The 121,620-nt window shown below is 37.0% G+C and overlaps 1 protein-coding gene and 1 non-coding gene across 8 annotated transcripts; one reads left to right on the top strand and one right to left on the bottom strand.

Annotated features, from left to right (window-relative positions):
- The first annotated feature begins 19,041 nt into the window (after positions 1-19,041).
- On the top strand, positions 19,042-104,582 carry TTC21B (tetratricopeptide repeat domain 21B). 7 transcript variants are annotated; one of them, XM_059928009.1, is made up of 29 exons: positions 19,042-19,164; positions 24,068-24,197; positions 24,286-24,396; positions 27,144-27,310; positions 29,770-29,892; positions 32,655-32,812; positions 36,674-36,758; positions 37,851-37,949; positions 39,355-39,547; positions 39,999-40,096; positions 40,404-40,604; positions 44,067-44,196; positions 47,972-48,129; positions 49,996-50,220; positions 51,822-52,060; positions 53,858-53,930; positions 54,902-55,012; positions 55,753-55,891; positions 61,564-61,670; positions 65,870-66,058; positions 70,557-70,667; positions 71,632-71,713; positions 88,247-88,397; positions 88,600-88,761; positions 90,856-91,051; positions 94,946-95,170; positions 98,874-98,994; positions 102,727-102,794; positions 104,032-104,582. In XM_059928009.1, the coding sequence occupies exons 1-29, from the start codon at positions 19,144-19,146 to the stop codon at positions 104,107-104,109; spliced, it is 3,951 nt and encodes a 1,316-aa protein (XP_059783992.1). In that variant the 5' UTR covers positions 19,042-19,143; the 3' UTR covers positions 104,110-104,582. The 7 variants fall into 7 exon arrangements, with proteins under 7 accessions (XP_059783992.1, XP_059783994.1, XP_059783995.1 ...); XM_059928011.1 differs by lacking the exon at positions 24,286-24,396; XM_059928012.1 differs by lacking the exon at positions 29,770-29,892.
- LOC132369418 (U6 spliceosomal RNA) lies at positions 63,106-63,212 on the bottom strand. The gene has a single exon (XR_009504393.1). It is a non-coding gene; the product is annotated as a U6 spliceosomal RNA (small nuclear RNA).
- Positions 104,583-121,620: the final 17,038 nt, after the last annotated feature.

Raw genomic sequence — 121,620 nt, 5'->3', positions numbered from 1 at the left:
CAAGGTTGACAATGTATATGTTAATGAAATGCTATTTATTATGTAAATAGTCATTTTACCCGGTGGTGCACGTTTGAGCAAACAAATAATGACCTAAGCACGGTATTTATTGCATCAAATATGTACCACAAGAAATGTAGAGTGCAAGCTTTACACAGGTAACATAATGTATTCTGTACCATTATAGATAGTTTGGATACTATGAATGCATGTTTCTATTACCATGCTGCTGTATCTGGTTTCTCCCACTGCTCAGAATCTCATTTATGAGAAACCGTATGTCACTGGTAAAGTCAAAGAAATTGCTCAACAGATCTCATTTCTTTAAGTCATTAAGCAATAGTTTGCAGCACTTTAACAGCTTTTTGGTTATTTTAAAATTTTAAGTGGATAACATATGTTGTATAGCCTGACTGTACAGACATGTTTTAAAAAAAAGCACTGCTTAACCTGTTAAAATGTGTTTAGAGTTTTATAAGCAAATATAAGTACTGTAAAAAGTCATTTTTATTTTATTTTTCAGCATTATGTACATAAATATGAAGAGGAAATTATCTTAAGATTGATATCACAATCACTTTCTTACTTTCTGTCCACCGTACTTTTTCAGGGAAGAAATTTGCTAAATAAGAAATGAAAACAAAATGGGGTAGTTGTAGATTTCTGCCTTTTTATTACATTTGCTACTTTTAGATTATTTCATAATTTTAAGGGGCAAAAATAGGTTCACAACTCACATCCAAATTATGCTTTGCAATTGGAAAAAGGTATAAATTTTTATTTACATTTTTGGTAGTTCCTACATTAACTGATTGAAGATAGTGCTTATTTTTCATTTTTGTCCTCTTTTTCCTAACTTCTGTTTATGTTTTCATTTCTTTGGAGTCATGCCGCTCTAGATTGCTCTAAATATAATGTGGGTTTCACAACTTTTTTTTTTCTGGAAGAACAGAGAGTAATGAACTTACGTAGTCAGTTATATCAGGACATTTTGTGTTTCTTACAGAAGCAAACTATAGGCAACACTTTTTCTTAAAACTACTTAAACTGTATTCGTGAACTGCATGCTGGAAAATGCTACTATTACCCTAAATGATGCTAACCAACATTAAAAATGTGCAAAACTAATAAAGATTACATTTTTTATTTTATTGTTTGCCCAGTTACTTTTAGTTAACGGTGTTGTGTAACAAGATGAAGATGTTTTTATTGTACAAATTGGGGGAGAAGGGGAGCTAAACACACACACACACACACACACACACACACACACACTCACACAGAGGTATACCCGGGCTGACAGCAAGAAAATCTGTGGTAGGAATGGGACTGGGGGAAGTGACCTACCAGGGGCTACAGGCAGTAGGGTGTGGTCTCTGTTAGGAGAAAGGACTGATACTAGAGCATAAGCTGGTGGCTCCAGAAGGAAAAGAAGGATATGGGAACCGGAGCTATGGTGGATGGCCCCTTGAGGTACAAAGAGAATCCCTCAGAACTGTATTAAAATAGTAAAAGTTGCAATGTGTGAGTCCGGTATTTTGTTTGCTCCTCCAGAACCACTCTTCATGCTCCTCCATCCTGCTCTGTGTGAGGGTGGTCTTATAAATTGCATCAATGGGCTCTCTTACCCTCTAGATCACAATCGGTTTGGCCAGTGGGCAGCCCCAGAAGGAAAATACCATCAGGAAAACACCAGTGGGAGAACAGTGAAATTGGGTGTTTATTTCCCAGTGTCTTCTTTGCTAGGTTGCTCTGGGTTGGCAGTGCTCCATTCATCAACATAGTCATACTTGCAGTCAGATAGCCCCCTCCTACAATGAGAGCTACTTTGTTGAGGGTCCGGTCATCACTCTCCACCTTGCTCCTTAAGACCTGTGGCTGGACTTCCCTATTCCTTGTCATTTTCCCCTTACCTTGCTGACAACTTTTTAAATGGCCCCTTCATAAAAACATTCTCTGTTGCCTCATTTCAGCATGCCATCTGTCTCCTGCCTGGATGATACAGTGATTAAATATCTCGTGAAAGTGGGCACGAGGCAAAGATTTGCCTTGGGTTAGCTTGGAGGCTTAATCTAACCAGCTTTGGTAGATAAACAGGAACTGGCGAAAATACAGTGAAGTCAAGCACAGAATTCACAGAGACCATGGAGAGGTTACTGCAGTGGTCCAGACAGTGAAAGCGACAGCTAAAGAAACATCTAAATTTATGAGTAAAGAGAAGCCCTCACTTGTCATCAGAGTAGCACAACATCAGTTTTGAAGCCTGAAACAGGAACGTGAACTTGATGGAAAGAGGAGAGGTCACACACGGTGCTTCTCCCCATCCTTCAACTTCCTGACCTTGTCTCTTCATGACATCATCTCCCTAAAACACCACAACAACTAATTCTGATTTACTAGTGTGTGAAAAGAATTTCCTATCTCTAACCAACAAAAATAAGGGTTATAGGATAATCCCTACAGATTTTTTTTTGTATTCCACATCCATACCAGTACTCACTGGTACCTTTCCAAATACAAAACATAATCATATAAATCACCATATTCATTTTGGTATTTTTTGCATAGCAAATAATGATAGTTACAGCTTTAACCCATTGAATAAAATAAGAATTCACAAGTATATACTGACATAAATAAATGGAGAAAAGGAAAAAATCTCTTCCTTACAGTTGAATGTTAACGAACAAATGTAGAAGAAATAATGAAGTTAGAAAATTATCACTTGGCAACCATCATAATTACAACTGATTCATGCAAGAATAATCAACGAATACTAAAACTCATGGGTGAAAGTTTGATGAGGAATAGGACATTTACATTGTCTCAAAGTATTCTGTATTAATTAAAAATTTTTTTAAAATAAGAAAGCTTACAGTGGAGAAAACTAGCAGACACTACCTTCAAAGATAACATCATCAATTATGGGAACAACTTTACTGAAGAAGACACATCACTTCTTGGTATCCAGTCAAAATGGCATAACCAGAACTTAATCATAACGAAAATCAAATTGAGGACTTTCTATGAAATAACTGGACTGAACTCTTCAAAAATATCATGAAAAACAAAGAGGCTAAGGAATGGCTTGAAGTTGAAGAGCTATGAAAACTAAACACAATGTGTGATTCTGGATTGAATATTAGACTGGGAAAATAGTAATTATGGATATTACTGGGAAAACTGGCTAAATCTGAATATAGACTGTTGATTATTAGCATTATAAAAGTACTAATTTCCTTAATTTTAGAAAGTCTAAATGTGACTATTACATAATTAAAGGTAATACCCTTGTTCTCGGAAAATGCACATTAAAGTATTTAGGGATGAGTGCGATGATGTCTGCAACTGACTTTTGAATGGGATCAAAGGAAAATAAATTATATGTGTATATGTGTGTATATAAAGGTTGATATAGATATGTGTGTGTGTCTTTGGGGATGGGAAGGGTTTTTTTTGCCCTTGTGTTATTGAAGTGTGTGTGTGTGTGTGTGTATTCATTGTATCACCTGTTTTTTGTGTCCTGGAATTTATGATTCTACCCTTAAAATTAGGTGTACTAGCTCTAATTACTTCAAAGAACCCTGTATTTTAACTACTATTCTTGTTCCCTGGAAGTCATCTTTCTGAAGAGACAAATGATTACATTCCTTGCCCTTCATGATAATACTTATAGTACTAAAAATGAGAATATTTTAGGAGAGATCTGTGGCTTAGTGGTTAAGACCTCAGTATTTGAAGCTAGACAGATCTAAATCGGGGCCTTTTGATCTAAACTCTGGGGATTCTGCCCATATCATAACAGAAGGTGGCTTATTGGCTATATGAGTTGGGGTACGAACATTGTGTCAATCAATAACCCCAAACATATTTCCACAGACCAGCACCCACATGGCAAGGGTTTCATATGCCTGCAGTTAACCTAGGAATTTAAGAATAATGTCACAAATATTTATAAAGCTAAACATATTCAATTTAAAGAACTTTACTGTAAAAGTGTGACTTTATTTTTTTTTTAATTCCAAAAACTAAAAGCATTTTATGTTAACATCCTCTTTTTGAAATGATGGTGGGAATAAATGATAATAGGTTGTTTTAATACTTTATTTGGCCAAATTAAAAATTGGCGACCCTGGACTTCCCTGGTGGCACAGTGGTTAAGAATCCACCTGCCAGTTCAGGGGACACGGATTCGAGCCCTGGTCCGGGAAGATCCCACATGCTGAGGAGCAACTAAGCCCGTGTGCCACAACTACTGAAGCCCCTGCGTCCAGAGCCTGTGCTCCACAACAAGAGAAGTCACCGCAATGAGAAGTCCGCGCACCGCAAAGAAGAGTAGCCCCTGCTCACTGCAACTAGAGAAAGCCCACATGCAGCAATGATGACCCAACGTGGCCAAAAAAAAAAAAAAATTGGTGACCCTGTGTTGGTCCTCTCATTTTATTTAACTGGTACATGAAATCAAGAGTCCAGGAACCAGTGGGATAGACAATCACTACTTAACCTTATAGGTTAATATGTTTGTATGTGTGTACCAACAGGTTCAGACATTAGAACTGTATAACCTGTATTAAAGTCTACAAATTTGTCCTGTAATTGTGTACTCTATCATGTGTGCATTAGAATTTCATATTATTATGTAAGAAGATAAATGTTTCTGAGTCACTACAAATTTATCAAAATATTCATAGTCAAGAAATATTATTGCTTCTATCATGTACTATACTACTCATAGTACTGTCCTTCCTGGAACATGGGAATATTCTCCAAGGTTGTCAATTAACATTGATTCAACCAGTGTGGCAGCAAAGGCACTAGAGGAGAAAAATATTACAGGCAGTCAAGTATTGTTGGGGAAGATGCATCACCAAGAAATTCTTGACATCACTAGTAGATAATCTTCAGTGTCCACTGAGTACTCAGTGTTGCTCAAGTCCCTTACTACCTTCTCAGAACACTCATATTTGCAAATAACGCTGCCTCTTACCCCACCAAGAAACATGAGGACATTATCATGAACTTCCTCAGCTTCTTTCCTCTGCAATGAAAAATGTCTTCCTTCCCTTCCCTCTGCTTCCCTCCCCTTTCCTGCCTTGCCCCCTCTTTGCTTTTCTCCCTTTCCCTTTCCCCCTCTACCTCCCTCTATTCCCTACCTTCATATCTTTCCAGAGATCATTTTCCCGCATTCATTTCTACATACTCTGGTACCTTGCTCCATGAGTTATTCACCTTCTCTTGTGTCTTTATTCTCTCCTTCATGATTGATTCTTTCTGTCCAGCTTGGCACTTTCAAAATTGTTTCTTCTAATTTTGAAAATTAACTTTTCTCACTGTGATGCATCTTTGTTCACTGTCCCGTTAACTCTTTCCTTTTAAAAATTACCTTCTAGGGACTTCGCTGGCGGTCCAGTGGTTGAGACTTCACCTTCCAACGCAGGGGGTCGGGTTCAATCCCTGATTGGGGAGCTAAGATCCCACATACCTCGTGGACAAAAACCAGAAAACATAAAACAGAAGCAATATTGTAACAAATTCAATAAAGACTTTAAAAATGGTCCACATCAAAACAAAATCTTTAAAAAAATAAATAAAAATTACCTTCTAAAATCAGGGTTCTGTACTCAACACTTTCACTCTTGGTTAAAATTAAATGAAATATAGGTCTCAATGATATTGATGAGAAAACTTGGCTGTAAATAATCTTGTTGATATAAGCACATTGAGTTTTCAAAATACTGTGCTGGCTATTATTCTTCTCAATAACATTATGAGGAAAAGACTGGAAAATATTTTCAAACGGTGAATATAGGAACAAGGAACATTAACCATGTGGAGGAGAGCTGTATATACTCTGTATCTGGTTATCATGAATACCTCCTCTATTTAATGTTTACTTAGAAGGGTAAGATGTTCACAGAGCTATTCAATTGTTAACTGCAGCATTTTGTTTGTTTGTCTTCCAGGAATGTAGCTTTTATTTATGATGGTGTGGAGACCAGAAAGTTCTTAAAATAAATTTATAGGAAATTATATTTCAATTATATTTTGAAGTATAAATTCTTCATTAAAAATATGTTGTTATAGAAAATTCAATTTACTTACTAAACTTTCATGAATCACTACCCTTCATTAAACTGCCTACAGTGTGTCTGTGTGTGTTGTTGGAAAGCATTAAGGTGCAGGTTTTATGTTTCTTCTTCAAGCTGTTTGAAATAAATTGAGACTAACAGATTCAAATACCAAACCAATGTTGAATCTTATTCTTCCCAAGCACCTTCTCACTCTCTTTAATGCTCTCGGATCTGGCTCCTCTTCCCACCAGTCTACAATTAGCCAAATTCAATGATCTTTATTCAGTCTTTATCATATTTGGCAGATTTTTAGAATTGGATGAGGATGGTCATCACCACCTCCTTCACTGAATTGCGTCTTCCTTTGCCTTCCATAAAACTAAACTCTTCTAGGTCTCTTCTTACATTTTAGATTCTTTGCCTTTACCGTTTATTAATTTTTTCCCACTTCTTACAGATTTATTCAGCAGCATCAGCCTTTTTGTTGAGCTGGTGCTGCAATTCCAACTTTCTGTTGGTCTTTTATACTTGCATATTTGCCTATCATCTTCAACTTCATACATCCAAAAGTGATTTGACCATATTCTATTCCTCTCAACCACCAGCAAAACTGGCCAGAAGTCAACCTGCTTTCTCAATATCTGTTATTGTTTGGGTCCTTCTTCAGGCTCAGCAAAAGAAGTAAGTACAAATTACAGAATATATAGAGGAACGAATGAGTAACTCTACAGGCGGATTCAGGGACAATTATAACTGTAAACTCTGATCTGGGTTTGAAGAATGTGAGGGATAGGGCAGTCCAAACAGCAGAAATATTATAGAAAAGTGGTCAAAAGTATAGATTCTGTAGCCAGATTGCCTGGATTCAAACATCAACTATACTGTTTACTAGCTGAACAACTTTGAAAAGTTTCTTAGCCCCTCTTTGCCTCAATTTTGTCATCTGTAAAATGGTAATAATAATTTGTATGAGGATTAAATGAGTTAATACAAGTAGAGCTTTCGGATCAACAGTTCCAAGCCTATGGTAATTACTATATAAGTATTTGCCCTGATGATGATGAAGACCAAAGACACACATGAAAATCAGAAACAGGATGGCATGTTTAGAGCATTCACAATAGTTCAATATGGCTACAGTGAAAAATGGGTATTGATACTGACAGAGAGGCAAGTAGGGGCCAGATAATGAAGGGTCCTAAGTGCATGTTGGCTCTTTGGCTTTAACATATGACATAACATAACATAATGGTGATGAAGAACCATTAAGACATTTGTAAAAGAAATAAAGGTAAAAGTGAAGATGCTAGAGTAGATTCTGACTTTAAGGAAAAGGAAACAGAGAGCAGGGTCATAATTTGAGAAGTTACTGGAAGAATACAGGCAAACAATGATGAGACATAAGCCCTGACTACTTCCTCATCTATCTTTCTACCTCTGAAATCAAACCCATCCTTCAGGATTCAGTGACATTTTTCTTATGTCTTATTACTGGAAGAGAATTTTCTCTCCTGTGAACTTCTATGGGACTTTGATGTATATGTTCACACCCAGACAGTTTTGAGAGTGAAGGAGGAGACTATTAATAATTATAATAAAGCAACAGGCATAAATGAGGACTCTCCTAGGCAAAGCAGGACATAGGATCACCACTGTATTCCATTTATATGGCACTTAGCCATGAAGCAGTGGTTTAAAATACAGTTTTCTTCCTCTCATCACCCTCCTTCTCCAATTTTTGCCACAAGAACACATACACCAGAAAGTGTATGATTGGCAGAAACTGGCCTTAAATACTTCTGTATCTTCTGTACTTTGTACAGAGAAAGTGTTTTCTAGGTATTTAGTAAAAGGTCAAATTAGTTAATTTTTAGCATTTCTCTAAATAGTTCTATTTTTAAAAGAGTCATTTATCCCTCTAAGATATTTTGCCCTTTGCTTATATACTCTAACAGAAGGCTGTCATTATATGCAAGATATATAAAAGAATAAAACATCAGAAAAGTTACAAATGAAAATTGACCTTGGTATATTATAGTAATATTGGATATATGTAATAAATATTTAAATGGACATATATTACATCCATAAGAGCAAACATACTACCTCTCTGTTACCTATAAAGAGACATAGATATAAGAGTGGGTATATGTATAATTATGTATATACATAAATATTTCCAAGGTATAAGGTCCATAAATTGATTTTTGACTCTTTAGAACTTAAAGATTATATAATACTCACCTTGTTCTTTGCTGTGATGGAACTACTGAGTTTGCCATTTAAAATTTATTCCTCTAAAAGGAATTAGGGATTCTGGACCTTGTTTTCTCTTCAATATCACTTGGCCTGATTCTTATCTGCATTATTAATGTCCATCGTTCATCAGGGATGGTAAAGAAACGTCTTGTTCAGCAGTATTTCTTGCAGTCACAGAAAACACACATTTCTAAAGGCAAACAGATTGCGCCTTTGGTCAACCTTAGTCATAAGTGCAGCCATTCTCCCTACCTCAGGAAAAATGTCTATTGAGTTATGCTGACGGATATTGTCAGTAGGTGCAACGCTAGAGCAAAATATAGTATCTATAAGATTGTGATCTTATAAATATGCAAGGAGGTGGATAATAGGATTTATGGAGAATGGTTTAAGTATGTAGACATATTTCTTTCAGAGACAAGGATAGGAGGAAGGACTTCATTCAAATGCAGCAGAGGTTTCCAATTTGTAATGTTATGATTTGCTAAAATAAAACTCATTAGGCAGTTAACTGCATGAAATTTAGTCTAAAACTAGCCAGGTATGTCTTAGAATTTTATTCTACCATTCCTCTTTCCCCACCCCAAAATCTTGGCATTTCCATGGCATTCTCTCTGGACTATGCCTTAAATGTCCAACTCAATCCAAAGATAACTTCAATGTGGTGAGCTCCAAGTCTCTGGGCTTATTAGATAACCTCTCTTACCTTTCAATCTTAGAGCATTAAAAACAAAACAAAACAAAACAACAGCAACAACAAAAACTCATCTAATTCTAAAAGCCTACCAGGGCAATAGTTACAAATACAGTTCCAAGTCTCATCTCAAATTAAATCAGAATCACCATAAAAGGGTCTAAAATGTCTAATAAGTTGTACTGTTAGAATGAGGTAGAAGAAAGCTATAGCAAACTCCCTAGGAGGGTCTTATAATCAGCAAGTCTGGGAAAGCCTAGCTTAGTGGTTGGTAGCCTGGTAAGGTTCAAGGCCTTCAGGAACTCATCATTAGTTGATTATAATACTTAATTAATAAAATACTCAAACAGAATTGGCACATCACCAAGTATCATCCCTGAGTTACAGAGTTTGATTCAGTATGATACCGTTATGTAACCAAAGACTTCCCAGCAATATGGGCTGAATAAAGAGAATAAAACAGCTTATCCTTCAGCCTACATGATTTAGATATACTAAAAGAAAATGAATTCTAACATCAGGGACTTAATTAGCTCGTATAGACCTTTGTAAAAATTAGGGGAAAGTCTCCTTTTCTCCTCTGGGGAAAACAGCTCTGTGCTGGGACAAAGGATACAGTAAATGGATTTCAACTGGCACTTTTGTGCAGAACAACCTGAACAACTGGTTGTCATTATTGATCTAAACTACCAACACCAAGAGAAATCACAGAGGAAAAGATTAACTTCTAGGCCAATAACCATTCTAATATTTCAAGGCTGTGGAATGCTTTTATACACCCAAATGGCATATTATGATTCACATGAGGACTAAAAAGTTATGATAGGGAATGGGACAAGTACCCATAGGTCTTTGCAAACTTCACTGAAGTTTGCTGTTGCTTTTTGGTTAGACTGTAAAAATATTACCTATTATTTAAGGGAAAAAAACTAAAATAGTACAGAAAGGTATAAAATACTATTATCCCACTCTCCTCTCAGAGCAATTTCCTGAATAACTGTCCAGGCATTGTTTCTTTTGTTTCTGTTTTTTAAAATTTATTTATTTATTTGTTTATTTATTTGTTTGTTTATTTATTTATGGCTGCGTTGGGTCTTCACTGCTGCATGAGGGCTTTCTCTAGTTGCGGAGAGCAGGGGCTACTCTCCCTTGTGGTGTGCAGGCTTCTCATTGTGGTGGCTTCTCTTGTTGCGGAGTACGGGCTCTAGGTGTGCAGGCTTCAGTAGTTGTGGCACGCGGGCTCAGTAGTTGTGGCTCGCCGGCTCTAAAGCGCAGGCTCAGTAGTTGTGGCACGCGGGCTTAGTTGCTCTGCGGCATGTGGGATCTTTCCAGACCAGGGCTTGAACCCGTGTCCCTTGAATTGGCAGGTGGATTCTTAACTACTGCGCCACCAGGGAAGTCCCCAGGCATTGTTTTACACATATGCAAACATACTGTTTGTTATTATAAATAATGAAATGTTTTTACATCATTCTACACTTGACCTTACCATTAATATAGCTTAGATATATTTCCATTTGGCACATATAAATCTACCTCATTCTTTGTAAATAATGTGTAGCATTCCATTCTGTAGATTTAATTAAACACTTATTGATGGACACTTAGATTTTTCTAGTTTTGCTCTATAGCTAGCAAGGCTGTAATGAATATCTTTCTTTCTGTATTTTTGTGAAATCTATGAATATTTCTGTTGGATAAATTCTTGAAACTGGATTTTCTAGGTCTAAAGTATTTACATTTTCCATGTTTATTTTAGACAGCTGGATTAAGTGTAGGTGCTTCTCCTTGAAGCAGGGGCCATCATACGATCCTCTTTAATTTTTCATCTCCCAACATATCTTCTAGGCCAAATAATTCTACAACCATAACAACTGCAAGGGGAGGAACCACGCCCATCCTACATGGTATAGAAAAGTGCCTGCATTGCACTTTTTAAAAAGTTGAATAAATGAATAACCTACCAACTTGAAGAGTGATTGCAAACTGCATTGAAAACATCCTTCACAGTATCTTGAAATTTAGGACCAACCACATAAAGCCAATAATGCTTTTTTTTTTTTTTTTTTTGCAGTGAACCCAACACAATCAGCATGTACAGCAATGTCATATTTCAGATGGTGGGAGCTGCATGACATCATATTAGTATTCAAAAACAATGACTACTTGAGAATGAAAATGAGGAGGTATGGCAAATACTATCAGGACATCTGATGCTGTTAAATTTTTACGTATCCTATGAATGAGAAATAAAGAATGTAATTTAAATTATCTTTTAACAATTATACTTAAAAGAAACTGTCTCATTCAGCAATAAAGTTTTTATTTTAAAATACTGAAGAAGATTGGAATATTTATTTCTAAGATAGAAATTATCTACATTTTTTATTACAATAGCAAAACATGGTTATCATAATAAAGTCAAGACTACAAAATTTACACAGTAGAAAATAAGAAGCCCAAAGACAACTCTTGCTAAAACTTGGTTTATATTTTTTCATGAGTTATTACTACCTGTAACATTAGATCAAAAACACTTACTTAACCTTTCAAACTTCCTAAGCTGCTGTTTCTTAATTGATCTTCCAGAAGACCAGAAATACTATTGTTATAAAAACTATAATACCTGAAGCTCATCATTTAACTTTCCTGAACACTGGATTCTTACTGACATAATGAAGTGTTTGGAAGACATGAATTTTCAAGGTCCATTCTAGTATCAAAACACTATTTTTCTGAGAATAAAACCAATTTCTGGTGGCATAAAACAATAAACTATCATAATTAACATGGTGAATCTAGTAAACCTCACATTAGTTTTCTAGGCTTCTAAGACAATATACAGAGGATTTCTCATAAGGAGGGATAGCTGCTGTCTACACATTGATTTTGTTATAACAACTGCCTGGGGGAAAAGATGTCCACATTACAGAAGGTCACCTGGTTCTTAGGAATCTGTGGAAGATGATTTCCTTTCTGCTCTGTGAGGCTGTATTTCATCAGGCAGCCCATGTTCCAGCCTGTAACGCAACTCTAAAATAAAACCTAACTCTGAATTACCCTGACAAATCTAGTCTCCTTGGTATTACCTGAACTACAATTTGGAAATGAATTGCTGAATTTTAGGGCCTTTTATAGCCAGGTACAATTTTTGAGAGCATCTCCTAAACCAATAGTTTAGGGATCAAGTTCTGCCTAGACCTAAGTTAACTGTGTCTCAGAAGCCATTTAGTTTTTTGGTCTTAAACTTCATTGCTGATCCCCTTCCGCCATATATATAGAAGGATGAACGTCAACTAAATAGAAGCTATGACTTGCTGAAGTGCTGTTACTATTGACACCTTAAAATCACATATAACCTTTTTCTATGCTAGACTAAGGCCAACTATTAGTACAGCATGCAGATTTTTCTCTGTGTCCATTATAATATCCTAATGATGAAGGAAGTTTGGTCAATAAGCAGTTTTAATATCATATTTTTAAATTGTTATTAAAGCAGTGGTTTTCAAAGCATGGTCCCCAGACCAACAGCATCAGTATCACTTGGGAATGTGTTAGAAATTCATATTTTTGCCTCCCCGTCCTCATTGAACTAGAACCTCTGCAGGTGGCAGCCTAGGAATCTGTGCTTTAACAAGTCCCCCAGGTGATTCTGACATGTGCTCAAGTTCAAGAACCACTGCTCCAAAGCATTCTTATGCATAGGGCAACAATGTTACCCAGTGTCCAAACATATACACTATTTTTCAAAAATTATATATATTGTGTATATATATATATATATATATACTATATGTAATATGTATACTATATTTTTTCACAATTTTCGCTCTTTTTAAAGTGGGCTTGGAACTCAATCCCAAAATTCACATATGTGACAAATTTCTACCTCTTCTTCTTTTAAATCTAATAAAATCCAAAGTTGAGCACTAGTCTCACTGGATTGCCAGGAAATTAAATCTCACTCAGTATTACAACCTTCTCTCCCAGGACTCAGCCAGAATCCAAGAGGCTTATGTGGTGTTCAGAAGATAGGAAGGCCATCATAGCCTCTGATGGCATCCTTACTTTCCGTACTACTGTGGATCCCTGAGGCCAGTATTCCGGATCCAGCTCTGCTGGGCACACCATGCAACCATTATTCTGAAGTTTTGCCTCCTTCTGGGTGCACTGTCACAGATTAGGGGGTGGCGCCCTAGAAATCACAGGACCCTATTGCATTTGGTCCCTGTCCCAGTTTCTGAAAAGGGCTCCTCCCTCTCTTGCCTCAGAGGCACTTCTCTGGCTCCTTCTGCCCGCCAAGAAACCAACTCATTTCTTTAGTAAACTTAGTCCTTTACAAAAGACCCCAAAGCTTAAACTGCTTTAAAATAGAATTTCCTGAAATGATGCAAATGTCCTCTATCTGTCCTGTCCAATCCAGGAACCACTAGCCACAGTGGTTCCTGAGCATTTGAAATGTGGCTAGTGCAACTGATGTATCTAACTTTTAATTTTAATTAACTGTAATGTAAACAGCCTCATGTGGCTAGCGCCACCTTTCTAAAGGCTTTTGCTTTCACCCTGCTACAAAAATACTAATGGCCTAGCCATCCTCATGAATCTGGCGAATGGAAAATATGGAGAGCAATACGATACAGCATCTCAAGAAAGTTCTCTGGTGGTGAGTAGGGGGGGTGTTCGTTGCGCTGTTCAAATTTCCTGCATGTTTGAAAATTCTCAAAATAAAAATTTGTGGGAAAAAATATCCTGCCGTAAAAGCCCATTTGTAAAGCCCAGTTACAAATGGATTTATGAGCAGGGATCTTGAGGGATGAGCTCCAGCTGTTTTAATTCAGTCGATTCAGACAAGTGGTAGGACTGATGAGGAGGGCCCAGTGCCTGAGGAATCAGGAGATGGCTGTGAAGAGAGAGAAAACCCGGGTACTTGGACGTGAGAACAACAACAACAAAATCTCAGCCGTCAGGGGAAGCAGACGCTCCTCCTCCAGGCGCGCCTCCGAATGGGAGGGTTCTCTTCCCAAGGGAGACGGAGGCGGTGCCTTCGGGGTGGAGGGACCGTCAGCGAGTCAGTGGGAGGTGGTGCGCTGGTGAGCTTCTGGCCTAAGTTGTTACAGATAAAGAAGTCAGGCTGGCGGAGTGAGAGGTATTTAGGGCAAGCAAGTCGGAACCAGAAGCTAGGAAGAGGCAACCTGGTGGAGTAGAGGCATCACACAGCGGCTGTTAACACACAGATGCTGAAATGGATGCAGGAAGGGGAGAGACCAAGGGAAAAAGGAGAGAAAGGAAGATGAGTGAGAAGAATTGCATTTGAGGTACCCAAAGAAGACCCTGCTAGAGCATAACATCCTGCGTAACCGAGTCTGCCGGGCAGGCGCGAAGTCGCTCTTGGCTCCTTTATTTTTGCAGACTGAGCTCTTGACGTTAGCGTGTATTGACTCCAAGGAGCGTTATGACTGCTTGGAAACACTGCCATAAACAAAGTTTCCAGAATCAGACACCTAGAAAGCTAAGGCCTGATTCTTCTCAACCTTAAGATAAAAATTAGAACAGAGCTCTGGTTATCTGACATCCAGAAACAACAGTGTCTAGGAAGATGTGCAGTGTGAATTTGATGTCAGGGAAGATTTTTCAGATGTGACCTTGGACCTGAGTGAGTAGAATCTAAAGCAATGTACTGTCTACCTCAATGTCACACCAGGCGGAGGGGGAGTGATCACTATTCTTTGTTCTTATTCTATCGACCAGAAAAAGATTCTTTAAAGAAGTAGAAGGAAAGACAGATGGCATCTTGACAAGATATTCAGTATATCACAGTTGTAAACATTTAAATAATTCATTGTTTCTATTTCAAAATACCAGACTCTTTTTGAAATCTATTTTTCTGTGTTTTCTCTCTCCTACTTTTGCATAGATGAAATGTCAAGATATAGTCAAGAACATCAAGAAAAAAATAACTCCTGGTAAGTCTGTGTCATGGTATTTGAGTAGAAACATTCGTTACATCTGTTAGTTCAGGTAAGCAAGAAGCAAATTTCCTGTTATTAGAAGTTCTTAGCCATCAGATATCTGAGCTGCTCAGGTATTTTTAAAGAAAAACAAAGTATCATTCAGTGGTCTAAAAGAAGTTAATTGTAGGAATTGAGTGGAAGGATTCCCTGGACTGCAGCAAGTTAATGTGAGTTTCACTTCATTATTGATATATTAATCCTTAAAACTGGGCAAAGACCACACAGTTTAGTCTGTTTATTGCACTTACTAAAACAGCTATTAAAGCTGTCACTACTTGTCATTTATTCATTTCCTTTTGTGAATATCTCTTCAAGGTCTGTCTCCTTTTACTAGACTTTAAATTCTGAGAGGAGAAGACAAGAATTTTATTCTCTGCCATCAGCACTCATTAAACGTTTGGTGAATAAATGAATGATTAAGTAACACATGGTTAGAAATCTGATCACTTCCTCAACTTTCTCCATAGTATCATTTAGCAAAAAAAAAAAAAATGTGAAAGGTAAGCGACTGACGATTATCATCATCTCCCTAATTTACTTAAATGAATAAAACTGGAGAATTTTAAAGGGATGAGTTATGACAACCATCTTATTTTTTGCATCAGCAGACACCATGCTTCATGCACGATTCAAAAGAACGGTACGTTTGTTCTGTGTTATTTGGAGAAGAAAAGAGCACTAGATAGCATACGGAAGGCTGGATGATGTCAGGGAGGTAAGATGTCTTGCCCCATAGTCAGCTCATTAGGTAAGAGGCTTTCCTGTAGCTGTGGTATGAACTTTTACAAGGTGGTTTTCAATTTTTGAAATATTTTCACATAATCTCATTTAGTCTATACACTAACAAAACAAATATTACAATCCTAGTCCCAACTGCCCACTGCAAATGTATAAACTAAAGCAGAGAAAAGTTAACAACTTTGCCCAAAGTTGCAAAGTTATTAAGGGATAGAGCCTTAACTCAGATTCAGCAATTTTGACTTCAGTTAACTTCTAACTTTTCCATGGTATCACCTGTGAGACTAAACTCTGTGCCAATTTATTTGGATTTCATACATATTTACTCTCTATATTTTCTGCTTCAACTTTATGGTAAAATAGCCTTAAGAAGAAAAGACAAACACCTCATCTCTTTATCATTCATAACTGCTTTGAAGGCTAGATCGGGAGTAGAAAACTGTGAGACCTTGGGTAGATTATTTCATATCTTTGGGCTTCATTTGTAAAATAAAGAGATTGGACAATCGTTTCTAAAGTTCCTTCCAGCTCCCAAATTTAATGAGGTCATAGATTTATCTCTGTTTTATTTTTTGGGTACTTACTTTTACTTTTTTCTTCACCAGAACCACCTATTTTTCTTAAGGGTTTCCTTTAACTTCTCCAATAAATGATAAAATAATATATATACAAGTGAATCGGTGTAAGAATTGGGGGGAAGAAAGCCAAACAGAGGCACAATTGAAGGGCTTCAACAGTCCTATAAGATTTACTAAATGCTTATGGAATCAATACTATGCTCTGTGTTCAGAGTACAAATAATTATAGGTTAAAGTTATTCAATGCCTACCATGTATCTAACACTGCTGTGTTCATTAACTATTAACTCATTTAATCTTCTTAACAGCTTTCTGAGGTATTAGTCCCACTTTACAGCTGAAGCACAGAGAAGTTAAGTAGTTTTTCCAAGTAAACAGCTTGGGAATGGTGGTGTCAGGATTTGATTGCAGGTGGCCTAGCTCCAGGGACCAAGATGTTACCCATCTCACTATATTGTGTGGCTTTAAGGTACTCCCCATTTAGTAGAAAAGATTAAACAAACAAAAAATACACCATAACTATAATGCAAAAAATATAAAAGTGTGTTAAGTCTTACAGAGCACTATGTGTTTTACGGAAATTAATGGTTATGTCTATTATGTGTCAGGAACTTTTCGTATGTGGTTAGGTGTTTAGTTTCTTTAGTAAATACGGAAAGTTAAACTCAGGAAATTACTTTCCCGAGTCACAAAGATAATGGCATGCCAGGAGTTCCATCTCACGTCTGGGAGACCATATTCTTGCTACTGCACCAGGCAATCTCACACATCCAATCAGTTATGGCCATCCCTAAAGGCTTCACAGACAATGAGATTTGAGATGAACTATGAAAAAAAGAGTAGGTTTCTTTTTTCAGATGGAGAAAGAGCTCAGAGCAAAGTAAGGAAAGGCACCCAGAAGAAGGAATGGTTGTCCCATTTGCCTGGAATAAAGGCTCTATGAATGGAGAAGTAGGAGATAAGGCTTGAAAGACGATGAAAGGTCTTAGATGGCAGACTCAAACGTTGGTAGGTAAAAGTGAGCCAGTAGAAATGCTTGAGCTAAGGAACACTTCAGTTTTTCAGGGAAGACAGAGTTTTTCCTGGCCTGAGATCCAAAAGAAACTACTCACGTGAGGCCTTATGCAGGGAACAAGTTTACCAGGCGTGGCAAAGCAAATTCCCAAAGTAGTTTTAATCCAACAAACACTCATGGAGTGCCAGGCATGGTGTTTTGTGCTAAATACTTTAACCTTAGAACAAAATTGAACAAAGGAAATTTTATAAAGGGCTAAATTAATAGGGCCCAAGTGTGCAGCCTTCCAATAGTCCGACAGCCCAAGTTTAGGCTTTAAAGATCTCAGAAAGGTAGTTTGATCATCTGTTCCTTTAACTATGATCCTCAGAAATTTTCTTCTGGATGAACTCTTCACTTGAAGCCAAAAGCATACAGGTTAAGATTATACACTCGGATGAGCACCTTAGTTTCTGATATTCTCTGCTGCATACCAAGTGCAGATTAATCCACAGGCTTTGAAAATCAGACCAGCAGGTATTACCAGCTGTCCTTTATCACAAACATTTAGCTTGACTATGAATGATGGAAACAAACAAAAGCAATCTTCATGAAAATAATGTGTGCCTCTCTGGGTAGAATGCTCTTTTAAGGGAAACCAGTGAGAAATATTGCCTGGCACTGAAGTCTGTAATCATACTCACCCTTTCCCTCAAGATTGTCATTACCTAACCTACTGGCATGGAAAAAGGTTAATGTTCGTTGACTGCTTAACAAACTTAAAATCTGATTAAGGCAACTACGAATCACATCAACTCAAGTAAGATAATTAGAACTAGGATTGAAATTTGGGATCCATGTAAAAGATTCCACAAAGATTACTTAAACCTCAAATCTTATTTTAAAAATATCTTTAAGCAGAAATAGGAAATCTCTTTGTTCATTCTATTTCAATTCAATTCACTAAGTAACTGAAGAAATCTACGAGCAACAGACTGTTGCCTGATCGGTGCAAACATAAACGTTTGCGTAGGGATTAATTTTATTCTCAGTTTAAAATCAGCAGTGTTATTTTTTTTTTAACCGAAAAAATAGGTTTACTTCATTGGTTCCTCCCATTATCAGGGCTGGTAAAAAAAAAAAAAAAAAAAAAAAGACTAATTTAACGTGCTTTCTAACAAAAAACACGGGATTGCAGCACTGCCTGCAAAGATGGGCGCAAGAAGCTCATCCCTTTCTGTTAAGAACTTGTGATTTTTCTGCTCCACCTTGTGGCCGTAATGCAACTACTACATGTGAAAGTTAAAGGTTTTTCTCTGAGCTGGTCAGGCCTTCTAAATAGACGCATTGCGGGAACCCGCCTCTACACAAACGTGTAGAAAATGGTGTCTTGCTTTGTAGCCGGAGATGGGAAACAGACTTGCCCTTTTTCCTACGTCCTCCCCCATTTCCTTCATTCTTTAATTCCTAATCCTCAGGCCCGCCCACCCACGGTGCCCCTAGGGTCATTTCGCTGTTTGACCTCCGCCTCACCCAGCATCCGGTTGGTCGCGCCCCCTTCCCCACCCTCCGCCCTCCCTCCGGGTCCCCGCCCGTGCCTCGACCCCCGCAATCCCTGCCGCGAGGGTCCGCCCCCTCCGCCGGCAGCCAATGGCGGCGCGGCCCCGCCCCGCCCCGCCCCTCCCGCCGCGTCCCAAGCTGGTCTGGGCCTGGGCTGCGAGACCCTGAGACCCTTGGCTCTTCTGCTGGGTTTCGGCAGGCGCGCGCCCAGGAGGCACGCGGCTCGGCCTTGAAAGCCATGGACTCGCAGGGGCTGAAGGTGAGCAAGAGCTGGCCGTGTGTTGCCGTGGGGGGTGCCGGGCTGGCGAGGGGCCGGGGGGCGTGGGGAGCTCGCGGGCCGACCTGGCTAGGCCGTTGTAACCCTGCGGTACCTACCGCCCCGGCTGGCTAGGTGCCCCCGCCTGGGGTGCGGGCCTGTAACCTACATCACTTGCTCTCCCTCCGCGGGCCCTGCTTTGCAATCTTGAGGTCTGGGCAGCCTTACCCGCGCGCTGCTTTCCGAATTGCCGTTAGTGTGCTTTTTCCACCCTGTTGGTCGTGTTTACTTTTACTTTTGTACCCTGTTTACTCGGAAGGTTTGGTCAACATAGGACGCCTAGTGCGTCTCCCGGGTGCAATTTTTAAGGACTTACAGCAAACTAGTGCCAGTTCCCCCCGTGGGACGGTAAAACGAGCACGGAAAGATGATACGAAATCAGTTAAAGACATAGGCTTGAAAATGGAGGAGTATTTTAGGGTGATGGTCTTCTCTGTTTATCACTGATGCATCCGTTCAGCAAATATTTAATGACGGTCGACGTAAGAAATGATATGAAAACAAAGACATGAGACTTGAAAGTAAAAGAAGTTACTTTTTAGGATGATTATCTTCTCCATTCATTTGTTCACTGATTCCCTTATTCAACACATATTGATGGAGGGCTAACTGTGTGTCCACTGGAGCTGGAGATAGTGATGAACAGAAAGGAACAGTCCCCGCCTTCACAGGGACTGTGAATTTATAATCTAATGTTGGCGAAAACCTTAATTAAATTAATTCAACAAATGTTTATTGAATGCCTCCCATGTGTCTGGCACTATTCTAAGCCTGAAGATAATAAGCCCTGCAGTAATAAAGCTAAGAAAAACCCTCCCAAATCTTTCTACATTTGGCGAGGGGGAGTCAGTCAGTAAACAGGTAAATGCAATGCGTACCATGTTAGCTGGTGAGGAGTGGTTGGAGGACAGTTTGGCAGTGATGGGGGTGCTGGAGTGTCTTTTGCTTTTTTGCCTAAAGTTTTGCATTATCTTCCTGTGAAGCCTTCCCTCATCCCCTTAAGTATTTTCATCCCCTTAAATTTATCCTTTGTACTGCCACCCAAATGAATTTTTTAATAAAAACACTTTCATGCTAAAAACTGATTTAACTCCTCATCACTTAGACTAGAGGATCAACTCAATAGGAGGCCCTTCTTGACCCTAGCTTTCTTGTAACCTTGTTATCCATTAATCCCTGTTCTACTTAACGTTCTAGAACAGGAGCCTTAAGTAGAACAGCAAACTTTAAAGGGCCAGGTGGTACATATTCAGGCTTTATGGGCCATAGGGTCTCTGTGGCATCGAATCTGCCATCGTATCATGAAAGCAGCTATAGACAATACTTAAACATGGCTTTGTTCCAATAAAACTTTACTTACGGACACTGAAATTTGAATTATTTGAATATAGCTCCCTGTGCTATACAGTAGGAACTTGTTGTTTATCCATTATCTATATAATAGTTTGCATCTGCTAACCCCAAATTCCCAATCCATCCCTACCCCACCTCCCCTCCCCCTTGGCAACCATCAGTCTCTTCTCTGTGTCTTAGTCTGTTTTTGTGTCGTAGATAAATTCATTTGTGTCATACTTTCGATTCCACATATAAGTGATATCATACGGTATTTCTCTTTCTAACTTACTTCACTTAGTATGATAATCTCTAGTTGCATCCATGTTGATGCAAATGGCATTATTTCATTCTTTTTTATGGCCGAATAGTATTCCATTGTGTGTGTGTGTGTGTGTGTGTGTGTGTGTGTGTGTGTGTGTATATACACACACACACCACATCTTCTTTATCCATTCATCTGTCAATAGACATTTAGGTTGTTTCCATGTCTTGGCTATTGTAAATAGTGCTGCTGTGAACATTGGCATGCATGTATCTTTTTGAATTTTCTCCGGATATATGCCCAGGAGTGGGATTGCAGGATCATCCGGGATCATACAGTATCATCCAGATATATGCCCAGGAGTGGGATTGCGGGATCATACGGCAACTCTATTTTTAGTTTTTTGAGGAACCTCCATACGGTTTTCCATAATGGCTGCACCAATTTTATTCCCACCGACAGTGTAGTAGGGTTCCCTTTTCTCCACACCCTCTCCAGCATTTGTTATTTGTAGATTTTTTAATGATGGCCATTCTGACCGGTGTGAGGTGGTACCTCATTGTTGCTTTGACTTGCATTTCTCTAATAATTAACGATGTTGAGCATCTTTTCATGTGCCCGTTGGCCATCTGTATGTCTACTTTGGAGAAGTGTCTATTTAGGTCTTCTGCCCATTTTTTGATTGGGTTGTTGGGCTTTTTTTTTTTCTTTTCTTTTTCTTTTTATTTATTTATTTATTTATGGTTGCATTGGGTCCCCGTTTCCGTGCGAGGGCTTACCCCCGTTGCGGCAAGCGGGGGCCACTCCTCATCGCGGCGCACGGGCCTCTCACCATCGCGGCCTCTCCCGTTGCGGAGCACAGGCTCCAGACGCGCAGGCCCAACAATCGTGGCTCACGGGCCCAGCCGCTCCGTGGCATGTGGGATCCTCCCAGACCAGGGCTCGAACCCGCGTCCCCCGCATTGGCAGGCAGACTCCCAACCACTGCGCCACCAGGGAAGCCCTTTTTTTTCTTTTTTTTTCCTGAGTTGTTTGAGCTATTTGTATATTTTGAAAATTAAGCCCTTGTCAGTTACATCATTTGCAAATATTTTCTCCCACTCCGTAGGTTTTTTCATTTTGTTTGTGGTTTCCTTTGCTGTACATAAGCTTTTAAGTTTGATTAGGTCCCATTTGTTTATTTTTGCTTTTAATTCTATTACCTTGGGAAACTGACGTAATAAAACATTGGTGCGATTTATGTCAGAGAATGTTTTGCCTTATGCTCTCTCCTAGGAGTTTTATGGTGTCATGTCTTAATATTTAAGTCTTTAAGCCATTTTGAGTTTATTTTTGTGTATGGTTGAGGATGTGTTCTAACTTCATTGATTTACATGCGGCTGCCCAGCTTTCCCAGCACCACTTGCTGAAGAGACTGTCTTTTCTCTATTGTATATTCTTACCTCCTTTGTGGAAGATTGACCGTAGGTGTGTGGGTTCAAATAGTCTTTAGATTCTAGTCTCAGTTGAAAATTTTAAGCTTTTCTGGGACAGGAACCATATCTTATTCATCTTCATGTTCACCGTACCTAGCCCAGTGCTTGGCACTCGTAGCAGTCAGTAAATGTTTGCTGGATTGAACAACCTAACCTGAACCAAGGGAGTGGAAATAGGTGCGGGGAGTGGGAAGCAGACTAGAACAACAGAAGAAGAACCTACTGACTGGTTAGACTTATGGGGACTGTGCAAACAGGAAGAGAGGATTCCTGACGCCATGTCTGGCTTGGGTTTTGGGGAAATTGAAATAGGAATCTGGAGCTGCGATGAGAGGTCTTGGCTGGACACGTGTTTTTTTTTTTTTTTAATATCAACATTCGGGGTTTGGAGGAACTTTTTTTTTTTTTTTTGGAATAGGAGTTTTACAGTATGATATCTCAATTAATCCTTACAATGACCCATAAATGACTACCAGCATTTTACAAATGAGCAAACTGAGTGACTATAAGATGGACCGGAAATTTGAAAACAGGTCTTAAAATCCATGCCCTTTTTATGATACCATGCCACTGCCTTTTAGGAGAGTTATAGGTGCTTAGTGATACTAAACGCTGGACAGAAGTCAAGTAAGATGATATTAGAAGTGTCCTTAGTGTGGCAAGCTAAGAAGTCATTTGCAACCTTAGGGAAAGGGCTCTGGAGGAAAACTGCACTTTCCTGAGGTGTGCTGCGGGGATCTTGGAATTGGTGTCCGGATCACACTTCGAAGAAACAGTGGCTGAGAAGGGACTGGAGAACAGTAACCACAGGAGGGAAGCAGAGTAAAAGTTGGAGTATGTTTGCCAGACTGTTCTAGAGAAGCATGTGGACTGTAGCCCTCCAGAAACAATGGACTGTTAAAAAAAAAAAAAAAAAAAAAAAAGCTGTTCAGACACTCATTTTAATCCTGTCAATCAGTGCTTCGTCTGTATTTCTTGCTCCTGCTGAACCAGCTGAAGAGTCAGACCAGGGAGGTATGGGATGGCCCGAATTGGTTTGTGGGAGTGAATCAGGTATATCACGGTGATAGTGAATATGGTTTCCCTCTTTGATTAGGTTAGCAACTAAGCCTTAGATGTGATCCTGAGAAAAATGGTGTAAAGCATAGCTCCAATTAATCAGAACTTTGTATCTCCTGATACTAGTTTTCTGCCTCATGTATAAATAATATAATTTTGGAAAAAGCCTAATGATAGTGATTTCCATTAAAAAATAGATCCTTTGTTTTACTGACAGTTATTTGTTGTGGAACTCAGAAAACAAGATAACCTTTGACAATCAATTGCTGAGTTTAATTGGTCATTACTTTGTGATGCTATAAAAACAAAATAGAAGGGTTTTTGTTTTTAAAAGAAATCTGGTCTGGTAGTGGAAGCCTCTTGTCTTTTTTTTTTTTTTTAATTCCTGCTTTTTGTCTGTTTTCCCATTTTCTAAAACCTTAAGAAAATGCGGGGAAAGGAAAGAGGTGAAAATACCCTGACTTCAGTATTGTTAAGAAATAGTTTAGGGAAAAAAAGATGGAAATTATTAGAAAACATTGAGTTATTTCAATAATTTTGTGTTCACTGTATTCTACATTCCTTAAGTGCTAGCCTTTAACAGTATTTAAGGAACTTGGAAGAAAAAAACACGTTATCGAAGTTTTAGATTATTCAAGATCTTAGGTTAATATCTGCTTAGAGTATTTCAGAACATCAGAATCTCTTTTAACATTTAGTCTTTATTTCCTCTTAGACTTTGATTAATTACTATTGTCAAGAGAGATATTTCCATCATGTGTTACTTGCTGCCAGTGAGGGAACTAAGAGGTATGGCAGTGATCCCATCTTCAGGTTTTATTATGCCTATGGTACATTAATGGAAGGTATGTGCTAATTATTAAACATTTCCATAAGTTTTAAATTCTTGTTTTGCACGAAGAACAATTTTCACTTCGTAATTTTGATTTTCAGGTAAAACTCAAGAAGCTCTTCGAGAATTTGAGGCTCTTAAAAATAAACAAGATGTATCACTTTGTTCTCTAATTGCACTGATATACACTCATAAAATGAGTCCCAATCCAGGTATAGTATTTAAGTACAGTGCTTAGACAGTTTTTTCTACTCAATTCATTTTGATTTTTCTCAATTACCTTAACATTCAGTCTAATCATACTGTATTATGTATTATCTGTAGATACTATTTATGTCATAGTTGTTTTATCTTCCTGACAAGACGAAGTTTATCAAGCATGAGAAATATGGGTCTTCTATTGCTTTCATATTCCTTATCCTATGGCAGAAGTTTCATTAGTATGTAGGAATTGTTTGAATTAATGTAAAGGTGAATAAATATTAGCAATGGTTAAACCAAAAAAGGACAGCTCAAAACAGGTATATACATAAATTACTCTGTAGCAGCCAACTTTACAGCTTGTTTTGTGCATATATAGCTACATGCAGTTTCTCTCTTCTACTATATCTTGAGCTTCTTAAAAGCCTTTACATCCCCCAGGGGGGCTAGCTCTTTGGAAGATATTCAGTAAATTTTTATCCAGTAGTAGGTTGGGAAATATGATTAGATTATAGAAGGAACTTTATACATAAACCAGCAATTAAAATAGTGTGCACTGTCTTAATACATAGCATATCTTAATGGCTGAGGCAGAACAGTATTGGAATTATAGGTAATAAAAAAGAAATAGTATTGTATTCATCCATATATATCCAGTAACAGCTAATAGCATTGTAAAAATAGATCTTGTTTCAAATAGTTAAACAATTACCAAATGTCAAATTTTTTTAAATATTAGGAAACAGTTTTTTCTTAAGCAAAGTATCACTTACATCCTTCACCCACATATACTTGTACAAATAAAATAAAAAGTTATTTAAAATACTAATATATTTAGTTCATAAACAAATATAACGACTAGATGCTTTCTAAAACTTTTAAGAAAGTGTGGGGAAATGGCATGTACTGTTTATCCATAGGAGTAGGCTGGGAAGACTTTGTGGAAATGGGGACTTGATCTTCTCAGACAGGAGAACTCGATGGGCAAATATGTGGAAATGGTTCAGGATTAGGTTCATCTCTGGATCCCCTTCCTCTATGTTCCAGCAGGAGTGTGTGTAGCTGGAGCAGGGAATTGGTGTAGGAGAGCTGTAGTCAGTAAGCCTTAAAAAAAAGAGAGAGAAATTAACAAAATGTTTTCTTCTTAGAATCAAGTTTTTATTTAATTGGTTACTCCCAAGAGTACTGGTTGTGTTAGAAAATGTGATTTCCAGGATTGTTTAGAGACACCTGAGTACTCACTCGACTTTCCTCCATAATAATGCTGAGTGTGCTTGAGTTCAGGAGAGGCCCAGATGTCTGTCTGTCTCGCCTAGGAAGAGCCTACATTGTTCTCGTACATTCTTCCTGAATGCTAATGTAAGCCCTGTTTATTAAAGGGCTGTGATGCATTAAGAACTTGAGCTGATATGTGGAAAGAACTAGCTTTATGCACACTATCACAGCTAGCTGATGCCCCACTAGGGACCTGATGGAAATCTGGGCAGGAAGGTACAATGCCTGCTCCTGCCCCATAAGTTCTGTTTCTGTATCATGCCTATTTAGTGAGAACTTCTGAAGGTGTTGCAGTGGGTGTGCTGTAGGCAGGGCAGAAGGGGTCCCTTGCCAAGCAATCTCTAGCCCTCCAGAGTACAGTTTTGTTTCCTAAACTCGTAAAGTTGTACCTTAGTAATTCCACATTTAAATTTAAATTTGTATTGTTAGAGTTAAAAGGAAGAGTCACGTACCTTTCCTTGGTAGCCATTTCCAGAAGGTGGTCTGTTAGAATCTCAGTCCTCAACTTTGACATTTCTTCTTTCTGTTGCCTAGCTGATCCACATTTTGATCCGACCTGGGATTTGGATCTAACTGACATTTGTGTCCCAAGCATTTACATAACATTAAAGAGAAGTGATTAGAGTTCTAGGCATAGACCATCTTTTTAAGGGAGCACTCAGGCAGTCAGTATTAACTGTATAAGTAGCAGTTTATACCACCTTTCATTGACCTGTGACAGCAGCCTGGCTTGGTTATATGTTTTAGAATTGGATTAGGAAGTAGGGTAATTTGACTCCTAGTTCTGAATTTGCCCCTAATAGTTGTCTCATTTTAGAATCATTGCCAACTTTTTCATCTTATTATTAAAAAAAAATATTTGCATATATAGCCTTTATGTCTTGAGAATGACATGAACTGTAGAACTGTAGTGTGGTCACAGTGGTCATTAGCCACAGGTGGCTGTAGAGCACTTGAAATGTGTCTCGTTTGAGGACATGAATTTTAAATTTAATTCTAATTAATTTACTTTAAAATTTAAAACTGATACTTGATTCAGTTAGAAAAATTATGTTTAGAACAAGTATATGATTCTGCTTTTTCCAAAATAAATTTTATGAAATCTAAGTATAAAGATTTGCTGAAGAAAATTTCACATCTTAATTGAGATGTGCTTTGTGTAAAGTGCGTACCAGATTTTAAAGATTTAGTAAGACAAAAAAAAAGAATCTTCTTAATAATTTTCAAATCAATTATGTGTTGAAATGATAATTTGGATATATTGGGTTAAATAAAATATATTATTAAAGTGAATTTTACTTGTTTCTACTTCTTTGATGTGACTACTAGGAAATTTTAAATTACGTATGTGGCTTGCATTTTATTTTTATTAGTGCTGCTGTAGAGAGAAGAACTATATTCTCTGCTGTTAATTATCTGACCTATTATAAACTCTTAATCTAGAATTTAATTTTCACTTAATGTCTTTTTCTCCTTCTCCCAGATAGAGAAGCTATTCTGGAATCAGATGCCAGAGTGAAGGAGCAGCGTAAAGGAGCTGGACCAAAAGCTTTGTACCATGCAGGCTTATTTTTGTGGCACATTGGTCGTCACGATAAGGCGAGAGAATATGTTGACCGAATGATCAAAATGTCAAATGGTAGTAAAGAGGTAGCTGGTTTTCTTATTTTGAAATACTAACATTAAAGGAAGCTTATGTTATTTATACAAAAGCGTTGTTATTGCCCACTCTATTCTCATTTTATAAATAACAGCCTTATTTTAATGTTTTATAAAATTGTGGTTCTCTAAGGTTGTTTTTTTAATGTTATTTATTAACTCTTGACAAGAGCCCTCCCTGGTTCCTTCCCCCCCTTCCCTCCTTTTCTTTCTCCTTCCTTCCCTCCCACTCTCCTTATTGAACTGCTCTAGGTACAAGGCACCATTATTTGCACTGTTAATAATAGAAAGATAAAAAATACATAAACTTTACTTTCACGACTGGATCATCTAGCAGTGTTATAGAGCACACACCCAATTAACATTGTGAGAAGATTGACAAATGGAATGAGAGAAGTGTGATTAAAATGTGCAGGAAAATAATAGTTAACATTTATTGCTCATTTACTTTGTGCTAGGCACTATTTTATGTACTCAAGGGGAGATCACATCGATAACTGTTAGGCGAATGAAGAAGAATTTCTTGAAGGAAGTAGCATTTGAGCTAAAACCTGAAAGATGGATACAGTTTCCACAGGCAAAGATTATGGAAAAGGGAAGTAGATACTCCCAGGGTGGGAGATAATAGATAGAAAGGAGAAGAACAAGGAGACGTGTAGGTCTGGGTACAGTGAGAACCTCACACCTGATGGGAATACAGGGTACAGAGAAGAAGAGCGTGAAAGAAAAGGTTGGAAAAGTGGGTTGGGACAAATTGAAGGATCTTGATGGCTAGGTACAAATACTTGTATCTAATTTGATATGCACTGAGGGTCATTGAAGATTTTTAATCATGTCAGTGATGTTATTAAAGTGCAAATTCAGAAGATTAATTTAGCAAATGTTTACAGGATGAACTGACCTGGGAAGAAACCAGAATGCAGGCCCCCAAAGATAGTACTTTCTGGCAGAAGGCTTTAAGGGCCTACACTAAAATACTATTCAGTGGGTAGGAATTTGAGAATTATCAAATACCCACAGGACTTTTCAACTTATTATAAATATTGGGGGAAAGATATTGAGGTGTCAGATATCAAGGATGTCTCTCTGAGGTTTTAAGCCTGGACAATTCAGAGACCAGTTAACGTGACTAGAAAATACTTTGGGATGAGAAGGTAATCTTGGAGGGAGGTGATGTGTTTGGTTTTAGACATTCTATATTTCAGGCTCTGACAGAACAGTGAGATGGAGACAGTAGATGAGCTTTTAGAAAAAGAAGAGAAAAAATTAGAAAAGGTATTGGACTAGAAATAAAGGTTGGGAATCATCCACACAGTTGAAATGATTCAAGAAAGTACAGTGATCTAATGAGTAGAAGTAACATTGTTTAAGTATTCTTACCTGTCTTTTCAGGTGAAATATAGGGAAGTAAATATGATCTTAGTTAAAGATTTATAAGGTTTATTAATTAACCTAGAAATTTTTTGACAGACGAGCAGTTTTCATAATTTTTTATTTGGCATTAAAAAGAAAAATAATCAACGTGTATTCATCTTCTTTCTAATCCTATAAACCTTACAGTCCATTGGCTCACTAACATTTCTGAAGGTAAACGTTCATGGCTTCTTCATTTTTTAATTTCTGAGGCCATTTTATCCTTTCACTTGAAGCTCACTGGACTAGTCAAAGAGGTTGAGATAGTTGCCATATTATCTTAATTTTTAATAAATGTGAAGCAAGGCACTTCTTTTTTCCCATCTTAGTTCATTTGGTCTGTTTCCCCAAAAAGAGGTAACAAATTCTTATTTATGTATTGAATTACATGTTTAGCAGTTATTAGTAATTTATTAGCAAAGCCCCATGTAAGAATATTGGTTATTTAGTATTAAGGGAATATTTTACAAGCTCCTTAATATTAATATCGACCACGGTAGTAATCTTTTTTTTTTTTCTTTTTTTTTAAAAATTAATTAATTAATTTATGGCTGTGTTGGGTCTTCGTTTCTGTGCGAGGGCTTTCTCTACTTGTGGCAAGTGGGGGCCACTCTTCATCGCGGTGCGCGGGCCTCTCACTGTCGCGGCCTCTCTTGTTGCGGAGCACAGGCTCCAGACGCGCAGGCTCAGTAGTTGTGGCTCACGGGCCCAGTTGCTCCGCGGCATGTGGGATCTTCCCAGACCAGGGCTCGAACCCGTGTCCCCTGCATTGGCAGGCAGATTCTCAACCACTGCGCCACCAGGGAAGCCCCACAGTAGTAATCTTAAAGGCTGAAATTCATAATAGTTCCCAAGACTGTAGACTAGCAAGGGTTTGAAAGTGATTTTATTGCAGTTTTATTTTTCATAACATTATTTGATAGAGTGATTTTTGTTACTAATTACAAATAAGAATGATGCTTAGTTTAACTTCTTCATCAACATTTATTTCTTTCATTTCCAAAAAAATGAAAATATTAGAATTATTCATTTTACAGGGACAGGTTTTGAAAGCATGGCTTGATATTACAAGAGGAAAAGAACCTTATACTAAAAAAGCACTGAGGTATTTTGAAGAGGGATTACAAGATGGAAATGATATTTTTGCTCTGCTGGGTAAGGTGAGTTGGCGTTAGGTTAATAAAATGAAGTTTTAAAATTTATTTGTAATATATATGAAACCCAACAAAACCAAGTAGCTCAAAAAGATAGTTTTTATGTTACTTTTATCAACTGTCAACTGCAGGGAGGGACTTGCATTTGTCTGGGACGATGAACAGTAAGCTAGAGAAAAGTACTCCCTGCCAAATTCCTGAATCCTGGATCAGTTTTAATTGTTTTTGTTGTTGCTGTTGGTAGTTGTGGTGGTTCCTATATTATTTACTCACCAAACATCTATGATGTATCTAATATGTGTGAGGCATCACTCTACATACTAGGGATGCCCTAAGCAAAATAAAACCTCTTGCTTTTATGGAGCTTATGTTCTACTGGTGGAGACAGACAATAAAGAAAGTAAGTGAATTATATGCTATATTAGAAGGTGGTAAGTACAATGGAAAAATAAAGCAAGGAAAGAGGGAGAAGTACAACTGGGGTATGAACTTGCAGTTTTAAATGATGTGGTCAGAGAAAGTGACATTTGAGCAAAGACATGTAGGAGGTGAGGGTTAAAGCCCTGTGGGCACCTGGGGAGAGCATTACAAATAGGGGAGTAGAGAGTTCAAATACCTTAAGGCATGTTGAAGGCATTGCTAGGAGGCCTGGAGACTAAAGCAGAATGAGTGAAGGGGAGAAAAGTGAAGGCTAGAGGGAGAGAAGGTGAGTGTCAGGGCAGGTGGGCATGGGGGAGAATGAGGAGAGGCTGGCTGATTCTGTAAAGCCTTTGGCTTTTGCTTTGAACCAGATAGATGGGCAGCCAATGAAAAGAGAAATAACATGATCTAACTTACATTGAGAGGGATGACCAAGTGGCAGTGTCATTAGAAATCATTGGTGGGTGGAAATGTTTAGTTTGGGCTTTTTCTTCAATTCCATGGATGCCGTCTGAATGCCTTAAATTTTTTAAAAAAACATTTTTTATTTCAGCAAAAAATTAAATTTATATTAGGAAAACTATTAAATTAGCAGTAATCTGGTGTGGGGGGATAAAAAAGAAAGCAAGGATTATTGGTGTCTTGGCTCTTGCCAATGTCCCTACATTGCTTTTTCAATTTCCCTGGCTAGTGAGCTTGTTCAGATGTTTGCCACCGGTACAACTAGTATTCGTGCTGCTTGGACTCAGGTTTTGCCTAATGGCACTGCTAGAGGTTATGGGCATTTAAGCAAGTTCTTAAAAAAGTTTTTCTTGATCATTTCTGCTCCCCTCTATTCCTTAAAGAAAAGCTAGTAGGTAATCTAAGGTAGGGCTATTTCAAGTGTCAATATAAGCAGCTTAGGAAGGATTTACCTTTTTCCTCTAATACTTTAGACTGGTTTAAATTCTTTTTCTGATATGACCCATTCTAATTATGTATTTATTTTTCAGTTCATTCAGCAAGAGGCTTGCATTAGTTGAATTCCAACTAGGAATGATATGAACCAATTATACAGCAAATTTAGTTTCATTTAATATAGTATGTTGCATTCATATGGGAGGTGATGGTCTAAGGAAGTATTAGATGTGGTCTATTTGCATGATTTTGTTATTTTATGTTACCAGCTATTTAGGCAGATTGCAAAGGCATATATATTTTAAAAAATTATCTGCATTAATCTTTTTTGCTATTATTGTCCACTATTGAGAAATTTAAATAATAATTTATTTTGACATAGTGGCATCTTTGGATGGTTCTCATACTTTCCTTTAATTATATGGGAACATAATCTCAAACTGATTTCGGGAATATATTGCAGTTTTACTGTACATCTGTTGAGGCTGGATGCTCATTTTGAACTGAGATATTCTAGGACTAAATTTATTCCTAAAGGAGATTCAGAAACACATTTTTAAAAATCTGACATAATAAATATGCCTCATCATCTGTTCTTAAAGCACTTAACTATATTTATAGATTTATATTTTCTGACTATGAAAGTAATACATGTACATTGTAGAAAAATTTTAGAATACAATAATATCTGAATTAATAAATATCACCATTGGCGATAACCAGCTAAACTATTATATGGTAAATGACATCTCTTCGTGTCAGTAAATATTGATCTACAAATTAACAGAATGAGTTTTAATGGCCACCTAAAATTTTATTAAGTAAATATGCTATCATTTTCTCCTAGGTGGCCATTTCAGGTTATTTTAATTTTTTCTATTATAAATAGTTCTGCCATAAATATGCTTCTTTTTGGTCTTATCCATTTATGTCCTTAAGATAATTCATAGAAGTGAAAATATTGAGGTAGTTTTGCACTTTATTTTGCTGATTCTTTAAAGTCTTATCTTCTTTAGCCTGAAAGTAATTTTTTAAAAAAGATACAATATCTATTAGTTTTAAATGCTACTTGCAAATATCCTGGAAATATTTTATTCTAAAAGGTAATTTTTCTGTTATAAATAGAAACATTCCTTATGATGTTTCTAAAAATATTTCAAAATTTTCATCCTGTAGTTATATTTCTCAGTTATTTAAAAGTGGATTTTAAAACAGTCACTTATAATGGAAAATATTTTTATTCTGTGATGTTTTAAAATTTTGTTTGATTAAAACTTATTTTGTTTTTCTGATTATAAAAGTGAAAACTATTTCTTACAGAAAGGTCAGAAAATAAAAATATAAAAAATGTTAAACACTAGAATTCTACCCCTTCCAGGGTAAGTGCTGTGAGAACCTTAGTATATATGATCACAGTTTTGATGTCAGTTTTTTCTTTTTTCTCCCATTAGGCACAGTGCCTTGAGATGCGCCAGAATTATTCAGGTGCTCTGGAGACTGTGAACCAGATAATCATGAACTTTCCAAGTTTCCTTCCTGCTTTTGTAAAGAAAATGAAACTACAACTAGCCTTGCAGGATTGGGACCAGACGGTTGAGACAGCACAGAGGTTAAGTAAAAAAAGATGTCACAAGTATCTTTGGATCTGGTTATAATTTTGAGAAAAAAGAAAATCTATGTGTATTTTTTTCTTATAAGGTTCTTTTAATTTGAATTTTTCAAACAATATAGAATTGAGGAAAACCTTAACGTTGCATTGTTTTTAAAGGCTGAATTTATTGATTTACATAAATATCTGGGTAGCTATTCTAAAACACTCTTATATGCAGAAAGACAAATATCCCTGACCTCATGAAGCTTATATAATAAGCAGAACAAGTAAGAAATTACATAGTTATTACATAAGTGCTACGTAATTACGTAGTAATTACGTAGAATTACGTAGTTAAAAAGTTATAAGTGCAATGGAGAAAAAATAAAGCCGGAAAGTGAAATAGGGACCAGGGGGAGGGGCTTCAATTTTATGGGTTGGCAGGGAAGGCCTGTTAGAAGATGGCGTTTGACAGAGGGAGCAAGCTTGCAGACGTCCCGGAGAAGCCTGCAGTAAGAAGCAAATACAAGTGCAGAGACCTTGAGGCAAGAGTACGTGTCATATGGTTAAGGATGGGAAGGAGCAAGATGACTAGGCGGTGACGTCAGAGCACGGGGTCTTGTTGGTCATGGTAAAGATTTTGGTTTTTCTTCTGAAGTGTGAAGGCATTGGAGGATTCCCTCTCTCCTTTCCTCCCTTCCTGCTTTGTTCGTCTTTCTCCCCAACAACCCCCTCCTCTTTTTGTTCTTGCTAAATAAGTTAAAGAAACCAGTATTTTTATCCTACAGGTTTTGAATGATATGAATTGTATTGATTGTATGCCATATAACTGTGTAGCTTATTGCTTATCCTCAGTATTTCTAATAAATTGGTGATGGATCTAGAGACTAGGTTAGATTCACATTCAATATTTGTTTCTTTGTTTGGCAGTTAATTCGTAAGTGCTGATGTGTTCTTCCATCAAAGAGACACAATCTATGCTTGTCTCTCTTTTTTTGTGGTATTAGCAGCAATTCGAGCTCAGTACCTGGGTACTTGGTTTAGGATTACAGTATGGTTATGTCATTCTTTCTGCGTTTCTTAGCTAGAATCCTCCTATAAAGAAAAACTTCCAACCTGCTGATTGGTTATCTAGTGTTACAGTTCGTGTAAGAAAAGTTGGATAAATGCGTGAGTCTTTTCCCTTATTTCCAGGTTTCAGAAACAAACAAGAAAGGCCCCTAGCATCCCCAGCATTCCCCATTGGTGATTGATAGTGGTTTGGGTTTGTTTATATCACATGGATTAAACTTGGGTGTTTCTAACCATTTTGGTTATTATAATTGCTCAGATTGAGTTATCTTTGGCCATTAGTAGCTTCTTCAAGTTAGTTCTTGAGTCTTTTTTGACGTGACCCTAGTAGTCTTTGATAGTTTCCTTACTATTTGGTATGGCAAGATATACCAGGGTTATTTTGTGTATTTACTGCCCTGTATAGGTATCAGCCGTGGTCCAGGGCAATCTAATTCCTTTCACTGAGAAATGGTATTTGGAGACCACAATTTGGGTATAAGTAGCTTTCTGATGTTTATATATTTCCAGATTTCCTCTCTAGGCACTGTGGGGGGGTGGGTGGGAGTGGGAGGTATCCACATAATGTATAAATATATGCATATATCTTGGGGGGCATTTAAAAAGTGAAAAATAGACTTGTTATATAGCTTTTAAACTTGATTTTTCTTTAACTTAGTATTTCATGGATATCCTTTTATGTTTATTAACAATGAATAGCATCTATAAAGTGAACATAAATATAGTTTATTTTATCTTTCCCGATTGGTAGGCATGTTTCTAATTTTTTGCTGTTCTAAATATTGCAGTGAACACACACACACACGCACACACATACACACATACACACACCTTTATACACATATAGGAGTATTTCTGAAGGATGGTTTCCCAAATGAGGGATTACTAATTTAAAGGGAATTATATTTTTTTAGGGCAAGCTAAGCTCCTCTAAAAAGTAGATCCAAACATATGTTTTAGCACAGTGAGCTTTTTTTTTGGTCACACGTAACTGTTTTGAGTGGGTGTAAGATTTGATCAGGCAGCATTCTTCCATACTGTCTTCACGGGACCCAAGCTCTCCATCTTGCAACTCTGCCATTTCCTAAAACCTCATGACATTGGTGTCCAGCTGGTAAGAGGGAAAAGAGTGTGGAGGAGTCATTCCGCTTTTCTTAAAAGCCCAGGCCCAGAAATGCCATAAACTGCTTCCTCTCACGTTGGCCGTGGCTACGTGCGGAGATGGCTGGGAAGTGTTGGCTAGCCCTGAGCCCAAGCAAGTAGGGGAGAGTGGACTTGAGGAGAGATTGCAGTCTCTGCCTCAGGTATACACATTTGACGTTTTGATAAATGCTGTCAAATTGTTCTTGTAAGAAATTATACTAAGATTCTCATTAGTAGTCTATTGCATGCCCACCCCCTATCCTTACCAATTCTGGCTATTGTCAATGTGGGGTTTTTATTTGTTTTTTAAACAATCTGGTAGAATAAGAATGGTGACTTAATTTTATTTTCATTTCCTTGATCATGTTGCCATTGAGCATCTTTTTTATGCTAAAAGCTATTTTTTTTCTGTATATTGACTTGTCCTTTTTTTCTTTTTAACTGGATCTGTCCTTTCCTTTATTTCTAATGGATTTTTACATCTTTTAGGGGAAATTCTCCATCATGTTTCTTTTTTGATAGCTTTTGGCCCTTCTTTTGCAGTTGACTATCAGAATAACTTGTTTAAAAAAAAGAAAAACTTTATAAGATATTGGGTTGAATTACATTAAGTCTGTAGATTATTTGGGGAGAATTTTTTTAACCCCAAATGAGTATTATCATTAGGCAGCTATTGATCTACAGCAAACAACCACACATCTCAGGGCATGTGATACTGTGCACTCATTTGTACTTCGGTGTGGGTCATCTAGGGTCACTGACCCAGTCCAGATGTGGCTGGGACTCTGCTTCAAGTTTCAGATCCAGCCGGGAGGGCGTGGCACCTCATTGCAGTTTGGACTCTGGTCCACTCGAAGGGTGTTCTTCTCTGGGCTCCAGCCAAAGAACACCAGCTTCCTAGAGGAAGCCCTTCTTATGGTGATAGCAGAGTTGCAGAGGACAAGCAGAAATATGCAATGCCTCTGAAACAGGCGTGGCACACCGCCATTCCTATCCACATCCCATTGGCCAAGAAAAATGTCCAGGTTTATAGTTGGGGGCAGTGAAGCACAAGCCAGCATTTGTAGGGGGAACTGCTCAGTTACATGGCAGAAAGCATGTAATCAGGGAGAGTGAAAAAGCTGGAGCTAATAATTCAACATAGCATCCCGTGCATGATAAGAAACCTAGTGTGTTACCCCATTTATTCAGTTCCGTTTCTGAATACCCTTGATAAAGTTTTATAGGAATTTCTGTAGCTTTTGCATATTTCTTACTAAGTTTTGTTTTTGTTCCTATTATTAAAAGGATTTTTTAATAACATTTTCTAATTTATTTTTACCACATTGGATCTATTTTAATGTTGTGAATTCCATTAATAGAGTTTTTGATATTCAGCCCATCTTTACATTCCTGGAATTCTTGTAATAAATCTGTGTGGTCAGGGTGAATTATTCTTTTAATATACTGTTGAGTATGGTAGAATGTATTCACATCTTTCGTAAACATATGAAAATTAAGATCCAGAGATTCTTTGGGGTTTAAATAATGAGATTGATAATTTTCATAAAGGAGATGTCACTTTACTAATTAAAATTTCTTATTTAGACAGTGGAATAATCAGCAAACCAAGTTTTCAAGCCGTCAAATAAAAATACGTAACATTAACTGAAAATTTTTTTTCAGGTTAATGCTGCAAGATAATCAAAATGTGGAAGCACTAAGAATGATGGCCCTTTACTATTTGTGTAGGGAGGGGGATATAGAGAAGGTAAGTTGTATTGTACTATTATATTTATGTTTCCTATACTAAATATGTATTTAGTTACACACACACATGCACATACAAAAGAGCCTTGAAGTGCTGTCATGGTAGTTTTTAGTTGATTCCTAGAAATGTACCTTAACAAAGAGGTGGGTTTGTTAAATCACCTAGTAAAGCAAAAATATCATGTAGTTAAAATTGCCCATGAAAACTTTTAAAATTATTAACTACAGCATGTGCTGTTTCTATGTAAAACTCATGTGCAGCAATATATATGATTAATGTAACAAGTGATACTGGGTATGGAAGAGAACATATATAAAATATAATTCATAGTACTTTTACAATTTTATTGAGTTTGCATAAGTTAAATGGGTTTAGGATGAAATCCCATTGGACCTTATAAGGCACATGTTTTCTCTGCTAGTGAACACATTGACTGTATACTAGATTATGGAATGCCAAAATCCAGTCTGAAGTAAATAGTATTATAACAAGTAATAGATTTAGACTGGTATTTAGTCTGGCTAAATTGGATAATGTGATAGTACCTAGTAAGTACTTCAGTAAATACTAAAAGAATCTTAGAGGAGCAACTCTTCAGTAAATTTTCCAGGCATTGAAATTATTTATGTCAAGTATCTGATTTTTCTGTTCTAGAAAATATTTTAAATATAAACCAAGCTATCTAGGTAATCCAAGGACTGATCTCATATTATAGTAATGTTTGTAAATGTGTTATCATTCATATCTCGTGTGTTACGAATTAATTATTGGAGAGGGAGCTTGGCATGTATAGTTAATTGAATATTATGGGTATCTTTACCCACCCTTAGGAAACCCAAAGGTTTCCATTCAATAACAGTTATTAAGGAAACACATTTTAAAATGCAGTTATTTATTTATAATTATTGAACTTTTTATAAAAGGACCTTTTATCCTCTTGCAACATATAAGATTTCATTGGAAGAAGGGGACTTTATAAAAGCAAAGATCTTTTTAAATATTAATAATAATATTTATTAGTGTACATGTCATGTATTATGTTCTTTTATTCTTAGTTTATTTTTAAATAACACTGAATACTTTTTGTTTTAGGCTGCCACCAAGCTGGAGAACTTAGGAAATGCACTGGATGCCATGGAACCACAGAATGCTCAACTTTTTTATAATATCACGATGGCCTTCAGCAGAACTGTAAGAGTGCCAGCAGAGCTCTGTTACTTGTAGCTGGAAATACAGAATTAGTCACAAATGTTGAGGCACCAAAAAGCACATGACCTAGAGTGAAAATGTGATGTGTCTATAAATATGTGATACGTTCTTAAGGTAGTTCAGAGGAGATACAGTTTCCAGCTATCAGAAGCCATCACGGAGGCATCATGGAGGAAGTGGCACCCGTGAATCCTTTAAGGATAGGGAAGTGCCTTCCAGACAAAGGAAATGGGAATCAGAGCGTAGGATTTACGACTAGGGTTGTTCTTTTGTTTTATGTTTTTAAAACTATTTTTTGAATGTTGTAAAGTGGGTAGTAGACTATTTGGGTGGGGGAAGTGGTTGCTATCTTATTTTTTTATAATAATAAAGAAATGATTTTATTACAAGCACCCAGTAAAAAGAAGGTAATTGGGAATGGAATAGCAAAATACAGCAGAATTTTAAAATCACTACAAATGAGAGGATTGAAAAGTTAACTAGAAAACAGTAAATAAGGAAAGGAGACACAGAGTAAGTAAAATAATTATTAAAATAAAGTTGAAAGAAAATAATCAAGGCTATTAATTGTTAAATGACATGAATAAACTGAATTCTCTTATTTAAAAACAAAGATTGTCGGATCATGTGAAATTTAGAGGAACTGCCCCTGTCCCGCCTGCCCCACTATTATGGAAGTTTGAGTTAAGGGGGGGTATTTACCTTTTTTTATTTACCTACTGCCAGACACGTGGTTTTTATTACTTTACAACAAATCAAACAATTTAGTAAGTAACGACTCTTCAAAGTTGTTATGTTCAAAAAGTATATACTTATTCTGACAGCATTGCCATTTCTTGAAATAATTTTGAAGGCTTTTTTTCAAGAAGATTCTAAGGCGTGGTTCTCACTGGTGGTATACTTGTCTTTAGGGGTAAAGCAGATCCTTGTCCTAGTTTTTGATTCAATAAAAATATATATATTCAATAAAATATATATATCTCTATATATTACTCTAGATATACACACACGTATATATACACACACACACATAAATATATATAAAACCTTAAAGTAATGATTTTCGTTTCTGATCATGAGACAGTTTGAAAAGAGAGCTCTGAAGATTTTGCTTGTGCAGCATCATTAGAAGCAGTAAACTTTTCAAGATAGCTGTTTTTTAAAAGCATTACTCATAAGGTTGTTTAAGTTCTGTTAGGATATGAACTCTTGCTGCACTGTCTAGATAGTAAATAGAGCAGTTTCATTTTTCTTTATGAAATAATTTTATTTTTTTCCTACATTCTGAATCTGTGAAATAAAAATTATTTATGTGTACATTTAGAAAAAATGAATTCTTCCGAGTGGAAGTGTTTTAATCTAACTTAAATTTTTTTTTTCTTTTTAGTGTGGACGTAGTCAACTGATTCTTCAAAAAACCCAAACATTACTAGAGAGAGCTTTTAGTTTAACTCCCCAGCAATCAGAATTTGCTACAGAACTTGGATACCAAATGATTTTACAGGGGAAAGTTAAAGAGGCATTGAAGTGGTATAAGACTGCCATGACACTAGATGAAACCAGTGTCTCTGCACTAATTGGTATGACAACCATATCTATGAGTGTTCCTCATACAGATGCGAGTAATGATTGCTTTTCATACCTGCCATTAAAGAAGAAAAGACATATTTTATGGTTTTCTAAAATTAAACTGTTCTCCACTGTCTATAACAGAAAAAAAAAATCATGTACCTTTAAGAATAAAATTTTTACTTCTTAAATACTATCTTAAGAGAATAGATTTTTATGAGATAATTCACATAAATTATGAATTCCATAGTAACTGATTTTCTGTGGGTACAAAGCCACCCATTTTCTTTTCTTTCACTCTTTTTCTTCTTTCTGTCTTTGTTTTTAAATCTAAAACTTTGATGTATTATGGCAAAAAAACCGTTGTTTAATTAATATTGTTTGTGTTAGCTTGAAGTGTACGTGCCTGAAATGATGTGGATTTTTGCCATTTTTGTCTTTTTTTTTTTTTTTTTTTTTTAGGATTTATCCAATGTCAATTAATAGAAGGGCAACTACAGGACGCAGATCAGCAGTTAGAATTCCTTAGTGAAATTCAGCAGTCTATTGGAAAATCGGCGGTATAGTATTTTATTTTATCAGATGGTAGATCCTACCTACTATTTATAAAATATGAAATTTTAAATGTCTTAATATTTAGTAATGGTTTTAGAGGGCTAATGTACACTAATTTTAATATGTAATTACATTTATTAATTTACCTCCGTGCCTAATTAGACTTAAGATTCTAAAAATCCATCCAAGCTAATATTTAAGTTAGAACAAATACTGTACATAAATAGCACTTCATATACTTTTGAAATCTAAGTAGAAATAAATGGCTTTATAGCTGCATGGAGTATTTTATGAAAACTACCTATTTTCCAGGAATTAACCTATTTACATGCAGTTCTCGCTATGAAGAAAAATAAACGACAAGAAGAAGTTATTAATTTGTTAAATGATGTCCTAGACACTCATTTTTCACACTTAGAAGATTTACCTCTTGGCATACAGTATTTTGAGAAGTTAAATCCTGATTTCTTGCTAGAAATTATTACAGAATATCTGAATTTCTGTCCATTGCAGGTAAGTAATTCTGGGACTTATTTTCAAGGATGCATTTACATGGTGTTTTATGAAAGTTGCTAATAAATTATGTTCTACATGTTAGACTATAATCGGCATCTTAAAATGGAAGTATTTGTATCTATATTAGGTGAAATAATTTTTAATGAAACTATTTACAGTAATGACTACTATCAACTAATAAATGTGTTGGTTTACAAACATTCATTTGTAATTCATAAAATCTTAAAATCTTAAATTTAAACAAACTATTAGAGGTCATTTAATTCAGACACCCACCTTGTATTTGAATCTACTCCACAACATCCTCATTAAGTGCCCATCCCATCTCTGGATGCACTCAGAGATGCAGTTCTTATTGTATAACTGTAATTATTAGACTGTATTTCCTATGTTAAGTCAGACTTCTCTTTATATTAAAAAATTCACTCGTTTATCGGTCCTTCTTCTGCTCTGGAGTGACACGTAGCAAGTCCAGTTACTTAGTCTAGGCAAGGACCATTCCTCATTCATAAAACACACCTTCAGATTTTGGAAATTAGTTTTCATGTTCCTCTAAACAATTCCAGGTTTCCAACCATTTCTTTTTTCATGACATAGTTTGAGAACGCTGGTTGTAAGCCTGAGGATATTTTTCATTTTATTAGTGCCTCATTAAGCTCACTCTTCCAAATATGGATTTGGACTGCAAAACTTAGACTAGATTCTTTGCTCCCTAATTCTGGATGTCCATCTAGCTTCCTTTTTTGTGAATCACATTACATTATCGACCCCTATTGAATTAACTGTTAACTAAAGTCCTTAGATTTGTTATTCACTGTAACTTTGGACCCAAGTGTAGGACTCTACATTTATCCCTGTGAAATTTTCTCTCTCCAGATTTATCCCATAATTCAAGATTACCTTGTCCTTTTGGATCCTGATTGTCATCTGCCTATCTAGCTCTGAGTAGAACTAAGAATGGAGCCCTCTGTTGTATTGCCAGGGAGTTCATTCCAAGTTAATGTGGATCCATTAGTCAACACTCTCATTACAGACAGTAAGCAGATGACTTGACTTTATTATACTTAACTCACAACTTAACACAGGGATATCGTGACGGGCACTAGCAAATAATTTCATTCCTAAAAGCATAGTTTTTAGCCTTCTCTCTGATTTACAGCTTCAGTAACTGTAAATGAACTTCAGTAACTGTTCATGACCTTCCCTTAGGGAACTCATGCTGCCTTTCATTGATCATCATGTCCTTTTCCAGACTTTCATAACCTATTTTTTTTTAACTAATCCGTCTGGAATCACACCTGGGGTTGATCTCAGTCTCAGTCATCATCTGTTTTCAGTTGCTAATGAGTTGGAAAGCATTTTTCAGTACTCATGCAGTGTTTAGATTTCATTCAACAAGTGCTTGTACCAGTGTGTTGCTCAGAGCTGGGGAAATAGTTTGTAAAAACAAACTACAACCCTTGCCTTCTTGAAACATGAGTACTAGCAGGAGGAGACATAATATAATTAAGTCAATCATGTAGTATGTTGGAATATCACAGAAGAAAATAACAGGGCAGAGGGGGTAGTAATTTTAGATAAGGTGGTCTGGGTAGGCCTCATTAAGATGGTAAAATTTGAACAAAAACTTGAAGGTCGTGGGAATATGGTATAGAGTGTTTCTGGCAAAGGGAGCCGTCATGCAGGTGGCCCAAAGGGACACAGGGATGCGTGTGCCCAGGAGAGAGTGAGGAGTTGGGGAGTGGTCACCACGAGGCCTCAGCACAGAGACCAGTGTGGTAACTTCTGTGGCTTCAGTTCTGAGTACAGTGGGGAGCCACTAGAAGGCTTCCAGCACGATCCAGTTCAGCATTTTAAAAGGAGTCTTCTGGCAGCTGTGCTGAGAGTAAACTGTACAAGGAGCAAGAAATAACGTGTTGAATGGTAGTTGGGTCCCTAGTCCACAGACATCCTATTTTTCCATAATATAACCTTCATCAGCATGATAGAATCTGATTAGCATTTAAAATGCTGTTTTCGTGGGGAAATATCAGAAAGGCAGACTTGTCTCTCCAGCTCCGTTTCTACTTTGGCCCTTTTATATATATATACTTTCTAAAACCAAACATATTATCTTAGAGGTTGTCCATGTAAGTCCTGGTTTTTTTCTATGATTCTCTGTGAAATTACAGTAAAAAACAATGGTTGTTTTCAATGAGTAATTCTTAGCAATTGGCAGAGAACATTATCAGAACTTCACCCTTTTACCTATGCTTTCATTATTTCCAGTTACACTGAAGAAATAAATGTTTTAAGAATATACTCTGTACCCATTACTGTGTGAAGAAGTTTTAAATGTCTGGTCTTCGAGACACATAAAGACCCTTAGCCCTATAAAAGAGGCAAAACTAAATATGAAACTACTATAGAACTGTATAAGACAAAGAATGCTGAATTATTATGTAGATTATAAGTGCTATAGAAATTTCAAGAAGTTGAAGTGTTCTAGGCACCAATAGTTTTATACTCTGAAAATCCTTGTGAGCACACATTTTTTTGGTGCCTCAACATAGTGAGAAGATAACCACACTTTCTTGTTAGTAACAGTGGCTCTTCGTAGGAGTGACGGTCAGTAACAGGCGGTGCTCAAGTTAAGAATCTGTGTATGTGCAGTGTAAGATTGGGGGGATGGGAGGATCATCCTTCAGATAAAGGAAGGAGCATTAGTAAGGCAAAGCAGGGAGAATGAACATTTGATATTTAAACTATAATATCACATTTCTAAGTTGTGAGTGAATAACCACTGGATAAAGATGGGTTGAATAGACAGCCATTAAAAGAATAAAAAAGTGGTCTAGTACTGCTTTAGTTATCGTATTCACTATTAATAAAAAGAGAAAAAAAATTTGAGGGCCTACAACATGCCAGGCGGAAAAGTGGGGAATATGAAGGTATGAGACATTTGGTGTAGTATACGTGAGTGTTCAACCTTCGGATTTTTACTAGAATGATGAAATCTGAATTCTCTAAAAACTGACCTTACAGTATTCTAGGGGGTGGTGCAAGTTACTCAACTGAGTAAATCACAAGGCAGGTTTAGAGTTAGAACTCACATTGCCTTGACTCTGAATTCCAGCAAGAAACTCTACCTCTCGTTATCATTCCTTTGAACAGATATGTTTTCTTGATAAAGTTTTTAAACAGATATGCTCATTTCATATGTTATCAAATTAGTAACTGTATAATAATTTCACAGTTATTTTGCTGAGCAAAAGCCATCATTTATATAGTCTGTTCATAGATCCCAGGGAGATAAATTAGTATTAGTCCAGTCATAGTAAAACTATTGGGCAATAAATAGAATAAGAGAAATTTTAGAAAAATATGTGATTTTTGCTCTTCACATTACAATTAATATGTGTTTATTTTTAGCTAAATACTATTATAAACCTATAAAAAATGATCTGCTGATTTGTTTAGCCTGCAAGTCCTGGGCAACCTCTTTCTCCACTTCTCAGACGTTGTACCTCAATCCTGGAGACTATAGTAAGAACTGTTCCCGGTCTTCTGCAAGCTGTCTTCCTAATAGCAAAAGTGAAATATTTGTCAGGTAAGGTACACATTAAAATCTTAAAATAACCTTTATATTCTGATGTTGATAAGAACTAGTATAAACAAACTAAGCACTCCTCGTATGAATAGTCACGTAAGATAGTCACATAGAATAGTCTTCATAGAATAGTCACATAAAATGCACATTTTACGTGTGCACAGATGAGTAATTTTTATCCAAAATAAAACTGCATAACTTTACTATTTAATTCTTTAAAAAAATTACTATAAACTTCTGTGGTTCAAGTGAATTTCTGGGAAAATACAGTTCTACCACTTAGAAAAAGTCCATCAGATGGTACTAGGTCCTGGCAGTATAATTTATAGTCTTTAATCTCTCCTTTGAACAGAGTATAATTTATAATTGTTGACTCATTGGAATGACCAAATGTGATGTTCACCAGGTTTCAGGCCCTTAAGAAATTCATTGATTAATTCCTATTTAGTTTCTGTGATTGGTTATACATAGCTTTAAAAAAATATCCTGTTATAACCTTAGATTTTTAGGACACAAACATATGTATGACAATATATATAAAAATAGACCATCATATGGTACTTATGTATGTATCTTTGCTGGCTGAATGCTATGCAAAGTAAGTTAAGTTTGTAAAGTCCTATAGGACAGAAACCAACTTCAAGGTGTTCATTATCGTTAACAGTTACTTCTTGTACATAATGGAACGAGTGAAGAGTTTGACCTTACTAATTTTTTGGATTTCAGTTTTAACTGTTTTTTGGGTTTTTAAAAAATAAATTTATTTATTTATTTATTTTTGGCTGCGTTGGGTCTTCGCTGCTGCGCACGGGCTTTCTCTAGTTGCAGCGAGCGGGGGCTACTCTTCGTTGCAATGCACAGGCTTCTCATTGCGGTGGCTTCTCTTGCTGCGGAGCACGGGCTCTAGGCCCGCGGGCTTCAGTAGTTGTGGCATGCGGGCTTAGTTGCTCCGCGGCATGTGGGATCTTCCTGCACCAGGGCTCGAACCCGTGTCCCCTGCATTGGCAGGCATATTCTTAACCACTGTGTCACCACGGAAGTCCCTTTAACTGTTTTAAAAAGAGAACCAAATGATCACAAAAGCTTGTTTCACCTCTGAAATACTCTAGTTGTAAGAAGTGACTCTCTAATACCTTCTTCTGATTGAGTTCTATTGAGCCACATCATATTTCTACTTTCTTCCCAATTAGAACCGGTATCACCTACTAGGTGATCAAACTGGGACTTTGAGTTCTGTGATTAACTTAGTAAACACTCATTATTTATTTTGAATTTTGATATAAATCAGTTTCAATATAGCAATAGTTAATTGCCAAAGTCTTAGGAGGGAAAGTCTTGTATATTAACCCCATTTTTAAAAAGAGCAGCCTGAAATAATGTGAAACAGTGGTGGCACGTGTCTAAATAGCAGTATTCTTGCTAAATTGCCAACTACAGTGACTTCTGGCACCAACTACCTGGAGTTGGACTAAACTTCACAGGTTAAGGGCACAATTCTCCATCATACTGCCCTCATTTTAGATAGCAGCCACAAGTTCAGGGGTTCCCAGGGCCTCCTGCACTTCTGACTACCTTGCTACTAATTTAAGGGTTCTTATGATTCCCTTCAGGTTCGATAATTCACTGGAAAGACTCACAGAACTCAGGAAAGCACTATATCTAGGATTAGAGTGTTATGATAGCAAACTGAAATTTGAAAGTCATCCGAACCAGCAAAAGGAAGAGATGCAGAGGGTGAGGTCTGGGAGGGTCCCAGATGTGAAGCTTCCATTGTCCTCTCCCTGTGGAGTCAGGACACATCAACTTCCCGACACATCAACGTATGACGACACCTGTGGAACATTAGCAACCAAGAGAGCTCACCCAAGGTTCGGTATCCAGAGTTTTATTACATAGACATGGACTGAATCTTTGGCCATGTGGTTGAAGTCAGTCTCCAGCTCCCCTCTCCCTAGGTTAGGCTGGTATAGGTGGCTCAAAGCCCTACCCTTCTATTCACAGGGTTGTTCTTTCTGGCATGGCCAGTCACCATCCTGAGTCACATCATTAGCATAAGCTCTCAGAGCCCACCATGAATAACAAAGATTCTCCTATTGCTTGGGAAATTCCAAGATTTAGAGACTGTCTCCTGGGAACTGTCTCCCTGGGATAAAGGCCAGCCAAATTCTTTATTACATAGGACCTGACAAAGGCAGAACTGCAGGACAGAAATTTCTTCCATTTTTCTCTCAAGAGAAATTGGGCTGCTCTTAGATAAGAATGTGATATCGATGTGATCTTTGTTTTTATGGCCTGTTTTTTCCCAACAGTGATGACCCATTTCTCCATTTTGAAATACTTAGTGGCCTCCTGAAGCTAACCGGACATATTCTTCCTCCTTATCTTTAGAAGAAACAAAAAAGATTATGATTTCAGTTATTCATACAGTCCTCATTTTTTTTTCCAGTCTCTTATTTGCAAACCCTAATTCTTTTCTATGTACTCTCTCCACTTAGTAATAACCTCTTTTTTCAAGTTATTTCCTTAATCCTCCTCCTTCCTAAAAGAATATGGGGGTGGTAATTTGCATGCAAATTTATTATGCTTAATCTTCCCTTCTTTTTTTGTCTGCACAGTTCTGAGTGTTGGATTGCATCACAGTGAAAAAGAATCTAATGTTTATTATGCTTGATGGTTAACTGACAAATTTAGACACTGTATTTTAATAAGTTATTGTGCTACCCCAGCTAAATTATTGTTCATTAATCCTCTGTCTCTAAGAAAGTGTTTTCTGTTTAAATGGATTTCTATTAGAAGAAAGTTGAGCATTTGGGAACTGAAGGCCTGACTGTTAGCCTTACTTTGTCTGTTAAGGTGTCAGGTAAGGTTACAGAGAGTAATTGAATGGATACCTTAGCAGAGTTACATGGGGAGCTGGCCTAGCTACACCTACTTAAGGCCAGTTTATGAGACAGCTAAATGCAAATCAGTGTGGGTGACATCACGAAACTTCTAGCACCTAGAGTCTGTGCTGTTGTTTCTCTGAAGAGCCTCTTCTACCTTATCTGTCAGCCCAAGGTAGATTCCAATATTCTGTTCACTTTCATCTTGATCATTTCCTTCTATTTTAAGATTCCCAGATGTACTTACTAACCTATAATGGAATATAATCTGCAAAAATGCTGAATCATTACGCTGTACACCTGAAACTAACGCAGTATTGTAAACCAACTACAATAAATGAAAAAGACTTCCAGATGTCCAATACCTGTGGTTCCAAAACATTTGATATTTCAGTTAGTATTTAAAGGCATTTTAAATCTGTAACTCACATTTCTAAACCCCTGGAATATATCCTTATTCCTTTTTTGGTTATTTTTTGTACAGTAGTAAAATTTCTAGCCTAGATGTGGCACTATAACATTCTGTTTAAATTTCTATGTCTTAACATAACTTATTTTAATGAAATTGTAAATTAAAAAAATTTTTTTGACAGGGAAAATACAGGTACATTTAAAGGGCTCTCAGTTACAGTGGTGATGGATTCAGATTTTTTCACATACTTTTCCTGATTTGCTCCTTACGACCAAGGAATGGCCTGGCTTTAGGTGTATTCTTTCATGCGTATTAGAAAGAAACTGACTAGTGCAGGTAGAGGTTAAGCTAAGGCCTTACGAACAGAGAACTTTCAAGTTCAAACACCAGAACTATCCATAGACTAAATACTTTTCTCCGTGTTCTCTCAGGTTTCCTCTTGATCATTTTGTATTATAATAGTGCTTTGTTTCCTCATTAGGTGATACTGAAGCAGCTTATAATAATCTGCAGCATTGCCTAGAACACAGTCCTTCCTATGCAGATGCCCATCTCCTGATGGCTCAGGTTTATTTGTCTCAGGAAAAATTCAAATTGTGTTCTCAGTCTCTTGAACTTTGTCTGAGCTATAATTTTAAGGTAAGTGTTCCAGACTCAAGTGGATGAGACATATCGCCCTCCTTGAACCTTTAGCGAATGTTTACATATTCAACTATTTTGTTTTTTAGCCTGTAATATTTTGCTAATAAATGCATTTTTAATGGAAAATATTTTGAACTCATTAGCAGTAGGAGAAAAAAATGGAGGCAACTGTGGTGTAGTTAAACAACTATATGGACTTGGCAACAAAAGACCTGGAGATAGTGTCTGGTCTTTTCACCTGTTTCTCTCTGAAGCTCAGTTTTCTTTTCTAGAAAACTTATATAATAATACCCTACAATTATAGTGAACATTAAATGCAATGTGAATATGTAGAGATAATTGTAGACTGTAGAGCATTGTGCCAAATATTTTTATGTATAAGGATTTTATTTTATTGCCTGTTTCTTTCTTGGACCTTGGTTTTTAATAACTTCTTTTTAGATACATCATCAGAGAACAGCTAGTCATTTTGAAAGTTGGTATGTGGTTTGAGGATATAAACACACTAGATTTCTATTCAAGATATTCAGTGTGAACATCTCATATTCCTGAGCATTACGGAAAATCCTAGGTTGAGGGGCTTCCTGAGCGACCTGGAGTCAAGGAGGAGCCTCTCAGACTTTTGCTTTGGTTGGCAGTGTCTTGAGCCCTTCGATGTGAGAACCCTTTAGTGCACTGGAGACTTCAAGCTCCAGGCAAGGTTTGCAGAAGATAATGCCTGCTCCTTAGGACGGTAGTTCTCAAGACTGCTGGTGCATTGTGACCCCAGTGCCAGTGCCCCACCCAGTGAATCAGAATCTCTGAGAGAAGAGCGTAAGCATGATTGTTTACACAAGGCCCACAGGTAAACACGATGCCTAGCTATGGCTCAGAACCCAGCATTAGGAGGACTGTAGCCATCCCGGAGGTTAGATGGCTGCCACATCCTCTCATTCTGGACCATCTTCTTCCCTTTGACTCCTTCCTCATCTTTTGTCATTCTCTTTATTTTTTTCTGTATATGCTGTTGATAGCCAAAATAAAGACAGGAGATTCATTACTACGTGTTTCGGAGTAGTATCAAAGGGTAAAACCAATGTTTGATTAACGTGTCCTGAAATTTTTAATCTTAAATTATTTATGTATTTATTTATTTACTTTATTTATTTTGGCTACGTTGGGTCTTTGTTGCTGCGCGCGGGCTTTCTCTAGTTGCAGCAAGGGGGCTACTCTTCGTTGCGGTGCGCGGGCTTCTCATTGCGGTGGCTTCTCTTGTTGCGGAGCATGCGCTCTAGGCACGCGGCCTTGTGACTCGTGGGCTCTAGAGCGCAGGCTCAGTAGTTGTGGTGCACAGACTCAGTTGCTCTGCGGCATGTGGGATCTTCCTGGACCAGGGCTCGAACCCGTGTCCCCTGCATTGGCAGGTGGATTCTTAACCACTGTGCCACCAGGGAAGCTCTGAAATTTTTAATCTTAAGATTAGAAAATAAAGAAAAGACAAGAAACTGTGTAGAAATCTGATAACTTTATTTCAGTACGAGAAGTCTGAGGTAAAGAAATCCATTTCCTGAAAACTAAAATAATTTCTTAGAATATATTTGCTAGCCTTATAAACTTTATGTGCAATTTCTTTCCTCTCGTGGTAGAAGCATTTAACTTGTTTGTTAACCAGCGGAACACTAGGTAGTGTCAGGTTACCTGAATTCTGATTTAATATAATAAATGATCAGAACATGAGTAAGAGGACAGAAATAGACCTCATGCATACAATCACAGGGTAGACTGTCCTCAAAGATCCTATTACTATAACATTTGATAGATTGTAAACTATGTGTTGATGTTGTAAACACTCCAAGGAAGTATTTCTGAATGTTATTTTTTCAGGTGAGAGAATATCCTTTATATCATTTGATAAAAGCTCAGTCACAAAAGAAAATGGGAGAAATAACAGAAGCAATTAAAACCCTGCATATGGCAATGAGTTTACCAGGAATGAGGAGAACTGGAACTTCCGCAAAGTCAAAATACAGAAAAACTGAAGTCGATGCAAGCCATCGTTTATCAGTCTTTCTTGAGTTGGTAGAGGTTCACCGCTTAAATGGAGAACAGGTAGGTCAAGTGTAATTCAATGGCTCAGATCTGAACTTTGTTATTCAAGTATATAGAGTCATAGGAAATGAAAAAGCTAAAATTCACTTGACCAAGTGGTAAAGTTTAGAAAATTTATTCTCATCACTTGGCACCAGATCATGTTACTTTCTATAGCCCCTGAAGTTAGACATAGTTTGTACTGGGATGACTTTATGTATCAGTGTACTTACATTGGCTACCATGAGATGTGATACTAGATATACACTGTATGTGTAATATAAGTAATAATATGATGTAATGTGATGTACTGTATGTATTAATATAATGTGTATAATAATATAATGTATGATTACTTTGGCTATCATGAAATGTAATAATATAATATAGTTATAATTCTGTGAATTCCTAAAAGGGCTCTCACACACACACACACACACACACACACACACACACACACACACACAGATGTACTACTGGAATAAAATCAAAGTACCAATCTGAAATTCTAATAGTTGAGAAAATAAAAGAACCACTGAAATAATACAGCTTTGGTAAACTACTAGGACAATCATAAAATCAAATACTTAAAAAAATACAGATAGATCATAAAATCAAATACTTAAAGAATAATATAGATAGGTAGATGGATAGATAGGTAGAAAGAAGGCAAACAAAAATGTAATTCTGAGAAAAGAATTAGAACCTTGTAGAAAATGAGAACTTAACATCATTTATATATATTTTTCAAGTTGCAGCTGTTGCTAATCAGTTATTTCATATTTCATATTTTAGTGGAAATTAAGAAGGCTGTGTCCAGATACTTGCTGAATCTCAAAGAATTTCCAGTTCACTAATAAATTAATGTAAAATGCACTTAAGAAGAAGAACCAATTCTACTATAGATAGTTGATTCTGAAATGCACTGTTCTTTTCACATTTTAGCGTTTCTTAAATCAGAATATTTTAAAATCTCTAAAGTTGAGATGAATTAAAATCAATGACATTTTAGATTCGTTGAGGTACAGATTTGGAAATTAGGAAATATATTCACCTGGGGTATAACAAAAATGACGTCCTAGTGTAGGGAATAACGTAATCTGCTATGTAATGTAGAGCCACCGGGTACAGAGGGTGACTGTGGACTGGATCCCATTGAAGATGCAGTAATGAACATGGCTAAGAATTTAAGCTTTGGAGTCAGGCTGGTTCTATCATTTGTTAACTTCTTAACTGTCTGAATCTCATTTTACTTACTGCAAAGTGGGGGGTAATTATAGTAACTACCTTAGAGGATTTTTGTGAGAATTAAATGGGTTAATATTTACAATGCTGGGTGCAAAGTAAATGTTTATTAAATTATAATAGCAACAAGTCTTATGTAGAAACTGCTGTTGTCCTAGTTATGAGAACACTTTTCAGCTAACAAATATTTATAATGTCATCTTAATTTGGTCTCTGAGCTTAGTTTTAAATTTTTGTACTTTTCAAAAAATCTATCATTATTTCACAAATATCATAACTGTACTAGCATTTATTGTTCATTCTGTATTAGTAGAAAACCTTAGTTTGTAGTGTAATTTGTTGAAATTTTGAATGTCACTTTAATTTCACCTTTACAGCATGAGGCGGCCAAAGTTTTACAAGATGCCATCCATGAATTTTCCGGGACATCTGAAGAGTTGCGTGTCACTATTGCTAACGCAGACCTAGCTCTGGCCCAGGGAGATGTGGAGCGGGCTTTAAGCATGCTTCAGAATGTTACATCTGAGCAGCCTTATTTCATAGAGACCAAAGAAAAAATGGCAGATATATATCTGAAGCACAGAAAAGAGAAGATGTTATATATCACTTGTTACAGGTAAATGGTTCTTTCAACCCATTATATTTTGACAACATTTATCTCCTAAAATTAATCCCCAAATTTCTTTCTTTTAACTGCTTTTCAGATATTTTATAGATCCCTTCCTTAATGTGTTCTTGCTTCCTTCTACTACCACCAAACACAGTCACTCTAACCAAGTTACTCACTCTCCCTAAAATGTAAATCATGGTAATTATGATTTATTTCAACCTGTGGCTTACTTTAGTTTCTCAGCTCTCCTCTCTCATCAGATGTTATTTTTGGACTTTGAAAGAGCTACAATTACATGTATTCTAATAGCTTAAAAGCATTATGTAATGTAACAATTTAGGGGCTATATAGTCACATTTAACACTCAGTATCATAGTTATAGCAGAAGAAAATTATGGCTTAGTATATACCACACTAAGGCATGGATTACAGAAATGGCAGGGGTTTAAAAAGTGTCATACACTGACGCCCTTAGGAGTTACTGGGATACACGAAACACACACACACATGAGACATGGGTGCACACATGCACACACAGTTTGCTCTTACACTTCTCCCCAAACAAAAAGATAAAGATACAAGCACACACTCCGTGTGAGAGAAAATTAATGTTTTTATCCTTGAGAATAGTAAAATGCTGATGAATTAAGTCATATTGGTTCATCTATATTTTGTAAATATCAAAGCCCAGAAAGCTGCTCAGATTCTTTGTAGGTACTGAGTGATTCAAAGAAACTGAGCAACGCCCCCTGTATAGATGGATGGACTGGAGTTTCCTAGATTATATTTTCTATGATGTTTCTAAAATATCAGCACTATCATCTCTAATGATATGACAATTTTTTTTTCACTCTTCACACTTTTTATTTTATTATTATTTTTTAACATCTTTATTGGAGTATAATTGCTTTACATTGTTGTGTTAGTTTCTGCTGTATAACAAAGTGAATCAGCTATACATATACTTATATCCCCATATCACCCCCTTCTTGCGTCCCCCTCCCTCCCACCCTCCCTATCCCACCCCTCTAGGTGGTCACAAAGCACCGAGCTGATCTCCCTGTGCTATGCGGCTGCTTCCCACTAGCTAGCTAGCTATTTTACATTTGGTAGTGTATATATGTATGACAGTATTTTAAAATAGGGTTGATGTGTTTGGATGCACTATAGTATAGTAGCTAAAAGCATAGGTTTTTTTTTCCAAGTAGATCTGACACATTAGCTATAGTAAACTCAGCATTATCTATATAATTGTAATTTCTTTTCTGAGTTTTTGGACCAATTAAGTGAGATATTGTACATTAAAGACTTAGCATCACATTATTTGAGCAACCTTGGTATTTTGACCTTTAGCAGTTTACATTTTGCAGGTAAAAAATAAGCAGCAAATGTTGAAGTAGAATATTTTATATTTTTTAAGGTAACTCGTTGTATATGACTTATGCCATGAGTATCAGAGCTCAAGATGCATAGGAGGATGATAAGTGTTTGTCGTATTTTGGAACTTCATTCCCACATCATATATTTCTGGATAATGAGAGCTTATATGTTTACTATCTCTCTGTATACTTTTACCTGCATTTCAGGAAATAGAAAAATTTAATGAAAAAAATTGTTGACTTAGCATAAACAATCTGAGTGTGGGTATGGCTGGGGTTTTTAAACAATATTACACTGCTGGATATGAAGAAGGCACTCTGAAGGCTATTAGTTCATTGAAAAAATAAGCTTATCTTTTATTTAATTAGTTTAAAAGAAGAAATTTGTATTCAATATACTAAGTAGAGTTCGTCTGATTTCCAGAGAAATTGCTGAAAGGATGCCCAGCCCTCGTTCTTTTATTCTCCTTGGTGATGCATACATGAATATTCAAGAGGTAAAGTTTCTGATACTACTGAACTTAGATTTAAGAACAAAACAAAAAACAAAAATTCTTCTTTGTGATTAGTGTAACATTCTATTGAAAGGAATTTGGGTTTTTTTCTTCCAGTTTTATTGAGATACAGTTGACATGCAGCACTGTGTAAGTTTAAGGTATAGCATAGCTATAGTTTTTGATTTAACTTAAATACATCATGCAATGATTATCACAGTAAGTTCAGTGAATATCCATCATCTTATATAGCTCAAAATTAAAGAAATAGAAAAAAAAATTTTTCCCTTGTAATGAGAACTCTCAGGATTTACTTTCAGCAGCTTTCATGTATAACATACAGCAGTGTTAATTTTCATGTTGTACATTACATCCCTAATACTTACTTATCTTGTAACTGGAAGCTTGTACCTTTTAACCACCTTCATCCAAATCCCCTCCCCTCATTTTAATAACATTTACTTAATAGTCAAAGATCCAGTCATCACAATAAAAAGAGAGACAACCATTACAATTAAAAAGTTATAGTTATTTTTCAAATTGAGATCCAGTTATTCAGCACTATCATTTGAAATAGAGATGATACCAGAAGTAAGGTGAGTCACCTTTAAACAAAAGGATGGAAAGAGCTACTGGCTAAGGTGGTGTTTTCTTCAAAGGGAAGCAATCTTCTGACCTCTGGTTCTGGCTTTTATAATGACTGCCAGATGAAAAGCTGTCAAGAAGCTGTCTCTTAGTTCTCATATGACTATTTATGAGGACATGGACCTAAGTAACATGGGTGGGATTATACTAGTGAGTTACACCTGCACTAGTGATTATCACCTCTCTGAAATTATTACGGTTTCTGGACTTAGTATGTGCTTTATTAGTAAGTATTCCAAATGTAGACCTTAATTATAGAAGTGTTGCCATTTAATGGGAGCCAGCTAAGCTGTTATTTTATTGCTTCATTTTTTATCTGCCAACATTAGCCTGAAGAAGCCATAGTAGCATATGAGCAAGCATTAAATCAGAACCCAAAGGATGGAACATTGGCAAGCAAAATTGGGAAAGCTCTTGTCAAAACTCACAACTACTCAAAGGTAAATACTTTATATTTTGAAATGTATCTGTTTTAACAAATCTGCAAACCCTGCTCTGTGAAAGATCTTCAGCAAGCACTGTTTGTATCTTAATGGTTGGAAACTCCAAATTTGTCTTTACAAACTGGAATTTGTGTTAAAGACTTTCTCAGTGTCTCAGATTCTTCTCTGCTGCATTTTGCAAAGACTTTTTGGACCCTAAAGTTTACTTCAGGTTTCACCTTACAGCAAAATTCTGCCATGAAATAAATTATGATAAACTTAATGTTGTTACATCTCTTTTATCATATGACAAAGCATAATAGATGTCCTTTCTGTTGAACCAGTTTTGGTAAGCCATGTGCTTTGAGGGTTTTTTTTGTTTTTTTGTTTTTCATTTTTGTTCATTTTGTAGTAAGGATAGTAGATTTTCCTTTAGTTATATTCTTGCCCTATTCCTGGTAATTGTTGAACATATATACAACAGCTAGCAAAGTATTTGCATTCACTAACTTTTGGAATAAAACTGGAAAAAATTTTAACAAAGTACTTTGCTTTAGTTACTTGTAAGAAATGCTAGTTGTCTTGTGTAATATTGGATTCTGTAAGAAAAATGGCACACTTAATCAATAGTGCAAGTCCATGCATAAGCTGCTTTTAGGTTACTTCCAATTGCTTTAAGTCGTAATGTGTGCAGGATCTATGCTTGAATGCCATTCTCATTGCCTTTTTTTCCCCTAACTGAAATGGATTTTGTTTAGGCAATCACTTACTATGAAGCTGCTCTGAAAAATGGACAACAAAATTATCTTTTCTATGATTTGGCTGAGCTCTTATTAAAATTGAAATGGTATGACAAAGCAGAAAAAGTTCTTCAACATGCACTAGCTCATGAACCTGGTATGAAAATCTTTCTTATTTGAAAAAGTATACCTAATATATCTGATTCTTTTTATTTTTATGTTAGTATTTGTATTTTTAGTGTATGTGAGGTTGGTTCTTTCATTTGTCAGAATGTCACTCTACTAAAATATTTTAAAAATCTTAAAACAGATTTGTGAAACAGTTTGTGTTATAGAAAACTACTTTCCAAAGTGACATAAAGGAAGTTTCCTGTAGTTTTTTTTTTTTATTTAATTTTTATTTTGTATTAGAGTATAGTTGATTTACAATGTTATATTAGTTTCAGGTGTACAGCAAAGTGATTCAGTTATACATATATATATGTATACATTCTTTTCCCATATGGGTTATTACAGATTACTGAGTGGTGTTCCCTGTGCTATACAATAGGTCCTTGTTGATTATCTATTTTATATATAGTAGTGTGTATTTGTCGATCCCAAACTCCTAATTTATCCCTCCCTCCCACCTTTCCCCTTTCATAACCATAAGTTTGTTTTCAGACTGTGAGTCTGTTTCTGTTTTGTAAATAAGTTCATTTGTATCATTTTTTTAGATTCCATATGTAAGTAATATTATGATATTTGTCTTTCTCTGATTTACTTCACTTTATATGATAATCTCTAGGTCCATCCATGTTGCTGCAAATGGCATTATTTCATTCTTTTTAATGGCTGAGTAATCTTCCATTGTACATACGTACCACATCTTCTTTATCCACTCCTCTGTCGATGAACACTTAGGCTGCTTCCATGTCCTGGCTATTGTAAATAGTGCTGCAGTGAACGTTGGGGTACATGTATCTTTTTGAATTATGGTTTCCTCTGGATATATGCCCAGGAGTGGGATTGCTGGATCATATGGTAGCTCTATTTTTACTTTTTTAAGGGACCTCTATACTGTTCTCCATAGTGGCTGTACCAATTCACATTACCACCAGCAATGTAGGAGGGTTCCCTTTTCTCCATGTCCTCTCCAGCATTTATTGTTTGTAGATTTTTTAATGATGGCCCTTCTGACGAATGTGAGGTGATAGCTCATTGTAGTTTTGATTTGCATTTCTCTCATTATTAGCGATGTTGAGCATCTTTTCATGTGCTTTTTTGGCCCTCTGTATGCCTTCTTTGGAGAAATGTCTGTTTAGATCTTCTGCCCATTTTTTGATTGGGTTGTTTATGTTTTTGATATTGAGGTTCATGAGCTGTTTGTATATTTTGGTGATGAATCCCTTGTCAGTCACTTCATTTGCAAATATTTTCTCCCATTCTGAAGTGGGTTGTCTTTTCATTTTGTTTATGGTTTCCTTTGCTTTGCAAAAGCTTTTAAGTTTAATTAGGTCCCATTTGTTTATTTTTGTTTTTATTTTCATTACCCTAGGAGGTGGATTGAAAAAATCCAGCAATGGATGTTGCTGCAATTTATGTCATAGAGTGTTCTGCCTATGTTTTCCTCTAAGAGTTTTATAGTATCCGGTCTTAGGTTTAGGTCTTTAATCCATTTTGAGTTTGTTTTTGTGTATGGTGTTAGAGAATGTTTTAATTTCATTCTTTTTCATGTAGCTGTCTAGTTTTCCCAGCACCACTTATTGAAGAGACTGTCTTTTCTCCATTGTATATCCTTGCCTCCTTTATCATAGATTAATTGACCAGAGGTGTGTGGGTTTGTTTCTGGGCTTTCTATCCTGTTCCATTGATCTATATTTCTGTTTTTGTGCCACTACCATAGTGTTTTGGTTACTGTAGCTTTATTGGAAGTTTCCTATAAATTGTAACTACAACTGGTGTTTAAACAAGTAAACATTTTTATAATCCTTTTTAAAAGTTGTTTTTTTAAAAAAATTCAGCATTATTAAAGAGTATAATGTACAAGTCTCCAGTTTCTCCTGTGCATTCTACTTGCCCTGTTCTCAGACCTCCCTAGAGGTAACCATTTTTGTGTTTTAGTGTATATTTTATATATATTTATGTAACTATCTAAGTAATATGCATATTGTTCTTTACAAAATGCATCATTCTTCCTATTCAGCAATTTTTTTCACATACAATATGTTGCAGATATAGTTTGATGTCAGTACACCCATATTATTCTATCTAATGGACTCACAATATTTTATAACTCTGTAAGCTATTTAACTTTTCCCCAATTAGTTTGTCTTCCAGTCTTTTGATGTTATAAACCATGTTAAAATGAATATCCTTGTATCTCATTCTTTGGTATACACTTGCTTATATTTCTTAAGAGCAAGATGCTACGTTAAAGGGTATGTGCACTTAAAATTTAATTGGATACTATCAAATTGCCTTCTGACAAGTTCATACAAATTTACTTTTTAAAGATCTGTACTTTTTAATAAAATCTAGTGCTTTTCATTGCAAAAATTTGAAGATTACAGAAGTGAATGAAAGTTGTGTCCCTCTCCCACTCTCCAGAGAAAACCATATCCTGATCAATCTCCCTGCCCCTATCTCTCACACACTGTTACATAACACTTTTTTCTACCAAAAAGGAGTCATATTATACCTGTAGGTCTGCAGTATGCATTTTTCATTTAATAGCCTCTCTTCATTTTGGCAAATATAGCGCTTTTAAATTTTTTAACATAGATAGCGTATTTTACTGTATGTCAATATCATAATTTATTTGATGAGTCCCCTATCGATAGACATTTAGATAGAAGAAAACATTACTGAGATAGAATCCTTGTTTATATAGCACTGTGTACTTCCTAGAATTGAATCTTGCTCCATTGTTTTTTCTTAAGGGTAAAAATGTCCCAACATTATGTAGTATTAATTATAGAGAAAACAAACTTTTAATTTACATTTCTTTGATGATTGGTAAGGTTAGGTATTATATCTATAGATCGTATTTTCACTAGGAACTTTTCATTCATATCCTTTGTCTTAATCCTTTACCTGTTATTCATTAATCTTTTACCTGTTATTCATGTTGCAGATATTTTCTCCCAGGCTGTCCTTTCTTTATCAAATTACTTTATCATTTCATTGGTCAAGTAGAATATTTAATTATCATATATAATACCTACCAGTCTTTTCTCTTTTTGACTTTTGAATTTCTTGTCATGCTCAGAAAAAGCTTCCCTAATCCTAACATTAAAAAAAGTTTTCTTATATTTTTCTGGGGTTTTTGTGATTTTAATTTGTATAATGGAGAATTTTAATTTTTATAATGGAGCACTTCAATTCACGTACAATTTTTACCATATAGTTTCCCAAATGGATAGCCAGTTATATCTGTGTCATTTATTGAAATGCCACCTTTATCATATAATAAACTTTTTTATACATATCACTCTGATTCTGGCAATTTTTGTTTTGAGTTCCTTCCTTCTCCTCCCCTCCCCATTTTTATTTTTGCCAATACCATGTTTTCTGTGCTTTTAAAATATGTTTGGATACATAGATAAGGCAAGCCAACTCTAAATTTTCTAATGTCTAAAATGGTCTTTTAATTTAGCTTTGAAGTTGATGCTTAAATTCTCCTAATTTGAATGCATTTATTAATTCCATAAAAATACTTGCATGAGTCTTGTCAGACCTTGCTTGAAACACTACAGATGGCCTAAATGTGGATATGCATTTTTTAAAAGGTTGTAGAGGAGGAGAGATTCAAGTAGTATGTTTTACTTATATGGGCATAAGTATATTACATTTATGCAGTATAAATACTTTCATTTAATAATTTGCTGAGCACATCCAGTGGTGTACTTAGATGCCTTCATGTGCATTTCATTATATGTTATTAATGCTCACATTAGTTTTTGAGGCAAATAAAATTATCTACATTTTAAAATTAGCATCTAATACTCAGTTTTCTTGAGTTATTCAGGTTCACCTAGCTGATAGAGTAGCCCCAGGGTTCTAAGAAACATCTTAAACTTAGCATGTTTGAAAGTGAATTCCTTATCTGCCTCCCCCATCTGTTTATGTGCAGCCTTCTCTATCTCAATAACTTCATCCTTCTTTGTAGTTTTGAAGAACCAAAATCCTTGCCTTCACCCTTGTGCTTGTGCATAGGAAATCCTCTTGGTTCTGCCTTTTAGATACATTCAGAATTCTCCTGTGTCTTATTATTTCCACTGCTGTCACCCTGTCCTAGCTACATCGTCTCTTAGGTGGATTAAAGCAGTAGCCTACACTGGTCTCCCTGTTACCCAATCCTCAACCCCACAGCCGGACACAGTCTTTGCCAACCCAGCAGCACTATTGGACCTTTTAAACAACCAAAGTTCGATCACACCTGCTCAAGCTCCCCCTTGTCTCCCATTTTCTCTGAGTTAACCAGTCTTACAGTGGCTTACATGGCCTTCACACGTGCATGCTGTTGCTCCTCTGACCTCTCCTTCCAACCTGCTCTCACCATGGTCACGGCTTCCCTGTTCCTTGTACCACCTTAGAGCTTTTCTTACCTGTAAAATAGCAATAACAAAACCTGCTTCTCAGGTTGAGATTTTAAATAAATAATGATGTATGTACACCACTTCAAACAGAATATGGCTCAGGCCATGCTGTCGATAAATGGTAGAAGAAACATCTTTTTGTTAATTATCTAGGGTTCTTTTATTACTCTTAGATTACAAAATAATAATACCAAATATTTAAATAGCACTTGCCATGTACAAGACTTTAATTGCTTTGCATATATTAGCTTATTTAATAATTTATTAACTTTTTAAATTTTACAACAACCTTATGAGATAGGTACTATTATTTCCCCTATTTTACAGATGAAAGGGAGGCACAGAATGGATAACTACCTTGTTCAACTAGTACCTTGTTAACTAGAAAGTGATAAAGCCTAGATTTGAAACCAGACAGGTTGGCATCAAAGTCAGTGTTTATTATGTATATATGTATGTATATATATGTATACTTTATTAAGTTCTGTTATTTAAAAATAAATAGCAGTTATCTTCTTAATTGCATGTACCAACTACCCTATCTTGTTTTTAAATGACTTCAATAAACAGAAGTGCTTATACACTTAAGAATGGAAATTGAGGACTTTCCTAGTGGTGCAGTGGTTAAGAATCCACCTGCCACTGCCGGGTACACAGGTTCGATCCCTGGTCTGGGAAGATCCCACATTCTGAGGAGCAACTAAGCCCATGCGCCACAACTACTGAGCCTGTGTGCCCTAGAGCCCGTGTGTCGCAACTACTGAGCCCCACACGCCGCAACTACTGAGGCCTGTGTGCTCTAGAGCCCACACGCCTAGAGTCCGTGCTCCTCAACAAGAGAAGCCACCACAATGAGGAACCCATGCACCGCAACAAAGAGTAGCCCCTGCTCACCACAACTAGAGAAAGCCCATGCGCAGCAACAGAGACAGATAAACAAACAAACTAATTAATTAATTAAATCTTTAAAAAAAAAAAGAATGGAATTTGAAACTCTTCTCTGTGTTGTTGTAGTGTTATCTCTTGTATGTCTAAGAAAAGCCTCCAGTTCTTTAACTTTTCTTCCAGCCAGTTTTTATCCTAAATCTTTTTTTTTTTTCCAATTTGGCCATTCTTCAGTTAACTTACTGAACCTTTTTAAACTTTATTCACTATTTTTCAGAATCAAGTATAAAAACTTGTAGAAAGGTGAAAAGATTTATTTTAAATGAATTATTATTTTTTCCCATTATATTTTATTCTTTCATAGTAAATGAACTGTCAGCTCTCATGGAGGATGGACGTTCTCAAGTTCTTCTAGCAAAAGTTTATAGTAAAGTGGACAGACCTGGTGATGCAGTTACTTCATTACAACAGGTAAACAAATGCCTTTGTTTGTGAGGGGTTAAGGGTGGGTGATGGTCTCAGAAAGAAATATACCACACGTAAAAGGAAGACAATCTTTTGGCCCAACTGTCATAGAAAATAAGTCAAATAGAAATAATGATTGAATGCCAGTGGATTGTACTGTTTAAATATATTGTTGCTAAATATTATAACAATTAGGAAACGTTGATATTTTTAATCCTGTTTTATAGCTGAGGGAGCTTGGTTTAATAACTTGTGTGAAGTCACATGACTAGTGTCATAGGCAGGAGTTGAACTCATTTTTTTCTTCCACTTATTTATATCTTCTTTAATTTCCTTTAATGTTTTGTGATTTTCAATGTAGAGGTTTTGTACACATTTCCTTAGATGTATTCCTAAGTGGCTAATGTGTTTTGATGATTTTTCAATTTCTAGTTTGCTAACAATTTTGTGTAATGCACTCTCTGCATCTATCAAAATGGTCATGTGACTTTTCTCCAATTTTTTTTTTCTGTTTATTGATTGATTTTTGAAAGTTAAACCATCCTTATAGTACCGAAATAAATGTCACTGTTGTGATTTTTTAAAAGACATTGCTGGAATTTAAAGATAGTTCCTAATATTTTGTTCAAGGTTTGTGCGTATATGTTCATTAGAAAGATTGGTCTCTAAGACATGCTATTTCTTTAATGTTTGGAACAATTCAGTATTAGCACCTTTGAGACCTTGAGGTTTCTTTGACAGAAGATTTATTAATAGATTCAATATCTAGATTTCATCACACAAAATGTGTGTGTGTGTTTTTCAGGCAATGTCCAATAATATTTTTTTGTTCAAGTTGTGAATGAATTGAGCTCACACTGTTAGATTTCTGTGACCCCGATGTAAGCTTATGATTTCATTAAGATATGTAATCTTCAACAATGTAATATCTTACCCTTAATTGTTGGTATGTTTTATCCCTGTTTTCTGAATTACATGATAAAGGAATGGCACCTAACCTGAGGTTAGCTACCATTAGCTAAAAGGAAAGTGTAATTTTCATAAATTTAGGCTTTCAAAACATTTTAGAAGTGAATTTGGCATATTTCATTCCATTATGAATATCATTAGTCTCAGTGACTCTGGTTGCATGAGCTTCTGTGTTCTATGAGCAGACACATTGAATAACACTAAAAAAAAGGGACAAACTGTGGTTAGACAATGCCAACAAACCAAAATCAAATTCATTTTAAGTTTATATGTTATATAGCACAGGAATTTTTCACCTTTCATAAAATTTGAAGAGCTATAACGTTCTTTCCAACTATAATATTCTTTGCATTCTGATCTCTGAAAAAGTAAATCTTTTTGAGGTACAATACAAACAATTTGAATTTGAATATAGAATTACAGTACAATTCAAATAGAAACTTATAAGTGTAATCAAAGTTTTTTTTTTTTTTAAAATATGGAACGCTTCACGAATTTGCGTGTCATCCTTGCGCAGGGGCCATGCTAATCTTCTCTGTATCGTTCCAATTTTAGTATATGTGCTGCCGAAGCGAGCACTAATCAAAGTTTTTGATATTTTAAATTCATTTATTCAGCAACCATTTATTGAGCTTAATTCTCCACATTATGGAACTTGGGAGTTCCATCATAATATTTTTGCATAGTTGCTAAACATATGAAATATGAAATATGTTTCGGACTTCTGAAATAACTCCACATTTCTTCATCCCTCTCTGTCAGCTTTTAGCCCTATCCATTATTATCTTTTAGCCCAGACTCCTCCTAACTGATCCCCATCCTCTTATTGAACAGTAGAGGTGAAAATCATGGGATCCATCTTCAAATATGTTCACCATGATAGGAGCTCGAAATTTTTGTTGAATGGCTGAAAGGAAATCATAGATTATTTTAATTGTTTAATTGCAGGAACAGTTAAAGGAAAAATCACTTTTTAGTATATGCATTATCTTTTCTGTGAAAATAAAATCTAAACTAGAAATAAAAAACCTATGTGCCATAAAACACTAACAATTTTAGGACATTATAACTTTATATAGTTTTAATTAATATGTACAAATTATACTTGTTTTTGCTTCCTTCACTTAACATTCATTTGTACGGATTTTTCCAGTATAGATCCATCTTCATCATATAAAAAGTAATGTGATATTCTGATTTTATTGGTATATTTTGCTTTGATGAGGTCTTCGGTAAGATATACAATAAGGCTGTTGAAATAAAAAGGGAAAATTAAGAATTCTTTGAAATAAGATGTTTATATATATACTTTCTTCTACCCAAGGGTTTGATGGAATTTAGAAGAATATTATAATAAAGGAAGGGGGAGGGAAAAGTAATGGTGTTGACAGATCAGGGTTAATATGGTTATTGTAAAAGATCATTAAATTTATTTCTGATAAAACCAAGGAAAAGTATAGGGAATGGTATCAATTCTTCAGAAAATTTTATTCTGTGTGAAAATGTTTTTTAATGATTATTATATATACTTAGAGAAATTGAGCATTGTTTTATGATATCTTTAATAAAAAATGAAAAACACTTTTGCTCAAGATCCACCCCCCCCCCCAATTATTTACCTTTAAGAAAATTGCAAGGTATCACAAAACCTAACTTATAAAGGTTTTTCTCTAGGAAGTTAAGCTCATGAGGTCCACCTATTTGACATTTAGAGATTTAGTTGATGCAGAGATAAAACACACACTGTCTAGAGAAAGAAGTGCATATCTTTTAACCTAGTGCAACCATATAATTTATCATTCAAGCCAGAATACTTTTGAGAAAGAAAGAAGAATTAAAAATTAAGCTGGCACAACAGGTATAAAAGAGTACTGTCCCTATTTAGACCAGTTGTTTCAGAGTTCTTTGTGAGTGTGTGTGTGCGCACATAAGCAAAACCGTGCACACTGGTACATGCATAATATAAAACATCAAATACACAAACGTGCGCATACCTCTATACTTATAAACACACATTAATATAACCAAAATTAAAATTTTATAAAACAGTGTTAACCTTTACCACATGCTATATATACAGTATTTTTTAATCCTTTCTCTTTCATTTCCAAAAGAATGCTTATCATGATGCCCTAAAATATTATGACCTGTGGTTCCAAAACATAATCAGCTTTAGACCATCTTCATCAAATACCAGTTGTCAACCAACGTTTTGACAGGAGTCCCCAGAAGGGCTCACAGTGTGTAGCGTAATGTGTGGCAGATGGTGGGCATTTATTGTTCATTAAATGAATGCATGAATGCATGAGTGAGTGATTAGCTCAAAGCTAAAGTTTATTGTAAAGGCCTAACACCTAGGAGTTCTCTGTCACTTGTTAAAGGAAGGTCTCGATGTTTCAGAAACCAGACTTGTGGGCGGGAAGGCTGATACTCTTCCAATTTAGCAAATTACTCTACATTCTTAGTCTGAGGAAGGCCCCTACCTCCTTAGGAGTGTCTATGCATAGTGTGGGACCAGGTATATACACCATCAATTGGTTAGGCATTTCCTTATCATCAGACATTTGGGTTGCTTCCAGATTTGTTTTTGTTTTGTTGTTGTTGTTTTGTTTTTACAACAGGTCATTTTTTTTTTTTAATAACAAATAACATGTGTCCTTTTTTCCTTCTAAGTGGTGTCCTTAATACCTTCCCAAGAATGAAACAGCTAAGTTCAATAGCCTGTTAATTTTAGGGAGTTAGTATGTTTCACGAGGGTGCTCCCCAGAAAGACTGGACTGATTTATATGCCATTGACAATATGTGGATGTACTTACTCCCTGAAACATGCCAATATTTGATTCAATAACTTTTAGATACTATTTTATTAATTTAATAAACATTTACAATTTTCATTTTTTTAATTACAGCATGTAGACATCTTTTCTAAATATTTGTTTTATGGTTGCATTTCCTCCTTAGTAAGTTTCCTGTGCATATTCTTATAACAGTGGGAAAAGATTCAGTACTTTTATAGCATTTTAGTTGCAAAGATCAGTGCATGCTGGCTTATTTGCAAACAGGTACATTTTTAAAACCTCAGTTAAGACATTTTCTTTGGATCAGGCTTTGTTAGGTTGAGGGCCATTAATGCTTAAATAAATCTGTAAAATTATGCTACATGTGAGTTACTGAGAATTGTTTAATTTCTTTTTCACTTCTTTTTAAAATTCCTTTTTATCCTTATATTTTTCTAGGCTCGAGAGTTACAAGCTCGGGTACTAAAACGTGTTCAGATTGAACAGCCAGATGCAGTTCCTGCACAGAAACATTTAGCAGCTGAAATTTGTGCAGAGATTGCAAAACATTCTGTTGCTCAGCGAGACTATGAAAAAGCAATTAAGTTTTATAGAGAGGCTCTTGTTCATTGTGAAACAGATAATAAGGTCAGTACTTTTATCAAATTTTAAGCACCTTATATTCCAGATGTCATCTAATTTCCCCAAATGTAAACTTCTTAACAGCTTATTTATAAAGATTTGAAAAGAAATGTAATAAAAATGCAAGTTAAAATGTTAATATTGGTTTCAGAAATACTTCAAAATACATGATGCCTTAAATTAATAATGTTAGTCTAAAATTATTATGAAGTGATATAAAGTAAATCTGTAAGCTCTTTTTACATTCATCTGTGTTTTAATAATTACTTTAAAACAATTCTCAATTTCAAATAAATATCTGAATCTAGAGGATTCAATTCAGTTTACTAAACAGCTGTTGTATTTTAATTGCTGATTGGTGCTGGATATACAAAAGCAACTAGATTCAATCTCTTAACTTCAAATGGCACAGCGTGAGAATATATGTAAAGATAATATTAGTGTAGAAATCTTATATACATGGCCAGTTTAATTTTTTTTAAATTTTATTTTAATTATATTGGAGTATATAGTTGATTTACAATATTGTATTAGTTTCAGGTATACAGCAAAGTGATTCAGTTATACATATACATATATTCATTATCAGATTCTTTTCTCATATAGGTTATCACAGAATGTTGAGTAGAGTTCCCTGTGCTATACAGTAGGTCCTTGTTGGTTACCTATCTTATATATCGTAGTGTGTGTATGTTAATCCCCAACTCCTGACTTATCTCTCTCCCCCACGTTTCCCCTTTGGTAACCATAAGTTTGTTTTCAATATCTGTGAGTCTATTTCTGTTTTGTAAATAAGTTCATTTGTATCATTTTTTAAAAATTAGAGTCCACATGTGAGTGATATCATATGATATTTATTTTTCTCTTTCTGACTTACTTCACTTAGTATGATAATCTCTAGTAGGTCCATCCATGCTGCTGCAAATGGGATTATTGCATTATTTTAATAGCTGAGTAATACTCCATTGTGTATATGTACCACATCTTCTTTATCCATTCCTCTGTCAATGGACATTTAGGTTGCTTCCATGTCTTGGCTATTGTAAACAGTGCTGCAGTGAACAGTGAGATGCATGTATCATTTCAAATTACAGTTTTCTCTGGATATACGCCCAGGAATGTGATTGCTGGATCATACAATAGTTCTATTTGTAGTTTTTTTCTAAGGAAACTCCATACTGTTCTCCATAGTGGTTGTACCAATTTACATTCCCACAAACAGTGTAGGAGGGTTCCCTTTTCTCCACACCCTTTCCAGCATTTGTTTCTGTTTGTAGACTTTTTGATGATGGCCATTCTGACCAGTTTGAGGTGATAGCTCGTTGCGGTTTTGATTTGCGTTTCTCTAATGATTAGTGACGTTGAGCATCTTCTCATGTGCTTTTTGGCCGTATGTATGTTTTCTTTGGAGAAATGTCTATTTAGATCTTTTGCCCATTTTTTGGTCCAGTTGTTTGCTTTTTTAACGTTGAGCTGCGTGAGCTGTTTGCAAATTTTGGAGGTTAATTCCTTGTCAGTCGCAGTGTTTGCAAATATTTTCTCCCATTCTGTGGGTTGTCTTTTTATTTATGGTTTCCTTTGCCGTGCAGATGCTTTTAAGTTTAATTCAGTCCCATCTGTTTTTGTTTTTGTTTTTTTTCCATTACTCTAGGAGGTGGATCCAAAAAGATATTGCTGCAATCTATGTCAGAGAGTGTTCTGCCTATGTTTTCCTCTAAGAGTTTTATAGTGTCTGGACTTACATGTAGGTCTTTGATCCATTTTGAGTTTATTTTTGTGTATGGTGTTAGAGAATGTTGTAATTTCATTCATTTACATGTAGCTGTCCAGTTTTCCCAGCACAGTTTATTGAAGAGACTGTCTTTTCTCCATTGCATAATCTTGACTCCTTTGTTGTAGATTAATTGACCATAGGGACGTGGGTTTATTTCTGGGCATTCTGTCCTGTTCCATTGATCTATATTTCTGTTTTTGTGCCAGTAACATACTGTTTTGATGACTGTAGCTTTGTAGAATAGTCTGAAGTCAGGGAAACTGATTGCTCCAGCTCCATTTTTCTTTCTGAAGATTGCTTTGGCTATTCGGGGTCTTTTGTGTCTTTGTACAAATTTAAAATTTTTTGTTCTAGGTCTGTGAAAAATGCCATTGGTAATCTGCTAGGGATTGCAGTGAATCTGTCGATTGCCTTGGGGAGTATAGTCATTGGGACAATATTAATTCTTCCAATCCAAGAACATGTTATATCTTTCCATCTGTTTGTGTCACCATTGATTTCTTTCACTGGTGTCTTATAGTTTTCAGAATTACAGGTCTTTTGCCTCCTTAGGTAGGTTTATTTCTAGGTATTTTATTCTTTTTGATCTGATGGTAAATGGGATTGTTTCTTTAATTTCTCTTTCTGGTCTTTCGTCGTTAGTGTGTAGGAATGCAAGAGATTTCTGTGTGTTAAGTTTTGTATCCTGCAACTTTACTGATTTCATTGATGGGCTCTAGTAGTTTTCTGGTAGCATCTTAAGGATTTTCTATGTGTAGTATCATCATGTCATCTGGAAACAGTGACAGTTTTACTCCTTCTTTGCCAATTTGGATTCCTTTTATTTCTTTTTCTTCTCTGATTGCCGTGGCTAGGACTTCCAAAACTATGTTCAATAAGAGTGGCAAGAGGGGACATCCTTGTCTTGTTCCTGATCTTAGAGGAAATGCTTTCAGCTTTTCACCGTTGAGTATGATGTTAGCTGTAGGCCTGCCATATATGGCCTATATTATGTTGAGGTATGTTCCCTCTATTCCTACTTTCTGGAGAGTTTTTATCATAAATCGGTGTTGAATTTTGTCAAGAGCTTTTTCTGCATCTATTGAGATGATGATATGGTTTTTATTCAGTTTGTTGATATGGTATATCACACTGATTGATTGGCAGATACTGAAGAATCCTTGCATCCCTGGGATAAATCCCACTTGATCATGGTGTATGATCCTTTTAATGTATTGTTGGATTTGGTTTGCTAGTATTTTGTTGAGTGTTTTTGCGTCTGTGTTCATCAGTAATATTGGCCTGTAGTTTTCTTTTCTTCTGGTATCTCTGTCTGGTTTTGGTATCAGGATGATGGTGGCCTCATAAAATGAGTTTGGGAGTGTTCCTTCCTCTGTAGTATTTTGGAATACTTTCGGAAGGATAGGTATTAACTCTTCTCTAAATGTTTGGTAGAATTTACCTGTGAAGCCATCTTCACAGGTGTTGCACTTTTGTTTGTTGGAAGTTTTTTATCCCAATTTGAGTACTTGTGATTGGTCTGTTCATATTTGCAATTTCTTCCTGATTCAGTATTGGGAGATTGTATCTTTCTAAGAATTTGTCATTTCTTCCAGGTTGTCCATTTTGTTGGCATATAGTTGCTTGTAGTGTCTCTTATGATCCTTTGTATTTCTGTGGTGTCCATTGTAACTTCTCCTTTTTCATTTCTAATTTTATTGATTTTTGCCCTCTCCCTTTTTTTCTTGATGAGTCTGGCTAAAGGTTTATCAATTTTGTTTATCTTTTCAGAGAACTAGCTTTTAGTTTCATTGATCTTTTCTATTGTTATTTTAGTCTCTATTTCATTTATTTCTGCTCTGATCTTTATGACTTCTTTCCTTCTACTAATTTTGGGTTTTCTTTGTTCTTCTTTCTCTAGTTGCTTTAGGTGTAAGGTTAGGTTGTTGATTTGAGAGTTGTCTTGTTTCCTGAGGTAGGATTGTATTTCTGTAAACTTCTCTTAGAACTGCTTTTTCTGCGTCCCATATGTTTTGGATCGTCATGTTTTCATTGTCATTTGTCTCTAGGTATTTTTTGATTTCCTCTTTGATTTCTTCAGTGATCCACTGGTTGTCACGGCCAGTTTTATAAACTAAAATGTTATTACTCTCAGGTCTTGATAGATGATCAACATTTTAAAACAATAGTCTAGTAAATGGCTAAATATTCAAATAAGTGATGTAGAACACAAGACAACCATGTTCTAGAATTTAAAGTTTAAGATTGGACATTTTGAAATAATACAACTCTTTCAGATGTAAGGCAAAGATAATCTTTATTAAGTCATAACCAAACAGGTACCGTGTTCAGTGGTGACTAAAGTAACTGGAATCATAGTTGTAAATCTGGAGCATACCTGCTTCAAGCTTTTTATTTTACAAATGAGGAAACAGGTTTAGAGAGGTAAACGGCCCCATCATGGAGAAGCTTGGACTAGAATCGTAGCTCCTAATTTAAGACCAGTGTTCTTTTCACAATGCTTTGTGTCTCTCTACTTTCCAGGTGAGGCACAGCCTGTTTTTCCATTTTTTTTTTCCAGTATAAGAGAAACTAGAGATGAGCAAACCTATAGTTTTCCTGCTTATCATGCTTGGCATTTTTATTGCAATAACTTTTGGTCAAATAAAGTTTCATCTGTGCCTAGACATTTTCCTATTTCACTTTTTATTCCAAACATTTTCTGACTAATCTTGCCCTTCTTCTCTGTAGATAATGCTGGAGCTGGCACGATTATACCTGGCACAAGATGACCCTGACGCCTGCCTGCGGCACTGTGCTCTGCTTCTCCAGAGTGACCAGGACAACGAAGCTGCCACCATGGTTAGTCCAGGACACTTCACTGCTGTAAAGGCAGTTGTGTTTTATATTTATTCCATGGAGCAGTTTTAAATTTTACCTGATAAAACTAATAGTAGATGAGATGCCTGGCTCATGTTGGCTTTTGGAAGAAATAACACTTTTAACATTATTAGTATATTTTTCCAATAAACACCAAGACTCTCTTTATTTTATAAGAATGGTGAACCTAGGTCAGGCTTTTGCTTGCCCTCTTGGGCCTAGTTAATTTTTCTTTATGCTTGGTCAGGAGGAGTTCATGTGGTAAAGTTCTAATTTGCTAAAGACTAATTGTTAACAGTTTCAGTGGCACTTTCTGAGTTACAGAAAAAAGTCTTCATGTATCATTTTAAAGTGTGTGTTTATTAAATGGAGTTTTGCTTTTCTTTCTCATTTTTACCTGGGTTGAGGTTTTTGGTAGCTTTTCAAACAGCTACATAGATGACAGTTTGTGAGGTTCATTTAATAATTTTACAAATGAGTCACTATAACTAAAAAGAAATATAAGACCTCTCCCTTTTGAAACACATAATAAGAAAATCTCAGTAGGTCTTGCTCATTTTAAATTCCTTTGAAATACTTAAGGTTTCAGAATGTTCTGGGTTTTTTTTTTTTTAAATCTTCTCGTTATTTTAGCCAAGTGAGACACAGAGAGTGTGCAGTTCCCTTCAAGTTTCTGTTTTTAGAATAACTACTTGAAACATATTTTATGCTAAAAATACAGTTTTTGCAAACAGAGAAATGTTTCACATCCTTGATTATCTTCTGTTATACTGATCTCAGTGCTAATCTGCTTAAGGTGTACTTGAATTTTAAATGGCTCCGTTTTATAAAACTTTGCCCTCCTCATGTTTCTCATATGTGTTTTCATAGCAATCAATCTTGATAGGAATACTGTGCTTTGTAAAATATATGGCACTATTTTTAGAACCAACTTTTACCTTTATAGATGATGGCAGATCTCATGTTCAGAAAACAGGACTACGAACAAGCCGTGTTTCATTTACAACAGCTTTTAGAACGAAAACCAGGTAAATATCCACTGATTATACCTTCTAATGCAGTCAACTCCCTTTCTCTTCTTTTTGGCTGTTATGCTGCTTATTCCACACCTGCCCTTGAGCAGCTGAAATGGTTATAAGGAAAATGACTGGTCATTAAAGTGACTAGTCTCACTTTAGATTATGACCAGAGACCCCAGATGGGCCCTCAGATTCTGCCTGGCAGTCCTACTGTACTTCTCTAATGAATTCACTCACTCCATCCACCTTTTACACTTTCTCCTCTCCTCAAACCTCTGACACCCTTTCCCCTTTCCTTGTCCTCAGCTAGAAACCTTGCCTCCTACCTCACCGAGAAAACGTGAGCACCTGGAAGAGAACGTCTCCCTCTTCCTGTCTCCAAGGCTGCCTACTCCCCAGCCATTGTCCTCCCCAGGTCTGCCACCCCACCTGCAGCAGCTGTTCCCTGTGGGCACTGGACGCCTCCCCTCCCCTCCTGAAGGGCTTTACTTCTGCTGTTCTGTCTCTCCTGTACCATCATTTTCTTCCCAGTCAGCACATAAATATGCTGTGACACCTGCCCGCTTTAAAGACATTAGTAAATAAAACCCAGCTCTTAAGTCTCCAGTTACTCTCCCCTTCCAATTACAGCTCCGTTTTCCACTGTAGCAGATTTCCGCTGAAGGATTTCTGTCTGCTGTCTTCACTGTCTCCTCCACTCCTGCACTCCAGGGAGGCTGCTTCTGCAGGGTGGCCAGTGCCCTCCGTGCTGCCAGACCCAGGTCTGATTCTCAGTTCTCTGCTTTCTGGGCCTGACATTGTACTTAGCACGGCTTACCCCCCCCTTCATGAAAGACGTCCTTGCCTTGTCTTCTGGGATGCTGGGCTTACCTGGTGTTTTCCCAGCTGACCGCTCTGTTTCACCCTCCTTTGTTAGATCTGTCTTCTCTTTATGACCTTTAAATGTCAGAATGTTCTAGACATCAGTTCTCAAACATTTTCCCCTTTAATACCTTCACCGCTCTAGGTGACTTCATCCAGGCCCCCGGCTTTATGTCCTGTGTCCAGTCCCGACTCATCTACACCACTGCCTATTTGCATTGCCACTCAGCTGCCTAGGAGGCTCTCCAGCTTAACATGTCCAAAATACAACACTGGATCTTTTCCTTCCCTCCAGATCTACTCCTTCTCTTTTTCTCCTTTCAGTAAATGGCATTACCATTTATCCATTTACTCCAGTCCCAAACCTTCTAGTTACCTTTGTCTCATCTTTTTTCTCATATACCACATCCAGTCTGTCAGCAGGTTCCTGTTAGCTCTACCTTCAAAATATGTCTAGAATCCCATCACTTTTACCACCTCTACTGCTGCCACCCTGCTCATTTCTCACACAGATTACTGCAGTATTCTCATAACTCACCTCTGTTTCTACTCCTTGCCTCCAAATAGTTTAGAAATGCTTTCAGCTGAAAGTAGCAGATACCCTCCCCCCCCCCCCCATACTCTAGTGGCCTAAATAATTATGGCTTTTATTTTTCTCTTATGTTAAAGAAATTTAAAAGTAGATTGTGCCGGGAATGGCCCAGAGGTACCACGGTATCATCAGGAAGTCTGAGTCCTTCTGTCTTTTTCTTCTACCATCATTAGCCAAACTTGCATTTTAAGTATCACATCCAAGATGACCGCTGCAGCTCTAGGCATTGATGTTCCTGGATGGCCAAGGTGGAGGTGGGCCAAAGGGCATACCTCCTCAGTGAGTCATCTTTTTTTTCTTTAAAAAAAAAACGCCCTTTCTAGAAGCACCTCTGTAGCTGCAAAACAGAGTGGGAAATGTCATCTTCTAGCTGAACACAGCGCCACGTAGAATAAAATCGGAACTCTGATAGTGAAGAAGGAAGGGATAGTAGATATTAGGTAACCAACAGCCCAGGCAGGTTAGTTCCTTGAGACTCTCCAGCTGCTGTTCCCTCTCCTTGGAGTATGTTCTGCTTTATTCCACTCAGAACTTTGCTCTCATGCTGCCTCTTCCTGAGGGTGCCCTTCCCCAGCCATCCTATGTCAATAACACCTCATTGCCCTCCATCCTCTTATCCTGGTCTTGGTTCTTTGTTTTATATTGCATTTGTAAAACAGAGCAAAACAAAAATTGTAAATAATAGATCATAAGCATCAAGTGGCCAGGAGCTGTGTCTTCACTGCTATGAAGATTTAGAACAGTTTTACAGATTTACTGTTCTAAATCTGGCTGAGTATAAATATTGGATGAATAGAAGAGTGGGAGGAGAAGAGGAAAGAAGGGAGGTGGGGGAAAGGGGGAAGGGAATGTATGTTACTTATGTGTCAAAGTACTGGCTGAGAAGAGTTTGCGATCTCAGAGGAAGTCCTTGAGCTGTCGTTCAGTTCTTCCAACCCCTATGCCTTGTCTCAGGATGATGCCATGGGCAGTCAGAGCTGCCTGGGTGGGGCAGCGTGCACACAGAGGTGGGCATGCCTCAAGGAGGGCAGCTCAGAGAACCAGATACACTCGACTTGTTCCATTTACTAATGCTGTCACTTGCTGAAGGTTTGAATTTATAGAACAATCCCTTCTGCTTACAAATAAAACATTCCTAATTCCTAGTTAGGGCAAAGATTAAAAGGGAAAAATCTTGTTCTTATGGTGATGTCAACACTTTTAATTTCTTATTATTTTTATCATCTTTTAAGATTGTCTCCCACCTTTGGACTTCCTCAGGTCATGTCATTTCTCACATTGTCTGCTCCAGCTCATATATTCAGATGTTATTTGAAAGAGTGCTCTTAATTACTTTAACTTCATACCTTTTCTGCTTACTCCAAGTCTAAAATATGGGCCATCCTCCCACTTCATTTGCCCAAACCTTACTCATACTTTCTTCAGGCCTAAGTTGTCTTCCTGCCATGGCTTCTCTCTTGGCTTCTATACTCTGTTTTGTCTTTTTTTCCTTCTCTGAACTACTGTTTAAGGTAATACACGTAATATTTTCATTCTGACTATCTCAAGCTGTTCCCATACTGCAGCATTTCCCTCTGAGTCAGTGATCCAACCTGGTTTCTTTAAAAAAACAGACCTCTTTCCTTGTGAATATGTTTAAGCCATTGGTGGCAACAGCGCCGTCACATGTAAGATTTGAAGAAGCCCCTCATCTGTCACGTGAATTTTGTATCACCCAGGTTACTTGGCCCCAGCACTTTTTCCAAATACATAATAGTGGTGCTTTGGACTGTCTACTTAAAAACAAATATAAAGTGAATTATTTATTTATAAATTCAGTAGAACGACCTAGTACTCCAGAACTACCAAACAACATACAACCACCAGCATCAGGTATATTTCCAGGCACATAGATGGTGCAAAGTAATTGTTTACTGGTTGAATGGCTCAATGAATGACTGTGAAATACCAAGTTGTTTAAAAATACAAAGTTTTAAGTAAATTTTTATTGTCTATGTGATATTTTGTTTTTAATCTTGCATTCTATGCTTTATTCCTAATAGGATTTTATAAACTTATCCACTAGTCAATTTTTTCAGAATTATTCTAAAATCTGTCCATCTATACTTACTTTGTCATGTGTTATAGGTCATCCTCAGTAGCACATCTTATACTTTAAGGCTGTGTTTGAGCTTACTTCAGAAATGTACTGTCTAATTTGACTTAACCTAGCTAGTAGAAAATTCTCCATATAGATCTGATTACTGCTCTCTTGACAGATTACAAACCTTTTCTCTCTCAGAATCTCCAAATCATCCTGAGTTCTCCCCTTCCCTCACACTAATTGCTTAGCGAGTCCTATCAGTTCTCTCTGCTGAATAGCTAACTATCACATCCTGTCCATCTTCTCCTAGCCCACCACTCTAATGAAGAACTTTATTACCTCTCACCCGGACTAGTGCAGTTTCCCAGCTGATCTTCCAGCCTCTAGTCTCTTGCTGTTCCAGGCCATTGTAGGAACTATCATATTAATTCTAAAAAATCGAAAACTAGCCCTCTGCTTAAAATTTAGGGTGACTTTCCAGGGTAAAGTCTAAAATACAGCATTATTTTGATAATAATACACCCCAGGATTACCCTTCCATCTGTATTTCTTATCCTTCTTCCTCTACTTCAGCATCCAGCACTCTCCATGCTCTTCTCAGCCCTGTCTTTGCACATGCCACCTGCCCGTGGAATGCCTTTGTTTGCCTAACAAGACTCAAAAGTCTGATCCTGTGTGAAACCTCTTCTACCTCCCCCAGGCAAAGTTAGGAATTCTGTGCATTGTAATTCCATAGCACTTCATACCTAATCACATCACATTATGGTTTTTCTTGATATTTTCTCACTGTTCATTAATAAGCATTAACTAACTTTTCAGAATATAACACACTTCAGCTTTTGACAGATTTCTTAAGTGCAGAAATTTGCCTTCTGTCAGATTTCATGGTTAACCAAAAGACAAGTTAATGTAATCTAACTTATCAGTGGTAATTATAACTTCAACTAATAATGAATGCATTTCAGTAATATTGTAAGGTGATAATTATTCAAGAAACTGGCCTCCCAAGGTTGACTTTAGATAATATTAGTAATATTATATATCACACACATTAGCGAAATCATACAAACAGTTGGGGGCCAGAAATTTCAACATTTGCTTCCTGTCTAATCCAGTTTAGCTTCTAGATTCTGTGGCTTTATTATAGGGTAGTCATCCTAGTTCTTAACAAAATATTTGGCATTATAGATATTACTATTGACATTTATAGTTTTAAAGCTCTTTCATGCTTTTATTTGGTTTCCATGGCACTCTGAAGGTCAATATTATAATCCTATTTTAAGAAAGTAAGTGATTCTAGACTCAGAGAATTTGAGTAATGTGCTGGAATTCGCATAAAGGATAAGACCAATATTCGAATACTCTTTCTGAAACCATATTCTTATCGCGCTCCTCTTTTTAGTGATACCAGAAGGCAGAGAGAACAGAATTTTGAAACCCAAGATTATGGGTCAAGAAAGGCAAATGGTGGGGGGGGAGCAATCAAGATGGTGGAGTAGTAGGATGTGAAGCTCATCTCCTCCCACGAATACATCAAAAATACCTCTACATGTGGAATGATTCTCACTGAATATCTACTGCATGCTAGCAGAAGACCTCAGACCTCTGAAAGGGCAAGAAAATCTCCACATAACCGGGTAGGACAAAAGAAAACAAGGAAGGAAAAAAAGAAAGTGAGAAAGGAATTGGGGATGGGACCTGCTCCCCTGGGAGGGAGCTATGAAAGAGGAAAGGTTCCTGCACCCAGGGAAGTCCCCTGATGGGGAGATCAGCTGGGACAGAGGGGGCGCTTCAGAGCCTCAGAGAAGAATGCAGCAACCGGTTTGCAGCAGCTAGAATGGAGAGAGACCTGCACAAATGGTCAGTGCCACCACTCTGCACTCCCCAGCCTGAAACACGCATCTGCCAGTGCTGGTGGGGGCTGGGTGCAGAACCTCAGGCTTCGGAGATCAGACCCGGGGAGAGGACTGGGGTGGGCTGCATGGAAACACCCTGAAGAGGCTGGAGTCTGGTGCAGCTGCACCCGCGGGTGTACGCAAAGGAAGCCTGGGCTGCCTTAGAGACCAGGCGCCATTGTGTGGGTGGTGCACAAGGGGAGGGGTGGGGCCTGCCATTACAGCTTTTTTTCCTGCGTGAGCTCTCAGGTGGCAAGACACAGCCTGCATGAGCTCCAAAAGCAATTGTGAGCCACCACTGTCCCCTAGGCTTCAGGACCAACTGTGAGCCACCACCGCCCCTGTACTTTAGGAGTGGTCTCAAGCCACCAACTCCGCCCTGCTGGACTCCAGGAGCAGTCGTGAGCCACCTCTGCTCCCATTGTGTGCTCCAGGGGTGCGCGTGAGCTGCCACCACTGCTGAAAACCCCACAACCAGACACCAGCTGCTGCATCTGTGCACCCCCTTCAAGGGGATAACGACCAGCACATACTGAGGAAAGCGGCGACAGGCATCCATACTAAAAACAGCCCTTGCACCAAAAATATTAAACCCACACGAGCTACACAGGGATGCTCCCACATATAAATAGCCCTCCAAGACCACTATAGATAACTGTTTCTCCTAAACTCACAGAATAAGAGAAATATAAATAAAATGAAGAAGCAGAGGAACCATTCCCAGTTAAAAGACCAAGAGAATTCCCCTGAAAGAACAAACAATGAAACAGATCTCTTCAGTCTAATAGACACCAATTTCAAAAAGGAGATAATGAAAATACTGAAGGAATTAAGAAAGTCTGTTGAAAGAAATGCAGAGTACTGTAAAAAGGAAGTAGAAACTATAAAGAGGAACCAAGAAAAATTAGAAAACTCATTTGTCAAGACAAAAACTGAAGTAAAGGCAATGAATAGCAGAAGAAATAAGGCAGAAGAATGAATAAGTGACCTGGAAGATAGAATAATGGAAATCACCCAATCAGGACAGAAGACAGAAAGCCAAATGAAAAAAAATGAAAACAATATAAGAGACCTATGGGATAATATAAAACATGCAAATTTATGCATAATAGGGATTCCAGGAGGGGAAGAAAGAGAATAGGGGGTGGAAAATGCATTTGAAGAAATTATGGCAGAAAAGTTCTCAAACCTAAAGAAGGAAACAGATACCCCAGTACAGGAAGCACAGAGGTAGATAATCATCCACACACAAATATGACATCAAAACCAGCAGTCATGAGAAGAGGAGAGTACAAATACAGGATACTGAAAATGCATTTAAAATTAAAAGACCAGCAACTTAAAACAATCGTATTTATACATAGACTGCTATATCAAAACACAGTAGGGACTTCCCTGGCAGTCCAGTGATTAAGACTTCGCCTTCCAATGCAGGGGGTGCAGGTTCGATCCCTGGTCAGGGAGCTAAGATCCCAGATGTCTTGGGGCCAAAAGACCAAAATATAAAACAGAAGCAACGTTGTAACAAAATTCAATAAAGACTTTAAAATTGGTCCACATCAAAAAATCTTTAAAGAAAAAAAAAAAAACACTTCATGATAACCACGTACTGAAAATCTACAATAGATACAGAGAAAAGAAAAAGGAATCCAAACACAGCACTAAAGTTAGTCATCAAATCACAAGAGAAGAGAACAAAAGAGGAAGGGAAGAAAAAAGACCTACAAAAACAAATCCAAAGCAGTTAATAAAATGGTAACAGGACATACATATTGATAATTACCTTAGATGTAAACGGTTTAAATAGTCTAACCAAAAGACATAGACTGACTGAATGTGTACAAAAACAAGACTTGTATATATGCTGTCTACAAGAGACCCACTTCAGATCTAGAGACACATACAGACTGAAAGTGAGGTGATGGAGGAAGGTATTCCATGCAAATGGAAATTTAAAGAAAGCTGGAGTAGCAATACTCATATCAGACAAAGTAGATTTTAAAATAAAGACTGTTACAAGAGACAGAGAAGGACATTACATAATGATCAAGGGATCAATCCAAGAAAAAGATGCAACAATTTTAAGTATATATGCACCCAACATAGAAGCACCGCAATATATAAGGCAAATAGTAACAGCCATAAAAGGAGAAATCGACAGTAACACAATAATAGTGGGGGACTTTAACACCCAACTTTCATCAATGGACAGATCATCCAGACAAAAAAATCAATAAGGAAACACAGGCCTTAAATGACACGTTAGACCAGGTGAACTTAAATGATATTTATAGAGCATTACATCCAAAAGCAGCAGAATACACATTCTTCTCAAGTGCACATGGAACATTCTCCAGGACTGATCACATGCTGGGCCTCAAAGCAAACCACGGTTAATTTAAGAAAATGGAAATCAGATCAAGCATCTTTTCAACCACAATGCTGTGAGATTAGAAATCAACTACAAGAAAAAACTGTAAAAAAACAAAAACACATGGCGCTTAAACAATATGCTACTAAAGAAGCAGCGGATCACTGAAGAAATCAAAGAGGAAATCAAGAAATACCTAGAGACAAATGTCGACAAAAGCACAATGATCCAAAACCTATGGGACACAGAAAGAGCAGTTCTAAGAGGGAAGTTATAGCAATGCAAGCTTACCTCAGGAAACAAGAAAAAGCTCAAATCAACAACCTAACCTTACACCTAAAGCAACTAGAGAGAGAAGAGCAAACAAAACCTAAAGTTAGTAGAAGGAAAGAAATCATAAAGATCAGAGCAGAAATAAATGAAATAGAGTTGAAGAAAACAATAGAAAAGATCAGTGAAACTAAAAGATGGTTCTCTGAAAAGATAAACAAAATTGCTAAACCTTTAGCCAGACTCATTAAGAAAAAAAAGGAGAGGGCACAAATCAATAAAATTAGAAATGAAAAAGAAGTTACAATGGACACCACAGAAGTACAAAGGATCATAAGAGACACTACAAGCAACTATATGCCAAAAAAATGGACAACCTGGAAGAAATGACAAACTCTTAGAAAGATACAATCTCCCAATACTGAATCAGGAAGAAATTGCAAATATGAATAGACCAATCACAAATACTGAAATTGAAACTGTGATCAAAAAACTTCCAACAAACAAAAGTGCAGGACCAGATGGCTTCACAGGTGAATTCTATCAAACATTTAGAGAAGACTTAACACCTATCCTTCTGAAAGTATTCCAAAATGCTGCAGAGGAAAGAACGCTCCCAAACTCATTTTATGAGGCCACCATCATCCTGATACCAAAACCAGACAAAGATACCAGAAAAAAAAGAAAACTGCAGGCCAGTATTACTGATGAACACAGATGCAAAAACACTCAATAAAATACTAGCAAACCAAATCCAACAATACATTAAAAGGATCATACACTATGATCAAGTGGGATTTATCGCAGGGATGCAAGGATTTTTCAATGTCCGCAAATCAGTCAATGTGATACACCACATCAACAAACAGAAGAATATAAACCATATCATCGTCTCAGTAAATGCAGAAAAAGGTTTTGACAAAATTCAACACCGATTTATGATAAAAACTCTCCAGAAAGTGGGAATAGAGGGAACATACCTCAACATAATAAAGGCCATATATGACAGACCTACAGCTAACATCATACTCAACGGTGAAAAGCTGAAAGCATTTCCTCTAAGATCAGGAACAAGATAAGGATGTCCTCTCTTGCCACTTTTATTCAACATACTTTTGGAAGTCCTAGCCATGGCAATCAGAGAAGAAAAAGAAATAAAAGGAATCCAAATTGGAAAAGAAGTAAAACTGTCATTGTTTCCAGATGACATGATACTATACATAGAAAATTCTGAAGGTGCCACCAGAAAACTACCAGAATCCATCAATGAATTCAGTAAAGTTGCAGGATACAAAATTAAAACACAGAAACCTCTTGCATTCCTATACACTCACAACGAAAGATCAGAAAGAGAAATTGAAGAAACAATCCCATTTACCATCGCATCAAAAAGAATAAAATACTCAGGAAGAAACCTACCTAAGAAGACAAAACACCTGTAATTCTGAAAACTATAAGACACCGATGAAAGAAATCAATGATGACACAAACAGATGGAAAGATATAACATGTTCTTGGATTGGAAGAATCAATATTGTCACAATGACTATACTCCCCAAGGCAATCGACAGATTCACTGCAATCCCTAGCAGATTACCAATGGCATTTTTCACAGCCTAGAACAAAAAATTTTAAATTTGTATGGAGACACAAAAGACCCAAATAGCCAAAGCAATCTTCAGAAAGAAAAATGGAGCTGGAGGAATCAGGCTCCCTGACTTCAGACTATTCTACAAAGCTACAGTCATCAAAACAGTATGTTACTGGCACAAAAACAGAAATACAGATCAATGGATCAGGATAGAAAGCCCGGAAATAAAACCATGCACCTATGGTCAATTAATCTTATGACAAAGGAGGCAAGACTATACAATGGTGAAAAGACATCTCTTTAGTAAATTGTGCTGGGAAAACTGGACAGTTAATGTAAAAGAATGAAATTAGAACATTCTTTAACACCCTTTTTTTTTTAAACATTTTTATTGGAGTATAATTGCTTTACAGTGGTGTGTTAGTTTCTGCTTTATGACAAAGTGAATCAGTTATACATATGCATATGTCCCCATATCTCTTCCCTCTTGTGTCTCCCTCCCTCCCACCCTCCCTATCCCACCCCTCTAGGTCGTCACAAAGCACCGAGCTGATCTCCCAGTGCTATGCGGTTGCTTCCCACTAGCTAGCTATTTTATGTTTGGTAGTGTATATATGTCCATGCCACTCTCTCACTTTGTCCCAGCTTACCCTTCCCCCTCCCCATATCCTCAAGTCCATTCTCTAGTAGGTCTGTGTTTTTATTCCCGTCTTGCTCCTAGGTTCTTCATGACCTTTTTTTTTTTTATTTAGATTCCCTATATATGTGTTAGCATACGGTGTTTGTTTTTCTCTTTCTGACTTACTTCACTCTGTATGACAGACTCTAGGTCCATCCACCTCATTACAAATAACTCAATTTCGTTTCTTTTTATGGCTGAGTAATATTCCATTGTATATATGTGCCACATCTTCTTTATCCTTTCATCTGTTGGTGGACACTTAGGTTGCTTCCTTGTCCTGGCTGTTGTAAATAGAGCTGCAATGAACATTTTGGTACATGTAACACCCTTTTGAAAAATAAGCTTAAAATGTATTAAAGACCTAAATGTAAGGCCTGATGCTATAAAAGTCTTAGAGGAAAACATAAGCAGAACACTCTTTGACATAAATCGGAGCAATATCTTTTTCATCCACCTCCTAGAGTAATGAAAATAAAAATGAAAATAAGTAAATGGGACCTAATTAAACTCAAAAGCTGTTGCACAGCAAAGAAGACCATAAACAAAACAAAAAGACAACCCACATAATGAGAGAAAATATTTGCAAATGATGTGACTAACAAGGGATTAATCTCCAAAATCTACAAACACCTCATGCAGCTCAATAGCAAAAAAACAAACAACCCAATCAAAAATTGGGCAGAAAACCTAAACAGACATTTCTCCAAAGAAGACATTTAGATGGCCACGAGGCACATGAAAAGATGCTCAGCACCACTAATTATTAGAGAAATGCAAATCAAAAGTACAATGAGGTATCACCTTACACCAGTCAGAAGGGCCATCATCAAAAAGTCTACAAACAATAAATGCTGAAGAGGGTGTGGAGAAAAGGGAACCCTCCTGCACTGTTGGTGGCAATGTAAATTGATACAGCCACTATGGAGAATAGTATGGAGGTTCCTTAAAAAACTAAAAATAGAGCTACCATATATATGATCCGGCAATCCCACTCCTGGGCATATATCCAGAGAAAACCATAATTCAAAAAGATACATGCTTCCCAGTGTTCATTGCAGCGCTGTTTACAATAGCCAAGACATGGAAGCAACCTAAACGTCCATCAACAGATGATTGGATAAAGAAGATGTAGTACATATATCCAATGGAATATTACTCAGCCAATAAAAAGAACAAAGTAATGCCATTTGCAGCAACATGGATGGACCTGGAGATTATCATATTAAGTGAAGTAAGTCAGACAGGCAAATATCATATGATGTCACTCTATGCGGAATCCAAAAAAAATGATACAAATGAACTTATTTACAAAACAGGAACAGACTCACAGACTTAGAAGACAAACTTACGGTTACCAAAGGGGAAACGTTGGGGGGAGGGATAAATTGGGAGTTTGGGATTGATACATACACACTACTATATTTAAAATAGAGAAGGACCTACTTACTGTATAGCACAGGGAACTCTGCTCAATATTCTCTAATAACCTAAATGGGAAAAGATACATGTGTATGTATAACTGAATCACTTTGCTGAACACTTGACTGTACTCCAATATAAAATAAAAATTAAAAAAAAAAATAATGTAAGAACAGCTTTACTGATATGTAAAAAAAAAAATTTCTCAGACAAGCAAAAACTAAAAGAATACAGCAATACTAAGCCTATCCTTAAGGAAATATTGAAAAGTCTTCTCTAAAAAGAAAAGAAGTAAGAATATATAGGAAAGAGAAAATCACAATTGGAAAGCAAATCACCTGAATAAGCCAGTACACAGATTAAAAAAAAAATCAGAAAATTTCTGTGAAAGTGATGATAACCACAATGAACAGCAAAAGGAAGAACATGAAGATGTAAAAGATGGGTGAGGAGGGTAAGAAAAAGTGGATTTTTTTTTTCATTTCCTAGAATGTGTTTGAGCGTATATGACTACCAGTCTAAGGCAAGCAGGTATAGGATGGGGTTAACATACTTGAAAAACAAGGTAACCACAAGTCAAAAACATACACTAGATTCACAGAAACCAAAAAGAAGAGAACATAAGTATAATACAAAAGAAAACAATCAAACCACAAAAGGAAAAACAAAAAGAAAAAAAAGGGGACCAAGCAGAAATATAAAATCAACCGGAAAACAAGGTTAAAATGCAATAAATACATATCTATCAATAATTACCTTAAATGTCAATGGAGTAAATGCTCCAATCAAAAGACACAGATTGGCAGATTAGATAAAGAAAACAAGAGCCTACAATATGCTGCCTACAAGAGACCCACTTTAGGGCAAAGGACACACGTAGATTGAAAGTGAATAGATGGAAAAAGATATTTCATGCAAATGGAAATAAAAAGAAATCAGGAGTTTCATTGCTCATATCAGACAAAATAGACATTGGAACAAAGACCATAAAGATAGATAAAGAAGGACACTATAATGATAAAAGGCTCAATACAAGAAGAGGATTTTATACTCATCAACATATATGTACTTAATATAGGAGCACCCAAATACATAAAACAAATACTAAAGGGGGAAATTGCCAAGAATACAATAATAGTAGGAGACATTTACACCCCACTCACATCAATGGACAGGTCTTCTGGACAGAAAATCACTAAGGCTACAGAGATCCTAAATGATATCGTCGAACAGTTAGACTTAATTGATATGTTCAGGACATTACATCCAAAAAAACAGAATACACATTCTTTTCAAGTGCACATGGAACATTCTCTAGGACTGACCACATACTAGGGCACAAGACAGGCCTCAACAAATTTAAGAGTATAGAAATTATCTCAAGCATCTTTTCTGACAACAATGGCATAAAACTAGAAATCAACCACAGAAAAAGAAATGAGAAAAAAATGATTTCATGGAGACTAAACAACATGCTGCTAAAAAACCAGTGGGTAAACAATGAAATCAAAGAGGAAATTAAAAAATACCTGGAGACAAATGACAATGAAAACGCAACCATACAAAATCTATGGGGTATGGCAAGAGCATTTCTTAGAGGGAAGGTTATAGCAATATAGGCCTTCCTCAAAAAACAAGAAAAATCTTCAACAGCCTAATGTACCACTTAAAAGAATTAGAAAAAGAAGAACAAACAAAACCTGAAGTCAGCAGAAGGAAGGAAATAATAGAGATCATAAAGGAAATAAGATAGAGATTAAAGAAATAGAAAATATCAGTAAAACCAAGAGCTGGTTCTTTGAAAGAGTAAAGCTTCTGCGCAGGAAAGGAAACCATAAACAGAATAACAGGACAGCCCACAGAAAGGGGGAAAATATTTGCAAACTATACAACTAACAAGGGCTTAATTTCCAAAATACACAAACAGCTCATACAACTCAACAATAAAAAACAACCCAATTGAAAAATGGATAGAAGACCTAAACAGACATTTCTCCAAAGAATAAATACAAATGGCCAATAGGCACATGAAAAGATGTTCAACATCGCTAATTATTAGAGAAATGCAAATCAAAACTACAATGAAGTACCACCTCACACTGGTCAGAATGTCCATCATTAAAAAATCTATAAATAACAAATGCTGAAGATGATGTGGAGAAAAGAGAACCCTCCTCCACTGTTGGTGGGAATGTAAGTTGGTACAGACACTACAGAAAACAGTGTGAAGCTTCCTGGGAAAACTAAAAATAGAATTACATTTATGATCCAGCAATCCCACTCCTGGGCATATATCCAGACAAAACGCTAATCCAAAAAGCAACATGCACCCCTGTGTTCATAGCAGCACTGTTCACAGTAGCCAAGACATGGAACAATTTAAATGTCCATTGATAGAGGAATGGACAAAGAAGATATGGTACATACATACAATGGAATACTACTTAGCCATAAAAAAGAATGAAATAATGCCATTTGCAGCAACAGGGATGCAACTAGAGATTATCATACTAAGCGAAGTAAGTCAGAAAGAGAAAGACAAATACCATGTAATATCACTTATGTGTGGAATCTAAAATACGACTCAAACGAACCTATCTACAAAACAGACTCAAGGACATAGAGAACAGATTTGTGGTTGCCATGGCAGAGGGGGCTGGAGGAGGGATGGAGTGGGAGGTTGGGGTCAGCAGAGGTAAGCTATTATATGTGGAATGAATAAACAGCAATGTCCTACTGTATAGCAGAAAGAACTATATTTAGTATCCTGTGATTAACCACAATGGAAAAGAATATTTTAAAAAGTATATATATGTGTAACTGAATCACTTTTCTGTACAGCAGAAATTCACACAACACTGTAAATCAACTATACGTCAATAAAAATTTTTTAAAAGGCAAATGATGATATTGTCAACCTGGATTATTTTGACATCATGTTAAAAGAGTAGATACAAAGCCTACAGAGGTTCCTTTTTTAATGATATTTTGCTAAAACATACGTAAAATTTGCCATGTTAGCCATTCTTAAGTGTATCATTCAGTGGCATTAAGTACATTCACATTTTTGTGTAACCATCACCATGATCCATCTCAAGAACTTTTTCATCATTCCAAACTGAAATTCTGTACACTAACTCACCATTCCCTGTAGGCCCTGGCAACCACCAGCTACTTTCTGCCTCTATGACTTTGATTCCTCTAGATACCTTATACAAGTGGAATCATACAGTATTGTCCTTTTTTGTCTGGCTTATTTCACTTAATATAATGTCTTCAAGGGTTATCCATGTTGTAGCATGTCAGAATTTCCTTTTCAAGTTGAATAATATGCCATTATATGTATATATCATGTTTTGTTTATCCATGCATCCATTGGTGGACATTTGGGTTGTTTCCACCTTTGGCTACTGTGAATAATGCTGCTGTGAACACTGGTATACAAATATTTGATTAGGTGCCTGCTTTCAGTTCTTGGGGGTATATACCCAGAAGTGGAAGTGCTGGATTATACGGTATCTTCTCTTTTCTTGGAAGATAGAATCAGGATAAATTTCTTTTAAAAGTTTTTGTTTCTATGTGTGTTTTAATTCTAGGAATTCACCCTATCAAAGTGAATCGAATAGCTTATATAAATAAGGATTTTTATAAATTCCCTACTATGAGTCCTGTGCTAATTGAAACTTGTGAGCCCAAATATTAATACATAAAAAACACAACTATAGAGAAATAAAATGCGAGCCATCAATATAATAGAATATTGTGCAGTCACTAAAGTGTTTTTGAAGTCCATTTAATGACAATTGGGAAATGTTTACTATATAATGTTGAATGAAAATCAGAACCCCAAGTGTGACTCCAACTTTGTATATCTGTAAGCAACATATTTCACTGTTTACATTTAAATATTTATAGATTGATTTTTACTCATAAATGTATGACAGGAAAAGTACCAAAATGTGGTAATCTCTAGTTGGTGGGAATATGAGTGATTTTTTTTCTCCTTTATACTTTCTGTACTTTTCCAAATTTTCTAAAGTGTCCATACATTATTTTCACTATCTTAAAATGTATTAACATGATTCTCAATATTTAGTATCTTAGTGATGAGAAAGAACTCAATAGAATTAGAAGAAGCCATTCTAGAAACCTGCCAGGAAATTATACCTGGGACTAAATAACTAGTTCTTTTTCCTTAGAAGAAGATAAAATAGGATTAAAATACTGGGACTAGTATGTTAAGATTATAATATGGTAAGCTGGTATCAAGTGTGTTAGGTACATGTACACCTTAAGGCAAGTCTGGAGTAAAGTTATTGCCACCCTAAACATTATCATCAACGTGTACTGTTCTCACCCGCTTCCTAGCTGCAGTAAGTAGGAAAGCAGGTCTCAGAGGTAGACTTCTCCTGTGCAATCAAATTGATCCTCCTGAATTTTACATTTAAGAGTTTAGATTATACAGAGGCTGTTTCTAGAAGGTTTTGGTCCCCAGAATGACGAGTGAAAAGTAAGGCACAACAAATGTACATTTTTATAGATTTGCCTATATTGAACATTCTCTCACTGTGACCAGACCAACCCATCCCTTATCATTTGATAAATCATCCAGTGTCTGTACAGTCTCTTTAGGGACTTATAACCCCTAAGGCACTAAATTTAAATTTATATTTAAATTGCACTTCATTTGAAGCAAAGTATACTTTAATGAAGTAAGATTTTAACCATCAAAACAAAAGCTATAAAATGTCCATAACTGAAATGTTCTTTGTTTCTAGATAATTATATGACATTATCTCGTTTAATTGATCTCCTAAGAAGATGTGGAAAACTTGAGGATGTTCCGAGATTTTTCTTAATGGCTGAGAAACGTAACTCCAGAGCAAAGCTGGAGCCAGGATTTCAGTACTGTAAAGGATTATATCTTTGGTAAATTTATTGGCAAATAAATTCTACATAATAGGTTGTTTTCCTCATTATGACTAAAGTACAATATACTTTGAATTTTAAAAATTCTGTATTTTAAAATATAATAGTTTTATTTACCAAATAAATTAAAAATAAATTATAAACGACTTAAAGTTTGTAGTTAGTGACTGCAATAAGTAATTTTTTTAAAACATCTAACAAGGTATACAGGAGAACCAAATGATGCCCTTCGACATTTTAATAAGGCTCGGAAAGACAGTGACTGGGGCCAAAATGCCCTTTATAATATGATAGAAATCTGTTTGAATCCAGACAATGAAACTGTTGGAGGTGAAGTATTTGAAAATCTGGATGGAGACCTGGGGTGAGTAGTATTTGACAAGTTACGCTTTTTTCCAGAAACACTTGTTAGGGATAATAAGCAAGGATATCTTATAAAAGAGAACTAAATTCCAGGATAGCACTAATGGCAGTTTAGTGAATAAATCATAGCTGGAATAACTGTTCTCTGAAACAAGCATGACATACTTTTAGAAAGTTTTCTAAATCAGAACAGACCTGCTATTGAAGACACTCCCCTAATTGCTCTGTGGAAAATAGAATGAATCATAGTGTGTGATTACCTCGGCAAAAATTGTCTGCATAATAATAATAATAATAGTAACTTCTTAACAGATGGCTCTCTGCCAGATCTTGGCTGTATACTTTATATGCATTGCCTTATTTATTCCCTTTAACAATGTGTGAAAAAGCTCCAAGTTAACCTAACGTGATGGAGTTAGAAAATGGTGGAGGCAAGATTTAGACTGAGTCCACCCTGGCCTCAGAGCTCCAGCTGTTGGCCACTGTGGTGCACTGCGGGTAAGTGGTTATACTTCTGTCAGCCTGCACTTGTTGCTTGCCCTCTCCTCAGGGTCAGGGAAGGCAGGGTGGGGAGTGTATAAGGGTGTAAGGGGAGTAGGAGAGGTCATTTCTGCCCCCAGGAGCATGCATGCAATTTACCTGGTCGGCAAGACAGTGTCTGAAGCCGTTCAGTCTGCAACAAAACAGAAGTGAGTTAAATTGATATTAAGTGTTGCAGGAATTCATAGAAATCATAGTGCAGAGCAGTCAGGGGGAGCTGCATAGAGGAGTGGGGGAAATGAGAACCCGACTGCTGAGAGGTTTCAGTGGCAGTCCTGAAGGCTTGGATTACAGAGACCATTGAAAGATTTAGAGCGGGGGAGAGGCTTTTTTATTTTTTGTTTGTTTTAGAAAGGTTAAGGTAACATTCTGTTTTGCAGCTATAGGCTGTCCCCATGGAAATCTTCAGCAATAGGTTGAAAATACCAAATTTGGAATATAGAACTCAGAAGGGAGGTCACAGCTTGAGATACAGATTTGGGGGATAGGTGCTCAGAGTGGGTAGTTGGAACCCCATGAATGGCCTCTTTTCGAGTAGAATGTAGTGACGGAAGTCTGAGAACTAAATTTGAGGTGTGCTAACTTTTAAGGAGATTGGAGGAAGGGAGGTAAGGAAAGGGCAATGACTGGTGGAAAGAGAAGGAAACCTAATCTTATAGAAGAAACAAAAGGAGGGGAGCTTGAAAGAAGATTACCAACAGCGTAAAATGTTTTAGAGAAGGTAAAAGCCTGAGAAGAAGATCAATAGCTTTAGTGATTAGGCTTTAAGAATTTAATTTCCTTTCATTAATTGATTTATTTATGTATTATATCTGGGTGTGGGTATGTGTATAAGAAAATTGCTATTAGACATTCAAATTGTTATTGCACTTAAAATTTATAACCTTTTGACAAATAAAGAATTTCTTTTCTGAGAGCCTAATAGGCAACTGGGTGAGGAGCATTAAGTATACTTTATATGTCTGGCAAACTTAGATTCAAATCTATTAGTTATGTGACCTTTGGCAAATTACTTTATCTGTTGGAGCCTTGGTTTTCTCATATATAAAATGGATTCAATATACATTGAATGAAATAACACAGTGCTTGGCACATAGCAAGTGCTTTAACAAAGTTAGTTACTTTCTGCTCCCTCCTTTTTTTTTTAATTAATTATTTTTGAATTGAAGTATATAGTTGATTTACAGTATTTTATAGTCTCCCTTGTTTCTTTTGTTTTCTGAGTAGGTATGCTATTTGATAATTGTATGATTCTACTTACCCTGAATTCTAGTTTTATATTAGCTAAAATGAACACACTTACCACAGGTTGATAGTATCCAGTTTTTGTTTTCAGTCTAAAGTGAATAAACGTTTAATGGTGTTTTATTGAAGCTATGTTAGTTTTGTTTTTAAAACTGTAACTGTGCTTTACTTTGTATTAGAGGAGAATGAGTGACATTCTTCAATAGGATTACTTTTAATCTGGTGAGAAAAATAGAAACCAATGTACCCTCATCTCAATGAATTTTACTTCATGAGTGATAGACATAGATTTATTTTTTATTGTATACAGTAATTCAACTGAGAAGCAAGAGTCTGTGCAGTTAGCAGTGAGAACAGCAGAAAAGCTCCTTAAGGAACTAAAACCTCAGACTGTTCAGGGTCACGTACAGCTTCGCATAATGGAAAACTGTTGCCTAATGGCTACCAAACAGAAATCTAATGTCGAGCAGGCATTGAATACCTTCACTGAAATAGCAACGTCGGAGGTTAGTAGATTTTCTTTTCCAACTTCATGTTAGCTTTCCTTGGTGGTGTTGAAATATGTACTTTAATTAGTTATTTGTTTTCTGAAGATTGACTTCATTATTTACTATTAAAAATTAGATACATAGTTTGGTATGATTTTACATCATGTACCTTTGTTTTCAGAGGAGGCGTTTTTACATGTTGATGTGTTACGTTTATCTCTATTAGAACAGTGAGTTCTAGGGAAAGGAAATTCTGCAAGAGGGCATAAATTAATTCTCAAGGGAATGGCTTTATCCTCTGTGTTGTAAGTGTAGCCTAGGTTAACTTACTAAGTGAAAACAAACACCTGGCTGCCTTGATATCTCACCTTTTCACTTACGTGAACTTGAAATTTTTCCAGCTGTACAGCTAAGTGAGATCAGTACTGACAACTTATAATTCAGTCATGCGGATAATGATGTTGTTCTTTAGTGACACTGAAATCACCCCCTGTGATAATAATAATAAATATTAAATATTAATTAATGATAAATTATTTTATTATTATTAGATCAAAGGCTTTCTCCTCTTTTCAGCCCATTCAGATCCACTGCCCTTCTCACCCTCTGGGCCTTTTATTTTTCCTTCGCTCACACAGTGCTGTATTTCTCCAATTACTTGTTATTAAGGAAGGAATTCTAGGTACCCACCCCATCAACAGTTGGTAGTAGCTAGTTCTAAGCATGCACTTGGGATTTCATGTTCTTCTACTCACTGGTGTTGGAAGCCGTGGGAGACTCATCATGTGGGGCCTCTCACAGGATGTACAGAATTTTGCTGTGTTTTCTTGTGGTTCAGAGGTCACAGCAGCAGCAGTAAATGACCAAAACCTCCTACAGTGACCCCTCCCCCCTGCCTCCCAGGACCCTGGAGGGCTTTGGAAAACCTGCAACTCCTGTTGGTGTTTGGGCGCAAGTATCCATGGTGGCACTTGACCGCCACTGTAAGCCGCCCTGGGGACGAAACAGCAAGGCAGCAGCCGCCCAGCTCCATCCTCAAGCGGAGCCCTTCTGCTGACATTGAAGTAGTGCTCAGGGTGCTCCGTTGAATTGACTGTGCAGCAGCAGATGGATGACAGCAGCTGACAGCACCAGAAATAGGGCTGTCCTGCAAGTCTAGGAAAATCTTTGAAACATGATAAAGCACCGTTGCAAGTAAGGTGTCAGAGCTCCCTAATGTTGTGAAGTAACATTCTATCATGTAAGGAGAGTTTAAACTGTGAGGTTTGAGAGAGAACACTAAAGGCAGTAAGTGACATCACAGCTGTTTCCTAGAGAGACTGTGCCAGTTCTTTGTTTTGCTGAGACTACATTTTTTTTTAAACATTCTTACATACGTGATTAGTAATATACGGTCCTCAAATCTGTTTACTGGCCATACTGTCCAAAGACTGATGTATGAATTGAAGCTTAGTAAGTGAATTTTTATCTTGCATTTTTCCCTTTTAACTCATAGGCTGCATATATTAAATACAATGAATATTCATTAAGTGACCAGTGGGTGCTGAGCATAGTCGGAATCACAAAGATAAACCACATATAGACCCTTTCTTCAAGTTTCTCGTAGTCTAGGGAAGATGAGACACGCATACTGAGTGTAATGCAAAGCAAAATCTGTTACATTCTGTCCTAAAGTTGCAAATAAAAGTGCTGTAGGACAGGGGCTCCCAACCCCCAGGCCGCGGACCGTCCCCAGCCTGTTAGGAGGCCTGTTAGGAGGCTTGTTAGGAACCGGACCAGCCAGCAGGAGGTGAGCAGCGGGCGAGCGAGCGAAGCTTCATCCGCCGCGTTCATGGCTCGCGTTACTGTCTGAACCATCTCCCCCCGCCACCGCCCCCCGCCCATGGAAAAATTGACTTCCACGAAACTGGTCCCTGGTGCCAAAAAGGTTGGGGACCACTGCTGTAGGAGATAGTATAAGGAGATCTGAGAGACCCTTTCCATGGAAGAAGGTATGATTTAAGAAGAACCAGGATAAATTGCATTTTCACAGGCAGAGCTGGAGGAAGTGCATTCTAAGTTAAGGGAAGAATGTGAACAAAGGCAGGGAGGCATCAGAGCATAGGGTAGATTCATTCACAGCACTATGCGGCCTTCAGATTGATTGAAAAATGACAGGAAGACATGGGAGGAACCAGTGGAAGAAGCATTAAACCCAAGCTAAAATGTTTCCACTTCCTTTCTTCCCCTCACCTTGAACCATAAAGGTACACTGTTTATAATAGAGCTATATTGTCCTTTGTGATGTGAACTTATTGCAGTTCAGAGTGACAGAGAGAGAAAAGCTGGCTGAACATCTTAGGATGTCCGCACCAGAAAAGGCATCATGGGCCTAGTGTAGGGGTTAGAATGCAAGTCTGCAGTTTTAGAAACCATTCTTCAGTTCACTCAGGAGTGATTTCAAGCTGTGAGGAATTGATTCATTCTAATCAAACTCAAGGTGTGTGATTTTTAAATCAGAGAGTTTATTTTTAAATGTATAGTGTGGGATATTTTTAGTATGTGAATAGGTCTGGACATTTTTCCAGGACCCTTCTCTTCTTGGGCTGTCCTAGGATCTGGCTGACAAATGCGTAGTAGGTCTGTAGTTTCTTCCCTCTCTAGCCCTCCTGGGATGGGGGATACCGTTCAATAATTAATAATATCCCACACGTCTTCAAAATCTACTACCAAATTGGTTGTATTTGACATTCAAATAAAAAACTTTCTGCCATTCCTTAATCAGGAGAACAAATTACATATTGGGAGTTTATTGATAGACATAAAATTAGACCCAAGGAAGTTTTATATTCCTACAAACCGTGTTCATCAAACTAGTGAATTGCCCTTCTCTATTCCAGGGTTATTTCTGACTTCCAACCATGATCAGTGTTGGACATTGCACTTTTTACCACTCTACTCTCCTTTTGTTCTTTATTAGTTACTGAAACTTGCTATCTTACAGTGCACCTTTATTATAGTCATGATATTATAATTTCTACATCACAGTTTCTCATCTTTTATTTATATTTTAAATGGAAGTCTTTCTCCTTATAAAAGCATCACGGTCCCTCTGCTGAAATTTGAGAAGCACTTTATCTTTATCAGACACATACACATAACTGCTTAGGTATGTTAGTTTTCTGGATAGATCGCTAATGGTCTCCATTTTATACCAATTCTTAATAGCTTGTTGGTTTCGCCGAGTGACATTTTCTGACTCTGAACTCTGTCTAAAAGAATATCGTCTTTTATAGTTACTATCAAGGAGCTGCAGACTCCAAATCTAAAAGCATATTTTAAGGCATGAGTTTATTTCATATAGTTTCCAAATGATTAATTAATTGCATGCCTTATTTATAACATTTCATTGACCAAACTTTATTGGGAGAAGAGGCTTTTGAATCAAATGAAAAGGGAGGAGGAAAAGAGCAATAGAAGTCAGTATAGATAAGGAATATCATTTGCAGGTAAATCGTTGTTATTCCTGTTTTATAGGTGAAAGAACTAAGGAGCCAGAATGCTGACTCTGAAACATAAATGTTCAATTAGGACTACAATGAGATAGAATTTTATTTTTTCTGTTTCTGTACAAAACCAAAACAACCAGTCAGTCTCATTAAAGAACAGGTTTTCCTAATTGTCTGGAATTGTGTGGTTACGGCACCTGCATTCTTACTGAACTACCTGGACCAGATGGTTCCTCCTGGTAGCCTGAGGTTACTGGATGTGTTACATAATGACCATATCACAGTATTTAAGTGAAGCCAGCAATAGAAGCCACAGGCCAGTCCTTATATTATGTAGCACTTGCTACTGTCCATGTGTTTTTCTTTTAAACATGGCACATTTATGTTTGTGTATCTGGGGGTGTCAACTCTTGTTTCCTTATAGAAGGATCATATTCCAGCACTTTTGGGAATGGCAACAGCTTATATGATCTTGAAACAAACTCCACGAGCCCGAAACCAGCTGAAACGGATTGCAAAGATGAACTGGAATCCTATTGATGCTGAGGACTTTGAGAGGAGTTGGCTGCTGCTTGCTGATATTTATATTCAATCAGCAAAGTACGACATGGCAGAAGAGCTGTTAAAAAGGTGCCTGCGTCATAATAGGGTAGGTGACTGAGGAGTGAAAAATAATTGGTAGCCTTTGTTGTATAAGCTTTCTATATAGGTTTTTATAGAGTGTTGGTCCATTTCTAGGGATTTCTGTGTGTTTTCAGAGAATTAAATGTTTGTTTTTACCACGAACAGGAAGTAAACATTAGTAATAAAAAAGAAGCCATTTGCCCTTGAAAATAAAGAAAGAGAGATTGCAGTTTCAAGTTTCAGCTGTGGTTTGCCCTACTTTCAGAAAGTGTTTTGTAATGTCAAGCGTTTGCCTGTGATTATCCATCTCATCCCAGAACTAATGAAAGTTGCAGAAGAGCATTAATTGCGGACGTCTGTCCCTCCTGTTAAATACTCCTGATGAACTGACTGCAGCTGCATGTTGTTTTCACATTATTAGAATCCACTCTGCATAATATAATTTGTAGGGAAAAGTGTTTTAAGCATTTAATTTGATTTGTTTAATGAAAAGTCCGTATCATTAGGTATAAAACTGAAAATCTTCAAGTCCTTAGAATTTAAGGCTCTTTACTAACAGTGCATTTTGGTATTTAATTGCCCAGAAAAGGGTGTCTTTTTATAACATGTTTTAAGTTAAGAATTTGTTACTATTTATTGAGAAATAATGGTGCTCAACTTAGAAACTTGAGGATATTTATCTTTATAGAGTCTTATCAGTTACTTCAAAATCTTAATCACAGCAAATCTATGTTTTATTCCCTTTGAGCCAGTTAGATTACAAAATGGATCATTTGTTTTTCAAAGAGGAGTCATGATCATCTAATACTATTAAGTTATTTTCTTGGGGACTTTCAAAACCTAAAATATCAAGCCATTTATCAATTTATGTAATTATACATGTAATTTAAGTTACATTGGCCTTAAAAAAAAGAATACTTATTAATAGGCTCTGAAAAATCTAAACTGCCAAATAACTAACCCTTACATGCCTAATCTAGGATTAAGCAAGATTTCATGGGAATTAAGGTTTCAATGCAGATAGAATTTCAATTTGCCAGAATGCAGACAGCAGTACATTGCATGGTTGAACATGACGGCTGCTTTAGAGGTGTGAGCCCTACTGCTTAGGCATGACAATATTGGAAGCCTGAAATTCAGGAACCAGAGCTTAGAAACTTTGAATTATATAATTAAAAAATGGAGATCATCCAGATCTGGGGCAGGAAATGTGCAAGATGACACTAGACCATCTTGTCATACCAGATGGCAAGGAAGCTATCAGTGATAATTGGAGTCATGTCAGGGACTCAAGAGCCAACTTGAGGACACTCCCACTCGCCAAAGTTGAGACACTTTAGATATCAGTAATAACTGCATTGAGTTGGAACACACCAAATATGTCTACGTCCATGAGTTTACAAAGATCTAAAAAAGAAAAAAAACCCTAATTGGTCACCACTGAAATATGCTAGTAAACTGACTTATTTCTAAAGCTGGCAAATGAAGGGAAAGAATTAAGCATCTATCCTGCCTTTTCTGTATGAACAATACTGCTGGGAAACAAAATAGTGGAAAAGGAGTTGTTTCTCATTACAGATGTGTTTTCCAGCTAATAAATGAAGAAAGAATGATAGAATGTCACTGTTTTCCAACCATGATGAATTAATGAATGGGTATAACATCACAAGACATTACGTGCCACGTGATGGAAGAACACACCATCTATGAGAGGGTCAGAGTGGGGTGACACAGGTGAAACACTCACTCCAGGTCTGAAATTTAAAGGAGCACTTAAAATCTCAGTAATTATCGGGACTTCCCTGGTGGTCCAATGGCTAAGGCTCCGTGCTCCCAGTGCAGAGGGCCCGGGTTCGATCCCTGGTTAGGGAACTAGATCCCACATGCCGCTACTAAGAGTTCACATGCTGCAACTAAAAAAAAAAGGATCCCGCATGCCACAACTAAAAAGATCCCACATGCCGCAACGAAGATCCCACGTGCTGCAACTAAGACCCTGCACAGCCAAATAAATAAATAAATAAATAAATAAATATTAAAAAAAAAAATCTCAGTGATTATCTTAGTTAAGTGATGCTGCTATAACAAAGTACCATAGACTGGGTGGCTTATAAACACCAGAAATTTATCAATATTTCTCACAGTTCTAGACGCTGGAAGTCTAAGATTAGGGTGCCAGCATGGTTGGGTTGTAGTGATAACCCTCTTCCTGGTTGCAGACTAATGAGTTCTCACTGTGTCCTCACATGGTAGAAAAAGAGGGCAAGGGAGCTCTCTGGGGTCCCTTTTATAAGGTCACTAATCCCATTCAGGAGGGCTCCACCCAAATGACCTGTTACCTCCCCAAAGCCTCACCTCCTAATACCATCACGTTGGATGGTAGGATTTCAACATATGAATTTGGGGGAACATAAACACTCAGTCCAATGAAGCGATCAGGATGAATGACATTTAATGCAATATTTTTTTAAAAATCAAAGTATCAAAAGGTAAGACAGGTAGGATCTTACAGTGCTGTGCTGAGCTATATTGAAGCCTGAAGCAAAAAGGGAAAACGTGTGCCCTGATCCATGTTTGTGTGTATTTTTTAATGGTTAATAGTTTTCATGAAAATATTAGTGATCTATCTTCTTGCATTAAAGTAAGGAAAGTAAAATTATAATAAATAGAAAAAATATTCAAATTTAAAATAATGCAGTGAATTTTAATATACCTACTTTTCTATTTTTCGATTTTTTAAAATTAACACTCTGGGAAAAAATAGCAATTAAAAAATACCTAAAAACATGTATACAGCATTGTGCATTTTTGCTTTTTCATAAGGAGCAGTGTGACTCGGTTGAGCACTGATCTATGAAGTAAGTAGTTTCACCTCTTTCCCCGCAAGTTAAAATCAGATACAAACCTCTAGATCGAATACAATTTCCAGGAAATACCAATGACATAGGAATATATTATATAACTACTATAAGGATGCATTCACCTAAATCTGGGCTGTGAGAAACTCTAGGATGAACATTCTTGTTTCTTCTACATTTAATTGCAAGGAAAGAGACAGAGACACAGAGAGGAGACTTCTAGGTCAAAAGGAAGTTTAGGGACATTTCAACCAGTCACAGTGTGTGGCCCTTATTTGAATCCTCATCCTAACATGCAAACAAAAAAGTATGTTAAGACTATTTGAAATTTGAACAGTGACTGGATATTTGGTGATATCAGGGAGTTGTTACATTTTAGGTGTGATAATTTGTGGTTATGTTGAAAGAAAGTCCTTATTTTTAAAGAGGCATACTAAAATATTTATGGGTGAAATGGTGTAGTATCTGAGGGTTTTTTTTCTGATAATACAGAAGGACAAGTGTATGGAGTAGTGAAACAGTATCAGTCAGGAGTTCATTGTTGAAGATACGGGTTCAGGGGGTCCATCATACTGTTATTTCTGTATGTGTTCGAATTATTTGTAATAAAAAGTGTACATGTATATGTATAAAACATCTCCTTCCCTCTCACCCAAACATCCTGATTCTGTAGGTTTGGGATAGGGGCTTGGCATCAGAATCTTTTTTTAAGTCCCATATATGATTGGATTGCATAGCCAAGGTTGAAAACCACTGTTTTATGTGCCATTTAAATGAGTTAATATGGTTGACCTCTATAGTCATAAGCACTCCATAAAATCTTAGTGATATCAAATGTAATCTGTTGATACATCTTGCATTTTTCTTCAGTCTTGCTGCAAAGCCTATGAATATATGGGATACATTATGGAAAAAGAGCAAGCATATACAGACGCTGCCTTAAACTATGAGATGGCATGGAAACATGGCAATCAGACAAATCCAGCAGTAGGTGAGTTTAAAATTTAGACACTAGGTTTTCACAGGAAACGTGGGTTTTATATGTAAATCTTCATTTAAATGCATTTGTTTTTTCTCTTTAAGGACAAAATACACATTAAGAGCCAACATCCTTTGTCGGACCTTCTGAAAAATAAATTTTATATTTATAATAGATTATTAGCTACTAAGTTATTAGGTGTAGTTTCCTGAGATTCAAACTCCACCTCAGTCGCCTTAAAGGACATCCGATCTAATTCTGCCCTTTCTTTCCCTTCACCCTCTGATTCCAGAATGCTGATGCTGTGGGGGGAAGGTGTTCCGTTGTGAAGGAAGTGGGAAGACATTGCATCAAATCAAGTCCTACTGGTTTCTTTACTGCAGAACTTCTCAAAGCCTCTAAATCCTAATATATACTGTGATGGATATCACAGAGGGGACATCATGTTTCCCACAGTAATTTGACTACGGAACTTTTTTTTTTCTCTTGAGCATCTAGAAACGTCATCTGGTTCCAGTGGTAGCCCATTGGTTTGAGGAAGGCTAGTCTCCAGTATCCCTAACAGCTGGGCAGCATCTGGAATATACTTAGTGACTCCTGTCTCCCACAGTGTGAGGGAGCTCCTCCCCAGGCCTCTCTTTCTTTGTGTTGCGCTGAAATAGGCTTCATTGACACTGCCCTGTCTGTTCTCTGGAGCAACCCACAGAGTCCTTCCGCCCTTATACATAATGACCCTCTAATTGCAAACTCTGTCATGTCTCTCCTCAGTTTCTCTCCAGACCATCCTCAGATGCTTGTCCATTCTTGCTTGCAAGTCTTTCACCCTCCTTGCTGTCTCCTGGAAGCTCTCAAATAGTATTTCCCAAACTTTGCTTTGGAATACTGGGTGAGATATTAAAATTTTATTTGTCCATGTCCCTCTTGACCTGTTGTACCAGAAATGAACAAGTTCTTAAGTATGATTTAAGAACGAATTGTATGTATAACGAAGCTATTTTTTTAAATTAGTCATTTAGTAGTTGATAGTTCAACCTAAGATGGCATCTGTCTTTTTAGCAGCCGTGGCACAACAATGACTCAGATTTAATCTGCAGTCAGATTGGTCATCTTTAGACTTAACTGCTGTCAGTTCAGGACTTCCCCTACCTTGTATTTTTCTGAGGTCTGTTATTTTACTAGACTTGTATAGAGCACAGGAACTAACGCTTCCTTCTCAGGTATTGTGTGTCTTACAGAATAAAATCAGCTTGTAAAATGAACATTCCTTAAAATCCTTAAAATATATTTAATTTTGGTGCTTTATTCCCCAGAAGGAATACAGTTAGAAGCTCAGTTATTTAAATACTCTGTTCCTTGGAAGACCAGCAAATAAAGAGATTTCAAGTCAGTAGCTCCTTCACTGTGTTATCTTTGTGTTTTTATAGGTGATTTTTTCAGTTCCTTTGACTTCTCCTTAGTAGGCATTTCTCTGAGGCTCTCAATTAATTCTCACAGTTTCTTCCTTAAGATTATCATTGCATCCAGTATCCCCAGCCTGCCTGGCCAAGTTAATGATGCATTTATTTCACTTTTTCACTTGTCAGGAAATCCTTAAAATCATGGTTGTGTTCTTTTCATAGGATTCAGGCGTGAGTACTGTAACTGTGAAAGGCACCAGGAGCTGAGATCCACTGAGAGGAGAACACAGTCATGTTTCTCCCTTCACAGTCATTCCCAGGTTACGTGACAGTCACTGGGCTGTTCACATTGTTCGTGTTCACGAGCGCACTCTCTCTCTCTCTCTCCCCCGTTTTTTTTCCTGATTACAAAGAGTTGAATTCTTAGAAGCCTGACAGGTGTCATGCAGCTGCGGTACACGTGTTCTTTGCCATTTCTAGCTCTTCATTTCCTCTCTGAAGTTTTTTGAAGGAAATAATCTATCAAGTTTCTTTCAATATGAAAACTTTGTGCTTCTAATTTAGTGTTTACACAGGAAAAAAAAACACTAATATTTGCGTGATACTCAAATTTTTAAAAGCATTTCACAACAAGTATTTCATTTGATCTTTAAACTTACACTAAGAGAGAGCAGAGTTATCCTTCCATTTTTGGATGAGGAAACTTGAAATTGACAGCTCAGGTGACTTGTCTAAGGTCTCAAAGCTAGTCAGGAAGCCAGAAACCAAAAGTTAAGTCTAGGTTTTTTTGGCTCTAGTTTCCATGTTTGGCATGACATCTTAAGTTGTTTTCCTTTTTAAATGTCCTTTTAAATGTTCCTTTTTTTTTCAATGCTTAACAGTGGCTTTATTAGGTGAATGCTTGAAAGTATTCAACATTAAATTCAGTTTACTTCACATGTTTGCAAACACATCATTAGCAATTCTTAACTATTTCAAATCAACTAATTTGAAGTACAGAAGGCTTGTTTTCAAATAACTGTTCTGAGGTGACACTAAGACTGAAAGAAACCTGAGTCCAGGTCTCTAATAAACTCTATTTATTAATCTGTTTTATAATTATTTTCTAATGATATCAAGTTTACCTCTCTGACACTTATTGTTTTCATCTTGGACATTTCTCATTTCTGTGTGTGTGTGTGTGTGTGTGTATCGAATACAATGAATTTTAGATCATTCCTTTTCCTTACTTTTTGCTACCATATGATTGCATTAGCCAGCAATTCTTTTAAAACATTGCTTTGAAATTCTAAAAACTTGCTTTGGTACTTTGATTAAAGCCTAAGAGCAGCATTCAGATTTCCCTTTTTCATATTTCTAAATGGTAAAGCAAGATATTTAATTTATTAGTTACATATTATTTTACATCGTGTTATATCTTACTTATTGAGTCCACTTTTTTTGTCTTTTCCTTAGTTTGCTTACTATTATGGCATTGATACAGAACAACAGTCAGTTAAGAATGTCTTAAAACTTTCTTCTAAATTGTCAGTATTTGAAATGTGACATTTCAGTACCAGTAACTGTGGTACTTGTTGCTCATCGCTGATGTGGCTATCTGATGACTAACCCAGTGTCTTCTGAGCCGCTCTCCCCCCTGCTCTGCCCTCCGCTCGTGCGCTCCAGGTCCATTTGGTTGCTGTGTCTCGCTCTACCACTGGCCTTTCCGTGTGCAGCTTTTGCCTAACAGTGTTCTTGCTTCCCACCCCCTTGGCCTACATTATACCTCTTCCTTCAGATTTCAGACCTTGCCTGACTCCCACCCCCTCCCCAACCAGGTTTCTTATTACAGTGCCCTTGGCCTGTACCTTTATTTCATAGCATTTATCTCAGTTTTGAAATTATTCATGTACTTACATAATTACTTAAATAAGGTACTTTCTTTCCTAATGGAATGTAAACCTCATGACTGAAGGAACCAGTTTGCCTGACGTGTTAAGTCAATCTGTACTGTTTAAATGAATAGCTGTGTTACCATTTACTGCCCTATGATGAGTTTTTACCATAATCTGAAACAAATGGGACTTTACTAGTAAGTTGCAAAACCGCATTTGTGGGATGGCCGGCCCTCTTCTAACCCAACTGTGGTCCTTTGTTACAACTCCATTTTCTTTCCTACCTGTTCTCCTTTTATGTCACTCCACCTTCTATTATCTTATCATTTCTGTCGTAGTACAGTCACCAGCCTCCACTAAGAGTTCTCTGATATTAGAGTAAGCAAACAAAGGAGGAGGCCGAAAAAGGTAATATTAACAGTATGCTCTATAAATATAGTACTATATCATTGTTGGGTTTTTTGTCTTTACAGGATACAAACTGGCATTTAATTACTTAAAAGCAAAAAGATATGTGGATGCAATTGACGTATGTCACCAGGTAAAACTTAAATTTAGATTTCTTAAAATTTTTCAGATGCACTGTTTCCTACTTTTAATTAATATCAAGATGTACATGAATAGAGATAGAAGACGTCATATTTTGGTTAAATGACTCATTAAATATATCTGGGAGATACTACCAGTTTTCAAAGTTTAGAAAATAAAGTTTACTTAAATTGAAAAAACATATGTTTTTCATTGGGCTCAAATAATAAAATGTTTACGTCAATTTAAAGAAAGAGGCTAGAGAAGCACGTTAAATAAAACTTAATCCTTAAGTCAGAAGATATCTCAGGATTATTACAGATTCTCCACGTCACTGTTCTGAGTAGAAGTTCTTATGTATGTGTCTTAAGTCTGGTTATTAGAGGATTCAGATTTATAAATTAAAGAGGTTTTTTTTGTCATTTAGAAGTCATTCAATTACACTTCTGGAATTGATTCCTGACTAAATGATCCCTTGTTAAAAATGACAAATATTTAAGTTGCAGTTTTAGAATTTGCAGTTTTCTTTATATACATCGTCACGCTGATATTCCATATAAGACATTTTACTAAACATTATTGGGAGCTCCAAGAAAAGCTCCTTAGCAGAGAATTGTGTAACGTGCCTTATCCCAGATAGCTGTGTGAGCATCAGTATAGTAAATACTTGGCCCCAGCAATTGCTGTTGATTACTGAGTCTCTGTGTAAGGCAGCATTTCACATTAAGGTTAAGGTTGTACATTAATGTAAGGTTATACATTAGAATCATTTGTGGAGGTTTTTTTTTTAATGAATTTCCGCTACTCCTAGACTCAGTAGACCTGGAAATTTGTATGTTTCAAGATCATTCCAGGTAAATCTGATGTGTGCTCCTGGGTAAAAATAACTAAGTGTTTATTAAATATCATGCATAAATAGCTAAATTTTTAAAAGTATCTTAAATCATTGATACATAATTGTTTTCTGTAACTGATCTATTAAGGAAATAATTATATTTGTTGTATTTTTCACGTGTAGTATTATATTCTACCTTTTCCATTTAATTGCTGTTAATAGAAATGAGTCATCATACGCATCTCAGATATCACCTTTAAAAAGTGTTGTTATATTTGCAGTATTAATATAATGAAATCTCAACTGTAATGCTGTTTCTAGTAAGTTGTGTCACTCCCCAGTTCTTGATAATGAATTACAAGTTCTTATGCTTTTGTTTTATTTTGTTTTTTTGTTCGTGTGTGTGTTTTTGCAGGTTCTCGAAGCACATCCAACTTACCCCAAAATCAGAAAGGATATACTTGATAAGGCTCGTACATCTTTAAGACCTTGAAAATTATTTTAGCTTTTTTAAGCAAGAAATGGAAAGGATCTGAGTTCTTCCAGTTCAAAATAGGTTTAAGCTAATACTTTGTAATAGAAAGCATACTTTTCTTTCTCCAGCAGAGGCTGCTGTTGTATATAAAGAGAAACACTATGTTAAATGGATGTCTTCTGATGGAGAAGGTGAATGAGAGCTGGTTTATTTAATTGACTCTCTTGATTAGGTGCAGATTTGGTGACTCTGTGGTAAAGATTATAACCCATTTCTATAAAAAATATTTTGTTAAAATCTTGGTAGTTAAGTGTCCTATATCTTTTCTAAGGAACATTAGTTGTTGCTTTCAGGAAATACATTTACAATATTGTTGTTCTCTGTTAAACATTTTTGTGATAGTCTCTGTTATTTCAAAGGTTTGAGTAAATTTCCCTGTAGATATTTATGAAAAAGAAAATATATTTTTTAATAAAGATTTTATAAATTTATGATTTGTATTCCTCTTGGAACTCAAAAGACATGGTGAGTTTTGCAAAATCAGGGTAGGCTCCCCATGTTAATGCATAGTATTACAGAAAATGTGGCTTTCCTAGAAAAATCTTTGTGGAAAAGTATAAAGAGTGTGCGTGTTTTGCTTCTCTGTTGAACTGATTCTTCCTGCTCCCAATGCCTATGTGATCCTTTTAAGAAATAACCAGTACCTGAAATTAGTTTAAATAGGTAAACCTTTATAGCAATATTTAACCTTAGCCCAAAGACGAGGTCTTTTGGTGTAACTTTAGACGCTGTAGCATCTGGTGGAGAATATTTCCGGTCAGTAGGGACTCCCAAAGCACACCGTGTGAAAGCAGCTGCAGACCCCGCTCTCCCTAGAATCCCTGCCGCCACCCTGGGAGAGCACTCACTCTTTACACTGAATTTAACCGAATCTTCATAAACTCAGTTCTTAACACCATTTTTAGTATGTTATCTATACCTTTTTCAGTTGCCTTTAAAAATACAGTAAACACAGTCTTCAATTTTAATTGCATTTTCAATAAACAGTATTTTTCAAAGTCCCTTGCTTTTCCTTAAGTACCTCATGTTTATTTCTTTTGAGCTAGCTACATTCTAGTTTCTGATCACTTCTCCAATTTTCCAGAGTCCTTTTAATTCCAATTATATGTTATAAAATTCTAGTCATTCTTTTATGTATGGCATTCCATGAAAATGTTGAATAAGTAGAGCATTTATGAAACATTTCATGCCTGTTAAAACGCTTTCACATGTCTTATTACATTTATCCCCCAGTCCTATAATATAGACATTATTATCCCTGTTTTACAGTTCTGGCACTGTGACCGATTATCTCTTTCTCTATAACCTTTCAGCCTGAATGGACATTGTTAAAGACGTGATATAACAGAATACCCTTAGCAGTTCCAGTGAGCCTGCATCATGGAATGCTAGAATTATGGAAGTTGGATAGAGAAAGTAGACCATCTCTTCTCCCAGCAAGACATTTCCAAATCAGTTTTCCTATCTGTAAAATGAGTTTGTTTTTGTTTCTTACGCAGCCACTTATTCTGCCATTTGTTAGATACTATTCTAGAAACTTTCTTTAAACTAGGTCTTTTATTTCTCAGTCAGCTCTCCAGAGAAATAGTGTTTTTTCAGATGATGAGGCTCAAACTAAGTGATTTGCCCAAGGTCAGAGAAGAATTGTCAGAGCCTGGATTCCACACCAGCCTTTCCTATATTAAGGTTCCTTCCATAACTAAGAGAGACGGTGTCTATAAGAAAAATTCTTTTATCTGCATCTGGTTAGCAGATGAAGCTGAGTGTTCTGTCACGGAGGTGGCTGGGTAATGAGGAACGAGAAGAGCTGAGCAGAATGAACGTTCTTACAAATGTGGCAGCTTCCAACGAGAGGTGTAAGTGAGGAGCAGTGTAGTGTAGCAGCAAAGAACACGGCTCTGAAGTCAGACCAGCTTAGGTTTCAAGTCTGGCTTTACTACTTTCTCAAGTTACATAGGCTCTCTGAGCCTCGTTTTGCTTTTCTTATCCATAAAGTAACGTATCAGGATAATAACCTTCCTCGGGTTGTTGTAAGAATTAAGTGAAAGAACGTACATAAAACCTAATGAATCTAACTCACTTGGGCTCTTAATAAATAGTAGCTCTACTTATTATAAGCCGAACAGGGTCAAGTAGTAGTTGCAATTGAGAAGAACCTTCACAGAAGAAAAGAGACAATGCAGGCAAAGGTGAGATGGAGAGGACTAGTCAGTTCCCCTAGAAGCACAGCCATACAGGAGTCAAGATTCTCATTCATTGTCTCCCTCCCTCCTTCCCTCTCTCTCTTGCTCCCCTCCCCCACCAGAAATTATGTTGCACTCTTTACATGCATAAATCTCACTTCATCCATCTGGAACAGACTTTTTTTTTTTTTTTTTTTAAGATTTATTTATTGATTAGCTGATTGATTGCTATCTTGGGTCTTCGTTTCTGTGCTAGGGCTTTCTCCAGTTGCGGCAAGCGGGGGCCACTCTTCATCGCGGTGCGCGGGCCTCTCACCATCGCGGCCTCTCTTGTTGCGGAGCACAGGCTCCAGACGCGCAGGCTCAGCAATTGTGGGTCACGGGCCCAGTTGCTCCACGGCATGTGGGATCCTCCCAGACCAGGGCTCGAACCCGTGTCCCCTGCATTAGCAGGCAGACTCTCAACCACTGCGCCACCAAGGAAGCCCTGGAACAGACTTTTGACCTTCTCTCCTCTGCTGGAATTCTCTCCCTAATCCCCGCTTACTGTCTCCAAGCTTCCCTCTCTAGGCTTATTCTTTCTTTCATTCAGGTACCAGTTTATTATCACCTCCTCAGAGACCCTGTCCATGTCCAGGCCAACGCTCTAAAGTAGCCATCATGTCAGTCTGTACCCTGTCACCCTTGTTAAACTCTCTATTTAGCACTAACTAATCTCTGATGTTTTTCTTGTTCACATGCCCAAGATCACACATCCAGGAAAGCTGGAACTCAAACTGAACTGCTGCTTGAAGGAATCAGTGCCCATGGCATGTTCAGTGATAGTTTGGGGCCCACGCGGAGGACGGGGAGGGAGGGTCACAACATGAATGAATTTTCTGTGCATTTGGGGTTTGAATACCACCACCCTCATAGTCAGGAAGCATTTTTAAGTTCAATGCCCTTTGACATTAGGCCAGCTAGTATGGGGAACTGGGTCCCAAAAGGAAACCACTCTCTCTCCCATAAGTCAAGAAGCTAGAGCAATTCTGGAAGGGTTTTATGTATGGACAGCTGAGGAAGCTAGGTTAAACTTTGCACTAGGATAGATAATAGAATCACTATGGAAACCAAAAGACCAGTTAAGACTGACAGGAACTCTCCTAGTTTGGGTCTGGAGATAAGTGAAGAGCCTTATAACAGGATCATATTAACAGTGCTAGTGCTGATAAAGTAGCAAATGCTTTTATGTTTTATTTTGCTTTTTGTTTTTAATGAAAGATTGGCAACAGTGCAAGAAAACCACCACATTCATCCTTTCCGAAGGGAATTTGGCAGTATGGATTTAAGATTCTGTCCTTTGACCAAGTAATCCCACTTAGAGAAATTTATCATAAGGGACATTCAGAAATTTCCTCAAAGCTTTTTGGTTTAAAAAACCGTAGAAGCAAAAAGCTTGGGTTTTTTGGTTATTGCCAAAACATTCAGCATAAATGAAATGGTCAAATATATTAGTTTACCCAATAATGGAGTACTATGTAGTCATCAAAACCTGTTTTCAAAGAGTTTTTTTTTTCCTATTTTTTAAAGAATTTTTAAAGATTTTTAACTGCTAAGATTCTCACAAAATAAGTGAAAATGCAAGAAACATAACTGTTCCTATAACAATTTGCAAAAGAATATAAATAGATGTATATGTAAGATACACACACACAACTAAATGAAACTAACCCAATTTTTAACAATAGTTCTGAGTGATGAAAAAATTGCCATTTTTCAAGTTAACTGCAAGGAACACACACTAAAAATAAGGATTTTTGCTTTTTTTTAAAAAAAAAGATTTCTTAAAGATGAATAGAAAAACTCTTAACACCCACACTTTAATGGTTTGTACAAAATGTAATCTGGTTTATTTCAATTGTCAGAGAAAAAGATTCAAGAAGGAGAAGATTGAAAGAGACTACCAGAAAATGGCAATAGGAGAGTGGCGATAGCAACTTAATAGGAGAGCACAGGAGTTACTGAGGGAGAGAGGAGTACCACTTGTCAAGGTGAGTGAAGAGTACAGTCCTGTAACTGCAGAAAAAAACCAGTTCTCTGCACTTTGCATGATTCTAGTAACAGAGTTTTAAAGATGATCCTACCAAATGTAACTAATAAGAAGCCGGAGGAAGTACCCGAGATCACACAGGGCCACAACGTGTAGTTGTGTTGTGTGAGCCCTGGACAGAGTGACCCACCCGAGGGGGTAGCAGAGGAGCAGAAGCTAGCACTCTGGGTCTCACAACTGCAACTGCACCCCTTGGAGGAAGAGGATCCCTTACTAATTTGAACAAAGTTTGAATGAAAGGGGAGGAACTAGAGACAGAAGAGAAAAATGTTTGGCTATAGGGCTGAGGGTAAGGGAGCAATAGAGTGATGGCTACAGAGGTTTATGAAAGGGTTTTTGTTTTCTGTTTTTCAAGACAGGAGCTACTTGAGCATCTTGGAATATTTATGGGGAAAGGTCAGTAGATATTGAAGGTATAAGAAAGAGAAAAGGGAGAAGCCTGAGGAGGAAAAGGGGTCCAGGGGGTGGTTTAGAAGAATTAGAGTTCAGAGGGATGTGTGATTTTTGTAAAGGGAGTAAAGGAACAAAATAACTGTAGAAAGAGGTATTACATATAAAGGTGGGCTTAGGAGCCCTTATGCTGATTTGCTCCATCAGTTTTATAGTAAAGTGGACTTTGACCTAAAGGCAGTACCACTCTTTCATATGCATGGAATTTGGGGGCCTCTGTTTTCCTTGAGCTCTGAAGTATTTTCACTTACTTCCAGGTTCCTGGTTGTGGTTGCTGGAAGTCTGCCTGCCAGATTAGAGGGGGGTTACTGTAACATCATAAATCATAGTTACGAGCAAAAAAGTGTTACCCACCTTTTAATCCTCTTCTTAAGAACCAGATGTTTTCTAGAGAAATGCCTGACTCTACACTCGGCCTTATAGTGCCCGTAAATGGATCTGGCACGCTGCCCGTAAAACAATTTGATCCCATAAACGAGGAAAGCTGAGTAACGAGCAGATTCTAAATGTCTTCCTTCCGAGTGGTACAACCTTAGAATCTATGGCAATCTTTGAACGAGACTGTTTGCCAAAAGAATTTGTTTGAAGAAAGATAAACATAACATACACACTATTTGAAATGTAACAGAAACTCTGTTTTAAAAAACCAAGTGTATTTTAAGAAAGTAATTACTATTTCAGTTTCCGCCAGAGGCAGGCTAGTTTTATTTTTAATGGGTAAATGATGTAAGAACCTTAAAAAAAAAAAAAAAAAAAAAAAACTTGAAACACTAAGAACAGGGCTGGGAAGTATTCAGTAGTATCCTCACTTATAATGGGTAATAGGTCCTGTTTCACAGGTAGAGATTAAACTTTTTATGGAAAACACATTAAGCTTAAAGAACACTGGAGAAAAAAATGTGCTAAAATGCTAAGCAGTTACATAAATGCTCTTCTCAAACCGTTTAAGTTAAATACTTAAAGTTGCTCTAGTCAATGAATGAAAACTCCCTGACATATACTTTCTTGACAAGTTTCCAGCCAATTTTTCACATTAATTCACAGATTGCAGAGGATAATTTGAGGGGGATACGGGGATTGGGGAAAGTCCAGGATATTGAGAACACGCAAGAGCAAAGTTAAAATGATAGAGCACAGACCACACAGAGGTCAGGGGAAGAAATGTGACCAAGGAGATGTGTCTGGGTCCTGATGTCAGTTCTTTGTGCTGAACAAGTAACTCTACTGCCTCTTATGAAGTGTAATATCTTTTTTGTGTGAGTGAGCTTACTGCTGTTTCCACAGATTTCTTAAATTGTAAATATTCATTACTTTAGTTCCAATAAAAATTGGGTTTTTTCCACACACACAAAAAATTTTTGGTTGATTTTTCATTTGGAAGTCATTTCAAACTTAAAGAAGTTTCGTGAATAAGAAAAGTACAAAGAGCACCCACATGCCATTTACCCAGATACATAACTACAATATTGTTAGTATTTTACATCATTTGCATCTTCTCTGTGTATATACAAATTTTATATATACATTTATACACACACACATATACACACCTATACGTAAAATGTTTTTTCTGAACATTTTGAGAGTAAGTTGCATGCATCATACATGCCTCTGTACTCCAAAGTACTTCATTGTGTATTTCATGAGAATAGGGATATTCTCCAGTTTAAGGACAGTACAGTTATGAACATCAGTTAATTCAACATAGATACAAAACTTTTAATCTGCCACTGTTTACCGCCAACTGATCCAATAATATCCTCTACAGCATCTTTTCCCTCCAGTTGGGTTCCATTCTAGGACTGGGTATTGCATTTACTTGTCATGTCTTTAGTCTTGTTTAATCTGGAGCATTTCCACAGCCTTCCTCTGTCTTTTATAAAATAGCTATTTTTGAAAATACAGTCCTCTGCCCCCCCCCCTTTTTTTTTTAATTTGAGTGTTCCTTTGTTTTGGGTTTGCCTGATATTTCCTTAAGATTCAATCTGAGTTAGGTGTTTCTGGCCATAATACTGTGTAAGTGATGTGGTGTCCTCATGGTATCACGTCTGGAAACACACAATGTCCACCTGCCCTCATTGGAGACATTAATTTTGATTACACAAGTCAAACTTTTCTACCATATAATTGTTATTTTTCCCCTTACAACTAATAACCAATCTGTGAGGAGACACTTTAAGATCTTACAAATATTCTGCTTCTTCAAAAATTTCCCCTAGATTAGCCTGATCCGGCCTGATCTAACATTCACCATGATGATTATAAATGATGATATTCTAACGTCACCACTTTCTCCACATGTTCCAAGCAGTCAGCCCTTAGCATTTTACTATAAGCAAGAGCCCCTCCTTTGCTTATTTATTATTCTTTTTACTTTTTTACATATTTATTATTTAATATCATATGTGTTCATGAATTCCTATTTTTTCATTGGTTCATAATTCATTAATGCCTTTAATTATTTTGGTGCTCAAATGGTTTCAGATTTGGCCAGCAGGACCACTTCAAGTTGGCTCCTTTGGTGTCCTTGTGACTACCCCTATCTTTTTCTTTCTTTCTTTTCCTTTTTTTTTTTTCCTAAGCATGTTCCTACTTTCTAGCATAACAAAATATCCCAGGTTCAACTTCTAATTACCCTGTCCCAGCCCTGGAATCAGCCATTTCTCTGAGGAGCCCTGGTTCCCTTTAGTGGGGCAATGGTATTAGAGATCAAGAACTTAGTGTAAAGTGTGTTCACTGCCACTAGGGTGAATTGTTTCTAAACCCTTTCAGCAAATAGAAAACATATGCATGTATATATGCACTCACATGCATACATACACATATATATGTGCACACATATACATGCATACACAGGTGTAAGTACACACATACTGAAACATGTTTCAGAAATCACAAATTTACACCAATTCCTCCAAATCCAGTTTATCACCCTAGGGTTCTTTCTTGTGTTCCCCCAGTTTTCATTTGTATGTCCCTTCTTCCACAGTGAGACCCTGAGTCCCAGCAACTTCATCATATTTGTTCATTTCTTCAGTCTTATAATCCACCTAAAATAGTTTCAAACTTGCTTCACCCAAATGCTCACAACAAAAAAAAAAACCTACCAAAAAGAACTCAGGATTTGTCTCCCACTTTTCCCAGTACCACCAATTTTGATTGATTTTGATGTTTACAAATTTAACAGCATATTTTAAAATGTTACCATAAGCCTTTCCCAGTGGTATGAGATATTTTAAAAATCAAGCTAAATAATTTATTGATGACAGGAGGGTGTGTCTGCTCCATAGACCAGCTTTGCAGTTTCCTTCCAAATATTCATCTACTTGCAAAATAAATACCATCCCTTCCCACACCAACCAGCATCATATTAATGATGCAGTAGCAAGAAAAATAGTAGGAGACTCTGGAGCTTAAGCAAAACATCATATACTAAGGATTGAGAGTTAAGATTTTTTAAAAAATATGTAGTAGATATATATGATCATAAATGGATTTATTTTTGTTTGCCCTTAGGTATTTTCAGACCCTTTGCTGTGATAGTTTACATGGCAGTTATAAACATGTCTAAAAACATAGGGAAATTTTCTTCTTAGATTATTCAAAATACTAGTTTCTGGTTTATAGCAACTAACACCCATTTTACCCTCAACCTGCTTTTTCAAACTGCTGCCTTTTTTCATTGAGTGAATCCTGGTCGTTGAAAAATTCAGGTTTATTTCCCCTATTCTTTATTTTTGTATTTACATCTTATATCTATTTTCTTGAGTCCTATGGCCTCACAAAATGCTTTTGAATAGCAGAGCTGCAGAGATGATGGGGAGGTCAGCTATGTTAATTTCAAAGTGCCCCAGTCTTCAGTGTGAGGTTGCCTAGCAACCCATCACTCAGGCCTCCTTTGTGGATGCGAGAAGAGGAAGCAATTCTCCTATACACTCTCAAGCCGAGATGGTTTTATAAAGTGAAAGACCTTTTGCAAAGGCTTCAGCACAACCCCTGTCTCTCCGTTTCTGCCCACTTTGTGCACTTCACACATGATAAGAGAAATGGTCCACCTTTTGATGCCTTAGATCTGATACAGATATAAAATGGAGCTGTACATGCTACGGTCAAACAGTGGAAGTGACCTGTATCCCTGTGTTAAGCTGAAACACATTAATTAAATCTCTCGTCATCCCTTCTCTTACATGAAAGCATACTTTCCCCTCAAGTTCTAAAAGCCAGTTATGTTAAATGAAACTGCAACTGCCTGCTGAGCATCAGTTACCATAGCGACGTGAGGCAGGAGTATTTTTCTCCTTAGGCACAGGATGGCTGAAGTGTGTTCAATCAAGGACTCAAGCAGCATGCTGACGAGAAATCAGGCATCTGGGAAGAATCTGCTCTATTCCCTTTTCTCCACACTTAACTTGAAAAAATAAATAACCCCTCTGCTATTCCCCCAAAGCTATTAGCTTTTTAGAAGTGAACTTCAGTGGGTGGCAGAAGTGCCCTACCTTAGGGCATATAGGAAAAGGGAGGACAATGACACATGCCAGTAAAGTCCATGTGAACAGCTGAGCCACGTAGAGATGAGTGCTATAGAAGATAAGCTGCCCTTTCAGACATTCTGAAAATACACAGCGAAAATAACAGCTAGAAATCCATGTATTTCCACACTGTAAAAACACTGATGTACAATTTTTGAACCGTTTATGATCCCCTGAACTTATTTGCTAGGCAGCCAATGCTATTCAGGAGCACATTATGATTCAGATCCATATTGGTCTGTGAGGAGTCTATAATTGATAGTTAAATCAGGTATAAGGCAAAACGCTTTGTGCCGTTCTCACTTGCCTCCAAATACGGTTGAGAAGAGAGAGGCAGTATAGCATAGTGAGCTTTGGAGTCAGACAAGCTGGCTTAGCATTCTCTGCCGCTTATCAGCAGTGTGATTTGGGGAGAGTTCCTTTCGTTCTCTAAGTCCCGATTTCCTAACATTTGAAATGGGAATAAAAAGAGGATTGTTGACAGTGTGAAATAAGAAAATATATGTAAAAAAATATATGTAAAGCAGTTGGCATTAATGAGGATTCAAACACTGATGACAGCTGGTGTTATGAACTTGGCTTATCAATCACAGTGTTCAATCATTTTTGAACACCTGGGCCACACCCAGCATTGTGCTTTTTTTTTTTAAATTAATTAATTAATTAATTAATTAATTAATTAATTAATTATGGCTGTGTTGGGTCTTCGTTTCTGTGCGAGGGCTTTCCCCAGTTTGCGGCAAGTGGGGGCCACTCTTCATCGCGGTGCGCGGGCCTGTCATTATTGCGGCATCTCTTGTTGTGGAGCACAGGCTCCAGACGCGCAGGCTCAGTAGTTGTGGCACACGGGCTTAGCTGCTCCGCGGCATGTGGGATCTTCCCAGACCAGGGCTCGAACCCGTGTCCCCTGCATTGGCAGGCAGATTCTCAACCACTGCGCCACCAGGGAAGCCCCCGGCATTGTGCTTTATGTGTGAGGGATATTGAGGTCCCATCAAAAAGAGGGCAGCCAAGTTTTGGGATGCCTACTGCTGGTTATTCACCCTTTGGACACTTCAATTTGGTACATCATTCCCACCAATATTCTGTCCATACTGACGTGGCACTCCTCATGGTTTTCCTCCAGGGCCAATTCATGGGGAAAAGTCTCACTGCTACTTTACAGCTAAATTTTACTATTTTACCCAAACTGGTGTTACCAGCACCCTCAGTCACCATAGACTGGAGATCACCTTCCAAGGGCAGAGTTAAAATAACAGGCAACCACCAGAGAATGCACTTCCAAAAGATCTGCCAAACTGTTTTCAACAATGAAACAACATGGAAAGTATATGAACTCCCAAAGTGGCTATCTTGGACTCTCTTTTCTGGCAACGGTATACCTTCTGGTGATTTACTAACAAATCATTGACATAATTCTTTAAAGTATAACCTCTTAATTCAGATCATTAGTCTAACCCCTTTATTTTAGACATAAGGAATGGAGCTCAGGGACATTGATTTATCCAGTTCATATGGATATATGCATATATATACATATACATACACACATGACACTACACAGACATGCATACACACTCATAAATATACACACATATATATAAAGAGAGAATAAGTTCTATAGATTTTTGTTCATGTTTATCTCAAAGTCAATTCCAAGCTCCTCATTATTAATAGTGACTACAATTTGCAAGTAACAGAAACCAACATAAGATGGCCTGAGTTATGTGTAAAAACCCAAGGATCATGGAGGCTTACTAAGGTCTGCACGGAAGCTAAGAGGCAGGAAGCCACTGGAACCAGGGACTGGAATGTCTGCTGCTTTGGGCATTTCTGTATTCATCTGTTCACCCATTTACTAAGTCAGGTCATTCAACAAATACTCACTGAAGACCGATTCTGTGCCAGACGTTGAACCCTCACTGAGCAGACATGTTCTTCACCTCTCACAGATATTTCACTGCTCCCATCCGTGTTACAAATTTAGCCATATGCAGTGACCCAAGTATACAGTCCCTTAGCCTGGACCCCACCTCACTCTGGTGAGGAGGGTGGGCACCCAGTGAAACAAGTCGCTCAGATCTACCTCTATGGATCAGAAAGTTGCTGGGCAGACAATCCCACAGGCTCCTCTACAAGCATGTCATCTGATCCCTTTGCACCTCTCCAAAGTACTTAAGCCGGTATTTTTTTTTTAAAAAAAGTACCCAGGCACTAGCATAGCTGACCAACTACACAAAAAAAGCACAAATTTCAGTTAAAAAATGGAGAAAATAAATTTCATTAATAAAATAATTTTCAAGGTGGTAAATTATTCATTCAAAATCATTCTTCCACCTGTTTTCTTTCTACCAGATGTCTAAAAAACCCAAACCCGGATATATAAAGGGCTGTACTACTTCAGTTTAACCAGGAGATTAGTGGAGTCTGTGTTGTCGAGAGTCTCAACAACTTGGTAACTGCCTAGGCCAGTACTTCTCCAAATCAGGGAGAAAGCCTCCATAAAGACCCGTGCTTCTCCAAATTGATTAGTAAGCTATTTCAAAATGTATGTTGATAATATAACAGGACTTTTGACCTTTATATTCCTTCCTCTGTGCAAGTTGACTCTTAAGTTACACATTATTATCAGGTAAAAGGAAGCCATTAACCATTATCCCAGCTCATTGAAAGACAGGGAGGTGCTGGGAGGGGAATAAATCAGGCTGGATCCATAAAGTGCTATAGGATTCCTTGTTATGCCATTCCATTAAGTGTCTAGGACTCCCCCTTCTCTCCCCCTACCTGCCTTCTTTTTCTTTTTTTTTTTTTTTAAGAATGTCCAACTTGGGTAGTACTAACTGTATACTATTCTAAGAGATTTACATGTATTAACTACTTTAATCCTCAAAACAACCCTGTGAGGTAGGTGCTATGATCTCTATTTTGAAGTTGAGGAAACTGAGTCAGGAGAGGGCAAGTAACTCAGCCAAGGCCACAGAGATAGGAATGGATGGAACTAGGGTTAAGACCAAGGCAACCTGGCTCCAGAGGCTATGCTCTTAACCCCAACTCCAAATCACCTCCCTTGCATAGAGTTTATCCAAAACAAACATATAGCTGCAGCCAACTCAAAATGTGCCATGCCACTGGTAGACAGGGAAAGCCCAGACGCATTTCTAACATGAACAATCCAAAGACTTCATCATTACCTGCCTTCTTTTTCTTGAGCTTACATGTGTCCTGGGGCATTGTGAGGTGAGGGTAAGTTAGAAACCAAGCAAAATTTAAGGAAATGGATAGGAATCATTTTTTCAGGGAGAACCCAAAAAGATGTTAGCTGATGGAGTGAAATCTTCAGGAGAAGCAGAAGGCAAGTACAGCTAACTGAGCCCCAGGAGCAGGAGATGCTCATTTGGATAAAACTTAAGGCTTCTCTGCTCAGTGAGCAGAGACAGTGATATCTCTGCTCCTATGAGTAGGACCATAACTTGCCAGCACACACTTGGGCAAGAATATTGCAAAGTTGCCCAAGGTCCCATCTGCATAGTTATAACCACCACCCCTTGCCCCTTCTCCCTCACCCGCCTACTCATATATACATGGTGTTTTCTCTCCTTCTTGTCTGTCCCCATCCTAGAACCCCTTCCTTGCCTGGAGTGAAGCCCTGTGCTATTTTCTGTTTCTGTTCAAGATATTTTCTTGATGCCCCAAATTCTCTTGTTCTAGCCAAAGTATTTTGTCCTCTTTCATATAACTAATCTAAAAATGAAAATCTCTTTAATATTCAGATTTTTTAATAATAAACCTTGATGGCACATCAGACCCCAAATCTAATCAATGACGTGAACAACAACAAAATATCTACTTTTGCTCAAGTAGCAGGAGGAGCTTAAAATCCCAACTCATTGAGTGAAGTTAGGAAAGAAGAAGAACAGAACAGTTGGTTCTGAATTAAAATTGTAACAGGAATGGAATATCTACAATTCAAAAGATATTACTAAAGAGTCAGAAAAGTAAAAAGTGTGCTTTGAAGAGTTCCTGTGTCATGCTGGCCTTGTTACATCAATCATTTCCTTCCTTCTTTCATGTAGATAGATGGGCGCTGCCTGTCCTGGACTTCTATCTGTCTTCAGCAGAGCAGGACCATCTGGAGTCAGAACAGATCATCAATCCTTCCACACATCCAAGTTACTTTTTTTTAATTAAAAAAATATAATACAACTGAGAAGACATTGTCAAATTCCTCTGGTGGTTCTGTCTGATTTCTGTTAGGGATCCATGACAACTCAGAGTGATGTGAGTGATGCCATGATATCAGGGCAAAAGCCCTGCCTTAGGAGTCTGTGTTAGTTTCCTATTGCTGTAGTAACAAATCACCACAAACTGAGTGGCTTGAAACAACACAAATTTATTTTCTTAGACTTCTGGCTTCCAGAAGTCCAGAATGGGTCTTATATAAGGGGAGAAAATCAAGGTGGCAGTAGAGCTGTTCTTCTTCTGGAGGCTCTAGGGGAGAATTTGTTCCTCGATGCTCCCAGCTTCTAGAGGCTGTATGCGTTCTTTGGCCCATTGTCACATGACCAACCTCTGCTTCCATCATCACATCTCCTCTGACTTTCCTGTCTCCCTCTTTCCCTAGTAAGGACCCTTGTGATTATATTGGGTCCACCTGGAAATGCAATATAATCTCTGCATCTCCAGGTCCTTAACTTGATCATGTCTGCAAAGTCCCTTCTGCCATGTAAGTTAACACATTCATAGGTTCTGGGGATTAGGATATTGATATCTTGGCAGGGTGGGGGTTGGATTTCTCTGTCAGCCACATGGTCTGACATAATCGGAGACTGGAAATCAGAAAGACTGATTTCTAGTCCATGATTAGGAATTTCAGTCAGAGGAGTGCATGGGGATTGTTGGTGTCTGTGTTTGACCTTGGCTTACTTGACTATAGTCCCAAATCCTGGCCCTGGACTGTAGGGTTTTACAATGAGGAGCACTGGCTTTCAGTTAGACTAACCTGGGTTTTCATCTCCACCACTTAGGAACTCTGAGAACTTGGGCAAGCCCCTTGGCCTCTCTGAGCTTGAATTGTCACCTCTCTTTTATGGGATGTTTTAGGAGAAACAGACTCAGACAGAGACTTGCCCACATGAGTGCTCTTGGGAGTAACACTGGTAAGGGAGTGAGGGAAGCAGGATTGGACTGGGATGAAGTCATAAGACAGGCTCCAGCTGGTCCCACAGGAACTCTGTTGCTGGGATGACCCTTCAGCATTGTCTCCCTGTAGGGCAAATGAGCCAGGCGTTGTTACCACCTGCCACGGCTGGGACAAGGGTGAGGAGAGAGAGGCACTCACCTCAAGGACAAAATTTAGGGGTGCCAAAAACTCAGTAACCAGGATAAATGATATTTTATTGCACTATTTTTAAAAATCTAAGTTAATGCAAAATTCCACAATGAACAAAATACTGAACATATTGAGTAAAGACAGAATAAGTAAGAGTGCTGTGCAGGGTCACAAATGATCCTCCAGCAAAAGGATGAATCTGTCATTACTGATACTGTCTTTATTTAAAATTGTGATACTTTGAGCATTATGGACTGTTTGCATTTTTGATTTTTAAAAATAGTGCATTAAAATATTATGTATCTTGATTTGAGTTTTTTGACACTCCCTTAAATCTAGCACTGAGGCCTATTCCTCACTTGCTTCACTCTCCTACTGGCCATGTGTTGTGTGCAGGCTGCCCCTCCCCGCCCTCCAGGAGGGGACACGATCTTAGGCCAAGGGTCATTCCTGGGGCTTAGCTGTAAGCTGTGAGCCATCTGCAGCCAACACTCCTGGCACCTGGGGAAAGTAATACCTTGATCCTGAATAGGGAGATGGGACCTACCACAGCATCCACTGGCAGGATGATGATGCCTACCTATAAGGAGGTTGCTTTGTCATATAGTTTTTCCCCCACTGTGATAGAAAGATAGCCATGCAGCACTTGTGTGGCTACTAAAGCTAATTGTTTCAGATGCTAGTGAATGTGGTCACAGCCAAACCTTGGCCTGACCTCTTCCTTCCACCTTCCTGACAGCCAAACATGTGAGTGAAAGGTCCAGATTATTTACTTGGACCTGAGTCTGCCATTAATACTACTGTCAACATATGGCTTTGATTTATGGTTTATTAGCTTTGGTTAGAATTGCTGAGCAAATATGTTAAAGTGAAACTTTTCTATCCCATGGCCTGACTAGACCCTTACTCCCAGACAGCCTCCTTATGCTAGTGATCACAACCAAGTGGTGGATAGGCATAACTACTTCATTGCTACAAGAAAAAAATATATAGATATAGATGATATAGATATAAGTATCAGTCAAGGTGCAAGCCCTACCAAATGTGGGATCATGAATGCCCTTGGTGAATCTAGCCTATACACACCATGTTCTAGAAACTTGTTAGCCTGGCGTGAAGTAAAAATATAAATTCTTTTTCTTTGTTCAAGATTACTGATTTTCAAAATGGGAAGGGATTTATAACCCCTGGGGGTTGTGTCAGAATCCCCTGAGGAATGTGTTAAACTCCACCATCCCTTCTCAATTTCCCAATGAACTAACAGCCATAAAAGGAGAAATTGATGGCAACACAATAATAGTGGGGGACTTTAAGGCCCCACTTTCATCAATGGACAGATCATCCAGGCAGAAAATCAATAAGGAAACACAGGCCTTAAATGACACATTAGAACAGATGGACTTAATTGATATTTATAGAGCATTCCACCCAAAAGTAGCAGAATACACATTCTTCTCAAGTGCAAATGGAACATTCTCAAGGATTGATCACATACTAGGCCACAAAGAGAGCCTCGGTAAATTTAAGAAAATGGAAATCATATCAAGGATCTTTTCCAACCACAGCACTATGAGATTAGAAATTAACTACAAGAAAAAAAACTGTAAAAACACAAATATGTGGAGGCTAAACAATATGCTACTAAACAACCAATGGATCACTAAAGAAATCAAAGAGGAAGTCAAAAATACCTAGAGACAAATGAAAACTAATGCACAATGATCCAAAACCTATGGGACATAGCAAAAGCAGTTCTAAGAGGGAAGTGCATAGCAATATATTCTTACCACAGGAAACAAGAAAAAGCACAAATAAACAACCTAACCTACACCTAAAGCAACTAGAGAAGGAAGAACAAACAAAACCTAAAGTTAGTAGAAGGAAAGAAATCATAAAGATCAGAGCAGAAGTAAATGAAATAGAGTTGAAGAGAACAATACAAAAGATCAATGAAACTAAAAGATGGTTCTCTGAAAAGATAAACAAAATTGAAAAACCTTTAGCCAGACTCATCAAGAAAAAAAAAGAGAGGGCTCAAATCAACGAAATTAGAAATAAAAAAGAAGTTACAACAAACACCACAGAAATAAAAGGATCATATGGAACTACTACAAGCAACTATATGCCAATAAAATGGACAACCTAGAAGAAATGAACAAATTCTTAGAAAGATACAATCTCCCAATACTGAAATAGGAAGAAATAGAAAACATGAACAGACCAATCACAAGTATTGAAATAGAAACTGTGATTTTAAAACTCCCAACAAACAAAAGTCCAGGACCAGATGGCTTCACAGGCAAATTCTATCAAACATTTAGAGAAGACTTAACACCTATCCTTCTGAAACTATTCCCCAAAATTGCAGAGGAAGGAACATTCCTAAACTCATTCTAAAAGCCACCATCACTGTGACACCAAAACCAGACAAAGATACCACCAAAAAAAGAATTACAGACCAGTAACACTGATGAACATCAGTGCAAAAATACTCAACAAAACACTGCAAAGCTATATCCAACAATACATTAAAAGGATCATACACCATAATCAAGTGGGATTTATCCCAGGGATGCAAGGATTCTTTAATATCTGCAAATCAATCAGCATTGTGCACAAAAAATTGAAGAATAAAAACCACATGATCATCTCAATAAATGCAGAAAAAGCTTTTAACAAAATTCAACACCCATTTATGATAAAAACTCTCCAGAAAGTGGGAGTAGAGGGAACCTACCTCAACATAATATAGGCCATATATGACAAACCTACAGCTAACATCATACTCAATGGTGAAAAGCTGAAAGCATTTCCTCTAAGATCAGGAACAAGACAAGAATGTCCACTCTCACCACTTTTATTCAACATAGTTTTGGAATCCTAGCCACA

The sequence above is a fragment of the Balaenoptera ricei genome, chromosome 7 (genome assembly GCF_028023285.1).
Source record: "Balaenoptera ricei isolate mBalRic1 chromosome 7, mBalRic1.hap2, whole genome shotgun sequence".
NCBI lineage: Eukaryota > Metazoa > Chordata > Mammalia > Artiodactyla > Balaenopteridae > Balaenoptera > Balaenoptera ricei.
Note: the sequence above shows the minus strand (reverse complement) of the source record. Positions and strands in the feature narration are given on the sequence as shown.

Coding starts and splice junctions, on each gene's coding strand:
- TTC21B (XM_059928009.1), top strand. CDS start 19,144: ATGGACTCGCAGGGGCTGAAG. Junction 24,198..24,285: donor CTATGGTACATTAATGGAAG/GTATGTGCTAAT, acceptor TTTGATTTTCAG/GTAAAACTCAAGAAGCTCTT. Junction 40,605..44,066: donor TGAATTTCTGTCCATTGCAG/GTAAGTAATTCT, acceptor TGATTTGTTTAG/CCTGCAAGTCCTGGGCAACC.